Source organism: Monodelphis domestica, chromosome 2 (genome assembly GCF_027887165.1).
Source record: "Monodelphis domestica isolate mMonDom1 chromosome 2, mMonDom1.pri, whole genome shotgun sequence".
Taxonomy (NCBI): Eukaryota; Metazoa; Chordata; class Mammalia; order Didelphimorphia; family Didelphidae; genus Monodelphis; species Monodelphis domestica.
In genome coordinates, this window is record NC_077228.1 from 186,718,711 (window position 1) to 186,862,889 (window position 144,179).

Genomic DNA, 144,179 nt, shown 5'->3' on the forward strand with positions numbered 1-144,179 from the left:
TTGAGGTAATAATTATGCTAAACATGACAATTGGCTCAAGTTCAATCAACATATTCAGTGTAAATTTGAATAATGGTACCACTTCATGGGATTTGTTATATTCATGCTAATTGAAACCTATCTATATTCTTAGAATTGTAATGGTAAAATGTAGGAAAATTGCTATATTTTTGCTATGCATGGTGAACATAAGTTATTTAGCTCTTGTTGGAATAGAGGATTGTGGGATGGTGATGAGGATGTCTCAGAAGCATAATAGTGTAATTGAAAAAGCCTTGGATCATTGTAATAGAAGTCAAGTGAACTAATTTCTGATTTCAGTATCCAATGTAGTTCTTGCCTGTGACAAATGGTAAGTTGTATTCTGTGCCTTAGTTTCTTCTTCTGTAAAATTACAACATTTGATTAAATGATCTACAAGGTCTTTTCCATATCTGACATTTTGTGATTTTGTGATATTTATCTGTACTTTATCTCGCAGAATTCGAGTTTGAGAGTTGAAAGAGATTCTGACAGCCATCTCCTGCAACCTTTTCCATGGAGGATTTCCAATATTATGACATATAAAACACATATAACATATTAAAAGGTGGCCAACCAGTCTTTGCTTGAAAACTAACTCCTACTCTTGTTGTGATTTGTGTGCAAAGTGACTATTAGATTTTCTTATAATGTTATCTTCATAGAACTCTTAACTAGACTCTTACTTTTCTTTCCACATAGTATTTAACATTGTTGTTAAGTTGTTTCAGTCATGTCCAACACTTTGTGACTGCACTTGGGGATTTCTTGGCAGTTACTACAGTGGTTTACCATTTCTTTTTCTCCTTTTTTTTAATAGATGAGGAAACTGATGTAAGCAGGATTAAGTGACTTACCCAGGATCACATGGACAGTAAGTGTGTCTGAGTCCACATTTGAATTTAAGAAGATGATTCTTCCTTATTTTAGGCATAACACTCTATTCACTGCACCACCTAATAGCCTACTGTTCTCCCCCACCCCAGTACTAAAGTGGTTTACCATTTCTTCCTCTAGTGGATTAAGGAAAATAAAGGTTACATGACTTTCCTAGCATTGCATAGATAGTAAGTGACTAGATTAGATATGAACTTGTCTTTCCCACTTCAGGTCCTATTCTTTATTTACTGTCCAACCTAGGAACCCATGTAAATATAAGCCTTCAATGATATGAAAAAATGGAGTAATATTTTAAAAGCATTTAGTATATTATCTGACATAATAGGCATTTACTAAATGATTGTTGCCTTTCCTTTTAATTTTGCCATTGTGGGTTTGTATGAAACCAAATAGATTACTTCTAATTCTGGGAACTTCATTCTAGGAGACAGGAAGAATGAATCTATAACTGGACAATAAGAGAGTCATAGGATCATAGAATCGTGAAATATTAGGTCTGTAAAGAATCACAGATATAGTCTATTTTATTTCCTCTTGTTTTAGTTAAATAAAGCTAATGTTGAGGAAAGGGAAGTGTGTTAACTTTAAAGTTCAAATTACAGTGTCTGGAGCGGTGACCAATCAATGTCATTCAAAAACCTCTGATGGCTCCCTTATTCCTTTAGAATCAAATATAAAATCTTCTGTTTCACATTTAAAGCCCTTTATGACCTGGACCTCCTCAACATTTGGCAGCAAATGCTCTCCAAAAGAATATTTATGTGGAAATTTTTTCTGCTATCCCTTTAAAAAAGTGATATTAGAATCCAACACACAATTTACATATGAAGCTAGAATATATTGAGAATATAGACAAGTGGTCATGCCCAAAGATGATGAAGAAAATTACTGGAACTTCACTGCCTTTGAAATTCCTCCTTTGCTCTTGGGGAGGCTTCATGTTTCTATTTTCAAAAAGCCAACCAGCTTGCACATTTGTGTAGGATAGCCAACTGGAAATTGGGTTGTTCTTTTATGTTAAGAAAAAATAAGTTTCATTTCTACCATAGAGTTTGTCAGCAAAGAATCACTTTTATTCTGAACTGGAAAGCATTGGTAGCATTGATTGGTCAAAATATGCATAATTGAATTCAAGTAAAGTCTTTTTTTAATTTACCATTGATCTTGGGGACAATTTACTCTCAGCCCATAATCAGCAAACTTGGGATGAATTTGTTATCACTGGATGGGTGAGTCATCCAATGTAGATTCTCATAACTCTTCTCAGAACAACTTTGAAAAATAGACTTAGACTGCAGGAGGATGTGGAGAGGGGTGATGAAAAACTTGTACAGTAAGGTCGCTCACAACAGTTATAAAGGGAAGAAAGTTAAACTTTTAACAGATATGGTCAAGTGTTTCAAGGATTTATTTCATAAATACATGATTGATCATGTAGTGAGAAAGGGATGTGATTAGGGTTTTGATATTAAAGAATTGCTTTATTGCAAATATGAATAATATTGAAATAGACTTTGAACAATGATACATGTATAACTCAGTGGAACTGCTTGTCAGCTTTGGGAGGGGAAGGAGAGAGCAGGGTAGGGAGGCTCATGAATCATGTAACCATGGAAAAAATTTTCAATTAAAAAAAATATATATATAAATAATTTATTTTATTCTTCAAATTAAATTATTAGCATTTAACATGAAAACAGAATGTAAAACAATAGTATATTACTCTTGCTAGAAGTGTTTTCTTTGCCTTTGTGAGGGATTTTTTTCCAAGATGGGAATCACATGAGAATTTGAGTTTCCAAATAATAAGTGAATGTTATTACATACTGGAGTCTGGTCCATAACTTATCTTTTCTTTTCATGTATAAATTCATATATCTGGTAGTTTAAAGTATAAGGTGGATTAAAATTTTGGAGCACCTCCCACTGATGTGTGATGGAGAGACACCTTTTCTCTCTACCCCAACAACTTGAGCAGGCACAGATATAATCTGTATTTTATAAGATATGATTACTATTTTAATTAACAGATGACTTGAATTCTGTAGCTATGGTAAGGAGGTAACCTCTGCCTCTGAGTCCCCTTCTATCACCTTTGATCTTGGAAAAGGTAAAGACAACTCTGAGATCAGGAGATTTATTAGGGGAGGTGCTCTTCAACCATCAAGTGGCAAGCTAAGGGTTCAACATTGCTAAGGATATTGGGCTGTTTTCTGTTTCTATCTCTGTTCTTTTAATTAAGTATTGTGAAATCTCCAACAGCACCTAACATCTTCCCTTTTCTGTACCTGAGTGACAACTTACTGACTATCAGAGCAACTGAAAAGGAAACAATGAGTAAAGGCAGATTAGAAAGAGGGAGTTCAACATAGAAAATGTGAGAAAGAAAAAGGTCACTTAATCAGGCTGTGTTCAGTAGAGGAATATGTTCTTTTAGTCTGGGTCTCATACGATCTTTAGATGTCCATTGGTATGCAGAAGTGCTTGCTTAAAATGTAACTTCTAGTACCACTAATAATGCTTACTATATATATATATATATATATATATATATATAATCAAACCCGTATCTTCTGCCTTTTAAGTTTTAAGTTCCAAGAGAATTCTAAAACAGAAGAGCATCAAGGGCTAGGCAATCTGGTGTTAAGTGATTTGCCCAGGGTCACACAGCCAGGAAGTGTCTAAGGCCAGATTTGAGCCCAGGTCCTCCAAATTGGCTGTCCAAAAATATTTAAAATATTAAGAATTACCTTTTCATTGCTAGTTTAGCAGCTGAGATCTAGCACCTAAATATTAGACAGATTACCCATCAGCCTATTTCCTAAGGTTTTCCCAGAAAAAAAAAAGTTGAAGCTACTGTTATACAGCAATCTTGCTTTTTTACTTTCCATATTTCCTACAGCTTCAGGGAGCTTATCTGTAGGGCTAATTTAAGCTCTGCAGTCATAAATACTTTTGCCAACTTTTCTCCATCCTACATATGTCATAACTAAAATGAATCTTGTGGCAGAGAGCCTAGAGAATGACAGTACAAGGAAAAGCCATGTGTTGGATTTGAAACCTGAATTTACACTCTTTTCTATTATTACTTTCTCATATTGAAACCACATCTCCAGAAGGGAAACAGTACTGTTTGGAGGAGAGAATATAGAAGTGGGAGGAAGGGTAGATTTTTGCACCTTCTGTACTCTGCAAGACATTAATGAAGAGATAAACGCAGCTTTAAAGACATAGTAAATGGTTTTGGTAAACATTTCCACTTTGACTTTAATTACATCACTAATATCTTACATATGGATTTATTTTTCTAATAAAGTTTCACTATTTTTCAAAAGGCTAAAGACTAATTTGGAAGATGATTCAATATTCATGTTGATCATCCACAAGTAAGTTCAGGGCCAGTAGGCAGAGAAAGACAGTTTCCAGAGTATAATTTTAGAAGAACCAAGAGGGCCCCTTGGCCTCCATTATTCTTTTGTTTTCAGATTTACACTATCATGGCATTGGAGGGCCCTCAGAGATTATCAGGTATAAACAATACCTAATCTAGAAGCTCCTATATAACACACAAAAAATGATTATTAAGACATCATTTAAAGTCCTCTACTAATGAGAAATTTACTTCTCTATGAGACAATACATTATTTTTTTATAGGTTCAATTAATTGGAAGGTTTTTTTTTAATTACATTGAACCAAAATCTGTTACTTAGACCTATTACTCCTATTTTGTCCTCTGGGTCTGAACAGAGCAAATCATATTGCTTTACCAAATGACAGGCCTTCAAATATTTGAATAAAGCTATTATATCCTCTCCAAGTTTCCTCTTCTTCAGGCTAAATGTCCTCAGGTTTTTCAAATGATCCTCATATGGAATGTTCTTGAGACATTTTATCATTGCAGTCATTCTTCTTTAGAGGCTCTCCAGCTTGTCAATATCCTTCCTAGAACAGGGCAATCAAAATTTAATACATTACCTCATAATGAGTTTTATTACCAGGGCGGAGAAAAACAATATTTTCTAAAAAGTGGATTTGGGGTATATTTGGAAATTCTATACATTCACACTCCTCCAATTTATAGTTATAAAATTGAAATAATTGAATCTGAATATAACTTTTGTTGGGCAGCAAGGTGGCACAGTTGATAGACTGCCAGGCATGAAGGCAGGAAGACTCATTTTTATGAATGTTAATCCAGCCTTAACTAACTGTATGACCCTGGGTAAGTCACCTAACCCCATTTGTTTCTGTTTCCTAAATGTTAAAATGAATAGGAGAAGGAAAAGGCAAACTACTCCAAGAAATCACTTTTCTAAGAAAACCCTAAATGGGGTCATGAAGATACATACATGACTAAATATCATAATTTTCATATTTGTCTCCTTTAAATGCCATCATAATAGATTTGACCCAACATTGTAACTTGTCAATATCTTTTTAATTTTGGATTTCTCACCTATTATACTAGTTATTGTCTTCTAAAATCATGCCATTATTGTGAAAGTTGGCCTTTCCCATTCCTTACTAATTCTAGTGCCTTAACTCTCTCACTCTCTCTCTCTCTCTCCATATATATATATATATATATATATATATATATATATATATATATATATGCATACACACACTCACCCACAAAACATTTGTAAGTATGTTTGCATGCTGTTCTACCCTATTAGAGTGTGAATTTCTTGAGACCAGGGACTGTCCTTAGCCTTTCTTTGCATCCTCAGCACTCAGAAAAGTACCTGACACATAGTAGGCACTAAATGTTTATTGAATGACTCCAAATTTGATCAGCATGCCATCTACATATTTATCCAAGTCTGTTAAACATGTCAAATAGCACAGGGCCAAGAGAAGATCCCTGAGGTCTGCTCCCACTTGCATGTCACTCCCATTAATAACTACTCTTTGAGACTATTATTCAAAATAATAATAATACCTAACATTTATATAGCAATAGAGCCTACTTTATGCCAAATACTTTATAATTTTTGTCTCATCTGATCCTAACAAGAACCCCACTTTTCCTGTCAAAGACAACTTAGAATGTTGGGAGGAAAGATCCGTCTCATAGGAGTGAGAGTGGAGCATAGGTCTTGCTAGTGTGGGATGTGATTCAATGAAGTCATAAGCATGCCTTGAGGATGACTGAAGCAGTAACAGTGGCTTCCTGGGACCTCAGCCCACAGATAGTAAGGGAGTTAGAGAGCTAGACAGGAGATTATAGAGGACACTTGCTGAAACTCTAGGAGCATGAGTCTGTTGTATTGCCCATAATGGTTCTAGGACTCTTGTTTCAGAATGAGGAGAGCTAAAAGGAGTAGGTTCCTAAATTGTGTAGGGAAGATGAGAGGTCATGTGGTCACTCAAAGACCCAAGTATAGGCCAGGAGAGAAGTGACCATATTTCTCTGTAGATCATACAAATAAACTTTCAGACCCCCAGAACTAGCCCTGAAAAAAGCATCATAAAAACTCTGAAGCTTGGATCAGGGCCTCCTCCATTACAGGATGAAAGTTCAACTAGAACTTAAAGTTAAAAATCAAGGTATAGATTGGAAATATGAACAAAAAAAAAGACAAATAAGAATCTGACCATATGATGACAGTGAAGATCAAAATATAAAGTCATGGACAATAAATTCAAAACATCTAAATCCAAAACTTAAAAGACAAACATGAATTGATCATAGGTCCATAGAGCTTAAATTTTTTAAAACTCAAATAGGAGCAATAGAGATGAAATTAGAAAAAGATATGAAAATGATGCAAGGAAATATTGCAAAAAGAGTCTATACCTTTATAAAGAAAGAAAACTGAAGAGAAGAACTCCTTTAGAGGAATTTGCCAGATGGAAAAAGAGCTAGAAAAATTCACTGCAGAAAATAACTTCTGTAAAAGTAGAACTGGTTAAATGAAAAGGTTTAAAATCTCACTAAGGAAAATAATTTCTTAAAAATTATAACAACAAATGAAAGCTAACAGCTGCATGAGACATTGGAAATAAATTAAATAATTTCACAAGGTTAAAAAAAGAAGAAAATATGAAATAACTCACTGGAAAAGCAATTGACCTGAAAATATATCTAAGAAAGATGATTTAAGATTTAATGGACTATCTGAAAGTCATGGTTAGAAGAAAGGCCTAGGCATCATGTTTCAAGAAATTATCAAGGAAAACAACCACAATATTCCAGAACTAGAAAGTAAAATAGAAACTGAAAGAATCCACAAATCATCTCCTGAAAGTTATCACAGAATGAAAACTGTGAGGAATAGTTTAGCCAAATTCCAGAACTCCTGGGTCAGTGATGGCAAACCTTTTAGAGACAGAGTACCAGGTCCTGTCTCATTCCAAAACCTGACTGAGTGCTGTGCCCAGCCTCCCAGAGACTGAGTGCCACAACCCACTCCTCCACCTTACCCCACCTTACCCCAGACAGGGATGGGAGGAAGCACTTCCATAGGGATACTGGGTAGAGGGGTGGGAGAGGCACACGTTGAGAGGGGATGGATATTGGCCAAAGTGTTCTGCTTCCCTATAGTTCCTTTCTCCTCCAGCTTTGCACCCCACCTCATAAACTGTGAGCTATGCTCCCCTCAAATCTAGCTGCCCTACAACCCCACTACAGGAATCACCTTTGCCACAGACTCAACAAGTTGCTGTCTGCACCACACCCTCATACATGTGAATCCCCTCCCTTACTCCTTACCCCAGACAGGAGAGGGAGGAAGCACTCCCATTGGATTGCTGGGCTGGTGAATTGAGGAATGTCCTCAGTTGCATGGAGTGGGGAGAGGAACAACTCCGTCCTGAGACCTTCTGGCTTTCTAATAATGAACTCTGGTGGGCTCCTGCAGGCATGCCCACAGAGAGGGCTCTGTGTGCCATCTTTGGCATTCATGCCATAGGTTCATCATCACTGCTATAGGAGATCAATCTAATGGCAGTTAGCTTCATGGATTAGAGCAAGGGAAGAAAAAGCTGTAAATGAATTAGGAACCATTTTGCAATCATTTGTCTCTCCTAAGCTTTAGTTTCATATTCCTAGCTGCCTGCTGTGTGTGTACATACATACATATATATATATATATATATATATATATCACTTATCCCTTAATAGACATCTCAAACTTAACACATCCAAATCAGAACTTATTGTTCCTCCCCTTAAATCCATTCCCTTCACCTAGTTTCACTATTTCTGTTGAGGGTACAGATAATCAATCAGAAGTGCCACCTAGGAGTCATCTTTGACTCTTCACTATTATCCACCTATCCACAAAGTTGTTAAGTCTTGTGATTCTACATCTCAATATTTCTGATAATCAATTTCCTTCTCTTCTTTCCCATCAAAACCATCTCATCTCAGATCTTCATCATATCCCACTTAGACTACTGTACCTAGATTTCTACCTCATCTTCCTATCTTCAGATCCTTTCTCAAATTCATAGTCCTAAAACATAGAATCTACCAAGTCATTTGTTTGCTCAGGAAGCTTCATTTTTTTTCTCAGTTTCCTTAAGATCAAATGCAGATCCTTTAATGGATCTACCTCTTCCCAAACTAATTGGATGATCCACAATAATTCCCCTTACACACTATGTTCTAGCCAAACAGGCAAGGTTTCCCTGCATATTCCTGAAACCTACTCCATTGTTTATAATGTTCTCCCCTTTTAACTATGCCTATCAGAACCCCTATCTCCCTTCTTTCTTCAGGAGGCCTTTCCTCAATTATAAGCAGTTGTTGATTGATTATTGATTCAGGTGGGATGTGATGAAGAGCTTAGATTAGGTTGGTGTCAGTGGAAAGAAATGGAAGTGAAAGAAACATAAATGAAAAATCAAGAGTTAAGCATAAGAGATAAGACTATAATAATAATTGATATATTATAGTACTTTAAACTTTAAAAAGTACTTCTTTATTCTTGATTCAAATCTGGTCTTAGACACTTCCTAGCTGTGTGATCCCAGGCAAGTCACTTGACCCCAATTGCCTATCCCTTACCATTCTAAGGAGGAAGGAAAGGGTTTTCTTTTTAAGTGATTTACATATGAAATAGAGCACATGAGAAGCAGAGTGCTAGGGGTGTCTTCTGATGCTAGTCTTGAGGTAGTGACAGAAGGCATACTTGGCGATAACCATATCACCAATCTCTTTATTAATGTAGTAAGGCAGAAATCTAGTGTAAAGCAGATTGGAGGCATTCTGGATGGAACTTGTCAACACTCAGCTTCACAGATGAATGCTTCTCTTGTGGAACCACATACAGGAAACAAGGGGATAGAGAAGAGTGAGGGAGTGACTTGGGGTCAAATCAAAGATTAGCAATAAGGGGAAGATGACTTCTGTGGTCTCAGAAAGAAGAACTTATAGGGAACAGGGTAAGAGAATGAAGGAAGATTGATAAGGAGGGGCATGGTGGTAAGGAAGAAAAGGACCTTACTTTGGAAGATGAAGACACTTCACTAGATGAAACCTAGAGGGATATGGCACTTGGAAAGTTTACTTTTGCTGGGGGGGGGATAGTTGGAACTCCTGGGGCACCTCATACCTGGAGGAATAGGACACCTTAGATACGGACAGGAAATTTACAGAAAAATGTAGAAAAAATGGTCAACAAAAGAGGTAAATGGTGAGCCTTTTAGTGTCATGTCCCATCCTAGAGACTGAATGCCACATCTCCCCCCCCCCCAATCCAGACAATGGAGGAAGGAAATACTCCCATTGGACTTCTGGGCAGAGGGGTAGGCAATGAGAGAAATGTCCCCAGGCACATGGAGAAGGCGAGGGGAGCAGCTCAGATCTGAATCCCTCTGGCTTTCTAGTAAGGAACACTGGTAGGTGATGGCATGTGTGCCCACAGAGAAGGTACTGTGTGCCTCTCTGTCATGTGTGCCATAGGTTTGCCACCATGAACCTTAGGTCAATGATAAAATACTGCAAAAGTAAGAAACAGTTTTCATATTATGGAACCATAATGAAGATAATACAAGATTTAGTAACTTCTACATTAAAGGATCACAGGGCTTGGAATATGATAAGCTGGAGGGCAAAGGAGCTAGAATTGTATGTAAGCAAGAAAAATTAATCTTTTGTTGTTGTTGTTGTTGTTCTTCTTCTTCTTCTTCAATAAGGAGCACACTTGATCTTTGTTCCTGTGATACCTTCTTCTTAACCTTTCAAAAGATCAATGACAATAATTCACCATGTTGAGGAAATGAAAGTAGGACAAATGATGGGAGCAAATGTTTGAAGTATGTCTCCATGGTTGTAAATGGCTTATTTAATTAACTTTAAACATTAACAAAACCAAGTAAACTGACTTTATGCCTATTTACATTAGAATAAGTTAATTTCAACCAAAAAATATACCAGGTCTTTTAATACGCAGTTATATTTCTGCTTGGTCAGTTGACTTAAATTTTTTGAAAAATGTTGACTTTTTTCTCTTCTCTTCAATATTTTGACTTCCTTTTTTAATTAAATTATTTTCTGTCCTTTCCAACCTAAATACTATTCATACTCATAATGAAAATATAAGCAATATAAGAACTTAGTAGCACTTTCTTCTTTCCATCATGTGTTACCATTATTCTATTTATCCAGAGGAGGGATTTTCTCCATCAGATGAATCTCTTCTTTTGCCTAATAGAACTAAAAATATATTCAGTGAAATCTCTTTTAGTCATCCTTACTATTTATTGCCAGACTTGATTCATTCTTAGCTTTAGTGATCTTGACACTATTCTATCATATTCTTTTCCTTTCAACTTCTATCTAAACCTTAAAAATATCTTGGGGACAGTCATGTGACTCCATGGATTGAGAGCCAGGCCTAGAGATGGGAGGTTTGAGGTTCAAATTTGGCCTCATTCACTTCCTAGCTATGTGACCCTGGGCAAGTCACAACCTCCATTGCCTACCTCTTACCATTCCTCTGCCTTAGAACCAACAATCTGTAGTGATTCTAAGATCGAAGTCAAAAGTTAAATAGAAACCTAAATCATTTAAGAAGTCTCTTACATACCCATGCTGATATCTCCAAACTTACCAGTTTTTTCTTCTTTGAAATTGTTTCTTTTGGAAATCCATAATTCCTTTTTTGAGAGCTTCTCATCTTTGGGCTAATTTTCCCTATACATTTTTAGAACAAAGAATTCTATCTGGAATTTCCTCTGGTCACTTCGAAATTATTTCTCCAAAACTCTGTAATGTATTCCAAACTATGCCTATGTATCTTGCTCCCACCCTCTCCATTCCACTTAATTATAGCTCTTCTGAATGCTTTCTCAGGTGCAAGGAACATTTTGTTTCTATATCCACTCAAAAGGCTACCATATGAACCTTTAACAAAGTTTCTTTTATGTGGGAATCTGGAAGTTTAGTTTTATAATATTTCAATAATTGTATTTCAAGATAATTATTTTACAATCCCATTTATTTTGTTGAATATATTTTGAAATATATTTTGAAAGTTTGTAGGCTTTACTATACTACCCAAAGATTCATATCACAGCATAAAGAAAATTTAAAACCCTTTTATTATTATTATTAAAAACAAGAAGATACATTTTGTTCAAAATAAAACAAAACAAAACAACATTAAACAAATAACAAAATATATGAAAAGTAAATTTATTTATATAAAGATATATTATTCCAAAGAAAACCATCATCCAACTTTCTTGTCACAAATACAATCCCAATTCTCTCCCTTTGCTTCTTTATACCATGAAAGAAGAACCCAGGGAATTTACAGGGAATTGCACAGATGTCCAGATAGCCCTAAAAAGTCCTTCTGTTCTCCCAATATAGTGAAAGGATAAAATTCTTGGTGGCAACTATAGATTGCAAAAAAAGATCTGACTAAATCCTTTGAAGAAGGAGTCCCCAAACTACAGCCCGTGGGCTACATGCAATCCCTTGAATCCATGTATCTGACCCCCACCGCACTTCCAGGAAGGGGCACCTCTTTCATTGGTGGTCAGTGAGAAGAGCACTGTATGTGGTGGCTCAAAGCAAGGCTTCACTCATGTACAGTAAGTACTACTTCCTGTGACATCATCCTTTGTGTGGCGCCTTAGAATGAGACACCGTGCAAAGGATTATGTGGCTGCACAATGGAAAATATCAGCATGGTGAGCGATGATCTGAGGGGATTCTGCAGTTTGTTGCTGCTGGGTTAGGGTTAGGCTTAGGGTTAGTGTTAGATTTAGGTTTTTATAGTCCGGCCCTCCAATGGTCTGAGGGACTGTGAACTGGCCCCCTGTGTAAAATGTTTGGGGACCCTTGCTTTGGAGTATGCTGGGTGTCTTACCAACAGAATTTGGAAGCATTAAAGACATTGACATAGTTTTTCTGGAACAAGAACCTAAAAAAGAAAAAAAATTCTATTTCTGATTCCACCTGTGAACACACTGGCAATATTTACACTACAGTTAACTGCAATGCTTTCTAAAGGGGAAACCAACATTAGATCTTAACAACCTGTTATTATTATTGTTTCTCTATAACATCCCTTATGCATATGAAGTGGAAGTGACAAATAGATTTAAGGAATTAGATCTGATAGACAGATTGCTGGAATAGCAATGGACAGAAATTCATAATATTGTACAGGAGAGAGCAACACAAATATTCCAAAGAAAAAGAACAACAACAACAACAAATGACTGCCTTATGCAACTTTATAAATAGTTGAGGAAAGATGGAAAAAGAAAGAGAAAAAGAAAAGGAAAGATTTACCCAATTGAATACAGAATTCCAGAAAATGGCAATAAAAATAAGAAAGTTTTCTTAAATGCACAATACAAAGAAATAGAAGAAAACAGTAGAACATGAAAGACATGAAATCTCTTCAAGAAAATAAGAGGTGGGGGCAGCTGGGTAGCTCAGTGCATTGAGAGCCAGGCCTAGAGACAGGAGGTCCTAGGTTCAAATCTGGCCTTAGACACTTCCCAGCTGTGTGACCCTGGGCAAGTCACTTGACCCCCATTGCCTAGCCCTTACCACTCTTCTGCCTTGGACCAATACACAATATTGACTCCAAGACAGAAGGTAAGGGCTTATAAAAAAAAAAAAGAAAAGAAAATAAGAGGTATCAAGGGAACATTCTATGCAAAAATGGTCATGATAAAAGAAAAAATGATGTGGATTTAACAGAAGTAGAAGTGATTAAGAAGTGGCAATAATACACAGAACTATACTAGAAAGATCATAAAATTAACAATAATCACCAGAATGTGATTATTGATATAGTCATACAACCTGATGAATGAAGTCAAATGGACCCCAATAAGGTTAGTAGAGGTGATGGAAAGCCAGGTAAACTATTTAAAACCCTAAAAGATGATGCTGTTGTAGTGCTGCACACAATATGCCAGCGAATTTGGAAAACTCAATTGTGGTTATTTGATTGGAAAAGATCAGTTTAAGTCCTAGTCTTAAATAAGGGCAATTCCAAAGATTGTTCAAATTACCAAATAACTGCTCTCATTTCACATGCCAGTAAGGTTATACTTAAGATTCTAGAAGCTAGACCTCAGTAATATATTAAGCAAAAATTTCCAGAAAACAGGATGGTTTTTAAAAAGACGGAAGAATTAGAGACCAAATTGTCAATATTTTCTGGATTACAGAGAAGGCAAAGGAGTTCTAGAAAAATGATATACTTTTACTTCATTGACTATACTAAAGTCTTTGACCATGTGGGTCAGAACAAAATGTGGCAAGTTATGAGATGGTAGCACGAGATAATTTTACTCAATTCCTGAGGAACCTTTAAATGGGCCAAGAAGCAACAGTTAGAACTGAACATGAAACAATTGATTGGTTTAAGATTGAAGGAGTATAGAAAGGCTATATATTGCCACCTTATTTATTTAACTTAAATTCAAACATCATGTGAAATGCCAGGCTAGATGAATCAAAAGCTGAAATTAAGCTTTCAGGATAAATATCAACAATCTCAGACATGCAGATGACACAACTGTGATCACAGAAAGTGAAGAATTAAGAAGCTTTTTGATGGTGGTGAAAGAGAAGAGTGTACAATACTATTTGTGAATTCAAATCTGACTTCAGACTATTATGAGCTGTGTGACCCTGGTTACAGGGGGCCAACAGACCTCTACCAACTGACATGGTCACAGTGAGAAATTGGGAACTGCAAAGCAGCCCCCTGAAAAGGAGGTGCCCCCTTCAAACCCCCTTTCTCTGACTTCTCTCCCCTACTTCCCCTACTAATGGACTTGCTATGATTACTAATCTCTCCCCAATACAGGAGAAATAATATGCGAGCAAATTCTTATAGGATCAATAAATATATACCCCACTTTCATCATCCTAGATTAGTACCCCCCAAATATTGCAATTACAGAATCAAAGCCAAAAGATTATTGCACATAACCCCTCCTTTCTCAAGCACAAGATATGCTTCAAGACTTTACAATAAACTCTGGCCAAATGCCTGAGCACCATAATAAATCTTTTCCTACAGTTATCACACTCCAATGAATTTGTTGATGAACAGAAACCAGGCAGCATTGCTAGGCACTTCAAAGTAACACAAGAAAAACAGAACTTGTAAAATGAGGAAAACTCCCAAACTGGTCTGCTTTAAGTCACTTCTTAACCTCACACCTCCATATAAAGATATTTTGTTATTCATCTCCCAAGCAATTGTGATTGATAGTGATAGCTGATCAAAAACACAATGATCCTCTCAGAAGGTCAAGGGGTACTAACCTACAAATGGCTTTATTCACATTATTCATATCCATCACAGAGTGTTGTAGAAATGCAGTAAATGATAACAGAATTCTTTGTTGTAGTAACATCACAAGAGTGTTGTTTAGGTGATTTGATAATATCCAATCAAAATGTAGAATGTCATATATGTAGAGAATTGATCGTGTGTCAAAGAAGCATGTACTTGAAAACCTATATAATAAATGAACCATGGCACTATGGCAGATCACTGTGTGTGGTGCTTGCACACATGGGTTGAATACATGGTGTTTCTCATCTCTTTTATCTGACTGGGTCGTCACATCTAGAGAAAGATAACCCTGGGTCCTCAGAGAGGCCGCTGGACAGACCTCAATACCTGGTCAAGTTACTTAACCCTGTTTGACACAAGTTCCTCACCTATAAAATGATCTGGAGCTGAAAATCGCAAATCTTTGCCAAGAAAACTGCAAATGGCATCATGAAGAGTAGCATATGATCGAAACAACTGAAAAAACAAAAGTGGAATTAAAATACCTCTGGATGTGGGATTTTCTTCTTCTTCTGAGATTTTCAAGCAATGGTGAAGTGACTATGCCATAATAGAAATTCCTTCTGTATATGGTTGTTAAGGTCCTTTCTTACTTTCAAATTCTGTTATTTTATAATTTTGTGATATATACATATAATTGAAGTCATTTGCCGCTATGATAAGAGGCAGCTAGGTGGCTCAGTGGCTAAAACTCTGAACCTAGAGTCAAGATAGACTTAAGTTCCAATCTGGCCTCAGACATTTTCTAGCTATGTATGTGACCCTGGGCAAGTCGTTTATCCTCTTTTTTGTCTTGACCCACAGAAGAAGGAAATGGCAAAGCACTGCAATATCTTTGCCAAGAAAACCTCATGGACAGTATTGGCTTGCTGTGGTCCATAGGGTCATGAAGAGTGAGATGTGACAAGAACAACAAAAACGATATCATGCCTTTATAATTTACATACCACATATTTGCTTATTTCCTTTTCTATTTCCTTTTCTGCTCAAATGATCTATAATATATATGTATGCATATATATATAATATATTTCTATGACAGAAATGTCCATATGTAATAACACATAAAGGAGATTTCAGTGGCCAGTCAGAGAGAAAGGTCTCCATGGTCTTTATTGTTCAAAGTCAAAACAAGTGGTAATTTCTGCTGATAAAAGTAACCATATCTATTTTTCACATTGAATCATTTGATGATGTTGAGGCTTTCATGGTGAGTTTTCTTTTGCGTCATCAGTAACTATGGCTACTGAAGAGACAAGGACTTAGTAGTACCCAAGGAAGTATTAGCTATATTGCAAATGCACAAGGATTGCTTTTTTGGCCAAAGGTGCTGGTCTACAAGCAGAGCAGGTAATCTGGGGAGCAGGGAAATGTTTGCATTGCCACTGTTCTTGGGATCAATGACCTATATTGTTTGCATTAAGGCAGCAGGGAATCCGTACCTGAGGTGTCAGTAGTGGTTGACTTGCTTGGCATATGCTGACCCTCGGATGCCTTAGTAGGCTAGGCTCATTTTCTGACCCTGTTGGAGGATTAGATTGGTGGATATTTGGTGGATATCCATTTACAGGTTTTCTCTGTGGTGGATGGTTGCAGAAAGTATCCTAAAAGGAAGACTGGGAGTTTGGGGATTAATGCGATTCCCAGGGCTCTTAAGTGGGTTTTATCAGGGTTCAAGGAGATGTGGTGGTTTCATTTGCATAACATGGAAGCCTATCAGCCTCTGAACATTGGGTAGTACAAGCAGGGCCTTTGCCTAGAGCCAGCATCAGGTGGTGGTAGCCACAGTAGCATTTAAGATGGGGCTGGACTGGTCATATGAACAAGCCATGCTACATGCAGAAAAATAGGCTAGCTGGACCTCTTCCTGCAGCACCAGGGAGAAGGCCTTGGAGAGCTGTGTAGACACATATACACTAATAGTGTAGACTATTTAAATTCTCAAGAAATTGGTGCAAAGGGTGTTTCCCCCATGTACCTATTCAAAAGTCCAATAGCAGTAGGATGCTGAGGTGAGCCATGGGGAGATCCTGGAGATCCTGGAGAAGGAGGACTCTATTCACAATAGCCAAGAGATACAAGAGGTACCCGATTCAGAAGCAGAGGGTGTGCAGAAGGCTGGTCCCCAAGAAGAAAGTGAAGTTCCTGCCAGTGTACTGAGACTGTCCAGGCCATGAGCAAGTCCTCTCTGTTCAGCAGATGGTAAAGGCCTTGGATATGCACACAGGCCATTGAGACACTGCTATGCTATACCCTAGAACTTGGCTGAAACTGTTGGGCCCAACCTGAGGCACTTGCCATTTGAAATGCTATGGTGGGCTTCCATGGCTCCAAGTGTTGGCCAGGAAGTGCCTCTCTGTGGCTGTGGGCCTGACTTGACAGTAGTCAGCCAAGGCCAAAGGCAGGAGGTCCCTAGACTTCAATGTGGTGGAACTGGCTGACTTTATAGACCGGGAAGCAGCCATTATATGGTAGCCACTGAACCAGCTGAAATAAGAGGTGGCTCCTAGAAAGGGAGCTTGTCGTTGTACTGGTTTACTGGAGGAAATGAGCAACCTGTCATTTGACATGTGAAACCCAGGGGACCTGACAACCCTTGAGCAGGATAAAATCCATGACTTTGTGCACCAGCAAAACCAAACCCCAGAAGAGGAAGCTTTGGTCCAGTTGCAAGACAACTTCCAGGTTTTCCAAAGGGTGACTTTCTCCAGTTGTGGATCCTGCATGGAATAGGCACCATGGAAGTGACCCACTGAAGGCCCTACTTACTGACTTAGAGGAGGGGACAGCATCCTTTTGGGGGGATCAACTCAGGGAAGATAGCAAGCAGGACCATTACTCTGGTCAGGCCAGACATTAGGACTGGGTGAGTTCAATCTACTTTGACATCTGCTATCTGCTATCCATTCGGCAGGAGAAGCTCTCTGGCAGAAGCCTTGCCAGGATCTTTCATGGCACTGGAAGCCCCTGTTACCCAGAATAGCTGTACAGGCAGGACTGTTGATTCTGCCTTCTGTCATCAGATCATTAGCAACTTCATCTTGCTTATTAAGCTTTCTGAATTTGTTTATAGACATCTAGGGTCTTGCATTTTAATGGTGCTTTTTTCTTTGATATTATCACTAGTGAATTACTGTGTATCTCTAATATTCTTCTCCCTGTGTTATAGCCACTTTTCTTTATGGTACCTAGCCTTGGAGATATTGTGTGTGTATATATATATATATATATATATATATATATATATATATATATATATATATATATATATATATATAATATTGCATATGTGTGTATATATAGTGTATTGTGTATGTGTGTATAATCAGAGTTTGAGAATTTATTGAAATCTTGAAAGTTATAGTTCCCATGAACAAGTATTCCCCTCTTCACTCAAAGAAGCTATATAAGACTATCAGATTCTTTGAGCCAGAAGGTGCAATTGAGTCATACTCTGGAGTTCTAAATAGACACAGATATTCTAAGAGAGATAGACTGTGGAAGTGTTAGGGGATTCAATTGTTGAGCAGTTGCACCATCAAAGAGGAAAAGCCCTGGCCCTGCCAATGACTTAATGAGCTGAGCCCAAAAGAACAGTATAGCACACAGGCAACAGGAGAAAGGAGAAAATAGAAATCAGGCTGAACTATAGAACAAGGAGAGGTTAATCAAGGCAGCCAAGGCTAAGGAGTTTAGGGCAAAAGGCTCGACTGAAACTACAAATTATGTTCACTTTTTTTTTTTCTTAGTTTCAATTCTAAGATAAACGGTAAATGTTTTTTTTAAATAATATTTTATTTGAACATTTCCAAGCATTATTCATTAAAGACAAAGATCATTTTCTTTTCCTCCCCCCACACCCCCCCATAGCTGACGCCTGATTCCACTGGGTATCACATGTGTTCTTGATTCGAACCCATTGTCATGTTGTTAGTATTTGCATTAGGGTTTCCTTTAGAGTCTCTCCTCTGTCATGTCCCCTCAACCACTGTAGTCAGGCAGTTGCTTTTCCTCGGTGTTTCTACTCCCACAGTTTGTCCTCTGCTTATGAATAGTGTTTTTTCTCCTAGATCCCTGCAGATTGTTCAGGGACATTACACCGCTACTAATGGAGAAGTCCATTATGTTCGATTATACCACAGTGTATTAGTCTCTGTGTACAATGTTCTGCTCCTCTTGCTCTGCATCACTTCCTGGAGGTCGTTCCAGTCTCCATGGAATTCCTCCACTTTATTATTCCTTTTAGCACAATAGTATTCCATTACCAACATATACCACAATTTGTTCAGCCATTCCCCAATTGAAGGGCATCCCCTCATTTTCCAATTTTTGGCCACCACAAAGAGTGCAGCTATGAATATTCTTGTACAAGTCTTTTTGTCCATTATCTCTTTGGGGTACAAACCCAGAAGTGCTATGGCTGGATCAAAGGGTAGACATTCTTTTGTCGCCCTTTGGGCATAGTTCCAAATTGCCCTCCAGAATGGTTGGATCAGTTCACAACTCCACCAGCAATGAATTAATGTCCCTACTTTGCCACATCCGCTCCAGCATTCATTACTTTCCTTTGCTATCATGTTAGCCAATCTGCTTGGTGTGAGGTGATACCTCAGAGTTGTTTTGATTTGCATCTCTCTGATTATAAGAGATTTAGAACACTTCTTCATGTGCTTATTAATAGTTTGGATTTCTTTATCTGAGAACTGCCTATCCATGTCCCTTGCCCATTTATCAATTGGAGAATGGCTTGATTTTTTGTACAATTGATTTAGCTCCTTATAAATTTGAGTAATTAAACCTTTGTCAGAGGTTTCTATGAAGATTTTTTCCCAATTTGTTGTTTTCCTTCTGATTTTAGTTACATTGGTTTTGTTTGTACTAAAGCTTTTTAATTTGATGTAGTCAAAATAATTTATTTTACATTTTGTGATTCTTTCTATGTCTTGCTTGGTTTTAAAGCCTTTGCCTTCCCAAAGGTCTGACATGTATACTATTCTGTGTTTACCCAATTTACTTATGGTTTCCTTCTTTATGTTTAAGTCATTCACCCATTTTGAATTTTTCTTGGTGTAGGGTGTGAGGTGTTGATCTATTCCTAATCTCTCCCATACTGTCTTCCAATTTTCCCAGCAGTTTTTATCGAATACTGGATTTTTGTCCCATAAGCTGGGATCTTTGGTTTATTGTATACTGTCTTGCTGAGGTCTCTTTCCCCCAGTCTATTCCACTGATCTTCCTTTCTGTTTCTTAGCCAGTACCAAATTGTTTTGATGACTGCTGCTTTGTAATATAGTTTGAGGTCTGGGACTGCAAGTCCCCCATCATTGGTGTTTTTTTTTTTCATTATTTCCCTGGATATCCTTGATCTTTTGTTATTCCAAATGAATTTTGTTATGGTTTTTTCTAAATCAGTAAAGAAATATTTTGGGAGTTCAATGGGTATGGCACTAAATAGATAGATAAGTTTGGGTAGGATGGTCATTTTTATTATATTGGCTCGTCCTATCCATGAGCAGTTAATGTTTCTCCAATTGTTCAAGTCTAGTTTTAGCTGTGTGGAGAGTGTTTTGTAGTTGTGTTCATATAGTTCCTGTTTTTGAATCGGGAGATAGATTCCTAGGGATTTTATTTTGTCGAAGGTGATTTTGAATGAGATTTCTCTTTCTAGTTTTTGCTACTGAGCTGTGTTGGAGATATATAGAAATGCTGATGACTTATGTGGGTTTATTTTGTATCCTGCAACTTTGCTAAAGTTGTTGATTATTTCAATTAGCTTTTTGGTTGAATCTCTAGGATTCTTTAAGTAGACCATCATGTCATCCGCTAAGAGTGATAACTTGGTCTCCTCCTTCCCTATTTTGATGCCTTCAATTTCTTTTTCTTCTCTAATTGCTACTGCTAGAGTTTCTAGTATAATGTCAAATACTAGAGGTGATAATGGGCATCCTTGTTTCACTCCTGATCTTATTGGAAATGCATCTAGTTTATCCTCATTGCAGATGACATTAGCTGATGGTTTTAGATATATACTGTTTATTATTTTAAGGAACGACCCTTCTATTCCTATGCTTTCTAGTGTTTTTAATAGGAATGGATGTTGTATTTTATCAAAGGCATTTTCTGCATCTATTGAGATAATCATGTGGTTCTTGTTGGTTTGCTTGTTGATGTGGTCAATTATGTGGATGGTTTTCCTAATATTGAACCAGCCCTGCATCCCTGGTATAAATCCTGCTTGATCATGATGGATGACCCTTCTAATCACTTGCTGGAGTCTTTTTGCTAGTATCCTATTTAAGATTTTTGCATCTATATTCATTAGGGAGATTGGTCTATAGTTTTCTTTCTCTGTTTTTGACCTGCCTGGTTTTGGAATCAGTACCATGTTTGTGTCATAAAAGGAGTTTGGTAGAACTCCCTCTTTGCTTATTATGTCAAATAGTTTGGATAGTATTGGGATTAATTGTTCTCTGAATGTTTGATAGAATTCACTGGTGAATCCATCGGGCCCTGGGGATTTTTTCTTAGGAAGTTCTTTGATGTCCTGTTGGATTTCATTTTCTGATAGGGGTTAATTTAAGAATTCTATTTCTTCTTCTTTTAGTCTAGGCAGTTTGTATTTTTGTATATATTCATCCATATCATCTAAATTGGTGTATTTATTGCCATATGATTGGGCAAAGTAATTTTTAATGATTGCCTTAATTTCCTCTTCATCGGAGGTGATGTCCCCCTTTTCGTCTTTGATGCTGTTAATTTGCTTTTCTTCTTTCCTTTTTTAAATTAGATTGACCAGTACTTTGTGTATTTTGTTTGTTTTTTCAAAGTACCTGCTTCTTGTCTTATTTATTAAATCAATAGTTCTATCACTTTCGATTTTATTAATTTCTCCCTTAATTTTTAGGATTTCTAGTTTGGTTTTCTGCTGGGGGGGTTTAATTTAATCTCTTTCAAGTTTTTTTATTTGCATTTCCAATTGATTGATCTCTGCTCTCCCTAGATTGTTAATATATGCACTCAGGGATATGAATTTATCTCTGATTACCCCTTTGGCTGCATCCCAAAAGGTTTGAAAGGATGTCTCGCCATTGTCATTTTCCTCAGTGAAATTATTAATTGTTTCTATGATTTCTTCTCTAAAAGATTTTGGAGTATCATATTGTTTAATTACCAATTAGTTTTTGATTTGGTTGTCCATGTACCATTACTGATCATTATTTTTATTGCCTTGTGATCTGAAAATGCTGCATTTATTATTTCTGCTTTTCTGCATTTGTGTACCATGTTTCTGTGACCTAATGTATGGTCAATCTTTGTGAATGTGACATGTGGTGCTGAGAAGAAGGTGTATTCCTTTTTATCCCTATTTATTTTTCTCCATATGTCTATTAATTCTAATTTTTCCAAGATTTCATTAATTCTTTTACCTCTTTCTTATTTATTTTTTGATTTGATTTTTCTCAATTTGATACTGGTTGGTTTGTCTCCCACTAATATGGTTTTACTGTCTATTTCTCCCTTCAATTCTCCTAGTTTCTCCATTAGAAATTTGGGTGCTATATTATTTGGTGCATACATGTTGATTAGTGATATTTCCTCATTATCTAAAGTCCCTTTTAACAAAATATAATTACCTTCCCTATCCCTTTTGATCAGGTCTATTTTTGCTTTGGCTTTATCAGATATCATGATTTCCACTCCTGCCTTCTTTCTATCAGTTGAGGCCCAGAAGGTCTTACTCCATCCTTTAATTCTGACCTTGTGGGTGTCAACCCGCCTCATGTGTGTTTCTTGAAGACAACATATGGTAGGGTTTTGGATTCTAATCCATTCTGCTATTCATCTATATTCTATGGGTGAGTTCATCCCATTCACATTCAAAGTTATGACTGTCATTTGTGGATTCCCTGGCATTTTGATATCCTTCCCTGGTTCTAACCTTTTCTTCTTCGGCTCTACCATTTAGTCCAGTGATTTACTTTAAATTGGTCTCCCTTGTCCCCTCTCTTGATATGTTTCCCTTTCTAGTCCCTCCCTTTTTGTTCCCTCCCCCTGCCCCCTCTTCTTCCCTCCCTTTTTTGTGTTCCCTCCCCCTAACCCCTTTGATTTTCCCTTCTCCCTTCCCTTTTTGGGTAAGATAGAATTCACGATCCCAATGGATCTGGATATTCTTCCCTCTCAGAGTTGTTTTCCCTGAGAGTAAGGTTTAAGTAAAAACTCTCTTCCTCTTCTTCTTATAGGAGTTTTCTTCCCCTCTCCCTCTTTTGTGAATCTTTGTGTGAGAAAGTTTATTCTATTTGGTCTTTCTTTTCCCCCTACTTACACATTGCATTTTCCCCACATGTTAGTATACATAGATTGATATAAATGTAGTCCTTATAGAAGAGAGTTTGAGCAAAAGAAGAAGATAACATTTTTCTCCTTTTCCCTTTCCTTCATATTTATCTTTTCAGGTATTCCATGCTCTTTGTTTTTCGATTTCGAATTTTCCACAGAGCTCTAGTCTTTTCTTTGCAAACATTTGGAAATCTTCTATTTTGTTGAAAGCCTATACTTTCCCTTGGAAGTATATAGTCAGTTTTACTGGATAGCTGATTCTTGGTTGAAGGCCCAGCTCTCTTGCCTTTCTGAAAATCATGTCCCATGCCTTGTGGTCATTCAGAGTGGAACTTACAATGTCTTGTGTGACCCTGATTGGCATTGCTTTATATCTGAATTGTCTTTTTCTGGCTTCTTGTAGGATTTTTTCTTTTGTTTGAAAGCTTTGGAATTTGGCAATTACATTCCTGGGAGTTGTCTTTTGGGGATTTAGTGTAGAGGATGTTCTGTGAGTTCTGTCAGTGGCTGTATTGCCCCCTTATTGTAGAATCTCTGGGCGATTTTCTTTGATTATATCTTGTATTACAATGTCGAGTTTGCTGTTTATTTCTGGCTTTTCTGGAAGTCCAATTATTCTTAAATTATCTCTTCTTCCTCTATTTTCCAAGTCTGTCACCTTGTCAGTGAGATATTTTATGTTCTCTTCTAATTTCTTGATTTTTTGGCTTTTCTTTATTGATTCTTGTTCTTTTACCTGCTCGTTGTCTTGGAGTTGCCTAATTCTGACCTTTAAAGCCTGGTTTTCCTTTTCTGTTTGGTCAAACTGGTTTTGTAGATGCGTGAATTTCTTTTGCATTATTTCGCACTTTTCCTCCCAGAAGGCTTCCATCTTTTTGATCCTTTCCGATTCAAATTCTTCATGGGTTTGTGGAGAATTTCCATTTTCTTTGGAAGGTTTCGGAGCATTTGCTTGTGTTTCCTCTTCTATCTCCTCTGCGTTTTGTATTTTTGCTCCATAAAATGTGTCCAAAGTCACCCCCTTCTTCTTGTTTTTCTTGGAATTTTGGGGTTTTTGTGCTTCTGTGGAGTTTGCCATCTCTATCTGAGTGGGGAGGACTAGCTTTTCTTATTTCAGTTTGGTGTTCAGAGGTTTTAGCCCTAGGTAGATTGTCTGTTCTATGCAGTTTTGTTCTGTCTTCCCGGGGAAGCCAGGAATTGTTGGTGTTTCTGTGTTACTGTCCTCCTCAGTTCCCTCCCGATGCTTCTCTGTTGCCTTACTTTCATGCTCTGAGCCTTGTTCGGCCCTTTCTTTGGGGTGTTTGTTTCTGTGCCTTAGCTGGCCAGGAGAGCCAGCACTCTGAGGGGGGAGGGGCCGCGGCTTCCCGGAGTTTGGAGGGCTCCTGATAAGATTAACTTTTTCTGGGTTGAACTCAGTATGCTTTGAGGCAGGGACCTTGAGACTCAGATGGAAGGATCCAGCCAGGGGGCTGCAGGCTCCCCCATCTCTTTCTGTTTCCCTGCTGTCTGGGTGCCCCCGCAAGTGGGTCAGGTTTTTTTCAGGATGTGGCCTTCAGAATAGTGGGCTCTTGAGGCCCTTTTGCCAGCCCTGAGGGTTACTGTTGTTTCAGAGGACTCTGCTCTCTGAGGGGGGAGGGGCTGTGGGTTCCTGGAGCTCTGAGGGCTGGTGATAGGATTAACCTCAGACTGAGTATGCCCTGAGCCAGGGACCTTTGGTGCGACTCAGATGGAAGGATCTGGTCAGGGGGTTACAGGCTCCCCCATCTCTCTCTGTTTCCCTGCTGTCTGGGTGCCCCCTCGACTGGGTCAGGTTGTTTTCAGGAAGTGGCCTTCAGGATAGCCGGCCCTGAGGCTGTGAGGTTCCCTTTGCTGCCTCGGACTCAGCACTCTGTATGGGGGGATGGGTCCTGCGACCTTCCTTCTGCCTACCCCTTAGGTCCAAGTGATCTCGTGTTCTGGCTTTTGGGGGGGCCGTACCTTTTGATCCAGGTCCAGGTCCAGGAGGAGGATTCCCGGGGTCTATGCTGTTATTTGTTTTGAATTTCGGTGCCTTAGGAGCATATAGTTTGAGTTTGGTAGGGAAGAGTTTCCGGAGATCTGAACTTTAGCTTTCTCTAAGCCGCCATCTTGACTGGAAGTCTTCCTCAATCATGTTCACTTCTTAAAGGACTGAGGTCTGTTCTTTCCCTAAGAGCAGATACTTCCCTTACGTGTTCATTAACAGATGTTTCTAATAATCTGAATTTAGTCTCAACCATAAAGTAGCCAGGAGTTAGCTGGAAATAAATATAAATTTAAATTAAGGAAGAGAGCTAAACCTCTGCCTAAATCTTAGCACTTTTCCTGAAAGGGTACTCTGAGAGATTGTGATTTTATTTCCAACATTTATTTAATATAAATTCCATAAAGTAGCATAGAAGAGGATCATGTAAAATCAAGCATCCATTATCTTGCCCTTGTGCTAAAAAGAAATGTAATTGTTGTTTCAAATTGTGGCCAAATCTCCAAAGACAAGATGAAGGAAGGGGTAGAGAGGAAAGTATGGTTACTACTATTTAACTGCATTTACTGAATCCTTCTCAGTAACACTGGCATCCAGAATCCACTGGTGTTACATAGACAAGTTTTATTTTTCCTTCCCCATTTTGTTTTTCTTCAGTTTCAGAGTCTTTATAAATATTAAATGACATGTTGGAATAGGAAATTAATAACTTAAGCTGTGATCAATTATACTTTGTTAGTTTGAAATAATTTATTTTGGCCAATGAATATTTATTAAATGTCCATTGTATACAGAGCACCATAAAAGGCTGAAGGGGATACTCAGTTTAGGCAGGGCACTATCCTTATCCTCTTCAGTTCAGTAAGGGATAAAACACAAACACAAATCACTAAAATATGTAATGTATCAGGATAAGTGTATTATAGGGATATAGGATAAAGTGGGGAACACTTTATATATAGGCTAGGTGGAATAGTGGATAAAATGTTGGGCCTGAAATTAGAGAAATTCATCTTCATGCATTCAAATCTGCCCTCAAATCCTTTCCAGTTGGAGTACCATGGCAAGTCACTTACCTCTTATTATCTAAGTTTCTTCATCTGTAAAATGAATTGGAGAAGGCAATGAGAGACTATTCCAATATCTTTGCAAGAAAACCCTAAATGGGGTCATGAAAAGCTGGACATGACAGAAATAACTATACAACAATAATAATAAAGGATAAAGTATAGTGTGTGGTTTGAGGAGTGATGGCAATATTTGCCTGGAGTCATTAAGGAAGGATCTAATGGAAGAAGTGGGGTTTTATTTGAGGTTTAAGAATAGGAATTCACAAGGTTATATTGGGGTGGGGCTGGGGAGTGTTTGTGGTTGTGGAGCTGAAATCAGTCCAAACCTCCTTGAAAGTATTTTTTTAAATATGTGTTTTTTTAAGTTTGTTTTTTTTTTTAATTTCTGAGGACAGACATAACCTAAGTAATTTAGTGACTGGAGTAGAAAACGATGTTCCAGAAGTATGAAAGCCCCCCCTCCCCTAGGGAAGTTGAGAACAATGGAGAAAAACTTTGGAATTTCATAATTTTTTTCTCAAGCTGGCTTTTAGAGTACTAGCTGGGTATCACATCATGTCCTGTTTCCATTTTTAATAAGAATAGAACATTCCAGGAAATGCATTTTGGAGACCAGTTCTGAACTCCTTTGTCAAAGCCAAGTCATCTGAAGAAGATGGACAGGTGAAGGTTATGAAAAAAAATTTGATTTTGAACCTGCTCTCAAGATATCACAGACACAATGTGAGCTATAATGGCCAAGAAATATCATGTCTTATTGGCCAAAAACTAATTATTTTCTGGTATCACACTGTCCCTGATCATTTTTTCCCATCTCTCCTACAGTTATGTCTTTGCTCTGGGATAATTATCTTCTACCCTGGTTCTTTCAGAACTGCTTCACTGCATCTTTCTAAATGATGACAGGGAAATTATATTTCTCTTAAGTGCTCACTGTTTTCAATCTATACCATAAGGTTTTGGAGAAAATGAGCAAATTCTGTTGAATGTAAAATAGATGATTGTCTCATTCTTAACAAATGTCTAAATGTTTAGACCCACCAACATTCATTAAAAAAAAAAACTGTCTTATTCCCTTTTCCAGGGTCTTATTCTCTTTTTTCAGCACCAAAGGAATGACAGTGCAAAAATGAGTGAAAATGGACAGCGTCAGTGGTGAGAGGCACACAAAGCTCTTGGAGTTGTAGAAAAAGTTGCACCCTACAGTAGGTGCAGTATCTTGACAGGCCCTGAGTTATGATCCTAGAGGTGGTTCTACCCCTGTAGGCTTGTGGAGGATGGTAAAGAATATCAGGCATCATGGAGAAGAAGCATACTCCCACCTACCTCCAACCAATGTCAAAATGCTGGAACAAAACATCCTTCACCCAAGGCTCTCTATGGCTAGGTCCTTTTGGACTCAGTTTTCAACAAAGGCAATATTTTGCCCTTCTGGAGACTCTCATCCTCATCAGGATCATTCATTTATATAAAGAATTCATGTAATGCAGAGGGAAGGTGATGCATTGTTTATGCCTTTTATTTATTCTCATGTAAAAAGTTGTCTCAGGAGATGTCTCTTATTGGAGGAGTCATTCCTCTCTGTGCTATACAAAAAGAGAGTTACATTCTTCTGTTTTTTTTTCTCTTTTTCAGCCCTTTAGAATTCCCTCTTCACCATTTGCCTTTTGTTTTCTTATAGAGGACAGCAAAAGAGGAGGGCCTGGGGGATTTCTCTCCCCTCCTACCTCCTCTTGGAACAATTTATCAAGGCCAACAACTGTTTTTGCCTTTCTTTGTATCACTGGAATTTATCACAATTCTTGACACATAATAAATACACAATAAATTCATGTTGACTGATTATTTGATTGAATGGTATAATCATACAATAAAAGTAGATATTATATATATATACATACATATATATGTATGTATGTATATATTTGGCCTGATTTGCTCACCCAGCATGTGAAGACTGCTTCAGCCAAACAAATGGAAGAAACCAATAAGAAGGTTCAACGGCTGAGAGGGCGACTCAGCAAAGCACTGTGGAGTGCTGAGGGCATGTTGGAGCACAAACCATCTAATGCAGCTGAGGAAGTCTCCAGTTGTAACGATTTTTCGTGCCAATGGATCCAGGCTTCCAATGCCGAGAGAGTGGGACTGTCTCTGTGCATCAACTTTTCCACTTAAATCTCCTTCACGCACAAGTGTTTTTGTACACACTCATCTACATCACAGATGAAAGCTCACAAAGACAATCGTCATCCTCGGTTACTGAGAGACTACTACTACTACTACTATTTGGCCTGAGAATAAGCTCTATGCATGCACAGTTCCTTCCTTGCAGTAGTGGGTAATAATCCTTTGTAGACATGCATGATGAATTACATATGATGGCTCAAGTGACTTGAGAAGTAACTAAATCTGGCAACTTTTCTGTTTCTTTTTCTGACACATGGTTGAGCCCAGAGATCAAGTGAGAATTTCCCCAAATCAAATCACTGATGGAAACATGGCATTGAGAGGTTTTTTTTAGCAAAAATATCACCCAGAATCAGATACATTTGCCCATTGAATTCAATAGCAGAGTCTTAGCTTTGAGAATATCTTGATGTTTAACCCCAAGTTAAAGTTTCTTGAGTGTGAAGTTTTACATAATGAACCTTTCAGAAATATAAAAAGGATTTCTTAATGTGTCAATACTTTTTTATTTGCTTTTAAAAATTTATTAATTTACTTGTTATATTAAAATACCAAGTAAATCACACCCCCTCCATTAGGAAGGACATTATTTAACAAAAAGATATATCTTATTTCTATTTATCAGTTCTTTTCTCTAGAGGTGAACATACACAAGTCATTATTCAAATATTATTTCTTTTGCTATATATCTTTTTCTTTTTTTATTTTATTTACTCAATTTAGAACATTATTCCTTGGTTACAAGAATTATATTCTATCCCTCCCTCCTCTACCCCAACCCTTTCCATAGCCCACACACAATTCCACTGGATATTCCATATGTCCTTGATCAGAACCTATTTCCATGTTGTTGATGTTTGCACTAGGATGTTCATTTAGAGTCTACATCCCCAATCATATGCCCCTCAACCCATGTATTTAAGCAGTAGTTTTTCTTTGGTGTTTCTACTCCCACAGTTTGTCCTCTTAATGTGGATAGTGTTCTTTCTCATAGATTACTCCGGGTTGTTCAGGATCTCTACATTACAACTAATGGAAGAGTCCATTACATTCGATTATACCGCAGTGTATCAGTCTCTGTGTACAATGTTCTCCTGGTTCTGCTCCTCTCATTCTGCATTAATTCCTGGAAGTTGTTCCAGTTCCCATGGAATTCCTCCACTTAATTATTCCTTTGGGCACAATAGTATTCCATCACCAACATATGCCACAATTTGATCAGCCATCCCCCAATTGAAGGGCATCCCCTCATTTTCCAAATTTTTGCCACCACAAAGAGCTCAGCTATGAATATTCTTGTACATGTATTTTTCCTTATTATCTCTTTGGGGTACAAACCCAGCAGTGCTATGGCTAGATCAAAGAGCAGTCAGTCTTTCAGTTCCCTTTGGTCATAGTTCCAAATTTCCCTCCAGAATGGTTGGATCAATTAACAACTCCATCAGCAATGCATTAATGTCCCATCTTTGCCACATCCTCACCAGCATTCATTACATTCCTTTGCTGTTATGTTAGCCAAACTGCTAGGTACCTCAATGTTGTTTTGATTTGCACCTCTCTGATTATAAGAGATTTAGAACACTTTTAATGTGCTTATTAATATTTTGATTTCTTTGACTGAAAATTGCCTATTCATGTCTCTTGCCCATTTATCAATTGGAAAATGGCTTGATTTTTGGTACAATTGATTTAGCTCGTTATAAATTTGAGTAATTAGACCTTTTTCAGAGGTTTATGCTGTGAAGATTTTCCCCAGTTTGTTACTTCCCTTCTAATTTTGGTTGCATTGGTTTTGTTTGTACAAAACCTTTTTAATTTGATGTATAATCAAAATGATTGATTTTACATTTTGTGATTTTTTCTAACTCTTGCTTGGTTTTAAAATATTTCCTTTCCCAAAGATCTGACATATATATTAATCTGTGTTCACCTGATTTACTTATAGTTTCCTTCTTTATGTTCAAGTCATTCACCCATTCTGAGCTTATCTTGGTGTAGGGTGTGAGATGTTGATCCATACCTAATCTCTCCCATGCTGTCTTCCAATTTTCCCAGCAGTTTATTTAACAAATAGTGGGTTTTGGTCCCCAAAGCTGGGATCTTTGGACTTGTAACAGAATGTCTTGCTGAGGTCATTTACCCCAAGCTTATCCACTTATCCTCCTTTCTGTCTCTTAGCCAGTACCATATGTTTTGATGACCACTAATTATAGCATAGTTTGAGGTCTGGTACTTCTAGGCCACCTTCCTTCACATTTTTATTCAATATTTCCCTTAATATTTTTGACTTTTTTGTTCTTCCAAAAGAACTTTATTAGAGCTTTTTAGTAATTCAGAAAAAGAGTTTCTTGGTAGTTTAATGGGTATGGCACTAAATAAATAAATTAATTTGGGTAGGATTGACATTTATTTCATGTTAGCTAGTCTTACTCATGGAACATTAATGTTTTTCCAAATATTTAGATATAGTTTTAATTGTGTGGATAATGTTTTGTAGTTGTGTCAAATAGTTCCCGCGTTTGTCTTGGTAGACAGATTCCTAAATATTTTATATTGTCTAGGGTGATTTTAAATGGAATTTCTCTTTCTAACTCTTGCTGCTTAGATGTGTTGGAAATATATTGAAATGCTGATGACTTGTGGGTTTATTTTGTATCCTGTAACTTTGCTAAATTTGTTGATTATTTCCACTAGCTTTTTGGTGGATTATCTAGGATTTTTAAGCATACCATCTTATTAGCTGCAAAGACTGATAGCTTGGTCTCCTCATTATCTATTTTAATACCTTCAATTTCTCTTTTTCCCCTCTAATTGCTACTGCTAGTGATTCTAATACAACTTTAAATAATTGAGGTGATAATGTGTATCCTTATTTCACTCCTGATCTTATTGGGAATGCTTGTAATTTATCCCCACTGCAGATGATACTTGCTGATGGTTTTAGATATATACTATTTATTATTTTTAGGAAAGGCCCTTCTATTTCTATACTTTCTAGTGTTTTCAATAGGAATGAATGTTGTATTTTATCAAAGGCTTTTTCTGCATCTATTGAGATAATCATGTGATTTTGGTTGGTTTGCTTGTTGATATGGTCAACTATGTGGATGGTTTTCCTAATATTGAACCATCCTTGCATTCCTGGTATAAATCCCAACATATCATAATGAATAACCCTCATGATGACTTGCTGGAGTCTTTTTGCTAGTATTCTATTTAAGATTTTTGCAACTATGTTCATTAAGGAGATTGGTCTATAGTTTTCTGTTTCTGTTTTTTACCTGCCTGGCAGTGGAATCAGCACCATATTTGTGTCATAAAAGGAATTTGGTAGAACTCCTTCTTTGCTTATTATGTCAAATAGTTTGTATAATATTGGGATTAGTTGTTCTTTGAATGTTTGATAGAATTCATTTGTGAATCCATCAGGCCTTTGGGATTTTTATTTAGGGAGTTCATTTATGGCTTGTTCAATTTCTTTTTTTGATATGGGATTATTTAAGAATCCTATTTCTTCTATTAATCTAGGCAATTTATTTTTGTAAATATTCATCATTATCAGCTAGATAGCCAAATTTGTTGCCATATAATTGGGCAAAATAGTTTTTAATGATTGCCTCTTCACTGGAGGTGAGGTCTCCCTTTTCATCTATGATACTGTTAATTTGGTATTCTTCTTTCCTTTTTTTATTAGATTGACCAGTATTTTGCTATTTTGTTTGTTTTTTTTTTCAAAATACCAGCTTCTAGTATTATTTATTAGTTCAATAGATCTTTCACTTTGATTTTATTAATTTCTCTCTTAATTTTTAGGATCTCTATTTTAGTTTTCATCTGGATATTTTTGATTTGTTCGCTTTCAAGTTTTTTGATTTTCATGTCCAATTCATTGATCTCTGCCCTCCCTAATTTGTTAACATTTGAACTCAAGGATATAAATTTCTCCCTGAGTAGTGGTTTGGCTACATTCCATACATTTTGAAAGGATGTTTCATAACTGTCATTTTCATCAATGAAATTATTAATTATTTCTATGATTTCTTCTCTAACTGATTTTGGAGAATTATATTGTTTAATTTTCAATTAATTTTTGATTTGCCTCTCCATGTACCTTTACTGATTATTATTTTATTGCATTATGATCTGAAAAGGTTGCATTTATTATTTCTGCTTTTCTGCATTTATTTGCCATGTTTTTATGCCCTAGTATATGTTCAGTCTTTGTGAATGTACCATGTGCTGCTGAAAGAAAGGTGTATTCCTTTTTGTCCCCATTTATTTTTTTTCCATATATCTATTAACTCCAATTTTTCCAATATTTCGTTCACATCTCTTTCCTCTTTCTTATTTATTTTTATTTAATTTATATAAATTTGATAGTGGTAAGTTCAGGACTTTCACTAGTATATTTTTACTATCTATTTCCTCCTTCAAGTCCACTAGTTTCTCCTTTATAAATTTGGATGCTATACCATTTGGCGCATACATATTGATTACTGATATTTCCTCATTGTCTATACTGCCCTTTATAAGGATGAGTATATGAGGATTACCTTCCCTATCTCTTTTAATCAGATATATTTTTACTTTGGCTTTGTCAGATATCATGATTGCAACACCTGCCTTCTTTCTATCAGTTGAGGCCCAATATGTTTTGCTCCAACCTTTAATTCTAGCCTTGTTAGGGTCTACCCACCTCAAGTGTGTTTCTTGTAGACAACATATGGTAGGAGTTTTATTTCTAATCCACTCTCCTATTTGTTTTTGTTTAAGGGTGAATTCATCCTGTTCACTTTCAAAGTTATGATTGCCACTTGTGTATTCCCCAGCATTTTGATACCTCTCCTAGTTCTTCCCTTTCTTCTTTTGCTATATCCTTTTAAACCCGTGGTTTGCTTTTTAATCAGTCCCCCTGATCCCCACCCCATTATACTTCCCTTTTGTCCCCTCCCTTTTTGTTTCCTTATTATTTTAATATCTATTAAGTTCCCTGTCTCCTTTCCCTCCTTTTTTGAACTCCTCACCCCACTCCCCCGCTTAGTTTTTTCCCTTCTCACTTTCCCTGTAGGGTAAGATAGAATTGTATACCCCAATGGATCTAGATGCTCTTCCTTCTCAGAATTGATTTCACTGAAAGTAATGTTTATTTTTTTTCCTATTAGCCCTCTCTTCCTCTTCTTCTCATGGTAGTTTTCTTCCCTTTCCCTTCCCAAGTGCTTCTTTGTGTGATATCGATTATTATATTTATCTTATTACTTCCAGTTTCTCTTGGTGCCGTCTTCTATTCCCTCATCCCTTTTTTCTTTTATTTGCATATCATTTTAGGCCATTTATTATCCCAATCTATTTCTGTGAATGATTCTTCTAATTACTATAATAGTGAATATAATTCTTGAGATTTACAAATAATATTTTTCTATATGTTAATATAAACAATTTGATCTTATTGAAGCCCTTAGTAAAGAAAATTTAAATTAAAAAAAATTTCCCCTCTTTCCTCTTTTTCTTATTTACCTTTTCATGTTTCTCTTGATCTTTGTGTTTGGATATCAAACTTTCCACTCATTTCTGGTCTTTTCTTTACAAATACTTCGAAATCTTCTATTTTGTTGAATGCCCATACTTCCCACTGGAAGTATATAGTCAGTTTGATTGGTAGGTAATCCTAGATTAAAGACCCAATTCTCTTGCTTTTCTGAATATCATATTCCAAGCTTTGCAGTCCTTTAATGTGGAAGCTGCCAGATCTTGTGTGATCCTGATTTGTTCTCCTTGATATCTTAGTTGTCCCTTTTTGGCTTCTTGTAAAATTTTTTCCTCAGCTTGGAAGCTCTTAAATTTGGCAATTACATTCCTGGGAATTATCTTTTGAGGATTTTGTGTAGAGGGTGTTTTATGAACTCTTTCAATGTGTATTTTGCCTTTTTGTTCAAGAACATCAGGTCAGTTTTCTTGGATAATTTCTTGTAGTATGATGTCAAGGTTTCTGTTTATTTCTGCATTTTCAGGTAGAGCAGTGATTCTGAAATTGTCTCTTCTAGACCTATTTTCTTGGTCAGTCATCTTCTCAGTTAGATATTTCATGTTTCCTTCTATTTTGTCAATCTTTTGATTTTGCTTTATTAATTCTTGCTGTTTTGTGACATCATTGGCTCCTAATTGTCGAATCCTGGACTTTAAAAACTTGTTTTCCACTATAATATTTTGATTTCCCTTTTTGATTTGGTCTATCTTGCTTTTCATGGCTTCCAACTGTTTAATTTTGGCCTCTCATTTATTTATCATTTCATTTGATTTCTGGGCTTGGGAGTTCCTGTCTTTTAAACTGTAATATTCTTTTTGAACTATTTCCCACTTTTCTTTCCTATATTCTTCCATCTTTTTTGATAAACTCTGATTTAAATTCTTCAAGAGCTTGTGGCCAATTTCAATTTTTTTTGGAAGATATGGATGTATTTATTTGTATGTCATCTTCTGCTATTTTCTCTGTAATCTGGATTTTTCCTCCATAAAAATTATCTTATTGTTCTTCTTGGTGTTGGAAAGATGTTTTTCCTCAGCATTGTTTGCCATCAGTATGCTGGTTTTTCCTTCCCTTTCCAGTCAGAAGTCTGAGTGAGAAGGGCATGCTCTATCTGTATGAGCTAAGGAGCTAGGTTTTTGCCTGACCACCTTTCGAGTCTCTGGAGTTTCTACTGTTTGCATCCCTTCTCTGCATTATCTCCAAGCCCAAGGTCTATACTCTTCTGCCTGTTGGTATCACAAGTCTACCTGCTCTCAGGGGTGGATCTTTGGTGGTCTTAGCTGGCAAAGACCTAGAATTGCCCCTTACTTTCTCACTGATTCTAGCGTGTGCTGGCTCTGAGTCTAGTTGCATTTTGGTGGAAGTTATTTCACCCCTTTTGTGAATTTTAGATTTACTCCACCCTGCTTAGACTAACAAACAAAAATGTAAACAACCCTACTTAAGGATTAAGTGTTGAGGAGGGGTAAATTTAGGGGGTTTTGACCAATACATTATACTTATGGTCACCACAGATTGATTTAAATCCCATTAAAAATACTCAAGTCAGTTTAGGAATTTTATGGTGGTTTAATTAATATAGAAAGAAGGAATTAAGAAGAGAGAGGGGAAAGGGTATAAGATTTCTCTGACCTAGCCTAAACCAAGGGGATTTCAGAGACCTCAGTCACAAGGCCTCCTCCAAGATGAGGGGCCTCCTAGGAGGATAGCATTTTAGGAAAGGGAAAGGGAAAAAAAAGGAATCAGCCTAAACTCCAAGAGAGCTCAGGGAAGATGCCTTGCCTGAGCCCTGCTACTGAGCTTCTCCCAGTCACTGCACCAAGAAGGCTTACTGCCAAACCCAGACAAGAGCTGCAGGTACACCAAGACGCCAAGACACCCAGCACACTGTCACCAGCCACACCACTGCCAAACCCAACGTCTCTGTGAGAGAGACCCAGAGCTCAATGCCTCAGCCACCAAAAAGAGCCAGGCAAGAAGAAGTGAAGTGAATATATAGACTTTTTTTTTTTACATCACTTCCTGCACCTCACATGTACCAATGGTAGCTTAAGCTTGACTTAGGACAGACCAGGGGGTCTGTCAGTTGTTTCTTATCTGTCAGTTGCTATCACATGTCTATCATAGACCATTCTCCTCAATACTTAATCCTTAAGTAGGGGTGTTTACATTTGTTAGACTAAGCAGGGTGGAGTAAATCTAAAATTCACAATCACCCCTGATGATGACTGGGGGACTAGTATCCCCAGTCAATCTCTAAACATAAATCATCCTGTAGCTATAAATTTTCTAACTGCAAGTGCATACAAAATTTCCCCTTCTAAGTGGAAACTACAATAGTTAGAGATAAGAGGGAAATAGAAGAGAGAAAGACAGAAAAAATCAATGTTTGCTGGGCGCATTGACAAAAATCAATTAGGGAGCAGTCCCCTTTTGGCATAAGAGTATACATTTAAATAAATGTTCAATAAACCTTCAGTTCAATCAACCACACCCGAGGTTCATTCTGGATCTTCTTGATGTAGTGTAGGTTTTCCAGCATCTTTCTGCAATAGTTCATTCTCTGGATTTAGGAGTTAGCAAGGTTCTTTCCTTGAAAATTTTTCTCAAACAAGATTTTAAATCTTGGATTTTTATTAAAATGCAATCCTCCCTGAAGTGGGTGCTAAGAAACACCCAGTTCAGCTCAGAATGCATGGTTAAGTTATGGGGGTGTATGAGTCAGTTATCAAAAGAAAAGAAGAAAAACCAAAAACATAAAGAAAAAATGGAAGAAAGTAATAATTTTGGGAGAAAGAAAAAATTCATAATCAGATTTAAAATATCAAAATCTATGTATATAAAATGTTGAGTGAACAAGAGCAAATTCATAATAGACCCTTGTATTAGGGTCTAATTTAAAGTAATTTCTATCCTGCAAGTCTGTAGGGCAGAATTCAGTAACATTTCACTTACCCATTTGTAATCAAGATTATAGGAAGTTGCCATATACTATAAGAGAAAAAAAAGTACTAGATTTTTAATTTTGTGTGTGTGATAGGGAAGTGTCATTCCCTGGTCTGATTTTTTGTCATTCTCAGGGATATGGGGAGCCAGGATTATACCCAAACTTTGGTACTTGTCTGTGAGTATTTCACAAAGAGTGTAGATGCAAGGAAATCCTACAACTTAACATATGTCAAGCATCACAACCTCAAGTCTCAGAGTAGGTTCAAGTCCTTTTGTAATGACTTAGAAGTGCATCAATCCTACCTGGATTGGTTTCTTTCTTTTTGACCTGTGTGCTCTTTTTTGGCACTATTCAGGTTAAGTCTGTGCTCCTTTTTGATTCTATTTCCTAGAATCAGACACAAACATTAATCAAAGTCCCATAGCTTTTTGGGTATGCATTAATATTATAGCATATATCTATATATATAGGAAACATATTACTACTGGATAAAAATTGATTTTATGTACCTTAAGTACAAGAAATAAAAAAAATAAATATTCTAATAAAAATAAAAGAAAAGCAATAAGAAAAATAAGAAAAAAAAATTCAGGAATTCAATGTGTTCCTGAAAAACAGTATCCATTTTTCTATGGATTATTATCTCCAATGCATGTGATAGGAAATAGTCAATCAGTTTCAATAGAAGTTGACATGTGCTTCAAATACAAAATAAAATGATAGAAAAAAATCAAATAATGGATGTCACAATCAAAGTGCAACAAAATTGTACAGATCCATCAGTAGGGAAGAAAACCCAAAATGTTAAAAATGTGTATATTTGATAATCACAGGGGTACTGTATTCAAAAATCCATTTCTTCTTTTATCTTCCTTCTTCTTTGCTACTATTTGGAGGGGAGACAAAACTAAAAAGGGTTAATATCTACAAAAAATAGAATCTAAGAGGTAACACCTTCATAGTACTTGGGAGATTCTTTGGGCACCCCCCTGAGGGGCACCCCCTTGAGGGGCATTAGCACCCCAAGTAGTTTTTGGACAAGCACCACTTACATTATATTGTTGTGGAGTCATTTGGTTTGAGTTATCATTTTCCCAATATCTATTCCTATAGTTATCATTCCTAAAGTTTTGGTTTCCATTATCATTATTATAGTTATTTCTATAATTATTATTTCTGTAGTTGTTATTAAACTGCATATTCTTTCTGATTGCTTTGAATAAAGTTCTACATTCTATCATTCTGTGGCCCTTCTCACAGAATTGGCAGGTAATGGATCAATATTTAGATTCTTGGAGAGGGGCAAGTGCCATTGGTTGAGTATCATGCCCTTTTTCTAGTTTAGCAATCTTATCTGTTAAATATGTCAATTGTTTCTCAATTTTCTCCATGAGATCATTAATGTCTTTCTCCTTTTCTTTGTTTCACTTTGAAACATATAGAGCTGTTTTTTGTAATTATTCAAGATCCATTTGAGGCCACCTTGGGCAATGAGTTCTAAAATAATCCCTAATCACTTTGCTAGAGTTATTGACAAAGTGTATTCTAATTTGCCTTATGCAATTTTCTTTAGAAAGGTCAAAATCTAGGTATCAACTCCCAAACTCAATTACTCTGTCCATGAATCTGGAGGGTCTCTCTTCCTCATTTTGCTTAATTCTTTCAAATTCTGCCCACTTATCCGTGCTGTCAGCACACTCTCTCATGGCAGTTAAGATGGCCTCCCTACAACAGTATAGTTGTAAATAATCCTCAGAGTTATTATAGTTCCATTCTGGATCCTGAGATGGTCAGTGTGCTGCATTGTTCCCCTGGGCTTTATTGACATGAGAAATTATTTTATTTTTCTCACGTTCAGTTAAAAAAGCCTGCAGCAAGTTTTCAACATCTTTGTAAGATGTATTATACTGAAAATAATATGTCTGTCATCTTTTTCATTACAGGAAGGGATCTTGTTCATATGTGGGAACATTTTGTGTTAATTCATTTATTTCTTGGGGAGCAAATGTAATATTGTGCCTTAGAGTCACCACATCCCCATTGAGTCCTATTTCAGGTACTTCTCTTAGAGGAAAAATGCCTCTAGTTTAATTTGGTACATGTGAGTCAGTTTGACTAGAAAGAGTTTCTTTAGAAGGTCAAGATTTCCTTGGGGCTGGAATTGGTTTTTGGGTAGGAGAAGGAACAGGAGAAACTGGGATTTCAGAAGTTGATGTTTCAAGAGGGGTCTTGGGAAGTAACTTTAGCCAAGATTTGCAGACCATGAGAGAAGCAGTCTGGCAGCTGGGCTATAGGATAGGTTTTTTCCATCTCCATTTCGGGGGAAGGAATTTCCTCATTTAGAGGTTAGGAAGCAGGTTTGTAAGGGTCAGACATGTTTTTGATGGGGTCAGTATTTGCCAATTGATAGTGTAAGAGGCATTTAAAATTATCCAATTGGTTTTGCATGTTTTCCTGAATTTTAACTTCAATTTTTTTCAAGGTAGTGTGGAAATGTCCAAATCCCACATGCCTTCAATGTTGTGCCCTACTGTGTAGTCCCTTTGTTCATATAAATTCATTTTCTTTTTGCCTTTTGAGGTAGTCTATATTGGTAGGTGATGAGGAGAGGCAGATTCCTGTGTTTAAACTATAGCCATGTTTACCTGGAAGTCCCAAATATACATTTTTTTAAAATAAATTGTAAACTCTAAGATATTTTTATCTTCTAATATAATCCATGGAGTAAATCATGCATATATTTGAATGTGTGTAAAACATAGGCTTACTCTAAAGTTAAAGACAACTAGGTGAAACACTGGATAAAGTGTTAGGCATCCAGAGTCAGGAAGATATGAGTTCAACTCTAACCTTAAACACTTACTAGCTGTGTGATCCTAGACAAGTCACTTAGTCATGTTTTTCTCAGGTTTTTTTTTTTTTCATCTATAAAATAAGCTGGAGAAGGAAATGGAAAACAACTCTAACATCTTTGCTAAGAAAAGCACCAAAGGGGCCATAGAGAATCATGCATGACTGAAATGACTAAATAAGAACAAAAAATCAAATCAAATAAATAATAAAAAGCATCTTCCCAATGGCAATTCCAAGTTCTGAACTCATCTGGGGAAATATGATAGGCAATTTGATATCTTAATGTGTTTCTATATTTGCTTATGGACTTCCTTTAGTCCTTTGCATCTTATGCAATTTTCAAGAGGAGTAATATAATGGTTGCTCTATATAGATAGGTTTTTCTTACCTTCACTGATTCAATAAAATCTATTTTGTATCTGCAACAATAATTATTGCTATTCCCACAGGGGTTAAAGTATTTAGCTGACTAATTATTCTATATGGAGGCAGAATTAAATGATCTCATGCAATACTATGAACCCTAGGCTTTATTTTCCTATCACAATTAGAGGCTTAATAGGTATTGTATTAGGCAATTCATCATTAGATATTATTCTACATGATACATATTATGTAGTAGACCATTTTCACTATGTTCTATCAATAGGAGCCATATTTGCAATTATGGGTGGCTTTGTTGATTGATTTCCTTTATTTATGGGTTATATACTTAATGATATATGAGCAAAACTTCATTTCTTCATTTTATTTGTTGGAGTATATTTAACATTTTTCCCACAACACTTTCTAGGACTATTCAGTATACCACGACTATACTCAGACTATCCAGAAAGCTATACTATATGAAATGTTTTATCATCAATTGGCTCAGGTTTTTATTATCTGAGAAACCTTTGAATCCAAATGAGTTCTTAATGTTGAATTAACAGCAACTAATATTCAATGACTTTATGGTTGTTCACCACCATATCACACATTTGAACAACCAGTCTTTAATAAATCTTAACTTAAGAAAGGGAGGAATTGAACCCCCTAAGATTAGTTTCAAGTCAACCCCATAAACTTCATGACTTTCTCATAAGATATTAGTAAAATTATTATATAACTTTGCCATAGTTAAATTATAGGTTTAACTCCTATATATCTTAAATGCCCTTCCCAATACAACTATGCTTTCAAGATTCCACTTCCCCAATGATAGAAGAACTTATATACTTTCGCAATCATACACATTTGCACACATTTAGGGATCTAGCATGAAAAAAACACTCACACCTAACATAAATATATTTTAAAAATTTCCTAGAATAACTCCAGTTGGAAACATAAGCCATGTACACTCACACACACACACATACACTCACACACACAAACACACACACACACACATACATGACTCCAAGAAAAAAAATACCACCACCAATTAAAGATTGTCCTTCTTTGGGTTTGGCTCCTTGAATCATACCCATTTTATGAGATCTTGAGACTTGGGGATAGAGAGGGGCTCTATATTGTGAGTTATAGACTGTAAACATTTTTCATTCCTCTACCTTACAAATAGAATAAAGTTACATTATTCCATTTGTCATGGAAAACATATTTTCCCAAGATCCAGTTATATTCTCCTAACAACTTAGGGAGTCAGGGTAATCCTGAGAGCAACAGCAGCTCCCCATCTTAAAGATTACAAGTGAAAACCCAAATTAAAACTGTAATATTTATATCTGCCAGCCTCCACATGCATGCCCACAGCATTGCATGTATATTTCAAGCAATGATGCAGCAATTAGTTTAGTTTCAAAAATAGTCATTCTTCTGAAATGCAAGTCTTTACCATGTTTTAGTGATGTGAAACTCCATCCAGTTTCACAGTAAAAAAAAAAAAAACCTAGCAAAATGTAACACACCATATCTGGAACCATATGGCCAAACAGAACAACCTCCCTTAAAGCTTGTCAGGATGTGATTGGTGTCATTATCACTTGAAGCTACATTCACATGTTTTTTCTTTGTTTTCATTCCAAACCTTTCAGGTACATTCAGTTGGACTCCATGCAAACCTTCCCTCATAATGAAAGATGATGTTGTGATTAATATACAAAAAGCAGTCAAAGAAAAGCTGGAGGGAAACTGTTGCATATGCATAACTCAGTGTCTTAGACATAATTTCAATTGTGTTGAGTGTTGAAAAGTGGAAAGATCTTGTTAACATATCTTTCAGAAAGCTGTATGGAAAGAGACAAAGACACTTAAAGAGAGAGCCTGCATTTATCATGGAATTTGCTCATGGAAACTTAGAGGCAAACACCTGTCCATTTTCCAATTACTTCTGCCTTAGGGGAGGTTGCAGGGAACATCTTATTTTTTACATGTCTTTAGAAAATGGATAATCTGAAAAATAATCTTTTTCCTCAACATAGCTTGGGGTCTTCATAGTTATTGTAATATTTCAATGAAGTAATAAAAGGAAGGAAATGAACAGAGTGGTGAAAAAGTTTTACCAAATGGGATGGGGAGGAATTAGTCCTATCTTCCAGAAAAAAATCATGCAAGGTCCACTTTCTTCTTCAATGCCCTTATCAGATATTAAATGCTTATTATTTGAGGCATCATGTTTTGATGGGTAGAGTGCTAGACTTGGTACAGGGAAATCAAGGTTTAGATCTTGCCTTAGATATTTATTAACTATGTAAGAAAGGATATATATCTCACCACTTTCCAGGGAATTAGTTTCCTCCTTTGCAACACAGAAAATAGCATTTATTCTACTTACCTCATATGGTTTTTATGAGAAAAGCATTTTATAAACCAAAATATGAGTTATTGTTATTACCAATTCTAAGGTTGAGAATTCTTAAATAGAAAGGAGGAATGGATGATTGGCTGACTGAGTGATTGACTGAATGAAAAAAGTGTTTATTAGAACTCAATATGTGCAAAGCACTTGGAGAAACAAATAAAAATGTAAGACATCTCTGCTCTTGTGGAAGTCATATTCTAATAGGGAGACAATACATATAAAAGGTTTTAGCTGCCAGTCAGATTGAAAGATCCATGGTCGTCAAGCTATATCAGCAAGTCAGATGGTAATACTTCTATAATAGCATTCTTACTGATAAAATCCTATGAGTTCCTGATGTTGACTATTTGTCAGTGCAGGGGATTGGGGTTGTAAGAATTCTCTTTTCTAGGTGTTCAAAAGCTTGGACTATAGTGACCACAGAAAACAAGCTGAATCTCCAGGAGGGTTACTACCTAGGATAACAGTAGGAAACAGGACTGGTAGTCTAGGGGGTATTGTTACTCCCAGGAATCTTGGATTTTGACTCCTATTGGTGGCAACTGGTTAGCAATTAGTGTTTAAAAGTTCAAGAAACAGGGCCCTGCTGTATGTAGGCCTAATGATCTGGAGAAGGGAACTGCTATTTCCATAGCTATTGGGTTCAGAGTTCTGAACTATTTCTTTTGAGACCCAAGGGGAGCTGGCAGTTAAGGTGCTGGTGATTCAAATGGTCTACACATCATTTCCTGATTTCTTCTTAAGGCTTTTTTGATGATTCAGGTGAAGATGTAGCTTCTCATACCCCACACCTCTCACTCACCCCACCATGTGATAGCAAAGCACTTGGAATATTTTCAAACATGGAGCTATTTATTAGCTACTAGCTGTTGAGGAGTCAACTCCCTGGATTACTGGATCTTAGAATTAGAGCTGGAAAGGACCTTAGATGTCATCTCATCTGTTCTGATATTTCTTGCCACATTGCACCCATTTTATAGAAGAAGAAGCTGAGGCTTTTGTGGGCAATTTGTTAGTACTCATGACAGAACAATATCTGAAATGCTGATGAGTTTGTGAAGAAAGATAATTACTGAGCATAGGACTTGGAATTACTTCCATGTTCTGGCACAACCAAGATGATCCTAAGTTCAAATCCTTGGTCAAGTCAAGTGTTTGAATGACTGTGGTATTTATTGCTGGAGAGCATGTACAAGGACCCTTGAGTTCTAATGGACACTTGCATGGAATGGTTACACTGGGAAGGCTTTGTCAAGGAGCCTTGATCATATTTTATTTTTCAGCAATATGAGTCTTCATTTCTGTTCTACTTACTGTAATCTCTGAAGGGAATTAGAGAAAACTCAAGGAGATACTGTGTGATCTAGTGTCTTAAAGTGCTTAAGACTGATGTGAGAGAGTGTTTAGTTCTCTAATAGTCTTGATAAAGAAGGTAAGAAATCAACAGTGATTTCTATTGACTAAGTAAAGAGGGTTTTTTGTGTGATAGAAAAGAAATAGAGCAAAGCAGCTCAAAAGGTTGAGAACTCATGGATGAATGTGAAAAGAAACAAAAGAAAGGAAGAAAAAAGAAAGAATAAAAAAGAACAAAAAAGAAAGGAAGGAGAGAGAGGAAAAAAGAAAGGAGAGGAAGGAAAGAAGGCAGGAAGGCATGAAGGAAGGAAAGAAGGAAGGAGGTAAGGAAACAAGGAAGGAAGGCAGGCAGGCAAGCAGGCAGGAAGGAGGAAGGAATTTTATTAAGTTTTTACTATGTGCTAGACACTATACTAAATGTTGGGTATACAAATACAAGTAAAAAGAAAGACTTCCTTAAAATGAATACTTGATCTAGGAATAATGGGAGAAACCATAAATAAATTAGGGAAACATGGAAAAGTTTACCTGTCAAATTTTTGGATCAGGAAGGAATTTGTAACTAAATAAGGCAGAAAACATTATGAAAAAATAAATGGATAATTTTGATTACATTGAAATAAAAAAAGTTCTGCACAGACTTCCGGTCAAGATGGCAGCTTAGAGAAGCTAAAGTTTGGAGCTCCAGAAACCCTTCCTTACCGATCTCAAACGGAATACTCCTAGGGCATCAAAATTCAAAACAAACAGCAGAATAGACCCCGGAAACACTCCTCCTGGACCTGGATCAAAAGGTATGGCCCCCTAAGAGTTGGAGCCCGAGATCACATGGATCTAAGGGGAAGGCAAAGGGAAGGTCCAAGGACCCATCCCCCCCAACCCAGAGTGCTGAGTCCGAGGCAGCAGCAGGAACTTCAGGGTAGGCAGGGGGGCCTTGGGAGCCGGCTGTTCTGAGGGCCACCCCCTGAAAACGACCTGAGCCAGTCGCTGGGGCACCAAGACAGCAGGGAGGCAGAGAGAGACGGGTGTGGGGGGGGGAGCCTGTAGACCCCTGACCAGAACCTTCCATCTGAGTCTCACTGAAGGTCCTTGCCTGAGGGCATACTCAGTCTGAGGTTAATCCTATCACCAGCCCTCAGAGCTCCAGGAAGCCATGTCACCTCCCTCCTCAGAGTGCAGGGTCATCTGAAACAACAGTAACCCTCAGGGCTGGCAAAAGGGCCTCAGAGCTGAAGGTCAAATCCTGAAAACAACCTGACCCAGACGCTGGGGCACCCAGACAGCAGGGAAACAAAGAGAGACAGGAGGAGCTTATAGCCCCCTGAGCAGATCCTTCCATCTGAGTCACACTGAAGGTCCTTGCCTGAGGGCATACTCAGTCTGTGGTTAATCCTATCACCAGCCCTCTAAGCTCCAGGAAGCTGCAGCCCCTCCCCCTCAGAGTGCTGGAAGCTGAGGCACAGAAACAAGGGCCAAGCCATAGAAGGGACAATCTTCCTAGGGCTAAAACCTCTGAACGCCAGACAGAGATAAGAAAAGCTAATCCTCCCCACTCAGATAGAGATGACAAACTACACAGAAGCACAAAAACCCCAAAATTAAAAAAAAAAACAAGAAGGGGCAATTTTGGACACATTTTATGGAGCAAAAATACAAAACACAGAGGAGATAGAAGAGGAAAAACAAGCAAACACTCAGAAACCTTCCAAAGGAAGGTTTGGAATGGGAACTCTCCACAAACCCAAGAAGAATATGAATCAGAAATGATAAAAATGATGGAAGCCTTCTGGGAGGAAAAATGGGAAATAATGCAAAAGAAATTCACGCATCTACAAAACCAGTTTGACCAAACTGAAAAGCAAAACCAGGCTTTAAAGCAAGAACTAATAAAGCAAAGCCAAAAGACCAAGAAATTAGAAGAGAACATAAAATATCTCACTGACAAGGTGACAGATTTGGAAAATAGAGGGAGAAGAGATAATTTAAGAATAATTGGACTTCCAGAAAAGCCAGAAATAAACAGCAAACTCGACATCGTAATACAAGATATAATCAAAGAAAATTGCCTAGAGATTCTAGAACAAGGGGGCAATACAACCACCGACAGAGCTCACAGAACACCCTCTACACAAAATCCCCAAAATATAACTCCCAGGAATGTAATTGCCAAATTCCAAAGCTCTCAAACAAAAGAAAAAATCCTACAAGAAGTCAGAAAAAGACAATTTAGATATAAAGGAATGCCAATCAGGGTCACACAAGACCTTGCAAGTTCTACTCTGAATGGTCGTAAGGCATGGAACATGATCTTCAGAAAAGCAAGAGAGCTGGGTCTTCAACCAAGAATCAGCTATCCAGCAAAACTGACTATATATTTCCAAAGGAAAGTATGGGCATTCAACAAAATAGAAGATTTCCAAGTTTTTGCAAAGAAAAGACCAGAGCTCTGTGGAAAGTTCGACACCGAAAAACAAAGAGCATGGAATACCTGAAAAGGTAAATATGAAGGAAAGAGAAAAGGAGAAAAATGTTATCTTCTTCTTTTACTCAAACTCTCTTTTATAAGGACTACATTTATATCAATCTATGTATACTAACATGTGGGGAAAATGTAATGTGTAAACAGGGGGAAAAGAAAGACCAAATAGAATAATCTTTCTCACACAAAGATTCACATGGGAAGGGGAGGGGAAGGAAACTCCTATAAGAAGGAGAGGAAGGGAATTTTTACTTAAACCTTAATCTCAGGGAAATCAACTCTGAGAGGAAAAAACACCCAGATCCATTGGGATCTTGAATTCTATCTTACCCAACAAAGGTAGGGAGAAGGGAAAATCAAGGGAGGTAGAGGGGGAGAGAAAACAAAAGGGTAGGGAAATAGAGGGGGGAGGGGGAGGGAACAAAAAGGGAGGGACTAAAAAAGGAAACATATTAAGGGAGGGGACAAGGGGGACTGATTTAAAGTAAATCACTGGACTAAATGGTAGAGCTGAAGAAGAAAAGGTTAGAATTAGGGAAGGATATCATAATGCCAGGGAATCCACAAATGACAGTCATAACTTTGAATGTGAATGGGATGAACTCACCCATAAAACGTAGATAAATAGCAGAATGGATTAGAATCCAAAATCCTACCATATGTTGTCTTCAAGAAACACACATGAGGTGGGTAGACACCCACAAGGTCAGAATTAAAGGATGGAGTAAGACCTTCTGGGCCTCAACTGACAGAAGAAGGCAGGAGTGGTAATCATGATATCTGATAAAGCCAAAGCAAAAATAGACCTAATCAAAAGGGATAGGGAAGGTAATTATATTTTGTTAAAAGGGACTTTAGATAATGAGGAAATATCACTAATCAACATGTATGCACCAAATAATATAGCACCCAAATTTCTAATGGAGAAACTAGGAGCATTGAAGGAAGAAATAGGCAGTAAAACCATATTAGTGGGAGACTTAAACCAACCATTTTCAAATTGAGATAAATCAAATCAAAAAATAAATAAGAAAGAGGTAAAATAAGTGAATGAAATCTTAGAAAAATTAGAATTAATAGACATATGGAGAAAAATAAATAGGGATAAAAAGGAACACACCTTCTTCTCAGCACCACATGGCACATTCACAAAGATTGACCATACATTAGGTCACAGAAATATGGCACACAAATGCAGAAAAGCAGAAATAATAAATGCAGCCTTTTCAGATCACAAGGCAATAAAAATAATGTTCAGTAATGGTACATGGAAAACCAAATCAAAAACTAATTGGAAATTAAACAATATGATACTCCAAAATCGGTTAGTTAGAGAAGAAATCATAGAAACAATTAACAATTTCATCGAGGAAAATGACAATATTGAGACATTCTTTCAGACCTTTTGGGATGCAGCCAAAGCAGTAATCAGAGGTAAATGCATATCCCTGAGTGCATATATTAACAAACTAGGGAGAGCAGAGATCAATCAATTGGAAATGCAAATAAAAAAACTTGAAAGAGATCAAATTAAAAACCCCCAGCAGAAAACCAAACTAGAAATCCTAAAAATTAAGGGAGAAATTAATAAAATCGAAAGTGATAGAACTATTGATTTAATAAATAAGACAAGAAGCTGGTACTTTGAAAAAACAAACAAAATAGACAAAGTACTGGTCAATTTAATTAAAAAAAGGAAGGAAGAAAAGCAAATTAACAGCATTAAAGTTGAAAAGAGGGACAGCACCTCCAATGAAGATGAAATTAAGGCAATCATTAGAAATTACTTTGCCCAATTATATGGCAATAAATACACCAATTTAGGGGATATGGATGAATATATACAAAAATACAAACTGCCTAGACTAACAGAAGAGGAAATAGAATTCTTTAATAATCCCATATCAGAAAATGAAATCCAACAAGCCATCAAATAACTTCCTAAGAAAAAATCCCCAGGGCCCGATGGATTCTCCAGTGAATTTTATCAAACATTCAGAGAACAGTTAATCTCAATATTATACAAACTATTTGACATAATAAGCAAAGAGGGAGTTCTACCAAACTCCTTTTATGACACAAACATGGTACTGATTCCAAAACCAGGCAGGTCAAAAACAGAGAAAGAAAACTATAGACCAAATCTCCCTAATGAATATAGATGCAAAAATCTTAAATAGGATACTAGCAAAAAGACTCCAGCAAGTGATCAGAAGGGTCATCCATCATGATCAAGTAGGATTTATACCAGGGATGCAGGGCTGGTTCAATATTAGGAAAACCATCCACATAATTGACCACACCAACAAGCAAAACAACAAGAACAACATGATTATCTCAATAGACGCAGAAAAAGCCTTTGATAAAATACAACATCCATTTCTATTAAAAACACTAGAAAGCATAGGAATAGAAGGGTCATTCCTAAAAATAATGAACAGTATATATCTAAAACCATCAGCTAATATCATCTGCAATGGGAATAAACTAGATGCATTCCCAATAAGATCAGGAGTGAAACAAGGATGTCCATTATCACCTCTACTATTTGACATTGTACTAGAAACACTAGCAGTAGCAATTCGAGAAGAAAAAGAAATTGAAGGCATCAAAATAGGCAAGGAGGAAACCAAGTTATCACTCTTTGCAGATGACATGATGGTCTACTTAAAGAATCCTAGAGATTCAACCAAAAAGGTAATTGAAATAATCAACAACTTTAGCAAAGTTGCAGGATACAAAATAAACCCACATAAATCATCAGCTTTTCTATATATCTCCAACACAGCTCAGTAGCAAAAACCAGAAAGAGAAATCCCACTCAAAATCACCTTAGACAAAATAAAATAACTAGGAATCTATCTCTAAAGGAAACCCTAATGCAAATATTAACAACATAGCAATGGGTTCGAATCAAGAACACTTGTAATACCCAGTGGTATCCCGCGTCGACTATGGGGGGGTGGCAGGGAGGAAAAGAAAATGATCTTTGTCTTTAATGAATAATACTTGGAAATGATCAAATAAAATATTATAAAATTTTAAAAAAAATTTCTGCACAAACAAAGCCAATTCAACCAAAATTAGAAAGAAAACAAGAAGTTGGGAGAAAAATCAATTTATAGCAGTGATCTCTGACAAAGGCCTCATTTCTCTGAACCAGAATTATAAGGATACAAAGCATTCCCAATTGATAAATGGTCAAAGGTTACGAGAAGCAGTTGATAGAGGAAGAAATTAAAACTATTAATAGTCATATGAAAAAGTGCTCCAAACCACAATTAATTAGAAAAATGCAAATTAAAATGCTCTGAGATACTACCGCAAATCTATCAAAGTGGCTATATGCTCAAAAAGGAAAAATGGGTACTATTGGAGGGGATATATGAAAATTGGGAAATGAATGCACTTTTGGTGCAACTGTGAACTTATAAAACCATTCTGGAGAGCAATATTCAACCATACTCAAAGGAGTACAAAACTATGCATACTATACAATACCACAAATAAGTACATATTTCAAAGAGATCAGAGATATAGAAATAGAATATAGAAATAGAAATAGAAAATAGAAAAAGATCTACTTTTTAAATTTTTAAAAAAAAATTATTTAATTAGATTATGTAGACTATCATGGTTACTAGACTCGTGTTCTTTCCCTCCTCTCTCCCCACCCCCTTTGAAATGGATCTACTTTTACAAAATTGTTTATAGCATTTCTTTTTGTAGTGGCAGAAACTGAAGAGTTTTCCATCATTTGGGGAATGGCTGAACAAATTGTGGTATATGACTGTTATAGAATACTATCCTGTCATAAAAAATGAACATGAATTCAGAAAAACCTTGAAAGACTTACATGAAGTGGTGCAAATTGAAGTGAGCAGAACCAGTAGAACAGTATCTACAGTAATAGAAATATTATATAATGATCAATTGTGAAGAACTAAACTATTATCAGCAAAACAAGGTTTCAATATAACCTCAAGGGAATTATAGAAAACAAACAAAAACTCTATTGATAGCCAAAGATGACATAGTTAGAATCTGATGGCAGTGCAAAATATGCCATCCTTCACTTTATTTCCTTCATGAATTTTTTACTGTACGTTACAAGTCTTCAGTTATGACTCGGAAAATATGGAATTACATATTAAATGAAAGCTCTGACATAACATATTTAAGACTATTTACCACCTCAGGGGGGTGAAGGGAGAGAATCTGAATTGCTAAATGTCAGAAAACAATTGTCAAAAATTGTTTCTATTTGTAATTGAAAATAATTATTTAAAAAAAGAAAGACCTCTTACCCTTAATGGGTTGTCTCTATAATTGACAAAGCAACACATAAAAGAGAGCTAAAAAACGTGAAGGTTTGGTTGGGACCAAGGTGGAAATCAGGAAAAGTAGTCCAGAAAATCATGGGATGAACCAAGCTTTCTGGAAGACATTATAGGGGATAGAGTGGAGAAGTAATCGAAGTAGTCATGGGATGTGATGAGTTTGAAGTGGAATTTTTATCTTAGTGATAGATAAGCGTTAGAAAATGGTCTGAAGTCTAAAATATGCTTTAGGAATCATTGCCAGAAAAAGAAAATACAAAGCTTTAACCTGGATGAAAAGTCTATGGGCTAAGGATGGTACCCTTTTTAAAAGTGTGTCATAGACTTGATTCATTTCTAGCTGGCATATCAGAAGAAATGAGAGGGAAAGGGAAAACGAGTGAGACTATTATGCCAGTACCAATCCTGGGTTTTCTTGGGGGAAAGGGAGAGGGACAAAACGAGCTCTGACTATAGATTCTCATAGCAGAGTAGCTTGAGTGCCAGCAACTTATGATTCTTGACAGTGTGATTTCATGTGCCAAGCACTTGCTAATCCCTGAGGTTGATAACAACTCTCATTGGCAGTAGATAATGGTGGCATGACAGGAACAACTGACCCCAGTGCCAAAGAAACCTGGCTTATTTGTTCAGTGGAGAGAGCACTGGACTCAGTCAGAGGAGGTGTTTAAATACTCACTCTGCCACTGACACCATGTGTGGGGTCTTTTACTTAACTTTTCTTGGTAACAAAACTTCCTTACATGTAAACTGAAGGGTTTGAACTACATCACCGCTGGGGTCCCTTCCTGTTCAATCTAGGAAATTAAAATAACTTTGGTACATATTATCATAGATTCCTAAATTTTGGAAGGAGCCAAGAGATCATCGATTCCATATCCCTGATTTGATATGAACTTTTATAAAAGCAAGGTCCAGAGATGTTCAGCAACATGTCCTAAGTCAAACTGGTATTAGAGTAGGGGCTAAAACTCTTATGCCGTTACTCTTAGTCCTCTACTTTTTTTTCTATTCCATGATGCTTCTTCTATGCCAGAAGTTGTTACTCTTTCATTTTATGAAGCCCTCTGGTAGCTGTCTGATGAACCCTTTGAATGACTTCTTAACATAATGCTTTTAAATGCAATACGGTGGCAAAGGAAACCAACTTCAATGAAATACAGCTTATTTATCTATCATCTATCCATCCTTCCCTCTATCTATTCATTTATCTACCCATCCATCTTTCTTTCTCTCTCTCTCTCTTTCTTTCTTTCTTTCTCTCTCTCTCTCTCTCTCTCTCTCTCTCTCTCTCTCTCTCTCTCTCTCTCTCTCTCTCTCTAATCTATTCCTCTTCCTTTTTAATAATTTTTCTTTCTTTTTTTCTCTTTTGGTTTTTCTTTCCCTTTTTCCCTTTTCTTTCTTTTATTGTCTATATCTCTTTCACTTATGGATCAAGCATTTGCTCTATTGCTTATATAGCTATATGCATATAGATATGTAGATATTAACATACATATGTGTCAATATATACATACACACAGATATACATACAGATATGTTTATATATGGATATATATGTTTAACAGACTCCGGCTTAAGAATTCTACCCTAGAATCTAGGAAGTTGTTGACCCTGCTATAGACCAATGAAAAAGGAACAAGAGAAACTCTTGTGAGAAACAAGAAGAGCCGTAGGCATCCTTCATGCCTATAGTGACAGCTAACAAGAATAGCTCTGGCATGAGACAAGCGTTTTCAGGACTTGAACGCTAGGCTGGAAGTAAATAGACTCATAAGCAGGGATCAGATCAGATTAGCCCTGGGGGTCCCTCACAGCCCTGAGATTCCAGGATTTAATGAGTTTCCCCAGGATGGTGTCTTGCACATGAATATTAACCAGACTTAATCATGCAGTTGTTCCATGCCAGGTATCATGAAGGTAATGGGAATTTGGCAGCAGCTGGAACATGAGCCCGAACCTGAAGCCCAAGTCCCTGAGAATGAAGCCTTAATGATGCCAACTTGTCTTCATTTGAAGCATTAATCTATGATGCTTTAAATAAATGATTTTAGAATGCTCCAATAATGGAAAAGGAAGAAAAAATGTTTTTCTTATATATTTCAATCCATTGAAACTTAATTTAGAAACAGAGTCCATTTCATATCTTATTAACAGTATCACAGGCCTGGTTTAATTAGACGTGTATTGGAAATGTTCTATTTACATTGACATTCTGATTTTTGTTACAAAATAGCAAGTTTCAAGCTGAAAGATTTCACATCTAAATTTCATATTTAGAGAGTGGCATTGTGATGTGGATACTAGTTTGACGGGTTTCATGCCTACGTCCTAGCAACCTTGGGAAGGTGTTGGACCACCTCTCCTCTTCCAGAAGCTTCCATGCAGATTCCCATTGCTTCACAAGTTCATCACTTTGGCTCTGGTACCTCTTTCTAGGTTTAAATCACATTATTCTTTTTCATTTACTCTTGGTTCCACAGAAATTGGTCCATTTGCTGTTCCCCAGACACTACCTTCATTGTTCTGCCTCTGTACCTTGAACAGACTGTCCTCAATTCCTGGAATACACTCTCTCTTCCTCTTTTTCTCTTAGAATTGCCAGCCCCCTTTAATGTCCAGCTCACCTGCTGCCTCCTACATGTAGGCTTTTTCTGATGTACTCACTAGTTAAAGCTTTTCCCCAATCTACAAGTCCCATTATATGTACATATGTGTGTGTCTGTGTATACATATGTGTGTTTATGTATATTATCTATGTATTTCATATCAATGCACATTATAACCACCGTGCAACACAATGGCTAGAAGACTGGAATTAGAATCAGAAAGATTCATCTTCATGAATTCAAATCTGGCCTCAGCCACTTCCTAGCTGTGTGACCTCTGTTTGACTCCCTTCCTCATCTGTAAAATGAACTGGAGAAGGAAATGACAAAACACTAAAATGTTTGCCAAGAAACTCCAAATGAGATCAAGAAGGGTCAGACACAATTGAAAATTGAAAGGAATGAACAACAAAAACAAAATGTATGACTGGATGTATATGCACACATATATATGCTATACATACAATTTTTGTTTATAGACTATGTATATATGAATATAAACAATGTATACACATATACAGATATATAAGCATCCATTTAATATATATTTATGTATATATATATATATGCATCCACCTCTACATGTACATCCATATACTTTTCTCTATCTAGATCTGTCTAGATTTATCTATATATCTGTGCCTACGTCTCTCTCTGTCTGTCTCTTTTTGTCTCTCTGTCTCTGTCTCTGTGTTTCTCTCTCTCTCTTTCTCTCTTCCCCTCTGTCTGTCTGTCTGTCTGTCTCTCTTTGTCCCTCTCCTCTCTCTCTCTCTTTTCCCTCTCCCCTTCTGTGTCTCCACCCCCATCTCTCTTTCATAAGTAAACATCCCTAGACTAGATAGAGTCCTAGACCTGGAGTTATTATGATGACCTGAGTTCAGTTCTAGCCTCAGACACTTACTAGCTTTGTAGGATGGGCTTAACTGCTATGTTGTCTTAACTCTTAGCTGTTGCCTGCCTCAATTTAATAATCTGTTTCATGAAGATAATGATAACTACCTACCTACCAAACTTGTTGTTGAGATAAAATAAGATTATATTTCTTTTAAAAATATTCATCTCATTAATTAATTTAGAATATTTTTCCATGGTTACATGATTCCTTCCCCTTCTTCCTCCTCCCTCCTAGAGCCTATAAGGAATTCCACTGAGTTTCACATGTATAAAATTACATTTCTAAAGCTCTCTCAATCTTTTAAGTGCTGTTATTATTATTATTACTATTATTGCTTTTTGTTGTGGTTATGATTATTATTATTATTAGTTATAAGTTCCTTCTAAATGTAAGTTCTTTAAGGACAGGTACTATCCCCAGTGGTAGAAAAAGTGCCATGTATGTAGCCTCTTGAGTTGAATTGTGACTTTGTCTTATGTTTTAAGAAATATTTGTTTGTAGGAAAAAAATTAGAGAAGGGAAAGTGTATATGATTATAGCAGTAAGTAGACAACAGGGTCTTAAATTACTTAGTCATTAATGCAGCCTTCTTGATTAAAGTCAATTTAGTTTCATCAAGGTGACTTATTGCTCACTGAAGGCATGCATTAATGACCCCCAAATAGCACATGCCCAGACTAGTTATATCATTTAATTATTTATAGCTATTATTATGTGTTATGCCAAAGCAGTCTTAATAAAATTTAATAGAGATTTGCCATATTTTTTTAAACAAAAATTGTCTTTCTCAGACTAGATTTCACAAACTAACTGTTTTGCTACCTTCTGGCTAATATCTTCATAACCAATCCCATATCCAAGAATCAAAGTAATGGCAGAATTTTGCATGAACAAAGTCTTACTCAGGGTCTCAAAGCAATTTACAAACATTGATTAATTAAACCTTACAACATTCCCATGAGGTAGACAACTACTGTTGATTTTTCCATCTGTCAAATGCAATATTTGCTGGTTTATATCCCCTCTTTGCTCTAGATTTTGCCCTTTGATACTTTGGTTCTCGATGCCTATAGACATTCAAGGGAACACTAATCATATCATATCTAGACAAAAAGGAAAATGATTCCCAATTAAATAACATCTTTAATTCTTCAATCTATGAGCAAAGTAAAACAACTTGTCCTAAGGAGGGTATCCTTCTAACTGTAGACTACTGGGAAGATACTTTAAAAGCTTTGATCAGTATTGGCTCTAGAGAGGGATAGTAGAAAAAAGTATTAATTTTGGAATCCATGGAGCTGGGTTCAAAATTCTGTCTCTGACATTTGCTGTGTTTGACTTTGGAAAAGTCACTTAGCTTTCCTGGGACTCAGTTTCTTTATGCACAAATTAATAGCATTGGGAGATTTCTGAATTTTCTCCCCAGTCTGTATCTAGGATTCTCTGATCCTTTCCAACACTACTGAAATGAAAACAATTAGGTTTTCCTTTCTTGAAGGGGACTAGTGACATCATAATCTGTACAATGGAGTTTATATATTCTCTCTCTTAATGATTTCATGGTGATTAGTTAAGAGCAAGGGCAAAGTAATTAATTAATGTGAAAACACTTTTAAAAAGTATCAATAATGCCATATACAGGATAGCTAGATGGCACAGTGGAGAGAGTACTAGGTTTGGAATCAGGAAGACTCATCTTCCATGAGTTTAAATCTGGTCTTAAACTCTTACTAGTTGTATGACCCTGAATAAGTCATTTAATCTTCTTCGTCTTGTTTTCCTAATCTATTAAATGAGCTAGAGAAAGAAATGGCAAATCAATTTTACCTTTGCCAAGAAAATCTCAAATAGGGTCATAGAATGTTGGATGTGACTGGAAATGACTGAACAACAACAAATACCATATATAGGATGGCCCACAATTCTGAGTGCAATTTCAAGGTGTAAGGGGAAGAATGTAAGGGGTTCAACTAGATTATTTAAGAGTAGGGCTACCAGGAATTTAATCAATTTCAAATTATTTTTTAGAGATTTATTTATAAAATGGAGGGGAATTGTGAATGTAGAGAAATGAGAAAGAGGGCAGAGTAAGAAATCTAGCTTAATGAGTTATACTATTGCTCAAGCCCTGACTTTACTCCAGCAGGGCTTCAGAAGCCCCAACCAGAAGGGCCTAAGGGTCAATTAACAAAGGTTTTAGCCAAGAGGCCTTCATCTAGATGAGGGCCCCCTCCAGAGGCTAGTGCCTCCTGGAAAGCCAGGGAATGGAATCAACCTTTTCCATTCACTCACATGGTAGTTCTAAGGGAAAAACCCAAGAGCAATCAGAGGTCCCAGGCTAGAGCTCCTTCAAGATCAAGTTGAAGGCAAAAGACCTCTTTACAGGAAGTTCTTGGCATTTTTAAAGACCATTCTTTTTGTCACTTCCTGTGACTTCCTTCCATTTTATGTGTACCAATTATAGCTAAAGCTTTGTTTAGGACTGCACAGGGGGCAGTCAGTGGGTTCTTATTCATCACCCACTATTGCACACATGGGTCACATACCTCCCCTCACTCAAGTGTAGGTGGGGTGTATATACTTCTGGTGATTAAATCTAAAAACAGACAGGGGAGAGTTATTCCCACCTTCGCAAGGGTATTAATGCTTGTATTTTATTAAAATTATATTGTTTTCAGCCTCTCATCTGCCAAAGACTTACGTGAGTATTCTTGAGCAGAGATATCAAATATGTGTCTTGTGGGCTTCATGGGACCTATAACACTCTGGAGGGTATTCTGAACAGGATTAATATGTAATTGAGAAATATTTGACAAATAAATAAAAAGCTACAATAAAACAGATAATATTATATTTACAATCATTATGTGGCCTACAAGAATCTTTATTTGTGGATGGCAGCTGAGCAAGCAGAAAAAGTTCAGACCTCGTGGAAGACCCTTCCTTACTGATACAGACTGAATGCTCCTAGGGTACCAAAATTCAATATGAACAACAGGACAGAAGGGGGAACCCTCCTTCTGGACTCAAATCAAAAGGTATGCGCCCCCCACCCCCAAAAGCCAGAATCCGAGAATACTCAGGGCTAAGGGGAAGGCAGAGCGAAGGTCCCAGGACCCCTCCCCTACAACCCAGAGGGCTGAGTCCCCAGCAGCAGTGGGAACCTCTGAGAGGGCAAAGGTGCTGGTTTGCAGGGTCTACCTTGGGAGCAGCGGGGCACTGGGCTCGGAGCATCCAGCTTGGACAACGGGGAGGAAGCCAGGGAGAAACAGGCAGTGGCTGGGTCCCTCCATCGGGCTCCAGTCTCACCCTTGCCTCGGGCACATCCAGGCTAATCCAGTTGAACTAATCCCATCAGAACTCCTCAGAGTTTAGGGAGGCGGGCAAAGGCACTTGCGAACAGCAGAGAAGCAGCTGGAGAGAACTGGAGAGAGCCTGGGCGGCCCAGCCTTCCAGGAATCTTCAGAGCCTCAGTGCTTCATACCACATACAGCCCAACCCAATTGAACTCAATCCAATCAAAAGCCTCCAGAGGACAGGGAAGCTAACATTCCTCCTCTAGAGACTGCACCAAGAGATCTGACAAAACTCCAAGAGGGGAGAATGACAGCCCCAAAACCAAAACAAAATGAGAGGAGCAAGAGCACAGCCAAATACAGGGAGCAAAGAAGGGGTAAACTCGAGCAAACAACAGAAAAAGAAGAAAGAAATTACAATAGACAGCTTCTGCACAGGTAATGAGCAGAGAGCAAATGAAACAGAGGGGGAGGAACCAGCAAAGAAAAAATCAGAAATCCCAGCGAATTGGATACATGCTTTGGAAGAACTCAAAATGCAATTCAAAACACAATTAAGAGAGGCTGAAGACGATTGGGTAAAGAACTTAAAAACTAAGATAAGTCATCTGGAAACAGAAAATAGTGTCTTGAAAGCCAAAATCACCAGCTGGAAAATGAGGCAAAGGAGATGAAAGATGAGGGAAAGCAGATGAAAGATGAGGTGAAGAAGATGAAAGATGACCTCCAAAGAAAATCCGACCAAAAGGAAAAGGACAACCAAAAAACTAAGGATGAAATCCAGTCTTTAAGAACCAGAATACAACAACTTGAATCGAGCAACCTCACAATGCAGCAAGACACTATAAAACAAAACCAAAAGAATGAAAAAATTGAGGAAAATATGAAGCATCTCATTCACAAAACAGAGGATTTAGAAAATCATTCAAGGAGAGACAATTTAAGAATTATTGGCCTACCAGAAGACCATGACAAAAGAAAAAGCCTGGACGTTATATTACAGGAAATTATTAAAGAAAACTGCCCCGAAATCCTTGAACAAGAGGGAAAAAGTGGAGATTGATAGAATCCACAGATCACCTCCTGTACTTAATCCCCAACTGACAATACCTAGGAATGTTATAGCCAAATTCAAGAACTATAAGACCAAAGAAAAGATATTACAAGCTGCCAAGAAGAAGTCATTCAGATACCAAGGAACCGCAGTGAGGATAACTCAGGATCTGGCTGCATCCACACTGAAATAAAGAAAGGCATGGAATATGGTATTCTGGAAAGCAAGGGAACTAGGTCTACAACCAAGAATCAACTACCCAGCAAAACTGACTATATTCTTACAGGGGAAAGTATGGTCATTCAACAAAATAGAAGAATTTCAAGAATCCGTAAAGAAAAGACCAGACCTGAACAGAAAATTTGATGTCCAAGCACAGAACTCAAGAGAATCATCAAAAGGTAATTAAAAAAGAGGGGAAAAAAGAAAAACAAAAAAAAAATTTAAGAGACTCAATAAGTTAAAATGATATGTATCCCTATAAGAAAAGAGGTCATTGGTAACTCTTAAAAACTGTTGTTATTAGCTGGGCAGCAAAAAGAAGTATACTTAGAGGGAATAGCAACAAACCGTATAGGATGAAAGGACAAGACATAAATAGGTATATAGATATATGCATGCAAAAATACATACGCATGAGTATGCATATATATATATATAACTAGAGCTTAAACATAGGTTAATATTAAAAGAAATGGGAAAAGAAACAAATGGGGGTAAATTTATATGTCATAAAGAAGCTCATGGTGGGAGGGGGGAGAACATCAATACACTGGAAGGGTAAAGAGGACAGAGACAGGAAATACTCAACTTTTATGTGCTTTGAAAGTGACTCAAAGAGGGAAAAACAATCCAATCCATTGGGGGCAGAGAATAGATTTGCACCCTATAGGGGAGTAGAAGGGTAACAAACGGTCTGGTGGGGAGGGAAGCAGTACAAGAGAGGGAGGGAGTGGGAGGTTAAGTTTAGAAAGACTACAGGTAAAATAAGGGGGATAAATAGGGAGGGGGGTAGAAAGGGAAGTAAAATAAGTGTGGGAACAAGGGGGACTGTTCAAAAGCAAACATTGGTGTAGAAGGAAATAGTGAAAGAAGAAAAGGCAGGCAAAGGAGCAGAAATCAAAATGCTGGGAAATACACAGCTAGTAATCGTAACTCTGAATGTGAATGGAATGAACTCACCTATAAAATGCAAGTGAATAGCAGAGTGGATTAGAGTCCAAAACCCTACCATATGCTGTCTACAAGAAACACTTATGAGAAAGGTAGATACACATAGGGTGAAAGTAAGAGGGTGGAGCCAAATCTATTGGGCATCAACTGACAAAAAGAAGGAAAAAATGCAAAGGAAGGAGGACTTGCAGTCCCAGATCTCAAACTATACTATAAAGCAGTGGTTATCAAAACAATTTGGTACTGGCTAAGAGACAGAAAGGAGGATCAGTGGAATAGACTTGGCGTAAATGATCTCAGTTAAGACAGTTTATGACAAACCCAAAGACCCCAGCTTTTGGGACAAAAATCCATTATTTGATAAAAACTGCTGGGAAAACTGGAAGACAGTGTGGGAGAGATTAGGTTTGGATCAACACCTCACACCCTACACCAAGATAAATTCAGAATGGGTGAATGACTTGAACATAAAGAAGGAAATTATAAGTAAATTAGGTGAACACAGAATAGTATACCTGTTAGACCTTTGGGAAGGGAAAGATTTTAAAACCAAGTAAGACTTAGAAAGAGTCACAAAATGTAAAATAAATAATTTTGACTACATCAAATTAAAAAGTTTTTGTACAAACAAAACTGATGTAACTAAAATCAGAAGCATAGCAACAAATTGGGAAACAGTCTTCATAAAAACCTCTGGCAAAGGTTTAATTACTCAAATTTACAAAGAGCTAAATCAATTGTACACAAAATCAAGCCATTCTCCAATTGATAAATGGGCAAGGGACATGAATAGGCAGTTTTCAGATAAAGAAATCAAAACTATTAATAAGCACATGAAAAAGTGTTCTACATCTCTTATAATCAGAGAGATGCAAATCAAAACAACTCTGAGGTATCACCTCACACCTAGCAGATTGGCTAACATTAACAGCTATGGAAAGTAATGAATGCTGGAGTAGATGTGGCAAAGTAGGGACACTAATTCATTGCTGGTGGAGTTTGTGAATTAATCCAACCATTCCGGAGGGCAATTTGGAACTATGCCCAAAGGGTGATAAAAGACTGTCTGCCCTTTGATCCAGCCATAGCACTACTGGGCTTGTACCCCAAGGAGATAATAAGCAAAAAGACTTGTACAAGAATATTCATAGCTTCACTCTTTGTGGTGGCCAAAAATTGGAAAATGAGGGGATGCCCTTCAATTGGGGAATGGCTGAACAAATTGTGGTATATGTTGGTGATGGAATACTAGTGTGCTAAAAGGAATAATAAAGTAGAGAAATTCCATGGAGACTGGAACAACCTCTAGGAAGTGATGCAGAGCGAAAGGAGCAGAACCAGGAAAACATTGTACACAGAGACTGATACATTGTGGTACAATCGAAGGTAATGGACTTCTCCATTAGTGTCAATGCAATGTCCCTGAACAATCTGCAGGGATCTAAAAATCACTATCCACAAGCAGAAGATAAACTGTGGGAGTAAAAATACCGATGAAAAGCAACTGCTTGACTACAGGTGTGGAGGGGATATGACTGAGGTGAGACTCTAAATGAACACTCTAATGCAAATACCAACAACATGGAAATGGGTTTGAATCAAGAACACATGTGATACCCAGTGGAATTGTGAGTGGGCTATGGGAGAGGTGGAGGGAGGGAGGGGAGGAAAGAAAAGAAAATGATCTTTGTTTCCAATGAATAATGTTTGGAAATGACCAAATTAAAAAAAAAAAGAATCTTTATTTGTGATTTAGTGACTTTCATTTTTATTTTAGTTTGAAACCACTGTTTTAGAGTAAAGGGCGACTCAACAATGAATTTATATCTACTTTTGCACTGGAATCTGTTTCATAGAGCAGAGTCCCCACTTAATAAAATGAATATAATTAGAGTCAGGGTAGGGTAGTTGCTTTCTTGCCTAACCTAGCCAGGGTATAAGTCAGAATGTAATGTTGTTTTTTTTTTCTTATCTAAACTAATGCAAGTAAAGATGATAAGATAGGACTATAGCCTAGTATTTATTCTCCTCATTTCAAAGTAGATGTCCCAGAGCCAGAATATTTTCCCAAGTCCATACAGGACATTTATTCATCTACTTTCTAAATCACAGGGAGGCAGGCCTAACTATGGGGATCTTGTATGGTTTAAAATGCATTTATTGTCATTTCCAATAAAGTCATGGAAACAAAGTAAATGACCATCACCTGGAGGGTGGCTAAATGAATTGTGGCAAATAGATACAATGAAGTCTCTTACTAGATTATAAGAAATTGTGAAAATTAAGAATAGAGTGAAGCATGAAAAGATATATGTGAGCTGAAGCAAAGTGAGGTAAGAAGACACAGAAAATACTCCATAATCTCCGACAGTATAAATTAAAAGAACACATACACACATACATACTCCAAAGTTTAACACCGTGCAAATATTAATAAGTTTGTATATAAATAAAAATGAGAAAATGTACTTTTCCTCCTTCTTTGTAGAAATGAGGAAGAATAATTGTGGAACATATCATATTTTATTAGACTTAGTTAATATGCTTATACGTTTTACTATATTCTCTCTTTAATAAGAGAAATGATTTACTGAGAAAGGGAGGATGAAGAATGTCTGTGAAAATAAAAATGATATAAATGCATAAGATATCCATGAAAAATTAAAATTGATTTTGCTTCCTATCATGGTTAAATGTTGTTGGGTTTTGTTATTTCTTTTTTTTAGATTTACTGCTCAGGAAAGCAAGCCACCATGTTTTATGACAGGAAATCAAGTGATTGGGAGAGGTTTTGATTACGAGGGAAATTTTAAATGTATTGTTTCATGATGCTATAATTTGGTCATTTAGCACTTTACCCTCCTTGCTACTGGGAAGTTATATATTTAAATAATTTTGAAGAAGCTGATAAAACTAACACTAGAAACCTTTTCTCATTACAAATCATGATTTTTCAAAAATCATATGTCCTTCTCTTGTATTTCTAATTCTCAAAAAAGATGAGCCTCCTTACTACACTCCTCTCCAATAAAAACAAAACTATAAATCTTTGTGTAAAGAAATATTTTAGACTACTGGGTGTGGTGATGGAGTAGAGACAGGACACCCAATGATCCAGAAACATTCCCCCATTTTACCTGACTAACATGTATCATGTAACGTTCTAAAAAAGGTAGGCATCATTTGCCTTATTGTATACATTTTGTGATTCATTTTTTTTGAATGTACTGTTTTATTGCTTTATTTCTTTCTTAAGGACATTGATTGTCTCTTTTTTAAAATACCATTATATCCCTTATGCTTAATGCATAGAAAACACTTAAAATATTTAATGAATTTTTGACAGTAGGAGCTTACTCAAACATATTTTTCCTGCCTGAATACAATCAGAGGGAATATCTACTCTTAAGAACTTTAAAAGTTTAAGGTATTATTTCTGATTAAATTCTTTTCCTTCTTCATACAAGAAGATGGTGTGCTACTGTGTTAATTATCCAGCAAGGAAGCCCAATTAATTCAGTGAAATATGTGGTTTAACCACTAGAGGTGCTGCACTTTAAATCACCAATCTAGGCCTTGTCATTTATTCTCTGATGCATGTGAAACAAAAAACAGTATTTCTAAATAGGCCATAGAATCTTTGCTGTTTACTAACAAGTAATCTGCTTGAAATACCTAGGCTGTGTCATTGAGAACATGATGAAAAGAGCTGTAGTTATAGAGGGGGTGAATGGTTCAATATCTGAAATCAAATATGAATATGAAATAAGATAAATTATGAAACATGTCTTCTGCACACTGCAGTCTTTTTCATAGGTTATTTCCTATTATACCCTCAGATAGAGAAACTTAATATGATAGTTACTTTACAAATAACAAGGGGAAAAGTGAGACAAACAGTTCCTATGTAAAAAGCCATAACTGACCATTTCCATCCCTGAGTTTCCTCACATTTCTTTCCTATAGATGGCTAGGGAGAGGATAAGGATATCAGATTCTGATTTTATATACTTTAAGCTTACACAAAGGAATTGTTTGAAGAGGCTTATGGTTAAGAAAAAAAAAATTTTTTTCCCTGTACTCATTAACCAAAAGGGCTCTAGCAGGTACAATTGTCACTAGTTTTTGGTGGTGGTTCTTCTCTTCCTCAATCTGAAATGTTTCTCCTGTAGTTCCACAATCTCTCAGAATCAGGACTAGTCATGGTACAGTGGAATTTATCTTTCTGCTTCTTTTGCTGCTATTTTAGAGGAAGTATCTACAGTAAGCTCAGGATTGAAAGAAAATAAAATGGAAAAGAGTAGAAAAAGTCAGAAAGATCACTTCAGGAGTGCTATAACATATTATCAACCCTCACTGAGAAATAAACAAATGAATGAAGAACATTTTTAGGCATTTATCATGTGCCAAGCACTGTGCTCAGTACTGGATTCATGAAAACAAAATAGTAAGTTCTTTTTCTCATAGGGTTTACATTTTAATGAGAGACAATGTATAAAAGAGTATTATAGCCATAGAAGAAATTTATACTTAGAGAATTAATAAATATGATGAGATTTTGTTCAATATAAATATTATTGTTTTGGGTCTAGATATCATTTAGCAGATCAGAGGCAAAATGGGGGCAATGAAATGCAAGGAGAATAATTCTGGATTTTGAATTTAGAAGACCTAGTCTTTAATTTTGACTCTACCACTCATCCTGTGTGTAATCTTAGGTAAATTATTTTACTTCATTAGACATCATCAGGACAGCTAGGTGATCCAGTGGATTGGAGTTAGTATACCCTAAATTCAAACCTAGCATCAAGTATTTATTAACGACCTTGGAAAAGTCATTTAACCTCTTTTCTCCTTAGTTTCCTCATCCATAATAGCACCTACCTCCTATGGTTGTGTGAGGAACAAATGAGATAATTTAAAATCCTCAACATAGTGCTATATAAATGCTAACTATTAATGTTTTATTTTTATTATTGTTATGAAGAATTCAAAGATCTCATAGCTATAAATCGATAATCTTCTTCTGACTTGTGACCCAATGCTTTCACCATGTCATGTCTTTCTGGTCATCATTTCATTCCTACCTTCAATTAATTTTCAGGGTAAAGTTGCTAAATACAATACAGTTCTAAAACAAGATAGCAATATTTACATGAGAACTAGATTTACTGCTTTCCTTGATAGTGTCACACTAATAAATACAACATTTGACAGTTGTAGCTTTCCTAGTGGCATCTTTATATCATTTGACTAACTCTTCCAGCAAGATTTATGTCCCCTTGAACAGGTTCCCTGAACCACAATCAGAGTTTCAATAAATCTCTCGAATATTTTGCATGACACCGACGTGTCTCTCCTCACAGAATCACAGGCTCCTTAAGAGACTGCAGAATGATGACTCATATGCTGCATTTCCTCAGCTGGCACAGCTGGCACAGAGGTCTGTCGCCTTTGCAGTGAAAACTGAAGGCAAGAATGATTGAATTGAAGAAAATTAAGGTCAATTCCTATGCCAACATTGATGAAAGAAAATTCATCCATTGCTGAAATGTCCTGTCATTTTAAGAGATAGACTTAGGAAGATTCAAAATACCGAGAACTCAGTACAAAGAAATATGGGGCTCACAATAAAGCAAGCCAGCTTTCCTGAAGGTGTAACTCACAAAATGAAGTTGCCAGCTACCATTATGGAAACAGGTTTTATCTGCTAAGCTCTGGGTGGATTTGAGTGTGTCACTGCAGCCTTAGAGGGAATGGGGCAACCTCTGCCTAAGTAGTGAAGTAAGATGGGCCATTCATTCATTCATTCATTTATTGATTTGTTTGTTTGTTTATTTAAACTTTGCCTTCTTTTTAAACATGTAGTTTTAAAAAATCTGCATTTAACAAATACCAAAGGAGAAATAGCATTTCCATAAACACAGTAGAACACAAACATGATTTGTATATGAATCCATGAATTTTTGTTTACTAGAATTTGATTAAAAGGTAGATATAATGGGTGAAGATAGGCTCAGTAGAAAAGAGTTAAGCCCTAGAGATAGAAAGCCCTGGGTTCAACTCTGACCACAGACACTTCTAGTTATATGACCCTGGACAAGTCTTTTAACCCCTATTGTGTAACTCTTATCACTATTTTGCCTTGGAACCAATATTCAGTATTGATTCTAAGACAGAAGATAAGGATTTGACCAAAAAAAAAAAGGAATCACTACTAAGTATTTGTTCCAAGGCAAAAGAACAGTATGAGCTGCCACCATGATGAATTTTTTATAAGATTCTTATCTAGGTCTAAGAATCTGAACCTGGAGGTGGTTGCTGATTCATGCTGGTAGAGTGGTGGTGGTAAGGAAGACTCTCAAGGAACTGGAGACTAGTTGGTATTAAAACTCCACTAACAGAAATGGGGTCTCTGGCTGTTGGATTTTTATCCTTTCCTGACTATAATATATTTATTGACTTTCCATCTCTTCATTTGCTTGTATGCCTGTTTTTTCTTCTAGGTCATCTCTCTTGAATGAAGTTCTCCTTCCTCTTTTTCCCCCTCTTCATTCCTTGTTGATTCAATCCAACTCTATATTGTCCTCTTCTTTTGAGTCCTTAGCTTCTTCCTTTGTCATTTCACTAATTATGCCCTACCAAGCCTCCACTTTGTATGATTCCTACCTTGTCATTTTTGTTCCTATACACGTGTTACTTAATAAAGGGTGGAGAAAGTCATAGAACTGTTCTGAGTGAGTTCACTATAAATTTATATTACATTATATCCACTGGTTCCTCGCTGATATGAGGCAATCCTTCTATATAGCTCTCTTATAAATTTGCTTAATCTTATTTGACTCAATTTCCTATTCTATAAAATGAGCTAGAGAAGGAAACAGCAAACAATTCTAGTATCATTGCCATGAAACTTCAAATAAGGTCAGAAAGAGTCATATATGATTGAAAATGACTGAAACAAGATAAACTCATTCAATTTTCCATAACAGTTCTCCCAAACCTTTTCATTCCTCCTCAATACTCCCAAAGCTCCTGTCCCACCTATTCTGTCAGTTGAGAATCTTGCCTCATTTAAAAGAAAAATAAATTGATACCATTTCCCCTGAGCTCCTTTTTCTCTTCCTTCCTCATCTCCTATTGCTCAGATGCCTTCAGCCACTATCTCTTCCTTCACCCCTGTCTCAAATGATAAGGTAGTTTTACTTCTTACCAAAGTGAACCCCTCAAGGGGTGGAGCCAAGATGGCAGCTTAGTAGCCACAAAAGCCTGAACCGCTCTGAGAATCCTTCAAAACTAACCTTAAAAAGACACCTCAAAACAATTGAAGTCACAGAACAAAAAGGGAAATGGAGTGAGAGGGCTCTCCTGAGGAACCCCTCTACCCCTCATTCCATCTAGTCTCCTCCAACACATTAATCCCTCTGTTATCCCCACTCTATTATTTTCAATCTCTTCCTGGCTACTGAATCCTTCCTTATTGTCAACAAATGTATTTACATTTCTGTGATACTAAAAACCTCCATCACCTGGTCTTTCCAGTACTGATATCGTCCTATATCTATTTTGCCCTTTGTGGCTAAATGCCTTGAAAAGGTTGTCTCCAATTTCTCTTCTCTTATTCTCTTATTAATCTCTCAGAATCCAGCTTCTGACATCATTATTACACCAAAACCACTCATTCCAAATTTAATAATGATATTATGATATCTTAATTTACAAATTCAATAGCTTTTCTTCAGTCTTCATTCTTCATAATCTCTCTGGAGCCTTTGAACGCTCTCTTCTTTTTGACACTTTTCTCCCTAGGCTTTTGGGACATCTCACCCATCCAACAGGCTCTCTTCTTACCTATCTACCTCAGAAGATACCTCCAACCATAGGGATAAACAGATTTCTTTCCTGCACCCTTTCTCTCTCTAAGTGTTTTCATGAGCTCTTATGGATTTAACATCATTCAAATTTGCTATATTGCCCAAGTTCTCTGATGACAGCTAATCTCATATCTCCAATTGTCTCTCAGACATCTCATACTGGCTGTATAGTAGGGATCTTAAAGTTAGCATATTTCAAACTGATCGCATTGCCTTTTGCTCAACCCTTCCTGCCACCCCTACAGTTTACCTATTATTGTAAAGGGAACAACCATCTTCCTAGTTTCCCAAGTTCATAGTCTCAGTGTCATACTCAATTGCTCACTGTTTGTTCCCCCTCGTATCCAATATGTTGCCAAGCTCTGTTGACTTCACCTTTGTAACATCGCTCAAATATACTCTTCCTCTCCTCTGACATTGACATCACTTGGATTCAAACCTTCATCACCTCATACTTGGACTATAGTAATAATCTGCTTATGGGTCAGCTAGTTCGACTCCTTTCATTCCTTCTCCCCACTCCCCACTCTCTATCACCAACTCAGCAAACTCTCCTGATACCTTATTAAGTCCAGGACCAAATACAAAATCCTGTGTTTGGCATGCAAGTAGTTCGGAACCTTGGCCACATTTACTTTTCCAGACATCTTACATTTTATTCCTGATTACATACTTTCAGTGTCACTAGTCTTTTGGATGTTCTAGGAATGTTATTCTATCTCTAGGATGGGAATCTTTTCCCTGGCTGTCCTCCATGCCTGGAATGCTGACTTTCTCTCCTCATTTCTATCTATTGGGTTTCTTACTTCCTTTAAGTCTCAAGTAAAATCTCATCTTCTTTGTCTTTCTTTATTTTACTGCCTTTTTGCTCTTTGTTATTTCTAATTTATGTTGTACATAGATTGTTTGTACATATTTGTTTGCTTCTTGTCTCGCCATTAGACTGTGAGCTACTTGAGGGAAGGAAAGGTATTTTGATTCTCTTTGTATCCCTAGCCCTTAGGGCAATGTTTGTCAACTGGTAGGCACTTAAATAATGCTTATTAATGGACTGACTAATGAGGATTATTTGAAAATATATTTAGGTTCCAAAAATTAATCCTAAAAATACAAAATGGAAGATACATGGTTTTACCTAGATTAGCAACCTGAGGGATTGGGAGAGTGATTTTACTCCCTAAAATAATAAGGAAGCTAGGGAGGGTTTAAGGAGAAAATAATAAGTTCCATTTTGAACTTGTTGAATTTGAATTTGAAATGTACATCCAATTCAATATGTCTGAAATATAGTTGGAGATGTGAGATTAAATTGAATTTAATTAGATTTAACTAAAAATTCTAGTTTGTCAAGCTGTTTTTTGTACATAAGTCTCATTGGTTTTTTTTTTTCATCTATGACAGCTATAAAAATAAAATATCAAAATAGGGAGAACTCAGCACTAAAATTCTGATCATCAGATAATAAAGTGTTAAATCAAAATTGTCAATAATACTGAAACCCATCTAATCCCATTGATTTTGTTAAAAATCTGATTATTTATCATAATTTTTGATGCAAGCCCAAAGGTTTAGTACCATTAATGCTATTTTTAAAAGATTAAAGTATTTATATCATTTAAATATATGAATTTATCACATATATACATACATATCATTATTTTAGATTATGTTTTATATATGTTATCTGACATAATTTTATTATAGAAGTACATTTATATAATTTATAAATAGGTATATCTAAATCTGTTAAGTCTGTCCTAAAAAAATCTTTGTATAAAAGTGAATAAGTGATCAAAAATGTTTGGATACTATTTGTCTAGACAAGAATATAGTTAAATTAAATGGTTAAGTTATATCTGTCTGATATGATGAAGTCCACTTACTTATCTCTAATGTAAATCTCATAGATACATCAATTCAAATTCAAATGGAAGAAGCATATTATTGGCTCTGCTTGCTAAATCATGAAATTAATTTTTCAGTCTCATCCAACAGTTATGTAAAGGCTTTTGTTGTTATTTCTGCTGTTGCAATTTGACTAGTACATTTGCATCTTCCTCAAATTTTTATAAATTATTCTTACAAAGTAATCAGAAGGTATTCCATTTTTATATTTTTAATAAATTACTTCAAACTCATAAAAGCTTGTCATTTGGAAGATCTATTTCCAAATTGCCCCCCTTAGTGAACAATATAAATTTTTATGGGTGAAATATTCAAAATTATATTCAGCAACCCAAAGAAGAGTCTAGCCAAGAGAAGAGAGTGATCAACAGTGTCAAATGCAACCAAGAGATCAAGATGACTAAGGATCATTTTAAGGCCATTAGATTTGGCAAAGTAATAGATTATTATGTAACTTTAAAATGTTTAGTTGAGTGAGTACTTGAGGGATAATGAAGAGGATGAGAATCTAGGAGGCTGGAAGGATAGTGTCCTTGAAAGAAAAAGAAAAATTCAGAAGAAGGGGAGGTTTGGGGGAATTGATAAAGTAATGAGATTTATCTTGTGAATGTCCTCAGCCATCTCTGTTCATCCAATGCAACTTACTCTGCCCTACTAAAAAGTATTGAGGGAAAAGAGACTGTCTAAGCATACACAGCTCCTGGAAAGGGAGTCTGTCCCAGCCAGGAGATAATTTGGGGAAAAGAATGTGGGTTTCCTTGAAACCTGAAAGTGTATCAAGTGGGATTGGATGGAGGTTATTTTATTTTATTTTTCAGTCACACTAAAATCTTTAGTTGAGTAGTTTTTAAAGAACCAAAGCTTCCTTTAAGCCTTTACTCCCTCTACTAGGTGCAAATTTCTGGCTGTAAGCAGAATCATTTATAAGATGAATATTTAGCCATATACTTCATGTCAGAGTTTATAAACTATCATATTCAGCAGTTGTTTTTAAGCCAATGAGAAATGCAGCATAAAATGGGACTGCTTTTCCTGGCAATTTAGAGCAAATTAACAGTGACAGCGATGTCATTTTGCTTGGCACACCTCTTTTTCATTCTCTTCAACAGTAGCTTTCTAGTGTCTTTGGAGAACTTTAAACTGATTTTGAGAGTTTTTTGGGGGAGTGGGGGAGGGGAGAAGCAGGAGGAGAGAGAATAAACACATTTCATTGTCATAGAGCTTCCCAACTTCAGCAGAAAGAAACATTTACATTCCATTCCAATGCCCAACTTATCCAAAGCCATCAATGAAAACTGACAGAATAACTTTTTTAAGACTGGAAATATTTACCTTTGATAAAATACAGAACTCAATTTACAATGGCAATCTGTTTCTAATTCCTCTGGAAGCAAAAATAATCTCCACTATGATTTCTTAACAAGGTAAGAAGTTGCTAAAGATCAAGTCGAGACCACGTTAATTAATCAGTTAAAGAGAGTGCTGAATTTTAATGCTGAGTTATAGGACCAAGTTTCTGGAACAGTTTTAAAGTAACATACTATTTAGTTTAGGCATTAGAAGAAGAATGTCTTGTATTTCTGTCTTAGCCTAAGATCTGAGGAGTTATTAATTAATAAATTTATCCCATTCCAATTCTAATATGAAAATATGCAGCATAGAGGTTTTTTACCTAATAAGAAATGTTAAAAATAATCTGTCCCACCACTGTGCCTTATCCTTTTAGCAAATTAAAATAACAAATACAAATTCTTTGATACATATTATTAATACATGTGTTAAATGCATTATCACATGAGCCTTGTTGGAAAATGTATCTTTTCTGTATTTAAAGTTTCTAACCTCTCATTCAGGAGTTGAGTGGTATTTTTCATTTTCAGTTTATTGGACTACTGCTTTATCAATGCATTGATTAAAGATCTTTCAAAGATCTAAAGTTTTTCTCTACAATGTTATCATTGTATAAATCATCCTAGTTCTCACTTTGATCTACACCAATTTAAAAGATTATTTAGTTTCCACTGAATTTATCCATTTGATCATTTCTTTTTTTAAACCCTTACCTTCCATCTTGGAATCAATACTATGTATTGGTTCCAAGGCAGAAGAGGGCTAAGGGCCAGGGAATGGGGTTCAAGTGACTTGTCCAGGGTCACACATTTAGGAAGTGTCTGAGACCAGATTTGAACTTAGGACCTCCTGTCTCTAGGCCTGGTTCTCAACCCACTGAGACACTCAGCTGCTCCCTTTATCATTTCTTATGATACAATAATATTTCATTAGTTGCATAAGCTAAATTTTTTAGCTGTTCCTCAGTATGAAGATGGCCCTTTAGTTTCCAGTTTGGAACTACCATGAAAAGAGCTGATATCTATCTATAGATAGATAGATAGATATCCTTTTTCTCTTTCATTGATTTTTTGGATGTTATAGATCTTGTAGTGACTCTAGCTGAGTAAGAAAGTATATTTTACATTTGGTAACTTTCTGGGAATATTTCCAAATTGCTTTTCAGAATGACTGAACCAACTGAAAGTTCCATCACATAGTACCTGTTTTCCTACAGTTCCTCCAACATTTGTCTTTTTTCCTCTTCTGTCATCTTTGCCTTTGTTGTATCTGCAGGACATGAAGCAATTTCTGGCACAGAGTATAGATGCTTAATAAATTGTTATTGAATTGAATTGGATTGAATTGTAAATATTTCACCCAAAAGAGGAAATGTAAATTACTATAGCAAGCTTTCTCTCAAGCATATTGGATTCCTTGTCCCTATTTACCTCCTTATAAAATGGATTTGTGTTTTGGACTTCACCTGTCTCATTAAACATTTCTAGAATTTTGGTAATTAGAGCTTGTTCAACACTACATAGTTCTCAGATGAATTAAAGTGTGAAATCTTATTACAAGAGGCACATCGGCAAGAATAACAGGCATGGCAAATTAGCCCATTTCCTATTCACTGAAGCTTTTAGAAAATAGGAATATAACTCACAATTATCCAAGAAAACTGATGCCAATGCCTTCCCCTCTAATCATTGCTCTAAGATCCAATATTCCCTACACATTGTGTGCTTGAGGGTATAAATGACCAATCCCTTGTCATAGTGTTTTGTTTTGTTTTTTTTTGCTTGGGCATTGTTTTGTTTTTTATTTGTTTTCATCACCAGATATCCCTGCCTCCAGAAAGTGTTTTTCTTTTTCTTTTACAAAGCACAGATTTTTCAGAAAATCCCAAAATATTATGCTTTCCAGGGGCCGAAAGAACTGGGGATTATATATAGAATCTCTTTAATTAGAAGGACTTGTCAGCAAATAAATCCTGTTGGGTTACATACATAATGGCTATTGGGATTTCAGGTAGATTCTTAATTTTCAAACAGGGATAGGAAAGAGGGAAGTTTAGTAAAAGCTTAGCCAAGGTTCCCTTGGTAATTGCCACTTTTATGAGAACTGCCACGTTCAAGTAGTGGTATGGGGTGGGTTGGAACTAATAGGTCTGCTCTAGGTTTATGTTGTGTGTGGAGGGATAGGGATGGAAGTGGTAAACAGTGCAAATCACCTGATTTTTCCATGCTAATTCAATAGCTGAGTCAGTGATCAAAGATACACTGTAAATCTGTTTCATGCTGGGGAGAAAGAGGGAGAAAGGGAGGAAAATATATTCCACCCAAATTCAGCAATAATGGGAAAATTAATTTAGCAATAACTACAGAGTACATCAAGCTGAGGTTGATGAATAGTTATAAATACTTATGTTTTCCTTCATGCAAATCACCACCTATGTCAACAAAGGAGGAGGGAGGGGAAGCAGCTATTTTATAAGTGAAAATTTTCAGATTCCTTCTGTCTTTTTTCCCCCTTCCCAGTCGTCTTCATTAATATAATAAAAGTCTCATTATAAAATCATTAGCGTAAATGCAAATAAAGTCTTACATTGTTAATGCCCCCACCAGGCCCTTAATCATTTCAAGTGTCATGCTGCATTAAATAAGAAATCAATTACATATGATATTTAAAAAAAAACAGGCAATGAAAAAGATATTAAGAGGCCTTTTCAAGCTGTACCCAGATAGAACTTTACAAAAAAAAAATGCAATCCAACAACCTCAAAACATGCCTTCCTTTCTGAAGCTTTGATCATTATGGAGGCTAAGGGGCTCATTAATTTATTGATGAAACCTCTGAAACATCCTTAGGTCCAACAAAGACTTCTTGATCTTTTCTCATTTTCCTTTTATTATCCCTTTTATTCTTCCCACTTTTCCTTTTGATTAAGAGCTTATGTCACTGACTACTGAATGGCAAATGTTTATAAGGCATTTTCCGATCTTCTCAATTTATTGAATTAACGTAATCCAGAGAGTTTATTCCAAATGGATAATTTAAAATTTTGATGATAGAATGAAGGCTGGAGTCATTTAAAGTAATAATAATGGTAGTAGCATTTCACATTTATATAGTAAGAATATATTTTCCTATTTCAATCCAGTGAGGTAGATGCAGGGAATACCAATCTTATTTTACAGAGGAGAACTCTGAAACTCAAGAAGGTTGAGATATTTTCTCAGGACATGACACAGTCAGTGAAAGTCAGAATTCAAATTGCAATCTTTGGACTCCAAAACCAATGGGCTTTCCATTACACCGTGCCATTTATCAAACACATCAGTCATGAGGATATTTTTTTTCAGTTTCTGTGTTCTTTATCAGAAAAAAAGAGCCATTGCAAATAAATATTTTATATAAGTAGATCCTTTCCTCCATCTTAAATCTCGTTGATATGAAGACCTAAGAGTGATATTTCTGGGTTAAAGGGTATGCATTCCTTTTGAGCACAATTCTAGATAACTATCCAGAATGATTGTATATGCTCTCAGCTCCACCAACAGTATATTAGTGACCCAATTTTTCCACATACCTTACAACATTTATCATTTTCCTTTAGGGTTCATGTTAGCCTGTCTGATAGTTGTGAAGTGGTATTTCAGAGTTATTTAGATTTGTATTTCTCTAAATAATAGTGATTTGGAACTTTTTTCCCATATAACCAAGGCTAATTTTAATTTCTTCTTCCAAAAAATGACCTTTCATATCTTTTGGCCATTCGTCAATTGTGGCAATGCTTTGTATTTTTATACATTTGACTCACTCTATTTGAGGATTGAGGGTTTTTCTCAGAGACATTTGCTATAAAATCCCCCTGCTCTAGTTTGTTGTTTGTCTTTTAATATTGGTTGCCTTGATTTTGTGAGTACAAAGACTTTTTTAATTTAATGTAATCAAGGGTTTTTTGTTTGTTTTACATCTTATAATATTCTCTATGTCTTGTCAGGACATAAATTCTTCTCTTATACCTAGGTGTTATAGTTAAACTATTTTGTGTTCCTTAATTTGTTTATGATATCTTCCTATATTTCTAAATCATGTCTCCATTTTGACTTCATCTTGGTACAGGGTGTGAGGTATGGGTCTATGCTTAGTTTCTGCCATAGAGTTCTTTTTAGAGTTTGCCAAACACAGGTTATAATGGTCATTTGCCACTATATGTTGAGTGTCTAATCCATTCCTGATTTCTTAACTGTTTTATGGTTGCTGCTTTATAATATAATTTGAGATCCTGTATAGCTAAGTCACCTTCCTTCATATTTTATTTTCATTAATCCCCTTGATATTCTGGGTATTTTCTTCTTCCAGATGAATTTTGTTATTATGTTTTCTAGCTCCATGAAAGAATTTTTGGGTAGTTTAATATGGCACTGCATAATTAGTTTAGACAGAATTGTCAATAAATTGACTCAACCTACCCCTGAGCAATTAATGATTTTCCAATTATTTTAATCTGACTTTATTGTATGAAATGTGTTTTGTAGATATTATCATATAATTTTTGGATTTGCCTTGGCAGGTAGAGTCCTAGGAATTTTATATTGTCTAAAATTATTTTAAGTGGGATTCCTCTTTCTATCTTTTGCTGTTGGGATTTATTGGTAATATAGAGAAATGCTGATGGTTTCTGTGCATTTATTTTATATTCTGCAACTTTGCTAAAGTTGTGCATTTATATTTTGCTATAACATATGGCATAAAGGTGTTCTAACCCCTTCTTCTAGTAATTTGTCGATCAATATTCCCAGTATTAAAAATTTCCTCTATTTGTATGTGAATATGCACATGAATTTTATTAACTATTTGTTTTACCAAGTTTGTTGAGCATTGGAATATGCCAATGCTTATTATCTTAATTTTTTTGGTCATGTTTCTATAGCTCACATTCCTAATACTATATACAATAGTGCTAGAGACAGTGATAATTCTTGCTTCATGAACCCTTCCTCTTACTAGAGAAGATTTAGTGTCTTTGTTTACCACTTATTTTTCATTTAACTTTGAAATATTCAACTCATTTTGTTGGGAAAAACTTGGTATTTCTGACTCTTTTATGTTGCTTTGAACTTTGAAATACTCAGGTGAAGGTAAAATGGTAATAATTTTCATTGCCTTAACATATGATTTATTTTCATATGTGCCATATAATTCTGAGAAATACATATGCATATATTAATTAATGGTCCCTTTAAAAGATGACATGTCTTTCACTTTTAAATTCTTTAGCAATTTGTTCAATTACATATACAACTTCTAAAACTTTAGAAATGTCCAGCTATAAGAAAGTATTGCTACACTATATTCACTTAACCTCCTTCAGCCTTAATCTCTCTGCTTTCTTCTATGTAAAATAAAGATAATAATAGAAGAGGTTATTTTCTGATTTATAAAGACCTGGATTCACATCTGTAATCTGATGCATATTAAATTACTTTTGATGAGTGAAGTAACCTCTCAGTGCTTCTGGCAATTCTCTAAAACAATAATTTTCAAAACAAATATTCCTCTGCTTTAGTGGAAGGAGCCAAAGGCTTCTTTATTATTCGCTGCTCCTATTAGTCTGCCCTATCCTAAGATTAAAAAAAAATATTTAGAGTATTAATTTTACTTTCTTTTAATTAATTCCTTTTCTATTTCTCTCCTTTTCCCAAACATTGTCTGTTTTCTTTCTTTGCTCAGGTAAATGAATAGTTCAAAATCATCTGTGTTCCTAAGCTCTCAACTTCTTCATATCCATTTTTTCCAAATCTCATTTAGCACAGAGAAAAATGGAAGTCAGGGGTGTGAACCTGGGTAACTAATAGAATAGTGGTTCCCTAGAAGTAGTGTGTATATTTCTGTGTTTGTGTTGTACACATATAATATAGGCAAATGTGTATATACACATGGACATGTATGTTTATCATATACACCTATGTGTATTTATAGAAATGCACATATAACCACACATATGAAAATATATGCATACATATATGTATAAATGCGTATTGCAGTGTATATGTATGTGAAAATGCATGCCACATCTATTCCCTTCCCTCAACTTCCAAAGTTAATATCCTAGTTTAGACTTCTAGTATGCCTCTTAAAAGACTGCTAACAGAAAAATAACTAGTTTTCTTCTTTTCTCTCTCCACTTACCTACTTAGTTGATATTTCTAAAGTAGAGCTCACCTTATTTTTGTCTAACCACTCTGGGTGTCCTTGCAGTTGTTCCATTCTTTCTTCCAGAGGTATAATTGGTATTATCTCAGTTTACCCTCCTTCTTGAAATTTCTTTTTTTATAAATAAGTAGACAGTCATTGTTTTATGGTTTCTTTTTACTGACTCATTTCTTTAGGGTATTTTTGGGGGGTTAAGTAAAAACTTTTCCTTTTGGTATTTTATCCTTTCTCTTTTACTTTTTAAAAATCTCATTTTGGTATATTAATTCTTCTTTTTAGCTGATGAATGGATATTGGAATTAAGCAAGCCCACACACTTAGCTATTTTGGTGGAATTCCTTGGTTACTTCAATTAATGGCTTGCTAACTCATTATCCATAGCAGAGGTTAATGGAAACAACATATTCAAAATCATTAAAAGGTTTCAAACTTCGCCTTACCTATTTCATTTTTTCCCTTTTCAGGATAGAAGCCCTGGCGACTTAAAAGAGAGACTTACTTCCTTATTCCCAGTCTTATATTCCTGATACAATTAGAGTCAGGTTGCAGTTATTATCTGATGAGAAAACTTCAGACTAAAGTTCTGGGTTGAGGGTGTTGGGATGGCAGGAAGAGTTTTCAATGAGCTGGCTCTTTGGTGAGAATACCATTCTTCCTTTTCCAAAAGGCCCTTCACTTGCTTCAAGACCTCTTAAATAATCAGTTTTGTATGTGCTATTTCCCAGGACTCAGTGGCTTTGACAATAGAATATCAAACTGCAGATTGGAGTGACCTCCTGCTTGACACCTTTTTCTTTATTTCCTTGGCTTCAGAAAATTCAAGGCTTCCATTTGACCTCATATTATCTAAAATTCTGGCAGCCTTCTTTGCAAAGAAGGAACATAGTAGCTAGAAACTTCCCACGCAAATGGATAGAGAAACCCTTGTGTTCTTCCAGTGAAAGCAGTGAGGAAAATCTTCAGCACTAAACTTTCTTAGTCTGGCATCTCTGGTAGATAGTCCTCCACTGACTGAATTTTAGTTTAAGGATAAGAAAAAATAAGATAAGAAAAAAATTCACCCAGCCCAATCTAGTTGGTATTTTATTCATTTATGTATGCTTATCCCTGGTATCAGAGCATCATTCCTTAAAGAAAACTGGTATAAGAATATCATTCTTGATATAAAGATCTGAGCACAGTCACAGGATATTAGATTTAGGAGCTGAAAGAGCCTTTAGAGGTTATCTAGTCCATCACCCTTATTTTAAAGATGGAAAAACTGAGGAGCAGAGAGACTGAATAATTTGTTCAAGGTCGCTCAGCCAATAAATATGCAGTGAAGTTGTGCTTTTAACTTAGATGCTCTGATTCCAAATACACTATTTTTTTCTATTATAATATTCTGGTTCTGCCATTTAGCCACTATTAGAGGGGGCAGGGAGGGGGGTCACAAATTTTCCCTTAAGTGTATTTTGTTCCTGTCCACTGAAAGCCTGGAAGCTTCTTCTCGGACTTGTTTTGATCCCTACAAAATTGCCCTCAGCTTCCTGCAAGCACTAAAGCTCACAAGATTTAAATAGAGAACAGATTTTTATCTAAACTAACATAAAATATAAAAAATGAAAACATTCCCAAGTATATAGTAAAAACAATGACATCCTCTCTCTCTGTATCATTCTCTCTCTGTCTCTCCTCTTTTTCTGTTTCTGTCTCTATCTATCACCCATGCAAACACATACCCTTACATGTAGTAATATTTGTACTGCCCCAAACACTTCTTGATAGGTGTAGAACTTGAGATTGTTAGAACATTGTCTCAAGTATACACAAGACTACATAACATTATAGATTAATATAAGAGGTCTAGTATGTTTCTTTCATGTTATGTCCTACATTCTTGGTTCTAACTCTACTCCCAGTCCTTGGTTCTATAGTTCCTTGATGAACTTAGCTCCTTCTCTTTCCATTCTCCATTGATGCTGCCTCCTATCTATACACAGTATTCTCTTTCTTTTTGGCCTTTGTGCATCTCGGTGTTGTACTTTTTAATGCAGGGTTGCACTTTTTATTGTGGTTTCACAGTCCCATTACACACACACACACACACACACACTCACACACACTCACACTCACACACACACACTCACACACACAGAGAGCTTGATCAGAGACAGAGATCTGCGAATATTCTTTGGCTTACTCTTCTTAATCTAGAACTTCCTGCTTCTCAATCCTAATAGAATCAGGGCAAGTAGGTCATATGTAGAATCATCATTTTAGAACTAAAAGGAATCTCAGAAGTCATTAAGTCCAACTTGCTCACTTTATAGATGAGACCCAGAAAAATTAAGTGATTTGATAGGGTCACAGAGCTGGTAATTTTCTAAAAAAAAGTGTTGGAACCTATGTCTACCTGATTCTAAGTCATATGTTCTATCTACTATATCATATTCTTTCTATATTGTTTTTGCTTCAGGGCAAAAGTCAGCATGGCCATGCCTAAAATCAATACTTTTGGGGGGAATGAAGAGATAGTAGTATTGCTTTCATTTCATTTCTTCTCTTTTTCCGTAGAATTTGTTTGGGGCCCATGACCCTTAAATCTGAAAAAGACTTAAAGAACCATTAGAAACCTCGATTAAAAAAGGGCAAAGATGATGACTACAGAGGCAAAACTAGGACAATAGGAAAAGATCATGTCAGCATTACCTATGTCTACTCTCCTTTTCTAGACTCTAAGTTTCTAGGGCACCCCTGGTATTATATCTTATGAGGGTTCCTACCTCTCCAAATACTATTCAACATGGAAGTTTTAACCTAATCTGTTTTTCAGACTTGGGCTGATATGCCACTTCTTAGACATTCTTTTGTCCCTTAGCTCCCAGGGGTTGACTATATTGTTACTGGATTTAGTACTAACAGCAGGGACTTGTGACAGCAAACTTCATCTTATTTATTTTTGTAACTCTCATTGTACTTGGCTAAGTTTTGCACATAGAGGGTATTTAATAATTATGTGATAAATATTGGCTGCACTAAGGCATAAAGATCTGTGTTCAAATTCAAACTCTGGCATTACCTCGATGAACATTAGCAAATCAAACTATTTCTGAGACTTCAATTCCCTTATCTGTACAATGGGAATAATTTTGTTCTTAGTTTCTACCTCATGGGATTTTTATCAGGTACTAGTAAAATAATGAATGTAAATTACTTTGAAAACTTGAAAAAGCACTATATTATATAATAAACTAACAAGCATTTATTTTGACCATTACATACCAGGCACTATGCTAGGTACTGGTAATACCACTAGACAGAGTGAAACAATCCCTACTAAAAATACACATATTAATGGGGGAGTCAACAATAATATGTATTTACATAACAAACATAAAATGAATAAATACAAAGGTATATAAAGTAGTTGAATGCAAAGTAGTTTAGGAGAGATGATACTAGCAGTTGAGGATATTAGGAAAGACTTCATGAAGAAGTATCTGAAAAATAGTAGCATAAATGGAGCACTCTAGCAAATCTCTCAACATTTATGAATGTTATACATTCCTCAATTATGAAAGGCAGTTAGGAGTCTACTTAGGCAGAAGTCATGGATGTGTCTATTATATCTGTATGATTTCAGAAGAAAAATGATATGTTAAGAAAGAGATGTACTAGGAGAAAGGCAAGGAATAATGGAGAAAGTTATCTCATATTGAAGAAAAGTGAAAGGAAAAGTTTTTACAAAGGAGTGTAAAAAATGGAGGTTGGCAACATTTGAACTTCACTCTTATCTGTAGTAATTTAAAGAGAGAAAAATATAAATACACAATTGAGTTTAGAAACTCATTTATCCATTAGAAAAGTTGGAGAGGATAGTCTAAGAGAAAAGGGAGGGATGACAAGAGAGAAGGCAGATAAAGGGAGGTTGTCATCAGAAAAAAAAATAGATTTTGATAAGAATCAGGTTGAAAAAATCCAAGAAAAAGAAGGATAAAAATAGGAAACTTGAATGGATTCATACACAGTTATCAATCATATCTATGAATGTAAAAGTAATGAACTCATCCATAAAATAGAAGCATGTAGCAGAACGGATTAGAAATCAGAAGCCAAAAATTCATAGTTCACAAGAAAAACACTTCAAAGAATAAGGCACATGAAGAGCTAAAATAAAGAGATGCAAGTTGAAGGCAGAAAAGCAGCAGTACCAAACATGATCTGAAAAAGAAAAAAAATAGAACTATTTGAAAGAAATCATGCAAATGACCTTTTGCTAAAATGTACTTGATACAATGAAGTAATATCAATACTATACATACAAGCACCATATAAGATAGCATTTCAATTTTTAGTGATAAAGTTAAATAAGTTACAGGAAGAAATTGGCAATACAACTGTTCTAGTGGGAGTCTCCAATTCTGCCCTCTCAGTAGATGAATATAACCACAAAATAATTCTTTTAAAAGATAAGATAATGAATAGAATTTTATAAAAGTTAGATACCATAGATCTAAGGAAAAAATAAAATGGAAGAAAGAAATACATTTTTCTCAAGGTTCTTTGATAGTTTCACAAAAGTTGACCATGTATAAGAGCATGAAAAGCTCACAAAAATGCAGAAAAAAAATAAATGCACCATTTTTGAGACCAATGGAATATATATTGTACTAAATGAATTTTTTAGAAAAGAAAAAAGTAATATGTTTGAAAGCATTACTAATTAAAGTAATGCAAATAAAAGGTACTCAGAGGTACCACTGTGCACTCTCAGATTTACTAAGAAGAAAGAAAAAAGAAAAATTACAAGTACTAGAGGGAATGTGGAAAAATATAGTAATGTCTTGTTGGTAGAGTTGTGAATTCAGTCAGCAGTTCTGGAGAACAATTTAGAACTATGCCTATAAAACTATAAAATTATGCTTAATTTTTGGCCAGTAATACTGCTACCAGGTCTGGATTCCACAGAGTTAAAGTAAAAGCCAAAGGGCACATATGTAGAAAAGTATTTATAACAGCTCTTTTTTCTGTTGACAAAGAATCAGAAATTAAGGGGAAGCTCATTCATTAGGGAATGGTTGAATAAAATGTGGTATATTATTTTGGTGAAATGTTATTTTTCTGTAAGAAATAACAAGGAAGATGATTTCAGAAAACCTGAGTTTTATGCAAAATAAAGTGAACAGAAGCAGGCAAACAGTATATAACAGTAATAATAATATTATAATCATGATGAACTATAAAATACTTATGTACTCTGATCAATACAATCAATCATGACAATTCTAAAGGACTCATAATGAAAATGTTATCCATATCCAAAGAGAAAATTGGTGAACTCTAAATGCAAATTGAAGCATTAAAAATAATTTTCTTGCTTTAAAAAGTAACAACAACAAAAACCATGGTCAATATGGAAATGTTTTGGTGGATTTCATACATATAATCAGTTTGTTTGCCTTATTAATAGGTTGAGGAGGGAGCTGGAGGGAAGGATGCAATTTGTAATTGAAAAGAAAAACAAATGATTGTTAAAAAATAAAATGTACAGAAGTGCACAAAAGGAAAGATAGAAGGAAGTTCAAACAGGACAACTTTGAAAGTTGCACGTTTAAGTTATTATTTACTTAAAAATTATCACAATCCTTTTGTAACATATATCTGTAGTCTCGTAAAAAATAAAATGTGAATGGTGTCTGAGTTTTATCCTAAAGGAAGAAAGGAGTTCTATGAGGTAAAGGTGAGGACAGATCCATTCCAAATATTTGAGATGCTACCACAAAGATATGGAATCCAGTGATATAGTTTCATTTTCAAAGAACAAAAAGAAGAGTAATTTGCCTGAATTCAAGAGCTAGAAAGATAGTTTAGTTACAGTTTGTTACAGTTTGTAAGTCCTTAAAATGGATAGTTTATATTTGATCCTGGAGGCTACTGGTTTTTACTAAGTAAGGAGTGACAAGGTCAGCTATGCAGTTAAAGAAAATTACCTTGGCAGTGGTATTTAGGATTGATGAGACAGGAGAGTGACTTGAATCAGGGAGACTAATTAGGAGGCTGTTGCAATAATCCATGTAAGAGGTGATGAGGACCCAAATAAAGCTAGTAGCAATGTGAATAGAGAGAAGGGGCTGGATATGAGAGATACTTTTTCTTTCCGATTCGTGAAATTGGGAGAGTAGGATTTTAGAATTGAATTTACTATTGACTAACTGAAGTTACACATTAAGGATTTTTTCTTGGACATCAGTTTCCTCATAATTTAAATAAGAGGGTTGCATTAGATGATCTCTAAGTTCTTACTGGTTCTAACATTCCATGCTATAATGGGGATTTTTTTTATGGTAAACTGGCTCACTGTTATAGTAAGAGGCAGTAACTTTTCCTTACAGTTCTGTGGGTTAACAGAAGTTGTGTAAAGAATGGTAAAACAAATCTTAAATAAGTCTTGGCAATGGCTATTAAGCCTCCAGAAGTGAGATGAAAAGACTGCCTACTCGATGTGATAGAATTCTTCACATCTGGCAGTTGCTATTTCCAAAGGGAATTCCTATACTCAAAGAAAGGGGAGCATCTAGTATCTGTGAGTGTCAGATTAACTGAGGTATGAAAAAGAATTATCTCACCATCTGGTGCACCATGGTGTAGGCAGGTGGAAGGTGGAACACTCTTGTGAATCTCCTCTCAGCTTGGTTTGAGGCTGTGTCACTCATATTTAAGATATCCGCTAATGCTTTGCTTGACTTTCCAGCTCATACTTACTCACCTGGGTAAAATATGATATGATAAGGGACCCAAAGGAGCTCTTAAATTTCTTGGAAATACAGTCCAAAAGCTTTATCTTAAGACCCAGTTGTATTTCAAAGTCTGCCAGGTTATTTTTCTCTTCATCTTCACTCTCCTGGTCCTGGGGCTGTCTTGTATACTAGCTCCTGCAGCATGATACACAAGACAGTTCATAGGCGGATACTACCACTGTGTAAGGTTCTCAGGAAAAGGAATGAGAAGTAGTTAATTACCATGATTCATGACCAGCATGACTGGAAAATTAATCCTTGCCTTTAATAAAGAGAACCAGCATACTGCTATAGATAAAATATTGGACTTGGAGCCAGGGAAAACTAGTTTCAAATTACCTCGGACATTTAATTACTTTGTGATCATTGGCAAATCATTTAATTACTCAGCCTCTGTTTCTCCTTTTCTGTAAAATGTAGATAAAGATACTTCTAGAACCTGTCTCACAATATTGTTTTGAAAATCAAATGGTGTACCTGAAGTGCCTTGAAAACCTTAGAGAACTATATGAATGCTATCTTCAATTATTCTATAAAATTATTGGACAGTTACTATTTATAAGGTGTTATACAACACTATGAATAAGAAGTTCTTTAGCCAGAATGGATAAATTTATATGTGTATATATATATATATGTATATATATATATGCAGATAGAGAATTGTTTTTTATAATCATACATTTTTATTTATACACATAATTCAGAGAAAGAGTCCATTGGATTGACCAGACTGCTCTAAAGGTCCATGAAGGATGAAAGGGATAATCATTCATTAAGTTTCTATTGTGTTCTAGACCCCATGGTATATGCCTTGGAAATATCTCATTTTATCCTCAAAGCCATCCTGCAAGGTTTTTTAACCCTCATTTTTTGCTTTTTTTTTGCTTTTATTAAAACCCTAATTTTACATTTGCAAAAAAAAAATGAGGTGCAAAGAGGCTAAGTGATTTGCCAAACCTCACACCACTTGCAAGTATCTGAGGCTGATCTGGAGATTTGAACTCAGATTTTCCTAATAGCAGGTCTAGCACCTTATCCACCATACCAACTTCCTGCCTTTTAAGACACAGAATTTAAAAATCCTTGCTGGAAAGTATACTTCTTATATATGAATGATGACTAATGAGAATAAAAGAAATAACAGCACATTCATTTTCTTATTGGTAATCATATTCTCCTTCTGGAAGCATTATAGTCACATCAGAGAATACTTAACACATCTACTACTTGCCATCACCTGAGGGAATCTATTAGATTCATAAGGCCAAGTCTGAAAATGCCCATTTCATGATTTCTGTTCAGTAAATCATTCAGAATGAAAGAGCAACAAATGGAAGATGTAGCCAGGAAGCCAAAGTCTAGATTCAGTTTTGCCTAGATGAAAACATACTCTAGTTGCCTTATGTGCACAGCAACATGGGCACTAGGAGGACAGCAAGAGAAGTTCTTCCACCAAAAACATCAGAAAGAGTTTCATTTAGCACATTTTTAGGGAAAAAAATAAAAGACAAAATAAGTGCTGAAGGTATTCATCGTTTATACTTGATGGATGGCTCTTCTTGGGTCATTGGCCAATATGAAGGTTGATTCATCATTTCAAAGCACAAAGTCCTTTAGTCCTGAGCCATCAGAAATGGCCCAGCATCCCTCAGATGGTAGGGGAAGCTCATTTCTTTATCCTTATTTTACATGAATAGTTATTCTTGTTTTATTTTTGCTTCCAAAATATGATTAAAAATAAATCATAGCTAGCCAGGTGGTGCTATGGATTTAGAGTCAAGGAAATATGAGATCAGTCTGACTTCAGACACTAGCTGTGAAGTTCAAATGCAGAAGAGGAATAAGGGCTAGGCATTGGAGAGATTAGGTGACTTATCCAGGGTCACACAACTAGGAAGTTTTTGAAAGATTTGCCTTCAGTTGCTCTCAATTGTAGGCCTGGCTCTCAATCCACTGAGCCTTAATTTAAAGATGAGGAAACTGAGACCCAGAGAGATTTTGATGTGCTAAGACCACAAAGATGACAAATTATATAGTTGGGATTTGTACCCAGGTTTTCTAACTCATACCCAGTGTGCTTTTGTCCTAATGTAGTAAGAGGATTTAGCAGGGCAGGTTGACAGCATGAGATGCTGCAGGCCAGGATCCATGGAGCAAGGACTGGGTCAACATTCCAAGGTACTGAGGAGGAGAGCCAGTGGGGAATTGAAGGGGACTCTTTCTGGGAAGAAGACAGAGAGGGTTTGGAGGTGTCTTTCTGAAGGGAAAAGGTTTTGGAACTGCCAGGAAAATGGACCAACTTGAAGGAGTAGTTGAGTGAGAGATTACCCCACACTGGTGGATAGTGTGTTTGTGTTAATCCTCATCCCCTCCTGAATCCTGTGATTGCTTGACCCAAAAGGAGGACTCCAGTGTTGTAAGAATCTTGGGCCCTGTAGATTTTACAAATCCTTCTTTATCTTTAATTATTCATTTAATTCGTTAGGTTAAGATAATTTAGAAAGTTTAAGGTTTTAATATCTGGGTGGGGTTAGAAGTAAGTCACTCCCTCATTCCCTTTCCTTCATTTTCCACTTAGTTAAATAAACTTTTATTTTATATTTATATATAGTTTGAACTCTTCCTTTAACCCTCCCCATAACACTAGGAATGCTTCTTGCAGTTGCCCCAAAGCCAGGTATCAGAATGGTGTAAATGACTATCTTGAAGGAAACTCAGGGATATAAAAGATGTTTTTACCTTGGTAAGAATAATTGTCAAGTAGGGGTCAAGTATATAGCTTTGTAATCTCATTCTAGATCTGGTTCTATATTCAGTTTGGTCTCTGTTGAATACTAAGCTAAATGCCAGTGATGTTTTATTGCCTCCAGATTCAAATACGAAAGCTTTGGTTTGGCTTTTAAAGACTTCCATAATCTAATCTCTTCTTATCATTTTTTCTTCTTCCTTCCCTCCACTTTCTCTATGACCCAATGATATAGACCTTTTTGCTGTTCCTGAAACTTGATTTTCTATCTTTCCTCTAGAGATATTCACTGGCTGTTCTCATGTCTAGAATTTTATTCATACTTATCTTTACTTCATAACTTCCTTCCTTGACTTCTTTAAGATCTCAGGAAAGTTTCTTTATTCAACTTAATGCTCTTATTTCCCCTTAATACCCTTCTTTCTGAGATAATTTCTAATTTATACTATATGTTTTACCATGCATAGTGTAACATACCATATAGAGCATGACATTAATCTAAAATAAGGAAGTAATGGTAGAAGAAACTCCTGATTTGTTTTAAAACCTTATCTAAAACTTTATTAATTTTAATATTATATATAAAATTATATGTAGTATAAGATAGTATATCTCTTACTTATAATATATTATATTACATACAGTATAACATAGTACATATATACCATATATTATACTATAGAGTAGAAGAAAATATTTATATGTATATATTTATTTCTATATCTTGCTATCTACCTGTCAGTCTATCTAAATAGCTAGCTACCACTTGTAATTTATTATTTGCATGACATATGCTTTGTTAGAGCATGTGCTCCTTGATAATAGAAGCTATTTTTTCCTTTGTCTTCCCTATACAATACCAAGAATAAAGTATATGCTTAACATATAATTGTTGTTTGACTTACTGAACCCTCCTCATCTCCCTTCCCTCCATAGATAACCGTGGCTGGTGGAACCTTTGTAAGGTTAAAAACTCAGCGCGTTTAAGGAGACCAGGAGCTTCAACCCTGGGCCATTTTCATAACTGCTTACTCCTACACAGTGAGTCACCAATACGAAGCTTTTGTGCACAATTGCAGAGATAGCTGGTAAGAATATGGCTTGAGTTTAGAGGGAAGCATGGGTAAAAGCATTTCTGCTACATTGGGCTATAAGAGGTATTTAGAATGGCAGGCACCAGGACAAGGGTTCCAGAACTGAGAGTCTCCAAGGTGAATGAGAGAATATGGAGAGAGTGTAGTCTTCAGAAGTGAGTGATATGAATCTTAGTGTGCAACTTCTCTCTGACAATCCTGAAAAATGAGCATCCACTCTCATCTTGAGCACTTATGATGGGGAACTAAAACTCCCTGGGATTAAAGAATAATAGATTTAGAAGGACTTTTGAGATCTCCATTCTGTAGTTTTGTAATTTTAGAAACTCCTTTTTTTTTTTTAAAAGAATCTTCTCCCTTTGGAGAGGGAGTTTCTGTTTCTCCTTTGGACTTCTATCAAAGGTGAAAAATTCAAAAGAAGTAGAAGCTGTTTCTCCTCATTCCTCTTACAGATCACTGAAGGAATGGCCTCTTTCAAGGAGTCCATTTTACTGACTTTCAGTGACTCCTTCCTTAATATAACATTTGTAAATGCATCTCTGCGTTATTCCAGCAATATGTCCCCCAACAAGAAAGGATGCATGTCCAGCCAGCTCTTGGCATGCTCTAAAATGCAGAGAACCATAGGTTTTCTAATTGCTTCTTCTACATGAGGAAATTCATCTAAGATAAGGAAATAATGGTAGAAGAAACTCCTCATTTGTTCTAAAACCTTACCTAAAACTTTATTTACTTTTAGGAAGAAAATAGACATTCACAAGAAAGTTTTATTAATGTGAATGAATGAATGAATGAGAAAACATTTATTAAGATATACTTTGTGCACAGCTAACAGCAATGATAGCTAGTAATAATAGCTACCAGAATATTTTAAGGTTTACAAAATGTTTTATATGCATATATTCACAATTACTATAATAAGTAGATGGTCTTATCATCCTTCATTTACAGATGAGGAAATGAGGAAGAAGGAGGTTGAATGACTTGCTTAGGATCAACACAACTAGTTAAATGTATGAAGCAAAATCTGTTATCATTTACTCCTGATTCTAGGTTCAGCACTCTATCTTTTGTATTACCCAACTTCTACCCTTCCCCAAAGCTAATCAGATTCCAATATGAATATGAGGTAAATGTAAGAAATGCATCCCTCAAATGAGAGTAAGAATTAGAAGGCTTGGACTTTCTTAATGTAACACATTTGCAAGTATAATACTTTATTAGCAAAGAGGCTTACAGGAAGTATGTTTTCTTTCTTTGTTTTCTTTTTTTTTAATTCAGTTAGAAACAATGATTAAAGGATCATGGGAAGTGGAAATGACTTGAGATGGGTGGAAGCCCTGGATCTTTGTAGCCCTTGAGTGCAGACTCATGTAAGGTCAGCGTCCAGCTATTTGTAAGGGAAGTACACTGGTGCCCTGAACTGAATGTGATCATAAATAGCTGTATGGTTCACTGACCCATTTAAAGCATAATCTTCAAGGAATTTGTACTTGCTCTAGAATTTGGTGAATTTATCCTTTTTCCATTTTCTCTCTTTCTTTTCCCTTACCATTGCCTGGACAACTGGCATTACTTACCATAGGAAATCACTTGATTTCTTTAATTGCTTATTTGTTGTCTATAGTTTTATAATCCATTTTATCTCCAAAAAAGGTAAACAGAATTTTGATTTTTTTTTCTTTGTCATAATTGAGTGGAGTACACTATAGGAAAGAAACAAAGGAAACTCCCAGAAAACTAAATCTAGACCATCATGATCACAAACATATCAAAATTTTCTCTATTGTCTTTGTCTAATCTGATCTGTCTCTCCCTCCCTGAAGAGTGTCTATTGAGAAAGAATGAATCTGCTTATCTTGGTCTTTGAAAAGATACTCATAGCCTAATGCAGGCATAAATTAACGTATTAGCAAAACTAATCTGGTGTTTGATATAGAATACAAGGGAAAGGTGAAGAGAAGGGAGTTTGGGAAACTAATCAAGAAACTGTCTCAGCATTACAGATGTGAGGTGACAGGGGTCCAGATCAGCACAGTTATAATGGAGAGAAATGAAAATATTTCGAAGGAAGTAGATGCAGAAAGCTGTAACTAATTGGATTTAGGAGACCAAGCAGTAGAGGGAATCAGACATGGCTGGAGGTTTTGAGCTTGTGATTGAGAAAATAGTACACTGGCAAAAAAAAAAAGAAAAAGAGGAGGAAATGAACTTTGAAGCTGTTTTTTTGTGAGTTGTTGAACCCTTAAAATTTTCTGGTTGTTAGAGATTCTCAAAATAAATTACATTTTCAAATATAAAAATCAACTTTTTGTTCATTGCTAAGTTTTAGGGAATGGGGTACACATGTATTTTTATTCCTCCAGTCTCCCAAGACTCAAAAAGAAAATTAAAGTTCTAATTGCCAAATATTCAACTTATAGTTTTCTGATTGTCCGTGGCTATTAATTTTTATGGATACACCTCCTATGAATTAATGGTTTTCTTTCCTACCCAAGGGGTAGAGTCCAAATCCTTTTCTAGGGTGACATTTAGTTCAGAGAATATGGTTCACTAATCACTGAATTTGCCAATATATTTGCCATCTGCTCGTGTCCCCCAGCTTCTATGCAAACTCTCTCTGATAAGGGTTCTAGCAAGCTGTTATCAGATCATATTAATCTCATTTTTAATGGGGTTAAAATGAGAGCAAGTTCATTTTTGACTAATTATTCTTATTACTGTGATTATTCCTCAATGGACTCTTCTTTTTAATGTGTTCCCCAGAATCAGATGTCTTTATGCCAAAGTCTAGGACATTCTGAATAGGTAATGCCATTAATGTTTTTCCTTAACCTTCTCAATAGTTCAACTTCTAAGCATGATGTCATATAATTTTCTCCACAGAAAGTCATAAAGAAATGAAAGTACTTGGAAATAAAAATTCTATCAATAAAATTATCCCTTTGCAATCACCACACTGTAATTAAAATCTATGCTTTTAGACAATAGATGGAAGTTTGTTTATTTCTTAGACCAGGTAAGTAGTAGGCAAAGCCTCTCACATATATTTGTAGGGAATATGACCTCAATTAAGTTTTTATGCCTGCTAAACTCAACAAATTTTTAACACCACCAGCAATTTCTAGTGTTTTTTTGTTTTTAATTTTTTAAATTTTTATTTGGTCATTTCCAAACACTATTCATTGGAAACAAAGTTCATTTTCTTTTCTTCCCTCCCCCCTCGCACCACCTCTCCCATAGCCCACATGCGATTCCACTGGGTATCACATGTGTTCTTGATTCAAACCCATTTCCATGTTGTTGGTATCTGCATTAGAGTGTTCATTTAGAGTCTCTCCTCAGTCGTATCCCCTCCACCCCTGTATTCAAGCAGTTGCTTTTCATAGGTGTTTTTACTCCCACGGTTTATCCTCTGCTTGTGGATAGTGTTTTTTAGATCCCTGCAGATTGTTCAGGGACATTGCATTGACACTAATGGAGAAGTCCATTACCTTCGATTGTACCACAGTGTATCAGTCTCTGTGTACAATGTTTTCCTGGTTCTGCTCCTTTCACTCTGCATCACTTCCTGAAGGTTGTTCCAGTCTCTATGGAATTCCTCCACTTTATTATTCCTTTTAGCACAATAGTATTCCATCACCAACATATACCACAATTTGTTCAGCCATTCCCTGATTGAAGGGCATCCCCTCATTTTCCAATTTTTGTTTTTTAATAATACTAGTTGCATTAAGGGAAGGGCAAGGAAGAAGGGAAGAGAATTTATATTGTCGTCCATAATATGGGTCAGGGGATTTTTACAAACATCATCTCATTGGCTTCTCATAACAACCCTGGGAAATGGATATATTATTATTCCCATTTTTTCAGAGGAGGAAACTGAGGCAAATGGAAGTAAAGTGGTTTGCCCAAGAACATACAAAACTAATAAACATATGAGGATATATTTGAACTCAAGTCTTCTTAATCATAGAACCAGAAGTTCTTTCATAGAAGAATATGGAATGATTTTTAGAAAAATACCATGTTGTTTCCTTCTAGTAACTAGTATGTTTTAATTTTTCAAAAAAATTAAAATTTTGATATCTTTTTTGTATTTAGCATTAGTTTCTAGTTATACCAACACTTTTCTCCCAGAATTAAACCCTGTCATGAAAAAAATAATAATTGTTACAACAGCTCATGAACTGAGTGGCTCTATTTATAAAGGTGTGCTGTGGTCTAACCCTATAGTTTCCTGACTTCCTACCAAGAGACAGAACTTGTGTTTGTCATTATCTCTTCTCCAAAATCAAAACTGTTTATTATAATTGTTTAGAAATGAGGTTTCTTTTCTTGTCCTTTTTTATTTACATTAGTTTGGTCTTATTTTATTTTGGTCTTATCAATTAACATAAATCATCCCTCATTTCTTTTAAAACTTAATGTTTGTCATGTATCACTTTATATTAATAATGTATTATATGCATATGCCATGATTTGTTCAAACATTGTCTAATCAATGGGTACAAGCATTACTTCAATTCTTTTGCATTTATATACACACACAGACACACAAAGCATAGCAAAACTATTTCAGCACATATTAGATCTTTATGTCTATGTTGTATATTTTTAGTGCACATTCCTAATAATGGTATTATTAGGCCAAATATGATAAAATGTAATTGTTTTTCTTTTATAATTCTACATTTTTCTAGAATGTTAGGGTCAATTCACAGCTTTACTAATAATACATAGCTATGTTTGACTTTCTTAATTTTTCCTTTAAGGTTCTGAAAATTCCTACCCAAGCACTGGTAATAATTCCTTTAATTTGTTTTTAAAAATCATCTCCCCTTCTTTTTAAGTTTTCTAAAAAAATCTTTTTGGGCTTGTATCCCTGCTAATTGGAACAAAGATTGCAATAATTCCTGGAAGAGGTAAAGAAAGATATGAGTGGTAGGGAAAAATTGTGAAAAGAAAGGAGAGTGAAAAAGGAAATAATGAAATAATGAAACAGATTGGTAAAAGAGGAACAAAAATTCACCAAAGAAAATAACTTCTAAAAAAAGCAGAATTGATGAAGTAGAAGCTAAAAAATTCATGAAACTCTGAGAAACAATAAAACAAAATAAAAAAAATATGAAAAAATGGAAGAAAATTTGAGATATCTCATTGGAAAAGATAATTGACATAAGACATAGATCTAGATTGAGATAACTTAATTATTGGTCTACCTTAAATCTATGACTAAAAGCAGAGATTATACATTGTATTTCAAGAAATTATCAAGAAGAGTATCTTAGAGCCAAGGGGTAAAATAGCATTTGAATGAATCTACTGGTCATATCCTGAAAGAGATTTGAAGATTAAAAACTCCCAGGAATATTGTAGCCAATTTCATAATTACCGGTTTTGCAATTAAAGTGTTGCATAGAATCTCTTTTCCTTCAGCTGAAGTAAAAAAAGACGGGGGGAGCAATTATGCTATCGAGGAATCTCAATAGGAAGAAAAGTGGGAATTTTGTCTTGGGGAAAAAGCTTACATTCTAGCCTTTTGCTCAGGAAATAATTTAAGAAGAAAAGCTTGCATTTTCTTATTGAATGAAATATTTCTATTCCATGGTCCTGAAACAATTGTACCATTGAGATGGTGCAGTAATTTTAGGAGCATAAATGTGTTTCTTCAAGCTGATAAATGCTTCCTACTTAATTAAAATGCATTGATCTGAGTGCATATGTCTTTATCTGAGGGGCTACACACAGACCTTTTGAGAACCTATTTGTTTGATAAAGAAAAAGCTGGGCTTAACTGAATGTGTAGGCTTTCAAACAGATTTTCTATCATCTAAGTAGCTACATATTGCTCTTAGTTAAAATATGCTGCCTTGCCTAGATAAAGCTACTTGGGGATGATATGTAGGTCCTAATTAGGCCATGTGAAGATTCAAAGAACTGCTTGGGAAGAATGCATTAATTTGCCCGAATATCAGCTTTCTAATAGATTGTTTGATGTGGAATGATTACATGCTGATTTACAATGGGTTTTAACTTAAACCTAAGCTATTTGAGGCCCTGAGATTAGTGCAACTGTCACTGAGCAGCACTTTAAAGGGAACCTGGCCTGAATTTGACTAACAGCAAATTGCATACTTATTGGGGTTTGCAATTGCACCCAAGAGGTATTGCTTCCTGATTGTGAGAAAATAAACTCATGAGATGAAAGTCACTAGTAGCCATTTCTGTGATAGCTTATAGAAACATTTCTGGGTCTGGGTCACTGCATTATTAACTTGCTCTCTGTACAAATTACCTTCCAGTCTGTGCTGCAGTGGAATTAAATAGTAAATGAGAAGTCTGCCATATAATGCAGTTAAGCCACCTACAGTATCTAGGTAGAAGATCAAATATTAGGACGTACTAATTTGTGTTCTGGAACTTTAAAAGCAGTGTACTGATTAAACCTTGACCTAACTCAGAGTGTCTGTCTCAAAGCTCTAATTAAAAAATGCCTTGAGAATTTAATATTCTTCCACTTCCATGAAGAAAGAAACAGAGTTGGGTAATAAAATAGAGGGTCATTCTTGAATTAGAGTAGGGCAAATCACCTATTTGCTGTCGATATTCCCCTGGCTTAGGCCTATCTAACAAGGCGAAAAGCCACCAAATATTCCTAATTCATGTGGAGGAGGAGCAAAGGTGGAGTATTCTACCAGTTAAGTGACTGCCTTACACATGTAACCCTAAGCACTTGTCATCGCTATTTGTGAGACTAGGAACCCAATTAGTCAGTAATATGTGTGTTTTACAGGAAGGGAGTGGAAAATGTCAGTTGTTAAAAGATGATAATCATAACTGACTTTTAAGTCACTTTAAGGTTTAATAAGCATTATCTTTCCTATTCTTTTTCTTCTATCTCTCTGTATATCCATCCATCCATCCATAATTCATCCATCCATACATCCATGTATCTATGAATGCATGTATGTATGTATGTATGCATGTATCTATATATGTATGGATCTATGGATCTATCAATCAATCTATTCATCTATCAATTCATCCATCTACCTATTCATCTTTTTTTTTTTTATCTAATCTCATTTGTCCTTCATATGAACTTTTTAGATACTTATATTATTGACTCAGCTTCAAAGATTTGTAGGTGCTTGGGAATAGAGCTAGATAATATTTTAGAGGTCACCTAGTTCAACCCCTTAATTTTACAGATGAGAAAACCAACACTTAGAAAAGTAAAATTCCCTGCTGATGAGTCAGGCATCAAAACCCAAGTCTCTCTTGACTCAAAGTTCAGAACTATTTTTAAAAAATCATTAAAAATAAAATAATTATATTGCCATTGCATTTTGAATTTTATAAGGAAATTTATTTTTATAATTTCATTTTATGTTCACAATAGTCCTATAAGTAGATTTTATACATATATATATATATAATATAACATCTCTTTTCTAAATGAGAATATTAAACAATAAGATATAAGATGGGATCAAATGAGTTAACATAAGTAAAGAATTCTGCAAACCTTAAAGCACTATATAAGTACTTGTGGTAGCTGTTCTTGTTTTTGTAAAAGATCTGGTTCTGGAGTCAATAGATTCAATTCAAATTCTGCTTCTGAACAGTGCTCCCTGTAAAGCTTTGGTCCAGACATTTAATCTTCCTGGATCTCAATTCCTACATATGCAAATGAAGAGGTTGCAATCAATGACCAATAATGCCTCCTCTGCTTCTAGATCTTTAACCTATATAGGAAAGAGCATTTCTCATTTTAAAGATTCTATAATCTGGCTGCAAAATGTTAAATCTGGCCATAATGTTTTTACCTAATTTCCTTCACATAAGCAGATCACACTAATTTCAATGATCACTGATATCTAAGTGCACTAGTACTCTAACTGTTGTTCACCATTCACTTTTATTACACATCACATTATCACAACACATTAGATATTACAATGTTATTCAACCTCCTGAATTTTTCTCTCACTTTTGTCACAGTATATTTTCATTCCTCTAAAAGTTTTATGCCCATAGTTGACCCAGTTACTTTTTTGTGGTTGTTTAATTGTTTCAGGAACATCCAACTCTTTTTTATGACCTCATTTGGGGTAATTTTGCCAAAGAGTTCATTCCTCTTCAGTTTGTTTAATAGATTATGAAACTAAGGCAAATAAAGTTAAGTGAATTACCAAGGATCAAAGAATTAGTAAGTGTCTGAAGCCAGATTTGAACTAAGAAAGATGACTCTTTCTGATTCCAGTCTTGGTGATATCCATTCTACCACCTAGATGCTTTAGTGTTTTAAGGGAACCCCTTTCTCCCAGGGTCATGAACTTTCTTCACATTTGATCCATACCATTAGCATGGCTGGAATGCTCCAAACAGAGGTCATAGGTTAAGAGACCTAGGAACATGCTCCGGAACTAAGGGTAAGTGGTCTGGGGCAGAGAGATTTTGATTGTTTCCTGAGATGTGATAAACCACCTCAGAGAGATAGGAAGTGATGTGGAGAAAAGGCCTGTAAAAGATGAGACCATAGAGGAGGTCAGGCTTTTGGTGTGTTTGCTGGGATTGATTCTTCTACTCCATTCTGCTTCGGTAGCTCAGGTGGAAGACACCCTTGTGGGCTAGTAAAACTCTTGTTCCAAAGAGACTACTGGACTTCCATGTGAAGATCTGCAATATTTATTGGGAGAGATGGAGAGGATATGAAGTACCAGATAATGGGAGGTTTGTAGCAGGGTATGGAGGAGTTGAGGGGAGAGATGGAATATTGCTGCTGGTGAGGCAAAGGAGAGATGCCCTCTGCCAAGAGGAAGTAGCAGGGGTCCGATAAGGATTGTTTGTCATTGAATGACTGAACTGATATTCAGCTCCTCCTATGCCCAGAAAACATAGTCCACTTATCTGACTGCGAATTCAAATAAAATAAAGTTTAATAACCAGTTTGTATTGGAGAGGTATCAGGAAAGAGGGGTAAGGGATGTCATTAAATAAGGTTGGAGTCTTCCTCAGCTTTTGGAGAGGAGGCCAGTCACCACATGCTGGTGGAGGGCTTCTCCCACTCCCATCCTCTGTGCTAGTTTTGTAAATTTCAGAATCAAAGCAGTAGATAGAAAGCAAACAAGAACATCTGACTTTCAGAGCTGATTGGGCCTGTGTCTTTGGTCTAAAGAAAGTTGAGGAACTCCCCTCCAGATTGGGCTGAATGAGCACCTCCCTCCTCCAACATCAGGAAGGAAGACAGCCCCAGCAAGGAGGAAATGCTAGTCACAAGACCCAACTGCCACTCCCAGTTGCCCCTTCCCCCACCAACTGTCAATCTTGTTTCCTTTGCACAGATCGGAACCTTATCAGGAAGCAAGCTGAAATTCTATGTAACAGACTTTATTGTGGTAGGCTAGGAGGTAAATTTTCTACTTCCTTCTTTCCTTATTTTTTTCTTATACTATATTTATGTTAAATTAAATTGTTAAAAGCTATTATCATCCTTGTGACTTAAGTTAATTTTACAAATGTCAACCACAACAATCTTTTACTAATATTATTTAACAAAACCAATTTCTAAATATTACATGTAGCATTTTAATTATTGTATATTACATTTATTTTCATTATTATACTAGTTATCTTTAAAAGGTTCTCTCCTTCCTTTCCCTTCTCCCATTAGAGAAAACATCATTTGAAAACAAAATATATAGATAAAATTATATCTTGCTTATTTCTATTTATAAATTCTTTCTGTAGAAGTGGGAAGATAAAAGTCATTCATCAAATAATATATCTATGGAATTTAATTAACATCAGTTAGTTAAATTAATTATCATCAATACATGTTCTCTTGGTTCTGTTCATTTCACTCTTTATAATTCCATGTAGATCTTTTCATCTTTTTCCAAAATTAACCTGTACATAGATTCTTTTTTCTTTTCCTCACATCACTTGGGAAATTAGCTCGATAGTGGTATTGTTGGATCCAAAAGGATACACAGTTTTATAATGGATGTCATTTTGAAAGTTGATCCATTTACCATAATCAGTAAGCCAGTCAATCAAAATATATCTAGCACCTACTATGTTTTAGACACTGTGATAAACTCTGGGAATACAAAGAAAGGTAAAAGATAATAATAGCTCTTAAGGACTTTATGATCTCAGAAAGAAGATTACTGCTACTCAGGGAGCAACTACTATTTATAAACTATATATGTGCATATATATATATATATAAATTAGAAATATTCAATAGAAAGGAAGTCAGTCTACTCTATCTTCTCTAATAAATTATTCTATTTTCCTTTTTCTATCATATCTCCAATATTTATAATTTCTTTAAGAGCAGGGATTATTTCATATTTTTTGTTTAGTCTTCATTTCTCCAGAATCTAGAATAGTGCCTGGCAGATAGAAGACATTTAATATTTGCTAACTGATTGGTTGTCCATTCCTTTTCTGTGCTCTACCAGCATTTTCAGTTCTCTCCATACTATAAAGATCTTAACTGTGAACTAACCACTTGACTTATGGGTTCATTGCTCTCTTCCCTTTCACTGAAATACTTCTATAACCAATACGTTAATATCTCACAACTCACTTACTCCTCAGTGCTTTTGATCTCAGTTCTATTATCACTAGAGTAGAATGAAATTTGTCTGATCCCCTCTGACTATCTGGCAGTTTCCCCCATTACTTTTTATTTATTTAGTACTGTTTGCTTTCTTTTCCATCTTTTCATATTATTTTTCCCAACAGAATGTAAACTCTGTGAGAGCAAAGACTGCTTTGTTTTTGTTCTTGTATTCTTAGTCTCTGACTCAATAAATATTTGTTGACTGATGGAAGATTATCTTTTATAAGTCATCAATGATCTTTAAATCACCAAATTAAATTCTTTACACCATTTGACATCTTTTTCCACTCCCAATGATGGATTTCCTTTTGTGGTTTCATTGATAATACACTTTTTTTGTTCTCTTAGCTCTTTAACTGAACTTTTACAGCTTCTCTTCTCTTTTATATCTTCATTCTCTTCCTTGATGGTGTCTACAACTATCATCATTTTCTGTATGACTCCCACATATCCCTTTCAGTTTTGACATTCTGTACTTTCTAAAATAATATTTCAAATGTCCTAATTGACATTTCTACTAATATGTGCAATTAATGTCTTAGAGTCCTAAAATGAACTTCTAACCCAATTCCCCTTTAAAAAAACTCATTTTCTTCTTAGTTTTCCTATTTCTGTTAAATAATGTACAGCTTTTTCTCCAAGATAAACAGGCTTAAAATCTTACAGTTTTCTTTGACTTTTTCCTCTCTTCTATGCCCCCAATCAGTCACCAGCTCCTATGGATTATTATCCCTCAATAATATTTCTTTCATCTGTACCTTTCTTTGTACTTTCATTGTTACTTCTCTAGGCCATGTTCACAGTACCTCTTTCTTGAATTATTATTAAGTACCTCATATTTTACTCTTTGGTTTCTCCCCACTGTGCAATCCTTCCTAACTATGCTGTCAGATTCATCTTCCCAAAGGTTAGGATTGATCAAGGCAGCCCTCTAGTTTCACTGGCTTCTCATTATTTAAAGCATATACTGTAGAGTTATATTATATGGATGTTCAAATTACAAGAAGAAAAACAAAGAGAAGGGAAGGGAAGAGAAGGGAATGGAAAAGGAAGGAAGGAAGGAGAGAGAGCCTTCCTTTATTTTTGTTAGATTGAAAATTCTCTGACAAAAATGTACATACCTTATCTAAAATATATTTCTCCTCTATATAGCACAGTCATCTGTACACCGAAATGTTTGTTAAATCAGTCCTTCTTAAATTAGTGAATGATACAAAGGACAAAAACACAGAGACTTTGCTTTTAAGAATTTCTCATTCATTTGAAGACTTTCCCCTCATATCTCTAGATAGTATATAACAAATGTATGCAACTGATCAATGTAGAGATGTGCTGAGGTACAGAGAAAATTGAGAAGACCTGAAGGTCAAAACCTGAGGTCAAATTCCAGGCCTGCTACTTTTACCTGCGTGACATTGCAGAAGTCATATCACCTCTCTGAACCTCAGTTTCTCATCTCAAAAATGAGAAATTTGGATTAGATGTTTTTAATGTCCTTTCTAGCCTTAAATCCTTTGATTAAATGTTGGAAAACTTGATTGCCAGACAATATTACTCCAGACTATACTATTCTAGTGATAATAATAGTGTTTGACTCTTTAGATATTTCTGCCATTCGGGTTTCAATAATCAATTAATTTCTGCTTGTTATGGCAAAAAGAATATGATTTCCTACTAGAGAAACACAATAATTATGCTAGTTTTCAAAAATATCCTAAAGATATGATTATGGAGAAAGTAGAATTTCTTCTCAATTGTTAGGTGGATTTTTCACAAACCTATTTTCAAAAAAATCGACTAATGAAAACTAGGCTATTTTCCTGTGAATTCAAAATTTGGATTTCCTCCTTTATCTCTCTGCATAACCACAAATGCTCTGGGAGTATGAAAAAAGGTGTACCTCCTACTATCACTTACTGAATGTGGACCTATCATCTTTCAATAGCTTGCTTTTTCAGGTACTTCTTATATGCTTATTTACATCTTTGTCATGTCATGATAAGTTTGTCACTTTTGGAAGGAAAATTAATAAGATAAGACTACTTATTATTTTTAAACTTGTCTGAAAGCAGTAATGAAACATAGCAGAAGGATTTTTTTTTATTTTTAAGTACCTTAAAACAATTAGCTTACAATGAATCCTGAAAGGATGAGGAGAAAGTCAACTGTAAAAAAGAAAACTCCTTTTTAATTATAAACTTCTTTAAGCATGAAAAATGGTTTGACTAAATTTATGAGTTAAAAAAGATGGTTGTGATTGTCATTTATAAAAATTAAAGTTAAAATATGAGTCTGTAGGCTGTTTAGTAGCTTTATTAAAACAAGATAGAGATATTAAAATGGGAAATATGGGAAGGTAGTAGAAAATATGACCTAGCTAAAAGTTCTCTAATTCCTAACCCTAGTGCCTCCAGACCTCAAATGTGAACTTCACTAGTCCAGTCCATGAAAGTGTCTCTAGTAAGGCATTCCAACAAACAAAAACCAACCCCAAAGAGGCTGAGCAGCAAAGGGCAGTCTCTCATGCCAAGGAGGCAAGATTTTCATGCGAATAAGTATACCTCTTCACTTCGAGTCTCAGATGAAGGAAGGCGAATCTTCACCAGAATCCAAAGTCCAGATCAGGAAGCTGAAATCTGAAGAGCTGAAAGATGCTGAAAACTGCAGAGAACCTTCCCAGAACTGCCAAGAATCCCACCAGAGCTCATGCTCCCCGAGGCTAAGTGCCAACAAGGATAAAAAAGTTCTGAATCTTTCTCAGGCGCCCACTTATATACAATTTTTCCTGCCCATCAGCTCTCCTCCTCACATCTCAGGAATCATTCACAGGGCATTGTTTGTGGCCTTTTAGGGTGTAAACTTCCTTTTTAGTGTCTTATTAAGTGTCAAGAGGGGTATTTTAAGCTCTTGATTGAATAACTTAAAAATAGACAAAGGGAATAAAAATTCCCTTTTACAACTTTAATTCGTATTGTAGGTGAGTGAGCCTGGAACTACAGTCAGAGGGTCTGCATTTGAATCTTGATTCCTCTGCTTAATATCTTTGATTTTTAGTCTTTCTGGATCTCAGTTGCCTCATCTATATGACACAAGGATTACCCATGAGGTCTGCCCAGCTCTTTGTTCAATTATTTTCAGTCACATCTGACTCTTTATTATCCCATTTAAGGTATTGTTTTCTTTTCTTTTTTTTAAATTATTTTTTATTTGGTCAATTTCAAACATCATTCCTTGGATAAAAAAATCATTTTCTTTTCCTCCCTCCTTTCCTTCTACCCCTCCCATAGTTGACTCGCAATTCCACTGGGTATCATGAGTCCTTGACTGAACTCATTTCCATATTGTTGGTATTTGCATTATGATGTTCATTTAGAGTCTAAATCCCAAATCATATGCCCTCGGTCCCTGTAGTCAGGCAGTTGCCTTTCCTCAGTGTTTTTACTCACACAGTTTTTCCTCTGCATGTGGATAGTGTTTTTTTCTCATAGATCCCTGCAGATTGTTCAGTGACATTGCAATGACACTAATGGAGAAATCCATCACATTCGATTGTACCACAGTGTATCAGTCTCTGTGTACAATTTCTCCTGGTTCTGCCCTTTTCGCTCTGCATCACTTCTTGGAGGTTGTTCCAGTCTCCATGGAGTTCCTCCACTTTATTATTCCTTTGAGCATAATAGTATTCCATCACCAACATATACCACAATTTGTTCAACCATTCCCCAATCAGAGGGCATCCCCTCATTTTCCAATTTTTCTACCACCACAAAGAGTACAGCTATGAATATTCTTGTGCAAGTCTTTTTCCTTATTTTCTCTTGGAGTATAAACCCAGAAGTGTTATGGCTGGATCAAAGGGCAGACAGTCTTTTATCACCCTTTGAGCATAGTTCCAAATTGCCCTCCAGAATGGTTGGATCAATTCACAACTCCACCAGCAATGCATTAATGTCCCGACTTTGCCACATCCTCTCCAGCATTCATTACTTTCTTTTGCTGTCATGTTAGCCACTCTGCAAGCTGTGAGGTGATACCTCAGAGTTGTTTTGATTTGCATCTCTCTTATTATCAGAGATTTAGAGCACTTTTATATGTGCTTATTAATGGTTTTGATTTCTTTGACTGAAAATTGCCTCTTCATGTCCTTTGCCCATTTATCAATTGGGGAATGGCTTGATTTTTTCTACAGTTGATTTAGCTCTTTGTAAATTTGAGTGATTAGAACTTTGTTAGAGGTTTTTGTTATGAAGATTGTTTCCCAGTTTATTTCCCTTCTGATTTTGGTTACATTGGTTTTGTTTGTACAAAACCTTTTTAACTTGATGTAGTCAAAATTATTTATTTTACATTTTGTTACTCTTTCTAAGTCTTGCATGGTTTTAAAATCTTACCCTTCCCAAAGTTCTGACATGTGTACTATTCTGTGTTCACCTAATTTTCTTATTGTTTCCTTCTTTATGTTCAAGTCATTCACCCATTTTGAATTTATCTTGGTGTAGGGTGTGAGGTGTTGATCTAAACCTAATCTTTCCCACACTGTCCTCCAATTTTCCCAGCAGTTTTTATGAAATAGTGGATTTTTGTCCCAAAAGCTGGGATCTTTGGGTTTGTCATATACTGTCTTGCTGAGGTCACTTATCCCGAGTCTATTCCACTGATCCTCCTTTCTGTCTCTTAGCCAGTACCAGATTGTTTTGGTGACCGCTGCTTTATAATATAGTCTGAGATCTGGGACTGCAAGGCCCCCTTCCTTTGTATTTTTTTAAATGATTTCCCTGGATATCCTTGATCCTTTGTTCTTCCAAATGAACTTTGTTATGGTTTTTTCTAAATCAGTAAAAAAAAATTTTTGGAAGTTCCATGGGTATGGCAGTAAATAGATAGATGAGTTTGGGTAGGATGGTCATTTTTATTATATTGGCTCTTCCTACCCATGAGCAGTTAATGTTTTTCCAATTGTTCAAGTCTAGTTTTAGTTGTGTGGAGAGTGTTTTGTATTTGTGTTCATATAGTTCCTGTGTTTGTCTCGGGAGATAGATTCCTAAGTATTTTTATTTTGTCTAAGGTAATTTTGAATGGGATTTCTCTTTCTAGTTCTTGCTGCTGAGCTGTGCTGGAATTACATAGAAATGCTGATGACTTATGTGGGTTTATTTTGTATCCTGCAACTTTGCTAAGGTTGTTGATTATTTCGATTAGCTTTTTGGTTGAATCTCTAGGATTCTTTAAGTAGACCATCATGTCATATGCAAAGAGTGATATTTTTTATGCCTTGCCTATTTTAATGCCTTCAATTTCTTTTTCTTCTCTAATTGCTACTGCTAGTGTTTCTAGTACAATGTCAAATAATAGAGGTGATAATGGGCATCCTTGTTTCACTCCTGATCCTAGTGGGAATGCATCTAGTTAATCCCTATTGCAAATGATGTTGGCTGAGGTTTTAGATAGATACTCTTTATTATTTTTAGGAAAGACACTTCTATTTCTATGCTTTCCAGTGTTTTTAATGGGGATGGGTGTCGTATTTTATCAAAGGCTTTTTCTGCATCTATTGAAATAATCATTTGATTTTTGTTGGTTTGCTTGTTGATGTGGTCAATTATGTGGATGGTTTTCCTAATATTGAACCAGCCCTGCCTCCCTGGTATGAATCCTACTTGATCATGGTGAATGATTATTCTGATCACGTGCTGGAGTCTTTTTGCTAGTATCCTATTTAAGATTTTTGCATCTATATTCATTAGGGAGATTGGTCTATAATTTTCTTTCTCTGTTTTTGGCCTTCCTGGCTTTGGAATTAGTACCATGTTTGTGTCATAAAAGGAATTTGGTAGAACTCCCTCTTTGCTTATTATGTCAAATAGTTTGTATAGTATTGGAGTTAGCTGTTCTTTGAATGTTTGATAGAATTCACTTGTGAATCCATCAGGCCTTGGGGATTTTTTCTTAGGAAATTCTTTGATGGCCTGTTGGATTTCTTTTTCTGATATGGGATTATTTAAGAAATCTATTTCTTCTTCTGTTGGTCTAGGTAATTTATATTTTTGTAAATATTCATCCATATCACTTAGGTTGGTATATTTATTGCCATACAGTTGGGCAAAGTAGTTTTTAATGATTGCCTTAATTTCTTCTTCATTGGAGGTGAGATCCCCCTTTTCATCCTTGATGCTGTTAATTTGTCTTTCTTCTTTCCTTTTTTTTTAATTAGATTGAGTAGTACTTTGCCTGTTTTGTCTGTTTTTTCAAAGTACCAGCTTCTAGTCTTGTTTATTAGCTCAATAGTTCTAACACTTTTGATTTTATTAATTTCTCCCTTAATTTTTAGGATCTCTAGTTTGGTTTTCTTCTGGGGGGTTTTAATTTGTTCTTTCTCAAGTTTTTTGATTTGCATTTACAATTCCTTGATCTCTGTCCTCCCTAATTTGTTAATATATCCACTCAGGGATATGAATTTTCCATTAAGTACTGCCTTGGCTACATCCCATAAGGTTGAAAGGGTGTCTCACCATTGTCATTTTCCTCAATGAAATTATTATTTGTTTCTATGATTTCTTCTCTAACCAATTTTGGAGTATCATATTATTTAATTTCCAATTAATTTTTGATTTGGCTCTCCATGTACCCTTACCGATTAATATCTTTATTGCCTTGTGATCTGAAAAGGCTGCATTTATTATTTCTGCTTTTCTGCATTTGAGTGCCATGTTTCTGTGACCTAGTGTATGATCTATTTTTTTGAATGTGCCATGTGGTGCTGAAAAGAAGGTGTATTCCTTTTTGTCCCTATTTATTTTTCTCTACATGTCTATTAACTCTATTTTTTCTAAGATTTCATTCACCTCTTTTACCTTTTTCTTGTTTATTTTTTGGTTTGATTGATCTAAATTTGATAGTGGTTGGTTCAAGTCTCCCACTAATATGGTTTTACTGTCTATTTCTTCCTTCAATTCTCCTAGTTTCTCTATTAAAAATTTGGATGCTATACCATTTGGTGCATACATGTTGATTAGTGATATTTCCTCATTGTCTATACTGCCTTTTATCAGAATATATTTACCTTCCCTATCCCTTTTGATCAGGTCTATTTTTGCTTTGGCTTTGTCGGATATCATGATTGCAACTCCTGCCTTCTTTCTATCAGTTGAGGCCCAAAGGGTCTTACTCCAACCTTTAATTCTAACCTTGTGAGTATCAACCCGCCTCATATGTGTTTCTTGAAGACAACAAATGGTAGGGTTTTGGGTTCTAATCCAATCTGCTATTTGTCTACATTTTATGGGTGAGTTCATCCCATTCACGTTCAAAGTTATGATTGTCACTTGTGGATTCACTGGCATTTTGATATCTTCTCCTAGTTCTGACCTTTTTTCTTTAACTATCTCCTTTTGAACCAGTGATTTACTATAGGTCAGTCCCCCTAGTCCCCTCATTTAAGATGCTTCCCTTTCTATCCCCTCCCTTTTTTTGCTCCCTTCCTCTCCCCCCTCTCCTTCTCTCCCTTTTTATGGTCCCTTCCCCTCCCCCTCCTTAATTTTCCTTTCTTTCTTGCCCTGTTGGATAAGATAGAATTCAGGATCCCACTGGATCTAGATGTTCTTCCCTCTCAGATTTGATTTCACTGAGAGTAAGGTTTAAGTAATTCCACTTCACTCTCTCTTCCTCTCCTTCTCATGTGAGAGTTCTTCCCCTCCCCTTCCAATGTGTATATTTATATGGGAAAGATTATTCTATTAAGTCCCCCCCATTTCTTGAATTAAATCTTAGTATTATCGATGGTTCCCCCCCTCCCTTTTCCTGTCTTTGCCCCCACTTTCACCAAATCTTCTTAATGCCCCAATCTTTCCCTATGCATGTTTCTTCTAACTACTTTTATGATGCATACAATTTTTGAGAGTTACACAAAATATTTTCCCCATATATTAATAGATATAATTTGATGTAAATGTAGTCCTTATAGAAGAGAGTTTGACTTAAAGAAAAAGATAAGATTTATTTCCTTTTCCCTTTCTTTCACATTTACCTTTTCATGTTTTTCTTGCTTTCTGTGCTTGGATATCAAATTTTCCACTGAGTTCTGGTCTTTTCTTAGCAAATGCTTGTAAATCTTCTATTTTGTTGAATGCCCATACTTTCCCCTGGAAGTATATAGTCAGTTTTTCTGGGTAGTTGATTCTTGGTTGGAGACCCAACTCTCTTGCCTTTCTAAATATCGTGTTCCATGCTTTGCGGTCTCTTAGTGTGTTAGCCGCTAAGTCATGTGTGATCCTTATGGGAGCCCCCCCTATATCTGAAGCTCAGCTTCTTGGCTTCTTGTAGGATTTTCTCCATTTCTTGGAAGCTCTTGAATTTGGCAATTACATTCTTGGGGGTTGTCTTTTGGGGATTTAGTATAGAGGGTGTTCTATGAACCCTTTCTATTTCTATTTTGCCCCCTTGCTCCAGAATATGTGGGCAATTTTCTTCAATAATCTCCTGTAGAATAACATCAAGTTTATTGTTTATCTCTGTTTTTTTCTGGGAGACCGATAATTCAGAGGTTGTCTCTTCTTCCTCTGTTTTCCAAGTCTGTGACCTTTTCAGTGAGATATTTTATGTTTTCTTCTAATTCATTAATTTTTTGGCTTTGCTTTTTTGATTCTTGCTGTTTTATGATCTCACTTTCTTCGAGTTGCTTAATTCTGGTCGTTAGGGACTAGTTTTGCTTTTCAGCTTTGTCTGCCCTTCTATTGGATGCTTCCAGCTCTTTCTCCAATTGGGCAATCTTATCTATCAGACTGCTGATCTCTTTCTCCCATTTTTTTCCAGGTTTCCATCTTTTGGGTAAGCTCCAGTTTGAGATCTTCCAGAGCTTGTTGATAGTTTCCATTTTGGGAGGCATGTTCTGATTTTTTTTGGATTTCATCCTCATTCTCTTCTTTTCCTTGGGATTTAATAGTCACCTTTTTCCCTTTCTTCCTGGAGGCTTGATTTTGGGCCATGTGAGCTATCATTTTGGTGGTTTTATTCCCCTTTCCTTTTTGGTTTGGGGTCTGGGTGATATGTGAGGGTTTTCTGTGAATTTAGGTTGCCTCAGACTAGTTCTTCCCCGCCTCTGAGGTTTCTTAGAGTGCAGGGCCCCTGATCACAGCCCAGTCGCCCAGGTGTTCAGCTCTGCCTAGATAATCAGTGCATGGTCCTCCCCTGGTGTTTAGCTCCACCCAGATGTTCAGCACAACCTCCCCGAGTACAGTTCCGCGGGCCCCCTGTGCTCAAGGCAGGATTCTCCCATGAAACTGCCCTGAGATGTTGTTTCCTGGCAGTCCCCAGATCCCAAGGACCCTTGAGTGCCCCCCCCCCCGACAGAGATGTTCCCCACTCACTCGCTATCCTAATGAGCGCTCCGGTAGCTCACTCTGGTTTGGTGGGGGAAGTGGGGGGGCAAGGGTGGCTCAGTTCACGTTTCTGTGCAAGCTTTTCCTCTGTCTTATTATAATGTGTCAAATTTCCACCAATTACCCAAATTGAAAAAAAAGTCAGAGTATCCATAGGAATTCTACCATAGCTGTAATAGCCAAGACCAGAGTCAGTGAAGCTCTAATTTATTTCTGTTTGATCTCATCTAACCATGAATCCACCCAAAAATGAGACATATTATATCTTGCAAATAAAGGAAGGACCCACCCAATTAATCTGTCATGAGAAAAAGAAAACTTGGCGTGTGTGTGGGGGAGGCTTTGTCACTAACTAACATTGGTACCATTCCCTCAGAGACTAAGTTATATAGTAGCTCATCCTTGATTTAGGAGGAATGGTTATTTTTAAGTTTTGGAAATTTTTATTTAATTAATTAATGTAGAATATTTTTCCATGGTTACATGATTCATGTTTTTTCCCTCCCCCCTCCCATAGCCAACAAGAAATTCCACTGGGTTTTACATGTGCCCAAGAACTATTTCCATGTTGTTGATGTTTGTACTAGGGTGAGCATTTAGAGTCTACAACCTCAGTCATATCCCCATCAACCCAGGCGATCAAGGAGTTGTTTTTCTTCTGTTTCTATTCCCACAATTAGGGGGAATGTTTTATACAAACAATCTCAGGTGCATTGTTACTCTCCTCAGAAATAAAAGTGTACAGGGAAGAATGTGTCCTGGTTTGGGAGAATATTTTGCTCTTCTTTTTCTGACTTTTTTTCAGGTGAATGTTGACTCACTAGGGATGATGATTGTGTTTTGGGCAGATTTTGCTGTAGAGTCCTCTAGCTGAACTTTTGATGGTTCATCTGACCTTCTGAGGTTCACATGGTTTGTCAGTTTCCATTACTTGTTAAGTTATGACCAAGAATGAATAAACACTTCAGAAATAGACAAAACAAGAGTTCTATGTGTTCAAAGTTATGACAACTCAATGAGGGAGAGGGATTTCTCTAAGTGGGGGCTAATACCATTTCTTCCTCCTCACTTGAAGGCTGAAAGGGGGAGAGAGATAAAGTTACTTTGCTGGAGCATTCTGCATGTTGTTTATCAGCCAATAAAAATGGCCTTTTGATGAGAAGAGTCAAAGTAAGTTCTATCCCAATATTCAAGCAGTGCCTTTGTCAGGATTTGGGGCTCTAATATGAATATCAGTTCCTTGACCCTCTATCTTTTCACCGATCCTCAAATAAAAGTGTTATGTTGTGCTCTGAATGTTGTCATTAATGCAGAAACACTGGCCACAGAAACACTAACCAAAATACACTAAAGACAGGATGATGAATGTGGCAATCATCAGTTAGTATCCATGTCCAGAAAAATAAATTAAATGCTCAAACCATAGATGAAAGAATTTAAAGGCAGCAGATATCTTTGAAATTACAATAGTGCTAATGAACCTAGACTAAGTAAAAGTGAATTACATTTCAATAGATAACTGATTTTGACACTGGTTTAGTAGGGAGCAATTTAAGGAGCAGAATATAAAAGAAGTAAATGATCCAGACAAGTTGCAATGTGTTGTGTCTAGCAAACTTTCATTGAAATCAATGAACAGGGTACATTTCACCTACAAATCATTTAATAACTCTGGGCCTCCTTTTGCCCTTTGTCAAAGTCATGAAAGGTTAGATGGATGATTTCTAAGGTTTCTTCTATCTCTAATAGACTAAATCCCGTTTTCTAGTTAAGTTGGCAATGTGAAAGATCTTAACTGGGCCTCCACTACCTAGAAAAGATTCAAAAGATCAGTAGATGAAACAAGTATTCTGAGTACTATAATAGATGCTGTGAGTTAGGACTAATTAGAGATTTTTAAAGCCAACTCAATCTCTAGTAAAAATATCCTGAGGCCTTCAGTATCTTATTAGGGGCTTTTGGAACTTTAATAGGGAACTGAGTCTCTTCATGGTTTTAGGGGTATGGCGAGAGGCTTGAAGCCAATACTACTATTGGATCCATAACAGGATACAAGGTCAGGACTCGAGAGGTAAGTCCCTAGAATAAGAATTGTTGAAATGGACAAAATAGAGGGAGCTCTTTAGGAAGACTAAGAACACCTTGAATTCTCATATCCACTTGCAGCAAGAAATTTCCAATATCTGGAATATCTGGTTAGCAGATCTACAAGTAGAAAGAGAGAGGGAATGAGGGAGAGAGAGAGAGAGAGAGAGAGAGAGAGAGAGAGAGAGAGAGAGAGAGAGAGAGAGAGAAACAGAGACAGAGATAGAGATAGAGAGAGACAGACTGAGAGACACAGAGAGACAGAGAGACAGAGACAGAGACAGGACTGTTGGAATACCAGACAATACAGGCATGTGCCAAGAAATACAGTAGAGGTTGCAATTATTAGTACCATTCAGAACTTTAATGGGCAGTGGAACTGGCATCTAAACCACAGAGATAGTATCAAACAGGGATTGTGTAAGAATTAAAATAAATATACAATAACTCAAATATTATATTTATAAAATTTATTAAAATAAAAACTAGAGTTAAAAGGGAGCTAACTAACTCAAGCCACAGTCTCAATAAAGAGAAAAAGGGAGGAGTCCCAGAAAGTTTTAAAACCATAACATAAAGAGGCATGTAAAGGAAGGGAAAAAAGTTGAGAAATACAAAAGAAATTCTGTGGAACGTAGTCCTGGGGTTCAAAATTTTCCAACTACACACTTGCCTATTTTATTCAAGAAGATGGTCATATACATAGCGTGGTCCAGCAAATGTGACAGGAGACAGAGTGCTATAAATATAATGACTAAATACTCTAGGTGAATACTTTGGGTTAAGAGATACTGAAGAGATGAACCTAGAAAAAGTGTTAGTAGTGTCTTAGGGGAAAAAAAAAACAAGTTCAAAAGTATGTGGGGGAGGGGGAAATTAGGAAATTGGTTAGTAGATAGAGAGTCAAGCCTGGAAATGGGAAGTCCTGGCTTCGTCTCTGGCCTGAGACACATCATAGCTGTGTGACTGCCAGCAAGTCACTAAACTCCCATTGCCAACCTTTATTGTTCTTCTGCCTTAAAATCAATGCACAATATTGATTCTAAGACAGAAGGTAAGGACTTTTTTTAAGGCACATGGAAGAAATTAAACAAGAGATATAAAATGAGATTATAGCTCTTGAGTGAAAACAATGTAAGGAGGATAAAATGTTGAGAACAGAAGATAAAGACCTTTCTCAAGTATGAGACTTCTGGAATAACAGAATATAACAAACAATGAATCAGTGAGGCAACAAGGAATTCTAGAACAAAGTCAAAGTACCACAAAATTAGAACATGTAAGGCATGCACTACAAAAAACAAATGACCTGGAAAATAAGAACTGAAGAGATAGGTTAAGAATCAATAGACATGCTGGGCATGATGGTGCCCTTGTAATCACTCTTACTACAGAAACTGAGTTTGGTGAAACTCTTGAGCACAAGAACTCTTGGGCTAAGTAATGCTGAATTAATTAAGTATTCACATGAAGTCTTTACAGGTTGGAAAAATGCAGCAGATTATATAGCGCTTGCTGATGAATAAGAGAATTAAATAAAAGGATGAAAACTATGATTGGTTGCTACACTTTTAGGCTGAGAAGGAGGCAGATTAAGTCTTGGAAAATAAAAACAGCAACAACAAAAAACCAAGCTAAAAATAAACAATGGAGTTATTGAAAATCTCTATCAAACAAAGAAATCTTGACAATATCTCCAGAAATCAAACAAGACTGCTGAGACTTATTAGAACCAGAAGGATAGTAAAAACAGAAAGAAATCATTCCTTATCTCCTGAGAGAATACCCAAATTGAAAACATCTAGAAATATTCAAGCCCAAATACTAATTTTCCAAGTCACTGGGAAAAACTATTGAAAGTAAACAGGAAAGGGACAGGTAGGTGGCTCAGTAGATTGAGAGCCAGGGCTAGAGATAGGAGGTCCTAGGTTCAAATCTGGCCTCAGATACTTCCTAGCTGTGTGACCCTGGGCAAATCACTTAACCTCCATTGCCTAGCCCTTACCATATTCTAAGATGGAAGGTAAGGGATTAAAAAAACAACAACAAAGTAATCAGAAAATGGTCAAATACCAGAGAATGAAGAACACGAGAATAAGATATAACTACCATGAAGGAGAAAATACTATATTCCACCCCAAAAAAAGAAAAACAACAACAACCTTATAACTAAGAATAAATTATCCTGCAAGACATTGTATAATTGAACAAGGGGAATAAAATGTATTTTTAATAGTAAAGAGGACTTGCAGGGATTCCTGGTAAAAATACTAGACCTGGATAAAATTTCTGAAAACACACACACACACACACACACACACATACACACACACACACACATGTAAAAGAAACCTAGAAAAGTAAATATATTTGAGTGGGAAATGATTAAATGATAAAAGTGTTTATATTTTAATTGGAGGAGAAAAATGTGTCCCATGTTCTTTCAGAATGCTATTTTGAAGATTCACACGAATGGAGGAAAAAGGAAATGAATTAGGAAAGAAATGGGAAAGGGATAGAGCTTATTATTATTTTTTTTATAATTGGGGTATACCAGAAGATGAATTTGCAAACATAGAGGGAGGAGTGGTGGTTTTCATATAAACTTTAATATTTTCAGAAGCAGGCAAAATATGATTGAACACATATATGCACATACACAAAATATAAAGATATACATACTCACTTATATACATATGTATATATGTTGAATGGCATATTATCGAGGTACTTACTAGAACTACTACTAGAATTGTAAGGAGAAATAGAGAAAACTATATGTGAGGAACTCAGTTTGTTTCTTTAACATATAGAAAACTCTAAAAAAAAAAGACATATTTAAAAAACCCCAAAATTTGTGAAATATTTAAATGAACTAAGGAAGATTGAAGTGAACAGAGACAGAAAAATTTTCTTATGTCTTTAATAGTGTTAAAGAAAACAAAATTGAAAGACTTTAAAGACTTGAAGCAATGCCATGATCAACTATGAATCCTGAAGACTGATAAGGAAGTGTGCTGCCAGCATCTTGGCAGAGAGATGATGGAACATGCAAAACAAGGTAGACTTTTTCAGACACATGATATGTCTGAATTTGTTTAACTTGACTTTACTTATAAAGGAAGGATTTTATATTTTGTGAGATAATTTCTTGGGGAGCACTTGGTAAACAGGGCTAATGGTGCAAAAAGAACAGTAAAAGGTAAAAAAAATAATTAGAAACAGAAGAAATTTGAGAAGAAACAGACAGCCAGGGCAGTTGCAGTACTACAATTTTAAATTTAACATTCTCTTTTAATATTAATTAATATAATTTCATTGTTATAGGTACATTATTCTTTTTCTATTTTCTTATGTATTGAAATCTTCATATTCATTGATGTTTAGTCCATAATAAAGTTCAAATAGTTATTCTAGGCTATAACAATTTGTATTCTAAGGTCTCTTCTTGCTTTGGCATTCTATGTTCTAACGTTGTATGATATAAGATTTCTTCCAGTTTCAAAATTCTTTAAAGATCATTCCCAAATTTCTTTGAATTATTTTGGTCCCTTTTTTGCCCTTTTCCAGAAATGAGAAGAAAAAGAAATGGTTTGATTTCCTTTAAACTCTACAACCTTACCTGTCATATGGAGAAATTCATTCTTTTTAATCTTCCTACTAATGTCATTCTCAAATATTCCATCCAGGCATATTCAGTAATAACTCCCCCTTTTTTAACCCTATCCACAATTATACTTTGACAACAAAATGAGGACATGGTTGGCATTTGTGTAGTAGTTGGAAACAGAATTAATAACATTCCTTTTCTCCAGCTTTAAAATGATCAAAGTTTAGAGGATGAAGACAAGAGACAGAGTTTTCCCCTTATTGTTTCATCTTAGCTAAACTCACAGAAAAGTTACTTTGCTGAAGTTGCTGAATTTGGGGGAGAGCATAATCACTCATGGCAGCAGATGAATTTTCATGGTGGTGATTTCACCATTGATCTAAAAGGAGATATTAAAGCATTTTTCTTTTATTTTTGATAGGGAAATATTATTCACACAAATACTAGTTAACAAATGGAAGAAATACCCCAAAAGTTACTATGGAAGAAATAGGCCTTTTAGAGGCAGTATATGTTCTTCCCAGAAAAATCATCCCAATGAGAAAGTGTCTTTTTACTGAAAGTTTATTTCTAAGGCTTTTTTTCTCATGTTCCCATGCCGTAAATGGCTGCCTTCTATTTCTATTAGACTAACACAATCAGTCAGCCTTCAGACACCAAATATGTTTGCAAACCATCTGTTACATTTATTAACAGAGTGAAACGAAAGATCTGGCATTTGACAATGTTTCAGTTATTAACTTTGAAGCCTCATGAATGGGCTTAAATCTGCTGGTATGTTATAATCAACCATCAACATTTCAGCAACTTGCTCAGAACCTCTATAGAAAACCCTGTTATTACTTTCCTAAATACTGTCATTGGCATGCAAAATGCAATCCACAGGAGCTCAGAGCCTTCAGTACAGAATGGCTTGTTGCTCTTGGAGGAGGGTACTGATTTGTAAATATTTTATTATATTCTTCTCATACATAAACACACAATTATTCAAATCCATCCCCTACACTTGTACACTTGAACTGTGCTATCTGCCAGAGATCCATAAAGAGGTGGTGGATGAATAGAATTAAGGGATTAAAGGGTAAACAACATTTAGCGGTAATTCAGTGGTAAATGATACTTTCTGCTTGAGTAACAGCTTGTATCAAGTATGGAAGGAAATGTGATTCTGGATGCAGAATGACAAACCAGTTGGGCAAAGTACCAAATTTCCAAGTGTCCCTCTCTATGCCAGGGAGTCAAGTTGAACAAATCATGGACAAAACACAAGCACTGCCATGACAGATTTCAATATTAGAGCATTTTAGAACTCCAAAGGACCTTAGGGATTTCTGTGTGCAAATGTCTTATTTTACAGAAATGGGTACCAATTAGGCCCAGAATATTGAGCTGATCTCAATCCATTCAACCATATTTATTGAGAATCTACTATGTGCCAGGGACTGTGCAAATATAACTCTCATTGTTTCTCCCTTGCCAAAGAGAAATAAATACTCAAGGCGAAGCCTTAAGATCAAGTTAGAATTAATAAGTTAATAAAAGTAAGGGAATTAAAATGCCATGTTGCTTTTTCACTCCAACCTGGTAGAGGTTTAGAGGTTCTGATACCTAAATTCATGAAATTCTAGAATTATATTCCCAAATAGATTATTTTTTCCACCCTAGGACAGATGGAAAATCTTGAGTGTGTGTCTTCACATGTCCACATATTGTTAAGAGGTAAAGCTGGACGCAGATTCAAAGAGAAAAGAGCCATAGCATCATGATGTCGATGTGAATCTGGCATTATAGGAGAGACAAAGGCACTCTAACATTTACCTGGAAAGGAGACTAAGGTATTGAGGAGAGTCCTGTTTCATTGCCTCTATCTTTAACTCCCTAAGAGAAGTGTGTCTTCAGCAGACTAATGTAGTAGTTAATTGCTCTCCTCATCCTCACTAGCTTACAGATCAATGTTTTTTTTTTTATTTCAAAATTTGTGTATTCCCTAAATTGTTCCCAATGTCTTATTTTTCATGGTACCTTAGAAACTGCTTCCACTTTAATCTAACATTTTGATAGCTACAACTGCTATGTGATTTGCCTTGTTTTTAATTGTAAATGGGGAGAGAACAGGTCAATCAATGCATGTCTAGGATTAGAAAAGAGAGGAAGACAGAATTATGTTTAACACTTCTCTTGAAAAAAATAGTTTATTTTAAAAATTCATAACATAGGGGCTCAGAGCTAAAGTAGTGGATCTTATAATTGATTTATTTTTGTAAAGTAACTTCTTAAAACTTCTCAACAACAGAGAGTATTGGTTTACAGTGATCTGGCTCCTTCATTGTGATCCCCCCAGCCCCAGATTAAAAGGAAGGATTGTATATAACCAATAACTGTCTAATAAGAGGGAGATGGACACTGGGGAGTTTTGCAGTTATTTCTATTATTTTCCACCCACAGGTTCAATGAAGTGGAGGAATTAATCAAGAATATGTCATGCCCACAGGGGCAGATGAAGAAAGGAGTTAGGAAAGAGTGGTCAGCTCCACAATTCAAGGAGGGGAGGTAAGAGGAGACCATATTTCTCCTCTGTACTCTCAGTCTCCAAACCTTGCTAGACAGCACCACTTAGTGGTTATATTATGTACTGGGGATTTAAACAAATACTGTTTTAATCTTCAAGGAGTTTGTATGCTATTGGTAGAATGAAAGGTATTCTGAGATAAGTGAATACTGCTTTTATATCTACTCTTATTCCTACCACCACCACCATCACTATAATAATATTTAGCATTTATGTAATGCTTTAAGATTTGTGAAGCATTGTATATATGTTGTCTCACTAAATCTTGATAACAACCCTGTGAAATAGGTGCCATTTTTATCTTCATTTGGCAGGTGAGAAAACTGAAGTTTAGGAATATGCAACTAATGTAAAAGGACAAATTTAAACTCTTCTTCTGGAATCCAAGTCTAATACTCTTCTCCATTATTATATTCAGCTGCTAGGATTAATACCAAGTAAATAGAAAATCATTTTAGCGTTGGGTTATACTAACAAAGAGGGATATAAGGAATAATGTGGCACTTGATCAAAGTTTCAAATAAAGCTAAAAATTCCAAGATATAGAGATAAAGAAGGAGGACATCCTAGGAATGAGGGACAGCCTATACAAATGCATGGAGACTGGAAATTTGAATGCATATAGACCAATTTGACTTGTGCATAGGATAAATGAAAGGGAGGGTATGAATGAGTAATAAGCTTGGAAGGATAGGCTGGAACTAGTTTTTGAAGAGCTTTAAATTCCAAAGGAGTTTGTAGTTTATCCTGGATGTATTAGAAAGGATTGAAGCTTCTTAATGTTGTCAAACCTGTGCTTTTAGTAAGATAAATTTTGTAGTTGCATGGGAATTGGGTTAGAAGGAGAGATTGGATGCAGTTAGGAATTAAGAATTAGGAAGCTATTGTAATAGTCCATATAATTGGTGATGAAGTTCTGACTATGCAATTATAGTGTGAGTAGAGAGTAATACATGAGAGATTTTCTCTAATTTTGCGCAGTTAGTTCACAGCCACATTGGGACTAAAATTTCGATTTCTTAATGCCAAATCCAGAGTTCTTTGCATTGTACCATACCACCTCTCTATATTGCTTTGTGTGAAACCCTCAACACATAATTGATTGTTTCCATATCACAGGCCCAATCAACTTGCCTATAAGATATTACTATGTCTCATCTAATATGACAGATCTGTGAAGTAAGTTGGTGGTGGAGTAGATAAAGCACTGGATCTGGAGGCAGAAAGTCTAAATCCTGCCTTACAGATTTACTAGTTGTGTCACTCTCATGAAGACACTTAAGCTCTAGGTTCATTTCCTTAACTGTTAAATAGGAATGATAACACTTGTCTCAAAGGGTTGTTGTGTGTAACAACTCAAATGAGATAACCTTTGCAAAAAGCTTAGCAAAATCCTGAAATGTAGTAGATAATTTAAAAAATGATCAACCACTTCCCCCTTTCCCTTCTCCCCTTTATCTATATGATGAAACTTCTACCATTAGGGGGATTTTCCCCTAGCACTGAAAATCAGCAATTCATCTACAATTTCAAGTTTTGGAGATACTGAAATATTTAGTGATTTACCTGCATTCGCATATGTGTTTGAGGCAAGACTTGAACATAGCTCTTCCTGAATCCAAAACTGGACCTCTCTCCACTATACCATTGCCTCTTTGTTTTAAAGTAAAAGAAATGTTCCCCAATTGATAAATGATTAAGGGATATGAAGAAGCAGTTCAGAAAAAGAAATCAAAGCTATCAATAATCAGATAAAAATTCTTTAAGTCACTACTAAATGAAGGCAAGTTAAAATAACGCTGAGGTACTGCCTCATATCTCAGAATTGATAAATAATGGAGATGTGGAAAACTAGGTACACTAGTGAACCACTGGCAGAGAGGTGAAGTGCTCCAACCTTTCTGGAGAACAATTAGGAACTATTCACAAAGGTCTACAAAGGTCAAAGGGTGTGTACCCTTTTATTCAGAAATATACTACTAGCTCTGTATTCCAAAGAGATCAAAGGAAAAGGAAAAGGAGTTACATGAGCACAAATATTTATAGCAGCTTTTTTTTGTGGTAGCAAAGTATTGGAAATGGGTCATATCTGTCGATTATGTAATTGCTGAATAAAGTGTGGTATATGATTGTAATGAAACACTATTGTGCTCTAAGAAATGATGAGCAGTATATTTTGCCTGTTTCTTTGGCTTTCAGAAGCCCCTAGCTTTGTGTAGTATCTTCACTTTGCATGAATATCTTCCCAGATTTTTCTCAATTATTCTAATTATTCTAGCTCAAAATGTATGCCCTATGGTTAAATGGATTCTAAGGTCCTCTCTATCTCTAACCTTTTATGACTGAAAGTAAATAAGGTCCAGCTCCCTTCCCTCTCCTCCACAAAACTAGGGTTTTCTGAAATCCAAAGGAACAGGCAAAAAAATTAGGGTTCCCTTTATGTAGGGTTTATGCTAGGTTTCTTACTAATCTAACATCTCAATTCAGATGCCACTTGCACCATTAAACCTTCCCTTATTTCTCGCTTTCTCTCCTTAAATATTCCTAGGGAAATGAGACTGATCTTTCCTCATATCTCCATCATTCTCTATCTAGTATTCTACTCTGTAAACATCCTGTTTTCCTAGTCAAATGCAAATTGTTCTGAATGTCTAATGTCTCTCCAGCCTCATCATTTTATCCTTTTTCTCTCTATTATTTCTCCAAAGATATCACTACTCATCTTCCTCTCTCAGGATCCTCATTTTCCTTTAAGGCTCAACTCATATGACAATCTAGCCATAAAACTTCCCCTGAATCTCCTAGTAGTCAATCTATTTTCCCTTCTTAAGTCTCTTGCACTACATATGTGTAATTTGGTGGAAGAGAGAGGTCTGGACCTGTGATTTCATTGATGTAGACAATTCTAGGTTAGAAAACCCCCTCTATCAATATATCTGAACAATTGCTTTATAGTTTAGAATCAGTCAGAAACAGACCTTGATATAAAGTTTACTTGACCCAAGGCCAAATCTTTATCTATTAAACTAACCCTAAAGCATATACTTTTAAAATTATTCTTGATAATGATAATAATAGATTGAATTTATTTAGTTTTCTTTTAAAAAAAACCCTTACTTTATAATAATACTAAAGTATCCATTCCAAATCAGAAGAACAGTAAGTTATAGGCAGTAGGTTAAGTGAATTACCCAGGGTCACACAGCTAGGAAGTATCTGAGTTCAAATTTGAACCCAGGTCCTTCTGACTCCACAGGTAAGGAAACTGAGGTTAAGTAAATAACTTGCCCAATTTTAGGCAATCTTTGAATCCAAGTTTTCTTTTTTTTCTTTTTTTTAAATTTTATAATATTTTATTTGATCATTTCCAAGCATTCATTAAAGACAAAGATCATTTTCTTTTCTTCCCCCCCAACCCCCCATAGCCGGCGCGTGATTCCACTGGGTATCACATGTGTTCTTGATTCGAACCCATTGTCATGTTGTTAGTATTTGCATTAGAGTGTTCGTTTAGAGTCTCTCCTCTGTCATGTCCCCTCAACCACTGTAGTCAGGCAGTTGCTTTTCCTCGGTGTTTCTACTCCCACAGTTTGTCCTCTGCTTATGAATAGTGTTTTTTCTCCTAGATCCCTGCAGATTGTTCAGGGACATTACACTGCTACTAATGGAGAAGTCCATTACGTTCGATTATACCACAGTGTATTAGTCTCTGTGTACAATGTTCTCTTGGTTCTGCTCCTCTCGCTCTGCATCACTTCCTGGAGGTTGTTCCAGTCTCCATGGAATTCCTCCACTTTATTCTTCCTTTTTGCACAATAGTATTCCATCACCAACATATACCACAATTTGCTCAGCCATTCCCCAATTGATGGGCATCCCCTCATTTTCCAATTTTTGGCCACCACAAAGAGGGCAGCTATGAATATTCTTGAACATGTCTTTTTCTCCATTATCTCTTTGGGATACAGATCCAGCAGTGCTATGGCTGGATCAAAAGGTAGACATTCTTTTATCGCCCTTTGGGCAATAAATTTGGCCAAATTGCCCTCCAGAATGGTTGGAATCCAAGTTTTCTGGACTGTACATCTAGTGCTCCACCTACCTCTTCTATATCCCTCTCCTGTATCCCTGTATCCCTCTCCTCCTAGCAGGAAGTTAACTTTAGAGGAGGGATAATTTTGTTGCTTTTAAAACTTTACTAGCTTGAATAATTCTGTGTACTTAGCAGGTGCTTAATAAATGCTTTAAAAAGTTAAAATAAAAATAAACAAATCAAAACCAAAAAAATGAGGCAAACATAGCTCACAGAATTTAATTTGGCTGTTTGATGACACATGAGATTTCTACTCTCAGTCTGGGAATATCAGACCATAATTCCCTTTTTTTAAGGTATTTCAGGCTTCTAAACTTCATTCTTCTTTAATGCCAAACCATGTAAATAGTACAGCAAGGAAATATCATGCATTGTCACAGGCAGTAAAATGCTACAATTAATCAGAGAAAAGAAGTGATTTGTGATGTGCAGCTTTTATTCAGAAAGAAACCACCTTAACTAAATATTGTTCTGCTGTGCTGATTTTTTTTTCTTTCTTCCTGAATTTTCAGCTACTGAGCATTGATAGTTTATCCTGGGAGCTCCAAATTAATTCCAGCAGCAACCTTAATGTCTGGATTCTCATTTTTCATTGTCACACATGTATATTCAGTGTCAAAAGCTCAGCATCCAGACCCTGACTCTCTCTTTGAAAAACATGCTGTCAGGCTGACAAAATCAGAAACCCTGAAAAATACCAATGGTTGGGTTTTGAGTATCAGTGTACCGCTGAAACAGTAATAATAGAAGAGAATCAGTCTTGTATGAGTTGAGAGCTTAAAGGGGACCTTATCCCAGTGCCAATTGTGCATGATAATGGGAGGCATTATTTTACAGGAGACTTTAAAATAGATTTGTAAAAGGAGGATCTGAGTTCAAGTCCTGACTTGATCACTTACTGCTTATGTGCCTGAGAGAAGACACTCAACTCAGATGTGCCTCAGTTTCCTAAATTGTAAAACAAGGGTTTTGGACTAGATTAGTTTTAAAATCTCTTCTTTAAATCTATGATCTCATAGTCCAATGAATTCCCATTGAGACTGAACTCAAGTGATAACTGAGGAGAGTAGCCATTAATTGATTGTTCTAGATGAACTTGAAGCCCTCTTCTCTAAATGTATGGTCTCTTGGGCCTATGACTTTGCATTAAGATTGAATTTAACTCTCACCTATGTCTCTAAGAAGCTGTAGCATGCACAGTGGACACACCCCAGTAAAACCATCTTTGCAGGCAAAACAAACCAGGTAGAGGGTATCTGATAGAGCTCAAACTCATCAGTACCCCAAGAATGTGAAAATTCTCCCTGGTAGAATGGGAGAATGAAAACACTATTCTGGTGACCATGAAGGCAGCTAAGGGAGGTATTGTGGAGCACTTAAAGTTTGGTCCGACATTGAAGACACCAAAGTCATCGACCGAATCCCAGGCCATTGCCCATTATTCTGACTTTTATCTTGCACCTGGAGTTCTATGATTCTGGAAGAGAGAATGAGGTTGACAATTTTGTGCAACTCTGCCTTACTTAATTGAATTCAGTGCATGATGTTATTGGTCTTCTTTGAAACAAAGGATGATCAACAGATGATTCCATGCTCTAATGACTTTACGATGAGATCAAACTCAGATGAAAAGTATTTCAAGGCAGGGTGACCACTGTTTGGGACATGGTGATCAGGAATAAACCATTTATATGGCAGTTAAATCTCTGTCCAGAATTTCTTTGATATTTTCTCTTTGGAAAAGTTAGCAAATTGGTGCTTTTGAAGGTATGCATTAAAAAGCCCAGTTCAGTAAAATCAGCTAGGTGGCACAGTGGAGTGAGCCTGGCAGCAGAAACATTTGTGTTTAAGATCAGTGTCACTTAATAGTACACTAACTAGCCGTGTAATCCTGGGGAAGTCATTTAACTTTCAGTTGCTCCATCTGTAAAACAGGCATAAAAATAACACCTACCCCCACAGAACTGTCAAGAGTATCAAATGAAATAATATTGGTTTCAATATAGAGCTATGCATTGTGCTTGACATTTAGAGACCCTGAGTAAATTTTTTTTCTCTTCCATCTTTTATTGTTGTTGTTAAGCAAATTCTAGTCACAATACTTGAAATATTTTCTATATATTTAAAAAAATATTCTGTGATTTTACTAGTGTGGGAGTTCCTATCACCATAGTTGATTTCTAACCCTTCACAATTTGGTAGATGATCTTTGAGAACTTCCCAAGAAGATGTATTCCTTTTCTTTTTTTATATAAATGATTTCAAATATAGGTCAAGTGATGAACTGTATGTTTATCATCTGAGGACTAGCCAGTTATTTTAGAGAGGTTTATCTTCAGGTTGCACAGATCTAATATGGGTCAAATGGTGATTAATTCTATTGCTACCCTACATAATAATCAAAATAGTCTTATTGATAATGCGGAATTGCAAAAGATGAAACTATTGTAACATTGGATTAAAAACTATTTGAGATTTCTATGTTCTTTCTGTGAAATTACAGGTCTGGGCCAATCCTTTCCTCTAGCATAAGATGAGAAAGCATTTCTAGAGTTTTACCCTGCTCATAACACACACACACACACACACACACACACACACACACACACTCACACATACACACACACATACACACAATAAAAGGTTAATTCCAGTCTACGATTCCATGAATCATAAAACTAAAAAGAACTTTTTAGAATCTACCATCCCCTCCTGCTAATCTCCTTAATTTCTCACTGCGGACTAGGGAAGATCTTAAAGGGAGGAAAGGTAAGGGCTGTGGAGGACCTATATTTATTCTTTTTTGTAAGCATCTTGGGAAAGAAGCTACAGTAATTATTTCTGCCCTAGTGACAGAACCACTGTAGCCCAAGGCTGAACCTACCCATTGATTTTTGCATCAGAGTTAGAAAAATATGAAATGTACATTTAAGGGTTTTCAGTTGAAGCAATTTTAGAAGTGACAAATGATTTCTCCTACAGCTCAATATCCACTTTGCTAATGGCCCTCCTCCCATGGACACACACTTTGCTAGCAAATGGCTTATGGACTCCTTTGATGCTGATAATAATAGTGCTTCTTGCTAGATTTTCCAAGAAATTATACATACATGCACATGCCTATTAATAAATGAATGGATGGATGGATGGATGATGGATGGCTGTTATGTCAATGAAGGGTCTGCAATTTCATCAGTACATAGGGCCTTTACTGATCCAATGTCATTATATCCTTGTAGATTGTCTTTGAGAGCTGTGGAAATGACAAAGTCTAGATATTGGAAAATTTTAAAAAAATTAAAATTTATAAAAGTTTTAGAGAGACTGACCAAGGGTATTATGGGGTCAGATTATGACAAACAGTTTTAAAGAATGAGACACTGAACATTAGTCACAATAATATTACTACTCATTACAGCATCTCACATTTATTTAATGATACATAAACTGTACTTTGAATGGTAATGATGGTCTGATTAAAATTGCTCATCTAAATTATCCTCCTAAAGTATTAAAAATTAAATTATATGTTTATTTATTAATTAAAATTAATTTAAAAATTATTTATTTAATTAAAATTGTGTTTGTAGAGTCAGAAATCTCTTTAAAAGTTTATTTCCATTCAAATCTGGCCTCAAACACTTCCTAGCTGTGTGGCCCTGTGTGTCAACTTTGCCTAGCCCTTGCTACTCTTCTATCTTAGAACTAATACTAAGACAGAAGGTAAGGGTTTCAGTTTATTTCCAACGATGGATCTTTTATGTATGCATCTAAAACATGCAAGCTTTTCTTAGAAGTTATAACAACAAAAAGGGTTTCAATCAATGATCATTAATAGAAGACAAAGAATAAAAAGGAAGTTGTATGCTCCCAGAGATTTGTCATGATCATGGAGGTCAAGAGCAGAGTTCAAGTTATAAAGAAATTTTTATAGATGATGGGCTCCTTCAGATGATCTTGTTTGAGGGTGACAGTAAGCTGGTAGCAAATATTAGAGAGGTCTCCTGAATTAGGGCAATAGCAACTCGAATTTTTTTTCCTAACATTTCACACACACACCCACACACCCACAAGCAGATGAAGAATATCTATTGTTCAAGTTATTTTCTAAAGCAATTCAAATGAGATATAGAGCTTGTCCATGAGTTAACACATATACACATATACATACACACAGATATGTAGCTTTGGCTACAGTAGTTTCTCTTATAAAGGTAGTTTTAAATGGTGGATAGAAAGTTGATCTCCCATATTCGGGATCATTTGAGGTCAAGTCTTGCCTCTGATAAAGCTAGTAGGTTTTATGATCCTGGGCACATTACTTATCTTCTTCTTTGATAAAATTCTTTACTCTAGTTCAAAAGTAGCACCTAGCTTATATGCTTACCTACTTAAGGATGAATTTCAGAAAGTGTGTTAGACTATATTGGGAGAAGTTCATTACTGGAGAGCTTGCCTACACCAAGGAAATCACAAGTTCACAAGTATATTGTGGATTTTAAACTGCATCCTGGCAGGGGACTGCATTTCCCAGCATGCCCCAGAGATCCCGCCTACCTCCTGGCATGGGATTGGTCCAGAATTGGACCAATCCCATGCTAGGGAGGGCCACCCCCCCCCCCACTTTCAGGCAGGATTGGTCTATATATAAGGGTCAATGCTGCACCTGGGGGTGCTCAGGTGCTCACTCTTTTATGAATGAGGTTGTTGAATGGGGAAAGGAGTGGTGAAAGTGGTGAGTTAATTTCAGCCAAGGGAAACTCCCTGTTGCTTTTCCTTTAATAAAGCTTTCAAAAAGGATCAATGGATAGGGTTTTTCTTTATTCCTAATGTGTATATATATGTATATATATATATATATATATATATATATATATACATATATATATGCATGTGGGTATATGTATATAGATGAATTCTAGACATAGACATGCACATGCATGTAATATATATGTATACACATTTGCACATATACATGTGTGTGTAGGTGTACTCACACAAATGCATTCTTAGACTTGGGAAGATGGTATCTATCTTCCTTAGTCTGAAAGACCCAGCTCCCTCTCCACTTTGTCAGACTACCTCTATAGGAGAGGCTACTTGGGTTAAATTACTAAAGTGAGGTTACTGAATTAGTATGAGAGGCACCCATACACACATATGTCCATATATTAATTCCAGTATTCTACCTAGATGTTGTATGGCTATGATTCATGAAATTAAAAATCATTCATTCTCAGAGAACAAAGAAAATGCAAATGAAGAATGTGAGTAGTTGAAGAAACAACTAAAGAATAGCAAAGACCAATTAGAATCTATACTATTATCCAAGACATAAATAATTGATAAGGGAGGATTGATCACATAATAAGAGTGATTTATAACCAATTAAAGAGCCTCAATTTACCCTTCTATCATTGTGATGTGATGTCAAAATGAACAAAGAAATGGCTCAAGCATTGTGGATGGATACTCTGTGGCTGACTCATGGGAAAAGTATGAATAAAAGTCACATAAGTGTAGTGGTGGGGAGGGGTTTGTGGTTTGTATCACTCAAGAAAACACTCACATCCAAGAGAATGGAAACATTTATCATTTCTATTTATTGTGTCTCTCATTCAACATAATACAAGTTCTTTGAGTCGAGGAACTTTTTTCTTTTATCTTTGAATCATTAGTTCCAAGTAAAGTATATATGGCTCACAGTAGATGCTTAATGCATGCCTCATGAATAAATGGATTATCCTTTTTAGCCACATATTATTGGGATAAAATATCTCTTAAGTTCCTTTCAGCAAGAAGCCTGTCTACCATTGGGAATTATAAACAAAGGATCCTTAGTTGCTAATGAAAAATTCCACTCAGCCCATGAAAATACAAAGTATTAAGTGGACATGTACTTTATAAGAATTCTTAAGAGGAAAACTGGTTGAAAGACAACCTGGTAAGTGGATAGTACATTGGCTAGGAATCATAGGATCCTGGGTCCGTAGGTTTTGAGCTGGACAGGACCAAGATTGTCTAGTCCAATTTATTCACTTTACAGAACAGTAAACTGTAGATCAGAGAGGGAAAGAATTTTAGCCAGTGTCACAGAAGTCATTATTAAGAGAGTTTGAATTAGGAACCTGCTTTTTATGACCTTAAATACAGCACTCTTTCCATTACTACCCTTTTATGCACCACTAATATGCTATTTACTACCTCTGGGACTTACTTTAAAAATCACTAATTGAGGGTTGAAGAAGATTCAATGAGGCTGAAAGTTAGCAGCTTGGCCAAGTAAATACAAATCAAGAAAACAATAATATTCAGTAAAAAGGATAAAAATGAACCAGAAGGAAGATGATGGAAAGACATTAAGAAGACTATACCTTCTATGTAGATGGTGTCTAGGACAACAATTAAGCTATAAAGAACCTTTGTAATTTCTAAAATGTTTATCCTTTTATAAAAGCTCTTAAGACCCCAAAGAGATCATAAGGAAAAAGACTTATACAAAAATATTCATAGCTGCTCTCTTTCATAGGTGCTGGCAAAAATTGGAAAATGAGGGGATGCCCTTTAATTGGGGAATGGCTGAACAAATTGTGGTATATTTTGGTGATGGAATACTATTGTGCTAAAAGGAAAGATGAACTTGAGGAACTCCATGTGAACTGGAACAACCTCCAGGAATTGATGCAGAGTGAAAGAAACAGAATGAAGAAAACACTGTACACAGAGACTGATACACTGTGGTACAATCGAATGTAATGGATTCTCTACTAGCAGCAATGCAGTGATCCAGAACAATTCTGAGGGACTTATGAGAAAGAACACTATCTACATTCAGAGGAAGAACTGTGGGAGTAGAAACATGGAAGAAAAACAACTGCTTGATCACACGGGTCGATGGGGATATGATTGGGGATGTAGACTCTAAATGATTACCCTGGTACTCAACAACATGGAAATAGTTCTTGATCAATGACACATATAAAACTCAGTTGAATTACTCATTACCTATGGCAGGGGGGTGGGAAGAGGGGAGGGAAAGAACAATATTCTTGTAACCATGTAAAAATATCCTAGATTAATGAATTAAATAAAATTTCCAAATTAAAAAACAAAACAAAACTAAGGAGCCTTCTAATCTTTTCCAGTCAGTGTTTTGGAGTAAATTCCCTTCAGAAATGACTGAGAGGATAATATGGTATTTTTTTCAGGTAGTTTATATAAGTTAAAAAAATATACCATATCCATCCTCAGAGGCAGCTAGAGATTGGAGAAGTTAGAAAAGATAGATATAGATAGGTGCCAGTATTTCATGGGGAAACCACAGGATCTGGATTCAAATTCTAGTTCTGCTACTTATTACTGATATGATATTTGGCCAATAATTTTAATGTACAGCTATGAGGTATAGTAGATAAGTGATAGTCTTAATGTCAGGAAGGTCTAAGTTCAAATCCTCTTTCAGACACCAAATGATTCTGAGAAAATTGCTTAACCCCTATTTTCCTTATTTACTTAACCCTTAAAACTTTTTTTAAAAAAACTTAACCCAGTTTTCCTTATTTACAAATGAAGAAAATAATAGTGTCTTCCTCCCAAGGTTGTCAAGATGGTCAAATGGGATATTGTAAAGTACTTTGCAAAAACTTAAAATACTATATAATAGCTATGAGCATTTTACTTTTCTCAGGTTCCTCCTTTATCAAATTATGGGACTGGATTAGATAAACTTTAAGGTACCTTCTGGGAAACTAGGTGGCACAGTGGAGAAAGTGATGGGCTTGGAAACAGAAAGACTCAACTTGGTCAATTCAGATATGGCCTCAGAAACTAACTAACCATGTGACCCGAAGTACTCCACTTAACCCTTTTTGCCTCAATTTCCTCATTTATAAAGTGAACTGGAGATGGAAATGGCCTTCCAGTGTCTCTGCCAAGAAAATCCCAAATGAGGTCATGAAAAGTTGAACAACAATGAATGACTGAACAACCACAAAGGTCCCTCCGAATGACAAATCTTTGGTTTTGAGAAATAGAGAAATGGTGACAATAGCTAAAAATGAAAGAGATGCAAAAATAATGCAGAATTATAAGATGGGGATGACACATCATTTGTTGGTCCATCCCTTTATCCTAATCCTCCCATCCTCCACAATCATGACCTTGAGGTTTATAGTTTCATTGGATTTAATATTAGCTAGCTTAAAGTCTTTGTTCATTATGTCTTCTGCAAGGTGAGATTAAATCCCTCTAAAATCTTCAAATTTAGAAGTAACATATCTGCATATGCATATACACATACCATTGTGTCACTGTCTGCCTATCTATTTATATCTATCTATTCATTCATTTATCTTTCCATGTTTTACCTATGCATCTTATTTTTGTCTATTTATCCAGTCAAACTTAATTTATTAAAGATAACAATTATAGGGAAATGGAGGAATCTATATAATTAGGACAATAGGGCCAGGATAATATTTTATTGAAGGACTTTTTTTTTTCTAAAAAAGAATAAAAGCTCCCAGATTGTACGAAAACTGAAACTCAAGAACTCCTACAAGTATACATAATTTAAATGCTGAGGATCTCTCTTCTCTAGCAGGTGGCAGGAAAGGTTATGTTTTTATCTATATAAACAAAATGTTGCTTAGGAACATCTTGTTCTCAGATCATTTTGGCAGCAGAATATGAAGGGGATAGATAGGGAAGGCTGGGCATATGGATGCCAGTTCCAGAAAAATGGACAAGAACATGAATTGTAGAGTGAAATGCCTTTTTAAAAACACACTTAAACATATATATTTAAATTAATTTCATCATACAATGTAGTTACCCAGGATGCCATACACTTATTACAATAATATTATCATGTCTCAAAATATACTTAGAATTTAATTGCTTTCTGATATAGTTGCAAAAGCATATAAAATTATTAAATCATTTTCAATATAAGTTTATAGAACTTGGATCAAGAAGAGATTTCATATAATACAATCCCCTCATTTTACAAAGGAACAAATTGAATCTATGGGGATTGAAATGTCTAAAATTGCAATTTTTTTTGGCCTCTTTTGCTAGTTAAGATGACTCACAGAGAATCATTCTTCTGTATTTGAAAATTTTTGACTTAGGTCCTCTCAAAGTAGAGATTTACCCTAAGAATGAAGTCCTTTAGACAAATCAGGCAACAAAATACACAATTAAATACACACACTGGTAATTTGGAATGCCCCCGAGGTTATATAGCATTCTCAAAGACTATGCTGGTAAAACCCAAGTCATCTATGAAAGGGATATAGGTAAAGAAGTAGTTAGAACAATGGAATTGTTGTCAAGAATGACTAAATTAAAATCCTGTCTCATACATTTATTAACTTTGTAACTCTGGAAAAAATTACTTAATCTTTATAAGCCTTAGATTCTTCATCTGTAAAATAGGGAGAATAACATCACCTAATTCTCAGGTTTATTGTAAAGATCAAATAAGATAGCATGTGCAAAACATTTTGCAAAGCATAAGTAGATGCTACGTATAAATAAAAATATAATTTTATTTATTATTATTATTATTCTAATATTTAGAAATATTTCAGTTTGGAAAGGTCCAGTTTAACTAAGTTTCGGAAAGTTCATTATTAAAAGGTTGATCAATCAGGGATGAAAATTTTTGACCACAGCTACCAATCTCTCAATATGTAGAGGAGTTGACAAGCCAGAAAGGAGCAAGTAATATGGTGAACTAATTACAACAGGTCCTTTGGAACCATAAGATCTGAGTTTGGAGACCAATTTTGATAGGTACTGACTGCTTTATTTTTGGGGCTAGACACAGCCTTTCTGGGGCTCAGTTTTATCACCTATAAAATGAATAGGTTAGTCTAGATAGTCTTTGAAATACCTTTTTTTGATTTCCATACCGATTGACAGAATTTTAAAATGTAATATCATTTGTTTTAATGTATTTTTATTTATTTTGTTACACATTTTTCCAATTATAATATAATCTGGCTTGGATAATACTCTAGAGTTTTATGGGCCTCATGAGGCCAGTGGCTGGCATTTTGGATATCTCTACTTTAAATCACTTCTGCTCAAATGTTTAAAATTTATAATGCATTCGTTCTTCTTGCTCATGCCTACTATGAACCTCTCTGTGATCCTTTGGGCTATCCTGAAAATCAATTAATTGTAGAATTGTATTCAATTATTGGAGAGACAGAGAAAGAACTTTTTTCCAGGAAAAAAAGCTTAAGAGTTGTTAAGAGAAATGTGTAATTCCTTAAAGGTAATCAAGCTTACTCTCTTCCTTTCCATTAAATTCTGGACCCAGCTTTCATCCATTTGCCCCATTTCATCACGAATATAGACTGGCCAAATGTTGAAAAATATTTTTACTGTAGCAACCCATGAAGCAAAGAAAATAATGACTGTCCACACCAGTGAGATTATAGAATGGGCAACTCATTTTAAGAAGTAGAAACATGGAATGAATTTATATTTGTACACAGAAATGGAACAGCCTCCATTTGTTTCAGTGGCTGTGCTATGAGCTTGGCAAACAGGACTGGTCTCTGTTCTCTAAAGGTTAAAGACAAGCACTAGAGCACTTAATTGATTCCTACCATGCATGGGTGCTAGTGCATGGTATGTATTCATAACCTTTCTTTGGAGCAAGAATTCTGAGACCAGACTTTCTCCTTCCACATGTATCTTTGTAAGTGAATAGCAAGCAAATATCATTCTTTAGGCGCTTCTAAGAGCACAGCTATCCCTACACTGTCAACCACTATTTTTTTACTGAGGTGACTATATAATTTTGACCATCCCTGTCCTGAATTTGTGATAATAAACTTGGTAGGAGGTCTCAATGTTTTTACAGAAGAGGGGAGTTAGGCCTATTGTAGGATAGTTGGGAAGGTATAAAGTTTAGGATACAATAGAAAGGGCATTTGAATTTTGAGTCAGATCATCTGGATTCAAGTCTAGTATCCATCTCTGACCTTAAACAAGGTATTTTCCCTTTGTAAACCTCAGCTTCCATAGGCATCATTTGTTCAGGTTCTTAATTTGGAATCCATGGAAAGGTTCTATGGATGGATTTCAGGGAGTCACTGAACTTGGATAGGAAAAAGAAAAATGAACAGATATCTTTATTTCAATAGAATTACTTTCCTTTAAATTCTGAGTAATTTGTTATGTGTTTAAAAATGTTATTTTGAGAAGAGGTCCATAGGTTTCATAGGGGTCCTTAACACACAAAAAGTTTCATAACTCCTAAGAGATGATCTCAAAGTCCCTTCAACTTCTTGGTTCCTATAAGGATCGAGTTTCAGTCTCTCTAAATGTAAACATAGTCATTAGGGTCCACTTTCCTGATCTGTGATATAGATACTGGCCTTCAGAGGACAGAAGAATATGATGCCTCTAAGGAGACACCAAGACCCTACTTCTTGGTAAGCCTCTAGGATGTTTAATCTGTAAACCAGTAGGATAGATCCAAAATAAAGTGCCTTTAATTTATTGAATTATATCTATCATTACCCAGTTCAGGAGGGTATCTGCAAGACTTTCTCTGATGAGGACAATCTGCTGATTCAGGCTTGGTAGAAGATTCCCTTAGCACAAATGAAAATTAAGTGACATGATTATCATGGAATATTTTGCAGTCAATCTGTGTAGTCCAGCATCTCTTTATATCTTTGTAGTATCCATACATCTTCTTGAGAAATAGCAGGTCATAGATCGAGTACTTGGAGTACTCTCTGATGGCACTGCTAAAGCTCCCCATGGCAACCGTAGGATTAATGCTTTGTTAGGAACATATCCAATAGTGCAGTAGGGATTCTGCTAAATACCCAGTCCACTAGCTTCTCATAAACCAGGCTTCTGCAGTTCAGTTAACAAGGAAATCACAATGATGCTTTAAGTCCTGGTTCCCTGAGAAAACCAAATTTTGAAGATGCCCACCTTGGCCTTGCAAAATAAAACCAGACAACTCTACTTAAATTAGATGGCCACAACTGGTAGCCCTACAGTGGCAGCTAGTGCATAGAAGGATTAGTAACTAAAGTAAAAGAGGAAGGATAATCCTCTTTTAAAGATAGGAATAAAGCTTATAATCCCTTTCTAGCCTATCCTTCTCTATGATGCATTCAGTCATCATCCTATGCAGCTGCCTCCTGTAGCACACCTCAAAAAGTACTTATCCACAAGCAACAGCATAGTAGAAAGTTCCCTTGGCATGCCCATTAAGATAAAATGTTATTGTGGACTATTTTGTAGTCAGTCTCTGTAGCCCAATGTCCTTTTATCTTTGCAGAATTCACAAATCTTTTAGAGAGGTATAATACTGTCCTGAATAGGGTTCCGCAAAAGTTGGAGTTACAAAAATGTGGATTTAAAACTCACCTGTGACATGTATTCATTTGGTTACCAATCACTTGACCTCTTCTGTTTTCTCCATCTGTAAAATGGGAAAAATTGTGCCTGTAGCAACTATAACATGAAATGCGATGTCAGATGAGCTAGGGAATGAAATATAGTTTGCAAAATGTAAATTAATATACAATCTAAAGCTACATAAACATAGCCTCTTATCCTTCTTGTGCTCATCCTTTAAACAGGCACCTTTTCATCCATAACAACTTTTCCTCCACTAGGACTAGACCTTTTTGTTGTTGTTCCATGTCAGATGCAAGACTTAAGCCCAGATCTTCAAACCTCAAATGTCAGTCCTTTGTGCACCACATTACACTAACAGTCAAAAGCTTATCAAGACTTGAGCTGAATTAAGAGTTTAGTGTCCCCCCAAAGAGGGAGGGGAGGGGATAGTCTCACTTTCATCTGTTCTCATAAGAGGAAATTTGAAGACTGCTCACTTTGATGTGCTACACTTTGAGATGAAGATAAATCAAGAATGGCCATGAGAGAGAAAGAAGGAAACTAAGGGATGTGTGTGTGTGTATGTGCATAATCATACCATATAAAGACCAATAGAAAGAATAAAGTTAAACACAATCAATAGAGTATTGGATGTGAAGTCAGAAAGATCTGAGTTTAAATCTGACCTCCGACACTAATTGTATGACCCTATGCAAGTTTGTCTCAGCTTTCTCATCTGTAAAATGGGGATAATCATATTTACTTCTCAGGGTTGCTGTGAGGATGAAAGGAGATAATATTTGTTTAAAACTTTGTAAATCTTAAAGAATGTGTAAATTCTATATATTATTATGGCTGATATTAAGCTGGAGGAGAGAAGGCTTGCTATGTGTGTGGGAATTAAGGGATAGAATACCATAGGTATATTTGAGTATTTTAAAAGTTGCTGCATGAAAACTGAATTATGTTGGTGTTGCCATTCATTTGTATTCAGTTGCTATGACTGTTCTTCTTTAGTATCTAGTCTGACATAGAATGGCTGGCCATGAAGGAGCTGAGGATGAATGCTTTAGAACTCTGCTGTGGGGAAGGGGTGCTCTATAAAGGCTTTGCAAACAAGTCTTGTCCTCCCTCCTATTATTTCTTCATTAGCCTGTCTGTGTTCTGCTGTGGTGTATTAAATAATTATAACCAGAATCGAACTTCTCAGCTCTTCCCTCCCTCCTCCCCAAGTCTCTGCATACTTTCACAGATTCTCATTTTCCTTCTTCTGAAACCTTAGAGCTTGTCTAATTCACGTACAGGATCACCTCCCCACCCCCCCCCCTTCCAACTTCCAATATACTGACTGAAATTAAGAGCTTAAAACCACCACAGCTACCAAAAAAGATGCAGGGACAATGTCTCAAAACTGTAATGGTAGTGGTAGTGATGATTATGGTGGGAGAGGTAAGAAGGGTGATGCTGGTAGGATTTGGGAGAACTAGAGAGCCAATGTTTAATTGTTGCTGAATCTTTTAATCCTGCCTATCTCTTTGTGACCACATTTGGGGTTTTCTTGGCAAAGACACTAGAATAATTTGCAATTTCCTTCTCTAGCTCATTGAACAGTTGAGGAAACTCGGGCATTCAAAGTTAAGTGACTTAACCAGGGTCACACAGGTAGTAAGTGTCTAAGACCAGAGTTAAATTTGGAAACATAAATCTTCTTGACTTCAGACTTGGCACTCCATCCACTGCATCACTTAGTTGCCATTGGATAGTTCAGTGCATTAAGAGAAAGAATTTCAATTCATCTCAGAATAGAGCTCCTTCTTGGAATACTACCACCAAATAACTTTAAAGAGCCAGTGCCCAATTCTGAATCCACCAAGAGGGACATCAAGGAGGATCATAGTCAGGTCAGTTCATTGTGAAAGGTTACAATGGGGGAAGAACACTGATAGTGATGAGTAGGTAAATCCATTATTTATTTTTTTTCCTGTAAGTAGTTTCTTGCAGTAGGATCTTTCCATATTCTCCTTTTCAACACTGAAATTTTTTCCTCTTGGGGCCATTTTCAGGTCATTTTACTAGTTTACTTGGTCATTTGGGGGGGGGGCATTTACTCCACAGTTTTTTTGTAATTCTGTCCTCTTCCTAGGTTCTTCCTCCCCTCTCAGTTTATATTTGAAAAGACTGAGATCTAGAGAGGACTTGAATAGTTAGTTGCCTGAGATGATTCAGTGAGCAAATTAGTGGGAGCTGGGATTTAGAGACTGAAACACTCTTACCTTAATTCCAGTTCTCTTTCCATTAACCCCCACTTTGGTAAAGGATGTTCTTCCCAGCACTCCTCAAATCATATTGATCTATCCTCTTAACTCTAAAGGCCTACCGTCTGTAACAAGCGACGTAGAAATTCTCCCATAACGCACAGCTTCTTTGACCCAGTCTGAAAGAATCTTGTTGAATGAAAAGTTCTTCGCTTAACTTTTTAATATACTCTTAGATACCCTCTTTTGCGCCTGGCCTGAGATGGAACAGTTTCGACCTAATAGTAGAGTTGGGATGAATGATGATGGGGCCCCAGTTCATACATCATGGCACAAATCGCACCATCTTCTTCTTTCTGGGAAACACAATCACTTCCTCGCAGTAGCATGAGACCTTTCATTATTTACTATTTGGAGTTTGCACTCCATGGGCTCAAACTTATAGCCCCTTAAGCTGATAGAATGTGTCATTTTTTATGATAATCGCCCGGGGCTAGGTTTGGAAGCCATATATCAACAGAGTTAATACCATTTAGAGACCATTCTTTTGAGTGTCGTATCTATATTTTGATATTGCATTCAAGCTTTCAGCTGCTCTCAAGGTTAAAGATCTTAATCTCCCACCTATCCCCTTTTTCAGATAAAGCATGTGGGTTATTAACCAGGAATGTGGAGGAAATAAAAATACCAACTTGCTTGATGAGAAATGCAGTTAAAGTTGCATCTGGTCAGGTGGTTTCCATGAGGAAAACTGGTGCCTGTTAGGGTCTAGTTAATCAGCCTCATTACTACATATGGATTCTGGGACAAAAGATAATAATAGCTTACACTTATATATTGCTTTAAGGCTTAACAAGGCGTTTAGTTTAGTATTTTTTTTTCCTACGTGCCTAACTCTTTTTTTACTCCATTTAGTGTTTTCTTGGTAAAGATACCAGAGTGGTTGGCTATTTCCTTCTCCTGCTCCTTTTATAAATGAGGAAACTGAGTCATACATAATAAAGTGACTTGCTCAGTGTCACATAGCTAGTAAGTATCTGATGCCAGATTTGAACTCAGGGAGATGAGACTTTCTAATTTCAGGTTCAGGGCTCTATCCACTTCCTTCACCACCTAGCTGTCATCACCAGGTGCTGTAATATATCATTTCATCTGTCAGATAACTGTGTGAAGTGGGTAAAGCTTTTATTCCCATTTTATAGGGCATGAAACTGAAAGTCTTAAAGATTATGTGAATTGACCAGGGTCATATAGCAGGCAAGTATCTGACCAAGAACTCTATAAAACCAGATCTAATTGACTATATGTCCCTCTAACCATTATTCCAGAGGACAGAATAAGCCTACTGGGCTACCTCCTAGATTGGCCTCATTCTAATGCCCATTTGGCTTTCTAGAAAAAGAGACTCAACACTATTAACATTTTGCTTTTCTTTTCTTTTTTTTTTTAAACCCTTTCCTTCCGTCTTGGAGTCAATACTGTGTATTGGCTCCAAGGCAGAAGAGTGGTAAGGGCTAGGCAATGGGGGTCAAGTGACTTGCCCAGGGTCACACAGCTGGGAACATTTTGCTTTTCATACCTTTTTTTCCAAGACAATGAGCATTTACTATGTGCCAAGAACTGTGTTAAGTGCTAGAAATACAAATATAATTAACCTATGTAGAGAACTAGCATCTTGCTGGTTTGGGAACTCGTTGGTAAGGAAATGCCATTAACTAATTCAGTTTGGGCACCTTCTTTGAAATTTATAATTTTGGAGAGTTGCCATTGGTCACTAAGAGGTTGTGTCTTGCCTAAGATCACCCTGTCAATGTGTACAGAGTTTGGATTTGTCTCCATGGCTTCCTGGCTCCAAGACTGACTAGACTTAAGGTTTGTGATATTCCATCTATAAAGAACAGGATGCCGAATATTAGTGGAATACAACTTCATTTGGAGGATGTGGATAGGAAAGTGGATAGAGTGCTGGGCTTGGAGCTAGGTCTCAATTTCATGAGTTCAAATATCAATTCAGATACTTTCTAGGCATATGACCCTGAGCAAATCATTTAATGATTTTTGCCTCAGTTCTCCCATCTATAATATGAATTGAAAATGGTAAACTGCTCAAGTATGTTTGCCAAGAAGACCCCAAATGAGATGATGAAAAAAACTGAAACAAGTGAAAAACAACAACATTTCATTTGGGCTTAAGGGAATCAGAGAGTAAAAATGGACCTAAAATTGAACCATTGAAGCAATGCCCTAAAAGAAATAATTAGAACTTTTCAATTGGTTTGAAAAACCAGTAGGATTTACTTTAGCTTTTAGGAAATGAGAATGACAAAAAAATTAAAAGCATATGACTTGACACATTTGTAATACAAAGAATATATAAATTTTTATTTAGCATTGACTCCTGGGGGAAAAAAAAAAACAAAAAACCTATAACATTTTGGTCATCTATTTCCTGAACCTGGAATGCTGTCCCTGCTTAATCTCTCCCTCCTAGCTTTTCTAGTTTCCTTTAAGCCCCAACTAAAATTCTATCTTCTATAAGAAGCCTTTCCTTATAGCCTTTAAATGCCACTGTAATTTATCCTACATATATCTTGTTTATATACAGTTTTATATTTATCTTTAGCACTCAATAGAGTGTCTGGCAATACTAAGTACTTAATAAATACTTAGTGACTGATTTCCCTGCTATTTAGAAATCTCATAATTAACAAACCTGTGATTTCATCAAAGTGACTATTCCCTCCAAAGATACATATAACAAACCATTCATGCCTGTTCATCCAGTTAATTCTTATTGATGTTTACTAAGATGGTGCGTCCATTCAACGTGCTTGACATAGCTTTTGGATTTGACTTTTCCCTTTCCAAAATTTTGCCCTTTTCCACAAATACACACACATGCTTACCTATGTGTACATATATGTATATACATATATGCACATGTTTCACCCAGTAGACAGAGCATAGGACCTTCCAGATACCTCTGACATTCCATCACATGAACAATAGTCATATTTTGACTGGCAGACATTTCTTTCAGGATATATTGTTTTAATCCAGAGTGAAAGTCAAAAAATGAAATCAGAATGTCAAAGTCCAGAATATGATATATGTGTATGCAAATTCTACCCACATATATACATACATATATATTTATACACATGTATAAATATATATGTATATATGCAGCTAAGTGGTATAGTGAATATAGTGCTATACCTGGAGTACCAAAGACTCATCTTGACGAGTTCAAATCTGGCCTCAGATACTTCCTCCCTGTGTGACCCTGAGCAAGTCACTTAACCACTGCCCTCCTCTGGTTACCTAGTCCTTACTGCTCTTCTGTCTTGGAACCAATACACAGTATTGATTCACAGTATTGATTCCCCTCTAAGACAAAAGGTAAAAGATTAAAAAAAATAAAATAATCTATCTGTCCATCTCTGTTGCAACCTGTCACTTAAACATTTAATTGTAGTTATTAGATTTAAAAGTAGAAGAAACCACTAAAGCTATTGGGTCCAATGTCCTCACTTTATACTTGAGAAAGCAGAAGTTAATACATTTAAAGTGACTTTCTCAGGCTTACACAACTAACAATTATCTAAGGTGAGGGATTTGGACCCATGTCTCACTGACTCCCAGTCCAGTGACTTCCCGTGCTTTATTATCAAAACTAACAGCATTTTAGCAATAAGAAAAGGGATTAGAAATGCCCTTGCCCTTCAAGAAATATATATGGAAGATGAATGAATATAAATTGATTTTGTGATTTATTAAAAACATTTCCATCTCAAGCCCCTCCAGCTACACCTACAATGTGAACTCACTGCTAATGAGTGAACTAAAAGTGAACCATTCATTTGGCTGAAGTTCTTTGGGCAAACTTCAGCTCAAAAACTTGACCCTCACTCATAAATCTTCACTATAGTTTTAGAAATAGGAGGTATTTAGAACTTTTTTAAATTGAAATTTTATTTTTTAACAAAAAAGTTAATTCAGAAGATTTCTTTCCATGGTTACATGATTCATGTTCTTTCCCTCCCTTCTTCCCTCGCCCCCACCCCCCCTGGAGCCAATGAACAATTCCACTGGGTTTTACATGTATCATTGTTCAAAACCTATTTCAATATTATTAATATTTGTGATAGAGTGATCATTTAAAGTCCAAATCCCCAATAATATGCCCATTGAATCATGTGATTAATCATATGTTTTTCTTCTGCATTTCTGCTCCCACAGTTCTTTCTCTGGATGTGGATACTTTTCTTTCTCATAAATTCCTTGGGATTGTCCTGAATCATTGCATTGCTGCCATTTAGAACTTTTTAAGAACACATCTATTGCAGAAACTCGGTTGCATTTGTGCTAATTGATATCTTTACTTCTAAGTAATATACTTACTCAAAAACACATTGAATAAAGACCGGGGATGAGTAGGTAAAAAAAAGTTTTAAAAGATTTTGGAGTTAGGAAAGAGAAATGTCCATTGTTTTATTTGAATAAGAAAGTTAAGGGCAGGTTGTAAACAAATCATTGGGGTTTAAGAATTTGATTGAGCTCATAGTTCTCTGACTTGGTGAATGTGCTTCAGAAGTAAAAAAAAAAAATCCCTAATGACATATGATGATTTAACTAAAGAGTATAAAAAATGGGATATCAAATTTTGATCTGAAAAAGATCTAAGGATATTTAATCCAACCCTTTAATTTTACTAAGGTCATTCATGAGGTCAGTAGAAATAATGGATTTTAACCTAGGCCCTCTAACTTCAAATTCATTAATCTTTCCATTATATCTGGGTATACTTACTAGGAATAACAAGAAACTGTGAATATGGTAAGGGCAAATGAATTCAGGGCTCAAAGAGGGAAATGATCATTTAAAAAGGTTTTATGCCCTTCCCCCACAGAAAAAAAAAAACTCTTCTAGATTTACTCTATATCATCTTCTATCCTGTCATGTCTCTGTACTTTTGCATATGGTTGCTAATGTCATCTTTTATGCTTGAAAAACATTCTAAAACTTTATTCATTTTAAGTCCTCCTTTCTTTCAATGCTTCTTTCCATCATTTTCAGATGCTATCTATTCAGTGAAACCCTCTCCATCTCTGCTCCCTGACCCCCACCAAGTGAAAATGATTTCTTTTCCTCTGAATCTATTTTATGTTTTAAGTTTCACATTTTGAACAAATAAATGTGGTGAAAGATCTTTAAAAAAATGCAATGAAGGGTAGTCTTTGTCCTCAAACTGCAGAAATACAAAAGGGTCTTACTGCAAAAGAAAATAGTCTGGAAATAGAGCAAAACCTTGATTTAAAATTGGAATTTTAAAAATTCTATTATTATTATTATTATGCTTAGCATTTTTAATTTAAAATTTTGCATTTCAGATTCTTTCCCTCCATACCAACTTTTCTCCCTGAGAAAGCAAATAATATGATATCAATTATATATATTTGTATACACACATATACATATATAAATTATAGATGTGAAATCATTCAAAACATATCACCATATTAATATCATAAAACAAGGCAAAAATTTTTAAAAGTGAAAAAAGTATACTTTCGTTTTCATTCAGAGTTCCTCAGTTCTGTTGCCAGAGGTGAAAGGCAATTTTTTCTTCAAGAGTCCTTAGTAATTGTCTTAGATCATTGTATAGCCCATAGTAGCCAAGACTTTCACAGTTGATCATCATTACAACATTGCTAATACTGTGCCAGTGATCTTTGCATCAATTCATATACTTCTTGCCAAATTTTTCTGAAGCCAATCCTCTTGTTTCTTACAGCACAATAGTATTCCATTACAATCATATACCACAACTTATGCAGCCATTCATCACTTGATGGGCATCCCCTCAATTTCTAATTCTTTGCCACCACAAAAGGAGCTGCTATAAATATATTTTTGGTATATGCCTTTTTATTTTTTTCTTTGATCTCTTTGGGAGACAGAACTGGTAGTAGAATTTCTGAATCAAATAATGTGTACAGTTTTATAATCCTTTGGGCACAGTTCCAGATTGTTCTCCAGAACAGTTGAACCATTTCACTACTTGGAACAATAGTTTTTTTTTAGTGTACCTATTTCCCCTTATCATCTCCATCATTTGTCATTTCTGATAGGTGTCAAATGGTACCTCAAAGTTGTTTTAATTTTCCTTTCTCCAATCAAAAGTGTTGTAGAGCATTTTCTCTATATGATTATAAATATTTTGATTTCTTCTTCTCAAAATTTCTTGTTCATTTTCTTACCATTTGTCAATTAGGGAATAGCTTTATTTGTAGAAATTTGACTCAGGTTCCTATATAGTTGAGAAATGGGGTCTTTATAAGAGAAACTTACTATAATATTTTATATTACTTCATTGTCTGTAGTACCTTTTAGCAAAATGTATTTCCCTATTATCTCTTTTAATTAGATCTTTTTTTCTTTTACTTTATGTGAGATCATGATTGCTACCTTTGCATTCTTTTTATTTCAGGTGAAGAAAAATAAAGTCTGCTCCAGCCCTTTATTTTAACTTTGTATCTGTTCTACATAACCAGAAACTTGAATTAATCAAAATATCCTATTCTTGTTGTCATTCTAAGTGTGAGAAAACTGACTATATAGTTTAGAAAACAAAATAATACTGTATTTTACTTATTTATTTTTATGGATGTGTTTTGATTGCTAGAGGGAAACCTTAAGAGTAAAAATATCAACAGGAAAAAATGGGTGATTGATCATGTAATATAGCCTTTAGATTATAGCAATAGTACACAGTTTAGGTAAGACTTAAACACTATCAGTAATTCCTGAATCCAAGAGATTTCTGACCATTATGTCACAATGACTCTCAATTCTGCATGGTTACCTCTAAAATCTGTTCCTAAATCTGATCATTTAATACTCCTTAATTCTGAATAAATCACCAGTAACTTAATTGCTAATATAACTTGAGAAAGAATAGGTACTTCCTTATACAATAATAAATGAAATATACTTCACAAATAACAACAATAATGCTACTCTTCCTCCTCCTCCTAAGACTCCTACTTATCACATTTATATGTTTTAAAATTAGCAAAACCTGTCACATATAATTTTATTAGTTTTTACAATGATCCTGTGATTTAGGTGCCATTAATATCCCTTCCCCCCAAAATAAGACCAGAACAATTTTAGAAAAGATTACCAGAAAAGAGGAGGGATACACATCTTATCTGATTAATATTACTGAAATTTCTGTGTTAAACATTGAATGCAATCTTGTCATTTTCCCATTAAAATTCATAGTAACTTTCATTCCAATGTTTTAGTTCTTTCAATACTCTCACCTTCGTTGGTAATGATATCATTTCCAAGTCTGGTGTGATCTTCTCTGTGGAAGATACATGTATTTAGGGCAGATAAATGTGAATTTGACAAGCTCATAATTGAATTAATGTTAAGAGAATCATATCTTGTGGAAAGGAGGCTTGGAATTGTAGTCAATTTAGTCCAGCAGGTGTCTCCATAGCACTGCCAACTGATTTATGCCTTGATATTTAAAGGCCCGTCATCATAAGTAATAAAAATTTAAAACCAGAATTTTAAATGTGCTCAAGTTCCCACATCTCTCATGTTTCAATAAACTGCAACCCAATGCTGGTGTGCCAGCTCCTCTGTTGATGAGTCCCTTGCTTTTAGAAAGCCAGTGTGTAAAAGTTGAACAATTCGCCCAAATCAAAAACTAAATAGCTGCCTTTTCAATTGTTTCAGGGGCCTTATACAATACTGCCTATTGAGCAAAGAGGGATAATAAATGGCCTGGAGATTGTTTCTCTAATGTTTGCCTATTCAAGGAGCAAAAACGACATTTAAACCTTAAAATGGATTGATTGGCTATGTACAGAAGAGAAAAGGGGAACCCTGATGGGAGAAGGAGAAATTCTTTCCTTTTTCCTTATTGCTTTCAAATACATAACTTCACTTTTCTTTTTTATCTCAGTTAATTTACTTAAGAATAAGTTTACAACCCAAATATTAAGTTCACCTTATATCACACTGGTACAGTGTTTTTTGGAATCAAGAGAACCATGGCTTGAATTTTCTTACCTCTGTAACCTTGAGTAAGTTGTTTAACTTCAAGGTCTTATTTGTAAAATGAGTAATTTGGATGAGATGATCTCTAAGTTCCCTTCTGGCTCTAAAGCTATGATCCTATTAATGAAACATCAGACAAATTACTTTGTGCATTTCTCAAACTTTGTGTTCTTAGGACCCTTTACACTCTTAGAAACCATTGAGGAATCCAAAGAGTTTTTTGTTTATGTTAGTTACATCTATCTACATTTACCATATTAGAAGTTAATAGCTTGATAGATTACAAATATTTATGTATTAATTCATTTTAAATAGCCATTGCATGCTGACATAGCATATTTCTGAAAGTAATGATATTTTCAAAAATAAAGGTGAGAGGAGTGGCATTTTTGCATATTTTTTGCAAATCTCTTTAATGTCTAGCTTAGTAGAAGACAGCTGGATATTCATATCTATTTCTGCCTTCAATCTGTTGTGGTATGTTGTTTTAGCTAAAGTCTATGAAGAAAATTCAGCCTACAAAGACAAGTAGTTGCAAAAGGGAGAAATATTTTAGTATGCAGATGAAATCTTAGTATTATTATAAACATATTTTTGACCTTGTGGAGCCAATGAAAAGGTTTCAGGGACTCCTCTTAAAGAGAGGGAAAGAGGACCATATTTTGAGAGCTGCCAACCTAGCCCAAACTTTTCATTTTCATGAAGTTGAGGGCTCAAGAGTTCAAGTGATTTATCCAAGATCCCCTGAGATATGGTCAGAACTAGAACTCAAGTTTCCATAATCCCAAGTCACAAATAATTCTATATTAAAAAATAGTACTGACTGTGTGCCAAACATTGTGTATATAAAGAAAGAAAATGAAAACATTCTCTGTCTTCAAGAAGCTTACATTCTTTAACAGCCACTCAATATCTTTCCATATATGCCTATGGAGTGCATTTTTTTAATGCCCTCGATTGTCTATCTGCTTCTTGGAGAAATTCTGGCCTCTTGAAAATGTGGGATCTTCTCCTAAAAATAAGACTTTAATCATTCTGCTTCATAGAGAAGTCATTTCTTCTGCCACTTGAAAAATAAAGTACGCCAGGATTGCCTAAATGAGGCCAGATTTAATGATACAGTGGAAAAATGAATGCTCTGATTTTTCTTTCAGTGATGAGTATACCTTAAGAGACAGATTGAAATGGAAAATAACCTGACTATAAGATAAAATACAAACTCAACCTAGCATTTAAGGCTCCCTATAGTCTAACCAAACTGCACTTACTTTCTTCCACCTACATGTATTTGCATACCTACCCAAAGATCTTTTATTTTCCCAATTGAATATAATAACAATTGTGAACACATATTTTCTAAAATAAGATCCAAATTGTCCCCTTCCCTCCTTTCCTTTCCCCATCTAAAATATAGTAGGCAATTTGATGTGGATTATAATGTATATGTATTACTATGAAAACACACTTTCATATTGGTCATAGTTGTAAAAGATTACTCATA